This window comes from Lepus europaeus, chromosome 8 (assembly GCF_033115175.1).
Source record: "Lepus europaeus isolate LE1 chromosome 8, mLepTim1.pri, whole genome shotgun sequence".
Classification (NCBI taxonomy): domain Eukaryota; kingdom Metazoa; phylum Chordata; class Mammalia; order Lagomorpha; family Leporidae; genus Lepus; species Lepus europaeus.
Window position 1 is genome coordinate 51887287 of NC_084834.1, and position 144179 is coordinate 52031465.

Here is a 144179-nt window from a genome sequence, read left to right on the forward strand (position 1 = left end):
GCTGGTTCACTCTCCAATTGGCCACAACAGCTGGAGCTATGTACTGTAATTACTAGGTAAATTTAAAATTTATATGTAATCTCTCACTTTAGAGGTAACTTATGGTTTCATATCAATGCATTTATTGCTCTCCTTTACTCTTTTCATATGTTGGCATCCAACACCTTAAGCTGATGTGTCTATAGTCACTTACAGGCTTTTTAATAATTGTCACAATTCTCTTATTGATAGTGTCATAATGAAATAAGAATATGAATGACTCAGAGATTAATGAAGAGCTAGATTTGAAGGAAAGCCAGGAATGTGTTAAGAGGTGAAATTGCTGGCATAGGATTAATGGCTTAGTGAGTTTGGAATTCAGAAATGATGTTTGAAAGCCAGGCTATCAATGTGACCAACTCATTGAATGCACAATTAAGGAGGCCTTTTTAAAACTTGGGAATGCAACAAGAAAAATGTGAATGAACTCTGCCTTCCAGTCATGCACTCCCTGATTTCAACTTTCAAAACTGGTATATAGAGTGGAGCAGGTGGACAGACAGGTGATAAAAAAATGCAAACTTCTGCCCAAACTCTCCTTTCTAACTTCCTCCACTCTTCAGCATTAGCATCTAGGTTAAAATTATCTTAGTTCAAAAACAGTAAAGTATCTTTGAAGTGTGAAATGAAAAAAACGATGGCATATGTCATCACAAACCAAAAAAAAAAAAAAAAGTATGTCAGTGAGAAGATTTATGCTAAAAATTTTTAAAAAATGATTCTACATAATTATAAACAATGTATCAAGTTATTTTAATGGAACTTAAAAATAAATAGAACTTGAAATAAGAACTAATCACTCTCACCTAAATGGAATAAGTGAATGAGCAGAACTTGGGGAAAATTTGTCATAAAAATATATCATTCCAAAAGTTAATACCGTATCAGATGAAAAAAAAAAACAGTAGATTCTGCTGCATTGTGTTGGGTATGAATCAAGGAAATCATGTTAAATGAAATAGAAAAAGAATAAAAGCTTGAAGATGATAGATACAAAAGTAGTATCCAGTTGGTACAATTGGTTTTTCAGTATCAAAGGGTACAACTGAAGAAAAATCTTGCAAGAATTTTTTTTTTTTAAATAAAGAAGGTATTGTATGGTCACAATGTGTTTTTGAGAAAATCACTAATAAATAATTATCACATCTTTACATCTTGATAAATACTGTGAGTTTCGAGACAGCACCAACAAAAATGATCCCTGTCAAAAATGATCTCTGAGAGAGACAGAAAGAAAAAGAAGAAGGAAGGGCCGGCACCGTGGCTCACTAGACTAATCCTCCGCCTGCAGCGCTGGCACACCAGGTTCTAGTCCTGGTCGGGGCACAGATTCTGTCCCGATTGCTCCTCTTCCAGTCCAGCTCTCTGCTGTGGCCCAGGAGTACAGTGGATGGCCCCAGTCCTTGGGCCCTGCACCCGCATGGGATACCAGGAGAAGCACCTAGCTCCTGGCTTCAGATCAGCACGGTGCACTGGCCACAGCACACCGGCCACAGCAGCCATTGTGAGGTGAACCAATGGAAAAAGGAAGCCCTTTCCCTCTGTTTCTCTCTCACTGTCCACTCTGCCTGTAAAAAAAAAAAAAAAAAAAAAAAAAAAAAAAAAAAAAAAAAAAAAAAAAAGAGGGAGGAAAACAAATTAATTTGAGATTATCCAGTGTTGTTTTCTGATGGGAGAAAGAATAGTTTGCCTGCAAAGTTCTGGAAAAAAGAAAACTGATCCAAGTTGTATATGTACTCATGTGAGAACTCACAGATTAAAGCCCAACACCCCAGTCCCAGTCTTGGAGAAATTATTAAAATAAATAGGCAAAGTATTAAGCAGAAATATTAATCTTAAGGAGGGATGAAACAAAATTAAGAATTCATAAGTGAACAAATAAAGTATAAAAAAAAGTAGTCAGTAGTAAATTCCATTAATTAAACCTAAAATTAAACAATAAAGAGAATTATTATAAGAATTTGGAATCCTTACAAACACAAGAAAAGGTAAATTTACAGTAAAGATGAGAAATATATGTAGGTTGAAATACAGATATTCAAGTTTCCTCATTTTTCATGGTGAAAATTGTTTATTCATTGACATGGATAAATTAGGAATATATTTTAAGTACATAATTAATAAACTTGAAAAATAGGATCTGCAGTCTGCACATATTCTAAAGCCAGATACTATTAATAATAAAAATAATAAAGCACATAGATATTCTAGCAAAAAATAGAAAACAAATAGCAGGCCGACGCCGCAGCTCACTTGGCTAATCCTCCACCTGCGGCACCAGCACCCCAGGTTCTAGTCCTGGTCGGAGCGCCAGATTCTGTCCTCGTTGCTCCTCTTCCAGTCTGGCTCTCTGCTGTGGCCCGGGAGAGCAGTGGAGGATGGCCCAAGTCCTTGGGTCCTGCACCCGCGTGGGAGACCAGGAGGAAGCACTTGGCTCCTGGCTTTGGATCTGCGCAGCATGCTGGCATTAACAGCCATTTGCGGGATGAACCAACAGAAGAAAGACCTTTCTCTCTGTCTCTTTCTTTCACTGTCTAACTCTGCCTGTCAAAAAAAAAAAAAAAAAAGCAGTGACAAAACATAACTTTTAGCATGGCATAATTGGAAACTATCGCTAATGTTAAATTTTATGACAGAATTAAATATCTGTCTGAAAATTGAAAGAACTCTGCACCAAAATAAATTTATATTTTAATTCCATTTTCCACAATTTTTGAAGTACAGCTATGGTTTGAATAGGGTATGTCTCCAAACTTATGTGGCCATTAAATCCCAAAAGTCATGGATTGATAGTACTGAAAAGATGGAGACTTGATTCATTTAGGTGTCCAGAAGGCAAGCCTACTGGGAGATCCTCGGTCCCTGAATTTGTACCCTTGGATTGTAGGTCCAACAAGAGTATTGCTTATAAAAGTCTGAGTCAGCCCCAGTTGCTCTCTGCCTCCAGATTGGTCATTTGTTTGTTCCTCGGTGCACATTCCACCATTGTCATTCTATTACCTGAACAGACATGTTAACCAATGATGCCACCCAATAGTGGATTGTGAAACTACAAAATCAAGAGACAAAATAAACCTCCTTCCATCACAACAACATTTCTTGGGTATTTTATTAAGATAATGAAAAACTGATTTGTAAAAGTACCATGGTAAGTAATATTATCTTAGAAATCAGTAAGGAGAAAGACTGGAAACTCATGAGTCAAATTATAAATGATATGAACAGGCAACCCATGAAATTGTATGTAAAAATCCCTGTAAGTAGAGACACAATCTCCCTCAAAAGTGAAGAAAAGCCCAGTCGGAGACTATTTTTCCTTATCAGTTCAGTGAAGTTGAACAAATGTGATGACGCCTATTTGGGGGCCAAAGCAAGGAGCAACAGCCACTGTCATGTATTGTTGGCAGAGTATGAACTGTTGGATTGACTTCAGCAGGAAATTTGGCAGGATTTGTTACATATAAGCTTGTATAAGCTCTTAGGCTCAGAAATTCCACTTCTAGGAGTTTACACTAGAAAATATTATACAATTGTATAAAGATAGGCAGATTTTTATTGCAGGGCTGTTTATAATAACCCAGCCTTAGATAACTTAATTTTCCATCAATAGATATATTAAATAGCATATCTCAACAACATGCAGTTTTAAAAACAATGATTCAGATCTAATATGACAATATCCATAAGAAGGAGAGAATACCAAAAAAAAAGTACTGAACAGAACAAGAGTGAATGAAGAAAATATGAGCCTAATTTTAAGAAAATGTGTGCACATATATTCTAGAATAGTCATAGAATATTCCTGGAAGGATATACAAAAATAACAGTAGGCATGATTTGGAAATGTGATGGAAATGGAATTTTACTTTTCTTTATACTGTGTGCCCTTGAGATGAATACATGTCTGTGTATTTTTAAAACCTTCTCAGATAATTTTGTTACACTGTTGATTAAAAAATAATCAATTGTATTTATGAATAGTATTGATGGTTTGTATACAGAGGCCTTTACAATCATTCATAATGATGTTGATTTGGGGTAAAAGGGAAAATTGTGAATTAGTAATAACAGTTTATCAGGAATAACCACAACTTCTGGGAATAGAATGTAGAAATATAATCAGATTTCAAAGAACAATGACAGAAAAGACAAAGATGAGTACATCAGCATCAAGATGGGTCAGATACAGAGCAGAACATAGCTGCTAAGGAATGAGTCTAGTTTCTGCTGGTTACAAAAAGGAGTCAGTTTGCTTCCTGCTATTATGATACCCTTCTGGGATAACCACTAGGTAGTTAAATTTAAGGGACTCTGTAAATGGTGCATTCTCACATTGGCAATTCTAATAGTATCTGAGGCAAGTGTAGAATGCTATAGTTATGAGTATATGGTTATAGCCTACAGACTTCCAACTTGGCAAGCTAGTTAACATGAAATCCTTTATAGCATATTTTGCTATCCAATGTTCCAACTAGTCAGATGTCTGCCTAACTCCATTATTTTAAAGAATCACAATATTCTCTACAAAGGACTTCTCATTGCCTCAGCCACTTATCCATACACATTCCTATAAATGTAACAATCTGGTAGGTCCAATCATTTTTGAAATAGAAAAAAAAATATTGTTAACTATGACATTTCCTTTTTTAACATTCTATTTTTGGTTTATTTATTTATTTATTTAAAAAGGTGAGAGAGAGAGAGAAATCTTCCATCCTCTGGTAACCTTCTCAAATGCCTGCCAATAGCCAGGGATGGGCCATGCCAGAAGTAGGAGCTGGAACTCCATCTGGATTTCCAACATGGGTGTTAGGGAACCAAGTACTAGATCCATCTCCTGCTGCCTCCCAGTGTGCACATTAGCAGGAAGCTGAATTCAAAGCTGAGAGAGAACTCAATCCCAGGCAGTCTGATATGAGATGTGGGTATCCCTAAAGATCCCTTAAATATTATACAAAAATACCCATACCCCCATAATATATCTTTATTAAAACATAATGATATGTTAGTCACATAAAAAGAGATCATCATCTTAACTTATGATAGAAATGTATACTTGTTTTAATAAACACACTTTACTAATAATTTGTCATCAAAATTGATAGTTATACCTGTATTCCACTTGTATTTGATTAAATCGTGAATATTTTTATTGAGCCAGATCTATGTACTTTTGGTTGTAACTCTGTGTGAACCTAGCATGTAAATACAACATCTACCTTTTATAGAACACTGGGGTTGCTGGAAGACAACAAAAACAAGACAGAAAGAAAAACAGCAATCAAATTCAAGAAGAAAAAATGTGAACTGAAAAAGTTTGACATCAAGAAAAAGGCTTGAAATCAAGGTTGAAGACCAGGAATATTGATAGAAATTATGTCAAATTCAATATTAGATGGAAACTTCATCCATTCTGATCCTGAAATATGCCTTGATCTGAATCATATAAAAACCACAGTGAGATTTTTTTTTCATAGATATTAAGATCACTAGTATAAAAAAATCAAAAGATAGTAAATGCTAGTGAGGATGTGGAGAAAAAGGCATCCTTATGTATTGCTGTTGGGAATGTAAATGGATAGAGCTATTTGGAAAATAATATTAAAAACAGGGACAGGAGTTGTGACACAGAAGTTTAAGCCACCATAGTTGCAAGGCTGGCATCCCTCATCAGAGTGATAATTTGAGTCTCATCTGCACTGATTCTGATCCAGCTTCCTGCTAATGTGTCTGGGGAAGCAGCAGAATATGGACAAGTACCTGGTCTGCTATTACCCATGTGGATGACCTAGATGGATTTCTTGGCTGCTGACTTGACTTGGCTCATTTCTAGCTGTTATGGCGTCTCTCTCTCTCTCTCTCTCTCTCTCTCTCTCTCTCTCTTCCCCTCTCGACTGCCAATTCAAACAAATAGATCATTTATAAAAATAAGTTCCTAAAAATATATGAGTAGTATATCACCTAGAAGTTCTACCTCTGGGTATATGAAGGCACTTCAAAATTTTTATGGAAGAAAAGAATATATATGATGTTTATTTTGAGGCAAAAATTTTGAAATCATTGCATTTGAAGGACCTTCAAAAAAGTTCATCAAGATGTGTATTATGAAAAAAAAAGTATGAATTTCAAAGTTTTTGCACCAGAGTAAACTTTTAAATCTTTTAAATCTTTTAAATCTGCTTTTTTCAGGAAATTTTTGAAGTACCCTGTTACATCCAAAGGAATTGAGACAAGAATGTCAAAGATCTAGCTTTACTTCATGTTCATTGCAGCATTATTCACAATTGCCAAAGACGCAAACAACCTATATGTCCATCAGTGAATAAATGGATAAAGAAAAGGGTCTATCTATCTATCTATCTACACATAAATACACACACAGAGGAATATTATTCACCATAAACAAAAGGAAATATAGTGATTTGCAACAACATGATTGAAACCGGATGACATTTTGCTTAGTAAAATAAACAAGACTGAGAAAGATAAGTCCTGTATGAGATTACTTAATATTAGGGGTAAAAAGCACTGGGGACCTAATGTACTGCATGCTGTCTACAGTTAATAATAATATGTAACAATATGCTACATACCTAAAACTGGCTTACGGTAGACAGTAAGTAATTGTACCTCATAAACAGAAAAGTTTAGCTACATGTGATGATGCTATTTAGTTTGAGTGTGACTATCATATCAGAGTATTTGTATGTTAAATTACGTTATATACTATGAATATATACAACATGTATTTGGGGAGTGTACCTCAATAAAGCTGGAAAAGGAGAAAGAAAACACAGTTGATAGGTAAAGATATTAATTATCAGATCAAAGGTGATTGGCTTGGTAGACATTGAAGTTTTACTCTATCTATCTATGTATCTATCATCTATCTATGTATCTATCTATCTCATCTATCATCTAGCTGTATGTATATATTATTTGAAAGTCAAAGACACATAGAGAGGGAAATTAAATGATGATTCATTCCTGAAATGCCTTCAAGGTCCTGGGCTGGATGGAAGCAGGAGCTGGGAATTCAATCCAGGTGTCTCACACAGGCAGAAGAGACTCAGTTTGTTTCACCAGGAAGCTGGAGTCAGGAGCTGGGGGCAGGTGTCAAACCCAGGCACTCCAAAAACGGATGGGAACATCTTACCCACTAGGTCACATTTCCCACCCCCCACCCCAGTTTACTCTTATGAGCACAATACCAAAGTCATGGCATACTATTATCTGTGGTTTCATGTAATAATTGTAGAATATCTTATGGAAAGTATCTTTTATTCTCAACAATGAATTTGTCAATTATATTTTGTATTATGTAAATAGGACTAGAGAAACCATTTGGTCCAGTATCATACATTTTTCAAATTATTTTATCATTTGCATGAAGAGTTGATCATGTTTAAATAATGATAGGTAATCTTTCCAAATTAGTGTAAAGAAAGTAGACAAATAATTGAGTTTATTCCATATGACTAAATTCCATTGAATTCAGTAAATAATTCTACTTTTATCACTTATAATCTTTGTCTCCTCTGGCATTCCACGGCTTGCTAGAATGCTTTCAGTAACAGACTTTACATCACAGTATTAGCAGCTATGTCCTTATTAGCTTTTATAATTTCAGGTAATCTGAGTTTCTATTTTCTCCAGTGTTATATCTCAGCGCACTTGAATTATCCTTAATAATTTGGTCTACAAAACTCTTTGGCTCTCTGGATCAGGTGATGCTCACATATTCCAGTTTACACTATATAGAATAGACATTGCCACTGTACTGAAACCTTGGTCGCTCACCCCGGACAACAGGCTGCCTGTTTCAGTAAGTTCTATGAAAAACATTCACAGGTCTCCATCCATCCAAGATCTCTGCGAGTTTTCTTCCAGTGGCTGACCAAGGAAATAAAGGCAGTTCACATTATTCCATAATGGCACTTTATTTGGGTTGGCTTTTAACAAACCATTACTCTAAATTACTTTTTGTGAACTCCCCAGTTACTGATTGTGGGAAGCAATGGACTGTGAAGTAAGACTTGCTAGTAAGGTCTTTTTCCTAATAGAACTTTATATAAAAAAAATTACTGTTTTTTTGTTTCAACAGCATTTTGGAAAAAGGGTACATTTCCACCTGCTGCAAATAATGCAAGATGGACAATGTTTCAGCATGGAGAATGTGACTCCACCAGAAGAAATCAGGTAATGCTGTGTACATTAATTTAAACTGGCTGGATTTTGTTGAGAATTAGTGACATAAAGCAAAGTACTCAAGACAGGGAGCAGAAGGCTGGTGGAGAAGAGGCACCCTTTTCCCTTTCATGGTAATGTTAAATAAGGAAAGTGGTGAAAAATACCTGTGGGGAATGTTTTTGAGCAACGACAGCAGAGAGTTAAACATTTGTGTTAACTTTTAGAACAAACTGTGGTGGTCAAAGAGACAGCTGGAGCAACTCCATAACCCTTTTAGGGATACATCATGGAAAAGAAAGACTGTTTAGAGAAGATCTCAGAGTATTTTTCACAGGACTTAGAGGTCAGCAGTTTTCTTATGCCATTTTATTAATGACTTCAAATAAACAACATAAAGGTCAACTGTAATATCACAGGGTATTCAAAGAGAGAGTGTACTGGGTTGAGCTTCATATTCAAGGTGCTGGGTTTAGTCATTAATAACAGGAAAAAACAATTTATAGTCATCTAGGCAGATCTATAGAAGAGGAGTTATTAAGTAACATGATCTGATTGTTAGCTTTAAAAAAAGTACCGTATTATCTTTTACCCATATTCAGAGAGACTAGCAATGACTAAATGAGAGACCTTGAAAGGTATGCACTTTAAACTCAACAAGAAACTCAAGTTTTAAACAGACGAGACTTGCCCTATTCATTTTGGTAGCCACTAGCCACATGGTGCCTACTGAGCACTTAAGAATGGCTGATACAAATTAAAGTGACCTTTTTGGGAAAATTACACACTTTATGTCAAAGACTTGGTACAAAAACCAAACCCAAAACCAAATGCAAGTATTTCATGAATATATATATATATATATATATTCATTTAGATTTATCAAGGTGAAATAAATAATCGCAATTAATTTTATCTATTTGCTCTTCCATTTTTCAATGTGGCATTTAGAAAATTAAAAAAAAGGAAAATTTAATATCACCCATGTGACTGAACATCATATTTCTATTGACAGTGCTGGACAAGCAATTATCTTTCAATGTGACTATTAAAGACTCTTCATATAAAGATTAAGTTGCTTAATGATTTCATATAGGATGAGGGTGTTAGTTAGATAATTAAAATATTGACTGGATTTAGACTAAGCTCATATAGTGCACTAATCTCTATAGGAATATACCTGTGCACTGGAGCGAGTGTATGCATTTGCTGGTAAGATGACACCCTTTCTTGGAGTGCTGTATAAACACAACCACATTTTCTTCCTATAACCATTCCCTCTGTGTGCTTCTGTGGTGACTGCTCTCTTCTGCTGACTTCTCCTATCTTTCAATATCAGTGTCAAAGTATCAGATACTAACGGGTGCTGCCAGTCACTTATAGGCAGGTGACTAAGATTAATGAATAGACCCACATGGAAACTACTGTGCACCTGAGAATTCACAACTCTAGAGAGTTTCTGCCCAGTGAAGAATGGATACAGTCATATAGCTGCTATATTTGTTGAGTAAATACCTAGTGATGAGTTTGAGAAAGTTCCACAAGTATGGAGAAATCCTATTTTTTAAAGAAAATGGGTTAGGCAATTCTCCCATACCTCTCATACTATATTCCTTCCCTCAACAAGTTTCATTCTTCTCCTATGTTCTCCAAAAGGCTGACTTGTACACACTCATACTGGAGTTGAAATTGAAGGCACTGGCAAAACTGAAAGAGAGAGAGAAGATATTGCTAACAGTCATAATCCTCCTCCCTCCGTGGAATGAGGTCTCAAAGTATGGACCTTAGCTCTCAATAAACGAAACTAAAAGATCTCCCATGGCTACAGTTTTCATTTTTCCATGGTGAAATAGAATGTACATGTATGCTATTTATCTAGGGAAATGCTGACTTCTGTTCCTAATAGATCAGTTAATGACAGTTAATCATTTTAAGCATCACATTTCAATCTCAAATGTGTCCCTATTTGATGACGAATTACACAGCCAGCTTAATTATCTAATAATTCTACACCTCCCTGCTTATTTATTTTTCCCTTGTCCTTAATTTCAAGGGCACAAATACACTGGCATGCTTTCATTTTTTTCTTAGAACAGTTAAGGGAATTCATTTCACAGAACACTCTATTCACCTCAAGGAAATTCTTCACTGTTATGGTAGCAGTGGTGTCTTTGGAATTCCAGCCCTGCAGGGTTTTATCATTTACCAGTGATTACCTGGTATTTCTCATTATTTTCTTTTCTGAATGGAATGTGTGATTATCCTTTCCTACTGTTGAGCTTGCTGTAATTGATATGCAGTAGGGAGAAATCAGATACCATGCATCTTGGTCTGAAAGTCACTAATCTATAAAGAACCCCATCTGGAATTCTCATGGAATACTGTAATTTACCAAAACCTCTCAAATTCTGAGGCAGAGATGGTATCAGGGTATAGTATTGGGTTGTCTTTCTTCTATATCTGGAAGGAAGAGTGAGTATAGATATTTGAATGACCCAGCAAGTGGATCACATAAGAGTATAAGTTGGAAATGCCAAGTTATTCTCTGCTTCCTCCACAATGATAGAGTTGCTGTTGGCAGCCATATATCCTGGCAGCTAGGTATAGTCATGTTGCTAGGTTCCTCCCTACAGAATATTAACAAAAGTTGTATCACCTAGTTCTTGGATCTAGTTTTACACATAACACACATGCTCAATGATGTCTTTTTTCTCCTTGCCCATTGGAATGTAGAACTTATCAGGGAAATATAGTGCTATAAAATAGGACTTGATTGCTATAAAATATAACACCTTGGAAGGCGTGTTGGAGTGAAATGTAGCAGCTGACTTCCCCAAATAATCTATTGGGGTAGAGTTATTGAACCATTTGTACAGGAAAGATTGGCTATGAGAGATAAATAATCTACTTTTTAAAAACTACACAATTAGGGATGTGTCTTGTACCAATAAATGTATGACCCAAATAATAAGATTTATTATCATGTTCAATAGGAATTGTGGACTAGGGATGTATGGAAAATACAGACTGATCCCTTGTGCACAGACTTTTAAATTTATGTAATTGTGAGTCATAATATAACTAATTTTTCTGCATGCATGTAAATACTAAGGAACATTTTCCATATAATAATTGCCTTGGTGGTTTATATTACAATAATAATTACTAAAAATAAGAGATATCATTCAGTATATACACAGTTAAATTGATTACTGCTTTATAAATAATCTTATAAGTCAAATATTTACTCTGTATAAGCAAAATCAAGCAGTTTGATTATTATTTTTACCTCTACCAAAACACTCAAATTACTTACTGAATTAGTACTAAATCATGTGGTTTGACATTAAGTAACACAAATTGTTTACCAAAAGTAAGTAATGCATGCATTTTGATAACAATTTTAAAATGAAAATAATAACACACGTTTACAGTTAACCTCTGCCAATTACATATTTTATTTAAACAAGTGAGAGACCAGCCAGCTTTGAAGAAAGGACATGAAACCCATTACTTCCTAATCATAATATTCCATCTTCATGTGCTATTGGTCAAGTTAACTAACCTCCTTGGATAATCTGAAAAATGAGAGGAATAATGAACTTTTTCATGACTTTTTCATGTCATGAGAATGCAAAGATAAATGATTGGGTGGTTTTGAATCCTTGCTGCTCCACTTCTGAACCAACTTCCTGCTAATACACTTGGGAAAGCAGTGGAGGGTGACCTAAATCCTTAGTTTACTGCACTCATGTATGAAACCCAGAAAAACTTCCTGGCTCCTGGCTTTTACCTTGCCAAGCCCTGGGTGTTGGGGACATTTAGGGAGTGAACTATGCATAGAAGATTCTCTCTCTCTCTCTCTCTCTCTCTGTAACTCTGTCTTTCAAATAAATCTTTTAAAGAATTATACAAATATAAGCTATGCTGGTAAAAGAAAATATGTAAATGTATAAGTATATATTTAGCAGGTACAGCTAACAATTGGCAAAAACCTCTAATTCGGGGATTTAATAATTTATTTTAGCATTATAGTTTTTCTAATTAATTTCACTTTTTACATGCCTATTTGGATGGAATATTGACTGTTGTAAAGAGTTATGACAGTTTTGTATTTAATCATTCTTCAATCAGAGGGAATACAGATAAATAATAAAAAGAAATTAAGCATTATTTATTTACACTCAGTGGAAACTAATAATATCATGATGTTTTGTAAAATTCTTCACTAAATATTCATGATACAGAATATTAAATTCTTGAAAAGTATAACATTTAAAGTTAGAACTATGTTTATATAGTTTTGTTAGTTTTGCTTTTTAAATTATAAATTTTGATTTTGTAAAGTTTCTTAATTTCTCCAGAACCCAGTTTCTCATACAGTTGGTCTGAATATTAAATTAATTCAATATGCATCTATGAACCAAATTTAGTATACCTAATGGAATGCATGACTCTTTCCAAATTCTCAATTAATAATATCTGATACTATCTTAAAAGGCCATAATAGTTATAAGAAAGCAATCAAAACTCAATACATTCAATTTACCAACATAACCAAAAAGCTTATTTAAAATCTTGGCATTATTGGTTGTGTTTCTTTCTAGCATTATGATTTTATTTTTTCCAATTTAATTGCTCTAAAATGTTCTCTTAAATAAATGAGTAACATCTTTGTTGAAAGCTCAGTTTTTTTACTATTAGAATAAATATGCCAAGTTGCAAAGATTAAGTTTTCCCATTGAACTTTAATTACATTAAATGATCTTAGCTCATGATAATAAATAATTTTAGTTATTTTCACCAGCTTTCAATTTAAACCATGTAATATTATTAGGCATCTGTACATACTGTGCTTTTACTTTAAACATAGAAAATACCAATGTTTTTACCTTTGATACTTTTATAACTCTTTACTAATGAAAAATTTGCATAATCTATTTATGAAAAGAAAAATCACATCGAAAGTTAATATTTCAACTTGTTTAAGCGCATTACTTCATAAATGTTTTTTACTAAGTTTTCATGAATATACCAAAATGGATTAATTAATTTGAAAATGAAACACAGAGTTGACATTTTTGCCTTGAGCTTGGAAATTGTAAAGAGTTGCTAAATATTTTAGGTTGGGTATCTGAACTATTTAATCAGAATATGAAACACGTGAATGAACATATAAGTACAGAAAGCTAAATTTTAAATTTCTTTTATAGCTCTATTGCGACTCTTTACTGGAATTCACCTAACATACCTTACCCAGTTGATCTTTGTGTTGCCTTACAATCCCAGAGCTGCGTCAATCAGTCTCACAGTCTATTCCAAGCGTGTTTCCACTCAGCTACTCAGGGACTATGGTTGGGGACCATGTGGCTCCTGCAGGAGAATCTCCCTCTCCCATGCACTTCAATGATAGAAACGATTGTTTGCATATTGAATCTCAGAGTAAGACTTCACTTAAAGGAAAGGTTTATGGACAAAGTATAAGTAAATAAATATCTTTTTTTTTTTTTGACAGGCAGAGTGGACAGTGAGAGAGAGACAGAGAGAAAGGACTTCCTTTGCCGTTGGTTCACCCTCCAATGGCTGCTGCAGCCAGCGCGCTGCGCTGATCTTAAGGCAGGAGCCAGGTGCTTCTCCTGGTCTCTCATGGGGTGCAGGGCCCAAGCACTTGGGCCATCCTCCACTGCACTCCCTGGCCACAGCAGAGAGCTAGCCTGGAAGAGGGGCAACCGGGACAGGATCGGTGCCCCGACTGGGACTAGAACCCGGTGTGCTGGCGCCGCAAGGCGGAGGATTAGCCTGTTGAGCCACGGCACCGGCTGTAAATAAATATCTTTAAATTGACTGCTGTAGCACAGCTGATCGTTTTTGTTTAGTAATTCCTCAATAGGTTTGATGTTGGCTCACATGTGAATTACACATTCTGATAGTGGTGTCACACACCTAAGCTTGATCTCTGAATACTTCTGCTGGGACACGGTTCTCTCTTAGGGCCTTTGGAGCAAGGCAGTCCAATAGTGCTGCTTGATCATGGACATTCCTAAACTTATCTCTTTATAAAGTTAGGCTGCAGGGTGTGTTTTGTTATGGTAAAAATAAGGATCATTACAGACAGTTCTTATATCCTCTCATTCTATATACATATGTGTGCTCACAAATACTCACCATATGTGATATGCATATGTGTGTGTGAAAGGGGGCTGTTTCAAATTTTATCTTACACTCAGAGATCCGGCTTACCATGGAATTCTCAATTAAATTGATTTTTTTATTTCATTTATTAAACTTTCATTTAATGAATATAAATTTCCAAAGTACAGCTTATGGGTTACAATGGCTTACCCCCTCCCATAACTTCCCTCCCACCCGCAACCCTCCCCTTTCCTGCTCCCTCTCCCCTTCCATTCACATCAAGATTCATTTTCAATTCTCTTTATATGCAGAAGATCAGTTTAGTATATATTAGGTAACGATTTCAACAGTTTGCCCCATATAGCAACACAAAGTGAAAAAAATACTGTTTGAGTACTAGTTATAGCATTAAATAACAGTGTACAGCACATTAAAAAAAAGATCCTACATAATATTTTTTTAAAAAATTAATTTTCTATGCCATTTCCAATTTAACACCATGTTTTCTTTTCATTTCCAATTATCTTTATATACAGAATATCGATTCAGTATATAATTAGTAAAGATTTCATCAGTTTGTACCCACATGGAAACACAAAGTGTAAAAATACTGTTTCAGTACTAGTTATAGCATCACTGCACATTAGACAACACATTAAGGACAGATCCCACATGGGATGTAAGTACACAGTGACTCCTGTTGCTGACTTAACAATTTGACACTCTTGTTTATGGCGTCAGTAATCTCCCTAGGCTCTAGTCATGAGTTGCTAAGGCTATGGAAGCCTTTAGAGTTCGCTGACTTTGATCTTATTCTGATAGGGTCATAGTCAAAGTGGAAGTTCTCTCCTCCCTTCAGAGAAAGGTACCTCCTTCTTTGATGGCCCCGTTCTTTCCACTGGGATCTCACTTGCAGAGCTCTTTCATTTAGGTCTTCTTCTTCTTCTTCTTTTTTTTTCTTTTCCATGGTATCTTGGCTTTTCATGCCTACAATACTCTCATGGGCTCTTGAGCCAGATCCGAATGCTTTAGGGGCTGATTCTGAGGCCAGAGTGCTGTTTAGGACATCTGCCATTCTATGAGTCTGCTGTGTATCCCACTTCCCATGTTGGATCCTTCTCTCCCTTTTTGATTCTATCAGTTAGTATTAGCAGACACTTGTCTTGTTTGTGTGATCCCTTTGACTATTAGACCTATCAGAGCCATCAATTGTGAACAGAAATTGATCACTTGGACTAGTGAGATGGCATTGGTACATGCCACCTTGATGGGATTGTATTTTTTTTAACTGCTTAGAAGACTAAACATGAGCTTGGATTTCTGAAGTAGATGGAAAAATCTGGAATGGTCTCTTAGAACCTACTTAAAGAGGCGATTGTGTTTTCATGGCTGACAAAACTATAGCAGAGTCAGGTATTCAAGAGTGTATTTGGATTTTTTTCAAGCTCAGATATCCTAGAATTTCCATAGTCGTTAATGAGTTAGCCAAATTGTTTGCGGAGACCTCTACTCTTTCCTTCATGGTGGTTCTCCTTACTGAGATGCTGTAACAACTGAAACATCCATTTTCATTTTCTGCTTTTGTGTAGTCAGAGACTTGGGGAATAAACCTTAGAGGTAGTTACTAAAATGATTCTAAGAAGTTCATATTGACCAAAGTGGCTAATGTTCTAAATCATGTGGACCTTCTAAGTGTGTCTTTTTTTAGTGTCTCTCTCCTCCCCTTATTTATTTGAAAGGCAGAAGTACAGACAGGAGATAAATAGAGATCTTTCATCTGCTGGTTCACTCACCAAATGGAGGCAACATCTGGAGCTGGGCTGATCAGAAGCCAGGAGCCTGGAGCTTCTTCTGGGTCTCCCAAGTGCATAAGGGACCTAAGCACTTGGGCCTTCATCCGATGCTTTTCCAGGCCATCCGCAGGGAGCTGGATTGGAAGAGGAGTAGCTGAGACTTGAACTAGTGTGCATATGTGATGCCAGCTTAACCTTCTAGGCCACAGCACCAGACCCTAGATGTATCTTTTTTTTTCTTTACTTTTTTTTTTAATTAAACTTTTATTTAATGAATATAAATTTCCAAAGTACAGCTTATGGGTAACAATGGCCTCCCCCTCCCAAAATTTCCCTCCCACCCACAACCCTCCCCTTTCCCGCTCCCTCTCCCCTTCCAATCACATCATGATTCATTTTCAATTCTCTTTATATACAGAAGATCAGTTTAGCATATATTAAGTAAAGATTTCAACAGTTTGCCCCCATATAGTAACACAAAGTGAAAAAAAATACTGTTGGAGTACTAATTATAGCATTAAATAAGAGTGTACAGTACATTAAAGACAGAGATCTTACATAATATATTTTTTTAAAAAAATTAATTTTCTATGCCATTTCCAATTTAACACCAGGTTTTTCCTTTTTTCATTTCCAATTATCTTTATATTCAGAAGATCAATTCAGTATATAATTAGTAAAGATTTCATCAGTTTGTAGCCACACAGAAACACAAAGTGTAAAAATACTGTTTCAGTACTAGTTATAGCATCACTGCACATTAGACAACACATTAGGGACAGATCCCACATGGGATGTAAGTACACAGTGACTCCTGTTGCTGACTTAACAATTTGACACTCCTGTTCATGGCATCAGTAATCTCCCTAGGCTCTAGTCATGAGTTGCTAAGGCTATGGAAGCCTTTAGAGTTCGCTGACTTTGATCTTATTCCGATAGGGTCATAGTCAAAGTGGAAGTTCTCTCCTCCCTTCAGAGAAAGGTACCTCCTTCTTTGATGGCCCCATTCTTTCCACTGGGATCTCACTCACAGAGATCTTTCATTTAGGTCTTCTTCTTTTTTTCTTTTCCATGGTATCTTGGCTTTCCATGCCTACAATACTCTCATGGGCTCTTCAGCCAGATCCAAATGCCTTAAGGGCTGATTCTGAGGCCAGAGTGTTGTTTAGGACGTCTGCCATTCTATGAGTCTGCTGTGTATCCCACTTCCCATGTTGGATCTTTCTCTCCCTTTTTGATTCTATCAGTTAGTATTACCAGACACTTGTCTTGTTTGTGTGATCCCTTTGACTATTAGACCTATCAGAGCCATCGATTGTGAACTGAAATTGATCACTTGGACTAGTGAGATGGCATTGGTACATGCCACCTTGATGGGATTGTATTGGAATCCCCTGGCACATTTCTAACTCCACCATTTGTGGCAAGTCTGATTGTGCATGTCCCAAATTGTACATCTCCTCCCTCTCTTTTTCCACTCTTAAATTTAACAGAGATCACCTTTCAGTTAAAATTTAAACACCTAAGAGTAATTGTGTGTTAATTACAGAGTTCAACCACTAGTGCTAGAACAACAACAACAAAAACAACAACAAATACTAAAAAGGATAAAGTATTACATTGTACATCTAGAGTCAGGACAAGAGCTGATCAGTTCATTGTTTCTTATAGTGTCCATTTCACTTCAACAGGTTTCCCCTTTGGTGCTCACTTATTGCCGATCAGGGAAAACAAATGATATTTGTCTCTTTGGGACTGGCTTAATTCACTCAGCATGATGTTTTCCAGATTCCTCCATCTTGTTGCAAATGACTGGGTTTCATTGATCCTTACTGCTGTATAGTATTCTATGGAGTACATGTCCCATAATTTCTTTATAAAGTCTACTGTTGATGGGCATTTGGGTTGGTTCCAGGTCTTAGCTATTGTGAATTGAGCTGCAATAAACATTAATGTGCAGATGGCTTTTTTATTTGCCAAATTAATTTCCTTTGGGTAAATTCCAAGGAGTGGGATAGCTGGGTTGTATGGTAGGGTTATGTTCAGGTTTCTGAGGAATCTCCAGACTGACTTCCATAGTGGCTTAACCAGTTTGCATTCCCACCAACAGTGGGTTAGTGTCCCTTTTTCCCCACATCCTATCCAGCATCTATTGTTGGTAGATTTCTGAATGTGAGCCATTCTCACTGGGGTGAGATGGAACCTCATTGTGGTTTTGATTTGCATTTCTCTGATTGTTAGTGATCTTGAACATTTTTTCATGTGTCTGTTGGCCATTTGGATTTCCTCTTTCGAAAAGAGTCTATTGAGGTCCCTGGCCCATCACTTAAGTGGGTTGTTTGTTCTGTTGTTGTGGATTTTCTTGATTTCTTTGAAGATTCTGGTTATCAACCCTTTATCTGTAGTATAGTTTGCAAATATTTTTTCCCATTCTGTCGGTTGCCTCTTCACTTTCCTGACTGTTTCTTTTGAAGTACAGAAACTTCTCAATTTGATGCAATCCCAAATGTTAATTTTGGTTTTGACTGCGTGTTCTCCTGGGGTCTTTTCCAATAAGTCTTTGCCTGTGCCTATATCTTCTAGGGTTTCTCCAATGCTCTCTAATAATTTGATGTTTTCGGGTCATAGATTGAAGTCTTTAATCCATGTTGAGTGAATTTTTGTGTAAGGTGAAAGGTATGGGTCTAGCTTCAGGCTTCTGCACGTGGAAATCCAATTTTCCCAGCACCATTTATTGAATAGGCTGTCCTTATTCCAGGGATTAGTTTTGGATCTTTGATCAAATATAAGTTGGCTGTAGATGTTTGGATTGATGTCTGGTGTTTCTATTCTGTTCCATTGGTCTATCTATCTGTTTCTGTACCAGTACCATGCTGTTTTGATAACAACTGCCCTGTAGAATGACCTGAAATCTGGTATTGTGATGCCTCTGGCTTTGTTTTTGTTGTACCAGATTGCTTTAGCTATTCGAGGTCTTCTGTGTCTCCATATGAATTTCAGCATCATTTTTTCCAGATCTGAGAAGAAGGTCTTTGGTATCTTGATTGGTATTGCATTGAATGTATAAATTGCTTTTGGGAGAATAGACATTTTGATGATATTGATTCTTCCAGTCCATGAGCGTGGAAGATTTCTCCATTTTTTTTAACTTTTATTTAATGAATATAAATTTCCAAAGTACAGCTTATGGATTACAATGTCTTCGCCCCCACATAACTTCCCTCCCACCCACAACCCTCCCCTTTCCTGCTCCCTCTCCCCTTCCATTCACATCAAGATTCATTTTCAATTCTCTTTATATATAGAAAATCAGTTTAGCATATATTAAGTAAAGATTTCAACAGTTTGCACCCACATAGAAACACACAGTGAAAAATACTGTTTGAGTACTAGTTATAGCATTAAATCACAATGTACAGCACATTAAGGACAGAGACCCTACATGAGTGGTAAGTGCACAGTGACTCCAGTTGTTGACTTAACAAATTGACACTCTTGTTTATGGCGTCAGAAATCTCCCTAGGCTCTAGTCATGAGTTGCCAAGGCTATGGAAGCCTTTTGAGTTCACTGACTCTGATCATATTTAGACAAGGTTGTAGTCAAAGTGGAAGTTATCCCCTCCCTTCAGAGAAAGTTACCTCCTTCTTTGATGACCTGTTCTTTCCACTGGAATCTCACTCGCAGAGATCTTTCATTTTGGTTTTGGGTTTTTTTTTTTTTTTTTTTTTTTTTTGCCAGAGTGTCTTGGCTTTCCATGCCTGAAATACTCTCATGGGCTTTTCAACCAGATCTGAATGCCTTAAGGGCTGATTCTGAGGCCAGAGTACTGTTTAGGGCATCTGCCATTCTGAGTCTGCTGTGTATCCCGCTTCCCATGTTGGATCGTTCTCTCTTTCATAATTCTATCAGTTAGTATTAGCAGACACTAGTCTTGTTTATGTGATCCCTTTGACTCTTAGTCCTATCATTGTGATCAATTCTGAACAGAAATTGATCACTTGGACTAGTGAGATGACATTGGTATATGCCACCTTGATGGGATTGAATTGGAATCCCCTGGTATGTTTCTAACTCTACCGTTTGGGGCAAGTCAGCTTGAGCATGTCCCAGATTGTGCATCTCTTCCCTCTCTTATTCCCACTCTTATATTTAACAAAGATCACTTTTCAGTTAAATTTAAACACTTAAGAATAACTGTGTGATAATTACAGAATTAAACCAATAGTATTAAGTAGAACAAACAAAAAAATACTAAGAGGGATAACGTATTAAGTTGTTCATCAACAGTCAGAGCAAGGGCTGATCAAGTCACCGTTTCTCATAGTGTTCATTTCACTTTAACAGGTTTCCTTTTTGGTGCTCGGTTAGTTGTCACTGATGAGGGAGAACATATGATATTTGTCCCTTTGGGACTGGCTTATTTCACTCAGCATAATGTTTTCCAGATTCCTCCATTTTGTTGTAAATGACCGGATTTCATTGCTTTTTACTGCTGTATAAGTATTCTATAGAGTACATATCACATAATTTCTTTATCCAGTCTTCTGTTGATGGACATTTAGATTGATTAAAGGTCTTAGCTATTGTGAATTGAGCTGCAATAATCATTAAGGTGCAGACTGTTTTTTTGTTTCCCAATTTAATTTCCTTTGGGTAAATTCCAAGGAGTGGGATAGCTGGGTTGTATGGTAGGGTTATATTCAGGTTTCTGAGGAATCTCCAGACTGACTTGCATGACTTGCATAGTGGCTTAACCAGTTTGCATTCCCACCAATAGTGGGTTAGTGTCCCTTTTTCTCCACATCCTTGCCAGCATCTGTTGTTGGTAGATTTCTGTATGTGAGCCATTCTCACCAGGGTGAGGTGGAACCTCATTGTGGTTTTGATTTGCATTTCCCTGATTGCTAGTGATCTTGAACATTTTTTCATGTGCCTGTTGGCCATTTGGATTTCCTCTTTCGAAAAATGTCTATTGAGGTCCTTGGCCCATCTCTTAAGTGGGTTGTTTGTTTTGTTGCTTTGGAGTTTCTTGATCTCTTTGTAGATTCTGGTTATTAATCCTTTATCTTTAGCATAATTTGCGAATATTTTTTCCCATTCTGTCAGTTGCCTCTTCACTTTCCTGACTGTTTCTTTTGTAGTACAGAAACTTCTCAATTTGATGCAATCCCAATAGTTAATTTTGGCTTTGACTGCCTGCACCTCCAGGGTCTTTTCTAGGAAGTCTTTGCTGGTGCCAATATCTTCCAGGGTTTCTCCAATGTTCTCTAATAATTTGATGGTGTGGGGTTGTAGATTTAAGTCTTTAATCCACGTTGAGTGAATTTTTGTGTAAGGTGTAAGGCAGGGGTCTTGCTTCATGCTACTGCATGTGGAAATCCAATTTTCCCAGCACCATTTATTGAATAGACTGTCCTAACTCCAGGAATTGGTTTTGGATCCTTGATCAATTATAAGTTGGCTATAGATGTTTGGATTGATTTCTGGTGTTTCTATTCTGTTCCATTGGTCTATCCATCTGTTTCTGTACAAGTACCATGATGTTTTGATAACAACTGCCCTGTAGAATGACCTGAAATCTGGTATTGTGATGCCTCTGGCTTTGTTTTTGTTGTACCAGATTGCTTTAGCTATTCGAGGTCTCCTGTGTCTCCATATGAATTTCAGCATCATTTTTTCCAGATCTGAGAAGAATGTCTTCGGTATCTAGATTGGTATTGCATTGGATCTGTAAATTGCTTTTGGGAGAATGGACATTTTGATGATATTGATTCTTTCAATCCATGAGTATGGAAGATTTTTCCATTTTTTGGTATCCTCTTCTATTTCCTCCTTAAGATTTCATTTTCTCGAAGGAGATTTTCTATCCTTTCCAGTAAGGAATTCCGTAGCTCAAGCATTTGTTTTTGAAAACTTCTAATTGTTCTTATCATAAACTTTTTGAAATCCATATCTTGCATTTCTTCCATTTCATCATCTTCATAATCTTGGCTTTGGGTGTCTTGTTTATTTGGGGGTGTCATAATGTCTTCCTTGTTCTTATTTCCTCGGTTTCTGCATTTGTTGCTTGGAATTGTGGAGATATTCTTTGGATTCTTCTTCCCTCGCTGTGGTGTTTTTTCTTGTTATACTATGACTGTATTAAGTGGACTGTCTGTTTTTGATGGAGCCTTAGAGGCTGTGATGGGTGTGGCCAGAGAGCTCTGTTTGGTTCTTCAGGGTTAAGGTTGTGCCAAAGGTGACTCACCCAGATTGTTCTCTTGCTCTCTCTCTCTCTCTCTCTCGCTCTCTCTCTCTCTCTCTTTTGACTCAGTTGGGAAGTAATTCCGCACAGATGAGTGTAATTGAGGGTAGTTGATGTATGAAATCTGGCCCCTGTGGGTATTCGTCTGCTCTACCCCTGGGACCACACAAAGAGATTATGCAGCCCTCAGTGTGGTCTCATATTTCTCTGCAGTCTCTCACCAGGTTGCCAAGGTTACCGAGCTTGTGTACTCAGTGAGTTCTTGTAGGCAGCCCATAAACAAGTCATAGACAAGTCAAGGTCAGTCTTGGCTTGTGGAATTCCTGGGATGAAAAAAAGTCACCTATTCCCATGCTCTAGGAGAATGATCAAACAAGAACACTCCACTAAAATTAACTATGTTATGATTGTGTTGCAGAAAGCCTGATAAGTTGCTTGCCTGTGTTGTTAACTTCTGTGTTGCCTTGAGCTGCAGCTGGTTATGTATAAAATATCACTGACACACTGGAATAAACGAGCCTTAATCAGACTTTTGTCTTGGCTCCATTCTCTGCACCCTTGTCCCTCTTTCCATTCCCACTCCCTCCTTCAGGTTCCGTTCGACAAGTGCGGCTGGCCCGCATCAAGTTCTCTCACCACCCCCCCCGGGTTTTCAGTCTCAGTTCGTTAGCTCCACACTTTCACTAGGTCCTAACCTCCTGTTATTTCTACCCACTAGAGTCAGGATTCTCTGCTTGGCTGATGACAGGCACCACTTTATGTATGTCCAAAATGGTGCCTGTTCTTTGTCTTGCTTGGCTTTGTAAGGTTAGTGAAGAGAGAGGCTAGTGTTCATGCTGGTTCCCCTTATTTATTCATTTTTTTCTCTCCTCCAGTCAGCCTGGTTAACTTTCCCCATTAGGGCTTCAATCCTCGTTCCTTCTAGGCTCTTTCTGCCTTTCCCCACCAATGTCTTGGGTGACCAAGGTTTTTGTCTCACCTCCCCTTCCAGCACTGGTGTGCAGACTCTGCGGCTGGGCTTCCATGTGGTGGGTGACCTTGCTCTCCCCGTAGGTCCTCCGTGTCACATCCACTAGATCCAGAAGAGTTTCCTCTGCAATTTTTTCCTGAGCCTTTTCCTCAGACTACAGTAACTCCGTTTTATTAAACTATCTTTTCCAGGACTATCAGTGAATGCCCTCACTATTCTGCCATCTTGGCTCCACCCCTATATGTGTCTTTTTTAAAACAGGTGGTTAAAATCAAGTGAAGGACAGTTCATTAGCTCTACTTCTTTTTAGTTCTATAAATTTCAGCATAGCAAATAGTAAACTGCTCTAAAAAATAATAAAACCGACTCCGATATTATTTAGACAAGGTCATAGTCAAAGTGGAAGTTCTCTCCTCCCTTCAGAGAAAGGTACCTCCTTCTTTGATGCTCTGTTCTTTCCACTGGGCTCTCACTCGCAGAGATCTTTCATTAGGTTTTTTTTGTTTGTTTGTTTGTTTGTTTTGTTTTGATTTGGCCAGAGTGTCTTGGCTTTCCATGCCTAAAATACTCTCATGGGCTCTTCAGCCAGATCCAAATGCCTTAAGGGCTGATTCTGGGGCCAGAGTGCCGTTTAGGGCATCTGCCATTTTATGAGTCTGCTGTGTATCCTGCTTCCAATGTTGGATCGTTCTCTCTTTCATAATTCTATCAGTTAGTATTAGCAGACACTAGTCTTGTTTATGTGATCCCTTTGACTCTTAGTCCTATCATTGTGATCAATTCTGAACAGAAATTGATCACTTGGACTAGTGATATGCCACTGGTACATGCCACCTTGATGGGACTGAATTGGAGTCCCTTGGCACGTTTCTAACTCTACTGTTTGGGGCAAGTCAGATTGAGCATGTCCAAAATTATACATCTCCTCCCTCTCTTATTTCTACTCTTATATTTAACAGAGATCACTTTTCAGTTAAATTTAAACACTTAAGAATAACTGTGTGATAATTACAGAATTAAACCAATAGTATTAAGTAGGACAAAAAAATACTAAAAGGGATAAAGTATTAAGTTGTCCATCAACAGTCAGGACAAGGGCTGATCAAGTCGCTGTTTCTCATAGTGTCTAAAAAGATCAGAGTCGGCAAACTCAAAATGTTTCCCTAGCCTTGGCAACTCATGACAAGAGTCTAGGGGGATTACTGATGCCATAAACAAGAGTGTCAATTTGTTAAGTCAACAACAGGAGTCACTGTGCACTTACTTCTCATGTAGGATCTCTATCCTTAATGTGTTGTACAATATGAATTAATGCTATAACAAGTACTGAAACAGTATTTTACACTTTGTGTTTCAGTGTGGGTGCAAACTGTTGACATCTTTACTTAATTTATACTAAATTGATATTTTGTACATAAAGATAATTGAAAATGAATCTTGATGCAAATGGAATGGGAGAAGGTTGGGAGATGGGAGTGTTGCAGGTGGAAAGGGAGTTATGGGGAGGAAAAGCCATTGTAATCTATAAACTGTACTTTGGAAATTTATATTTATTAAGTAAAAGTTAAAAAGAGAAAAATATAAATAAAAAAGTGAAAATAAAAAAATAATTATAAGACTGCCTTCAAAGTTGTTATAAAAATCAAAGTAATTTATATTTGTGAAGCACAGAATAGTACTTGGAACTTAATAAATGCTATATATGTTTTAACTAGATAATTAGCCTGGAGTGAACATTTAATACAGTGGTCAACACACCACATCCCATTTCAGAGTGCCTGGGTTCAAGTCCTGCTCTGTTCCTGATACTAGTTTCCTGGTAATGTGCACCTTGGGATGCAGCAGAAGATGGCTCAAGTATTTGGGTTCCTGCCATCTATGTGGAAATTCTGAATGGAATTCTCAACTCCTGACTATTGTGGGTATTTGGGGAGTAAACCAGTGCATGATGGAAGATCTCTGTCTGCATCTCACTCACACTTTCCTTTTCTCCCTTTCAAATAAATTCATTAAAAAAAAAAAGTCAGAAAGTTCCCTACCAAATTTTTTTGTTGATTTACAGCTTATACTTGATAAGCTGCCCTATACACCACCATCCTAGAGAGCTGATTATCAAAACTGCCTCTCCCCACAGCTCATCAAACCTTGGCCCCCAAAACATCATATTAACAATAGATACATATTTACTCCTTTCAAGAGACAATTTAGTCTGCACTATCTCAATACAGATACATGTGTATATAATTAAAATTTTGTTTAGTTTTCAGGAAAAACTAATATTTGGTCACTTACTCAAATAAATAGATAATTTATAACAGAGGCAAGGAAATTTCTTATAGTAAAGTAATAAAAGCATATGTAGAATAGGCTTACGTGGCAAACCCCAAATAAAAATTTTGACAAGTTAAGTAACTTTGGTGATGCTGACTACATTTAATTAATAACAAAAGAAACATCAATCCTTACATCGTCTTTCTTTTTCTGGAGCGTGAAAAGCTAAGATAAAATTCCATGTGCTTGAGAGTAAAATCTTTCTACCAGTTCCACATTATGAAACAGTTTTCAGTTATATCCTACTTACATGCATGACTCATTAATAATAAACCCAGATATAATTGATATAATTCCTAAGGCAGCTACTCCAGTGAACATTAATTATATATTAATTTCACCACTCCTATAAGATACTTGTAAATTCAGCTAACACTCATAAACATTTCATGCACAGTATACAAGAGTTTGGAATGCTGAGCTTATCTATATTAATAGTTAAAAACTGAACACCCTAACATTATTGAAGGCAAAACCAAGTTTAACATTTGTCCCATGTGATCGTAGATTAACTGGCTAGTGTTCTGTAGACTGATTCTCAATTATGCTGAGCCAGAATGGTTTAAGTTCATGCCATTTATTTAGGCCTGTCAAGAATCTTGGATAAAAATCAACTGTGACCTTGATTTCAGAACAACAAGTCAAGCAATGACTCATCAGACAGTATATAATCCAGATATTTAAACTTTTTTTATGCCTCCCTTTTCAAGGAATACCCCCAAATAACAATTCCCATTTTTCTTTATCCAAAATGTTTACATTTTATGTATTCCATTTATTAAAATTTAACAAGAAGTGTTCTTTTTAAACATATCTGCACATCTAGACCCCGTCATTCTGGAATAACCTCTGGATATTATTGAAACCAGATGTGTTCAAATGTCATTATGTGTATACTGAAATGATTATAAAAATGAGAGTTTTTTTCAGATTGTTTCTCTTCAGACAGAAATGCCAGTTTCCATTGGTTTGGAGGTCATTTTTATTTCTAACAACACAAAGCTGGTTTATGATTCAAGGTATAGATTTTGTGTGTGTGTCAAGCATAATATAGTATTGTCTAATAACTATTTTTAAATAGCATGTATTTCATTATGTTGTGTGTGCTGGTGCATATCATTATTTGGTATTTGATTTTATTTATAGGATTATAATGTTGTCTTGATTTATACATCCAAGGATTTGACTAAGAAAAATGATGGTTTGTAACTTCTAGGAATGAAGGCTTGTTCTTTCCCTTACCTGTTATGTTACAGAGGGTTATAGAGCAGGACCACTGCAATATGTTTAAAAAGAATTTGGTGAAACTACTCTATTTATGTACTCGACCTTACCATATTTTGTAGACTACTGTGTACTCTTTAAATGGTTATAGATTCCCACTGATGGCTTAACTAGGGAAGCAGTTAGTTTTGAATTCTTTCCTCCGTGTAATGGATGTACTCATAGTAGATGGCTAGTTTTCATACTTCTCACATATAGCTATAAGTATAGCTCATTTAAATAGAATGGTATATAAAACAGAAGTACAATTTTATAAAACACTTTTAAATGATTAATGGACATAATCACTAGTCTTCCTTTTTATAGCATATCTAAGGAAAGGTAGTCTAAAACCTATGGGGAAGAGAAATGCAGGTTTTCTTCTCAGAAATATGAATCTATCAAATAATAATGAAAGCAGTTACTGTTTTTGAGTAATTGGCCTGCATTCATTATTGTTTTAAAAATTATTTTATTTTAATTTTTAAGAAATTTATTAATAAATTAGATTCTTGGGGTCACAGCAAAAGCCCGATGCTTACTATAACATGATTCTCATCAAACTTCATGTTAATGTGATATTAATACAAAGAAGATAGATTCATTGTATTTCATAGACACAATTCTAAGAATATAATGACATATTCCATTATTAGTTTAAATGATATATTGAATAACTAGTTATATTATATCATTTTTATTTTTCTTTGAATTTACAAAAAGATCCATTAAGAAAAAAAACTATTATTCTTGACTGTCTAAAAGTTAATATCAATAAAGAAGAAAAGAAATGCTCAGCTGACAAATTGACACTAAAATATGTATTTGAGATACTTGGGAAATATTCTTCTCTATAAAAATTCCTTTCACTGTAGAATCAAAGAAATGAAGATAAAACTATATATTATATAAAGCAAAGTTTAAAAATCACAATTCATTTCACTACCCAGAAATTGTTAGAGTTTCTAATTAGTTAGTTATAGACATAGTCATTATTTCTAAAAGATTTATATGAAAGCCACATAAAAATTGATTTCATAGCTCATTATTTGCTTCCTTTTGGTTGAAGAGAAATGCAAATAAAACCTGTTTGTGCATCTACTCCATGAATTTGTAAATTGTCCAGGTAAGATTGGAGAGTTATAGACATAAGTCATTTTGAAAATTACCTCCAAGATGATCTAACTGCCCATGACACATATTAAATTCCTTCCTATTGTTTCATATTCTGGAAAGAATATAGCTCATGTGAGTGATTGGTGTGTATGTGGAAAATGATATGAACAAAACTGTCCTTGTTGACACTTTTACCAAACTTTTGTATAACTTTTCTGCACTTAATAAGGATTTAATTCCCACTATTACTTTCTTTGCAAGTTTTGTTTATATGAACTTCATTTAAAATACTCAGTATATGTAAATATTATAAGCAGCTTTTGTTCAAGGAATTCTACTTTGAAAAATGATAATCTACCCAGATTCTTCAATAAGTGGAACATATGTAGAAAAAATGGGATGATTCAAAAAGCTGAAGACACCAATAACTACTCAACAAATTTACATTTAAAAATTACTAGAAATGCTTATAATTAAAGTTATACTTCATAGTAATTATGCATTCTTATGCTTAGTTTCAAACAGAATTTCAAACAGCATGTAATAGTTTCAAACAGAATGCGATAGTATTAGAGTACAAACAAATTTATTTTTGGAAGGGTAGTTGTAGTTGACTACAATGTCAAAGAAAAATATCAGTAGTATAATGTGCATTAGAGAAAAAGGTTATGCAGCCAACAGGGTGTTAGGGTACCTTTTTCTCTACCACCTCACCAGCAGTTGTTAATTTTTTTGATTTTTAAATAAAAGCCATCCTAACTAGAGAGAGGTGATACGTCATTAGGATTTTTATTTGCATTTCCCTCATGGCTAATGATCATGAACCTTTTTTCCTCTGTCTGTTGTATAGTTGTAATTCTTCTTTTGAAAAATGTTTGTTCACATCCTTTGCCCATTACTTAACTGGAATCGGCACAGCCATAATGGAAAACAGTATTGAGATTCCTCAGAAAATTAAAAATACATCATGCATACAACTCAGCTATTCCATTCCTGATAATATAGCCAAAGGAAATGAAGTCAGCATATGACAGAGATATATGCAGTCTCATGTTTAAAGCCATTCAATTCACAATAAGAAAGACTGGAATCAATCTGAATGCCCATCAACTGATAATTGGATAAAGAAAATGTGGTACACATACACAATGGAATATTACTAAGCCAGAAAGAAGAATTAAACCCCAACATTTGCAACAAGGTGCATAGAACAGGAAGGAGATCATTATGCTGATTGCAATAAGTCAGACCCAGAAAGACAAATATCACACATCTTCTTTTATTTGTGGAATTTAATACATAGAGAGCATAAAAATAGTGTGGATGTCATATCAGTTGTTAAATAGCTATAAATATTGTTTCATTGAACTATACCATGTACATGACAATATACTGTTCTGTCTTCATGCTATGGTCATTGGCATGAATCCTTCACTTTGTGATATTAGTATCTATCTACAGGAAAATACAGTATATGTCTATCTATATAATGTCTACATATGAAATAAACATGGCAAAACACTAAAATATTTTTAATTTTTTTTTAAAATATTAAGCATAGTAAAAGAGGTTATGGACAAATTTAGTGGAGGTATGCTAAGGACAGTTTTTCTTGAATTATTTCCCACAAATACATACATAGAAAGCATCATGTCTATGTTATTTACATAAATAGAAGGATTCTTTCAAATAAATCATGCCCATTTATGCTGTTAGAATACCACAAACGAGGTAATTTCTAAACAATAGAAATTCATTGCTCATAGTCCTGGAAGGTGGGAGCCCACGCTCAAGGTGCTATCAGGTTTGGCATCTGGTGAAGATCCTGATCCCTCCTTTCAAGATGGCACCTTGTCATTCCATCCTCCACAGGGGAGAAACCCACTAGGTCCATATATAATAGAAGGGATGCAAGTGAATCAAGGGGAGCACTCCCTCCATGAAGCCCTTTGTTAAGGTCATTAGCATGGAGCTCCCATGATTTCATCACTTCCCAACTGGTCTCAGCTCTCAGTACCCAACACGTTGATCATTAGAACTCAGCACGCGATTTTTGGAAGAGACACGTTCGAATGACAGAAATCATACTGTTACCTTGTCAAACTCTTTACAGAATGTATTTTTAACATTACACTGACAACTAAATTTAGAAAGTAAGCAGTTAAAGGTGCTGTAAACCTTTTACATGAAGGTCACTAGTAAAACTGCTTTTTTTTTTTTTTTTCTATTTGGAATGAAACAGGAGAATGATGACAATTTCAATCCTTTTGAGGGCCATCACATTGAAGAACACTAATCAGACTTTCTAAGGTTCATAATCATGTTAGGATTTAACATAGATATTTTAGAAAAACAGATTTCCTAACTATAGCAAGCCTTTTGTTGAACCTTTGGGAAGATTGACATCCCTGACCTATGAAGAGGCAGACGCTGTAGATGATGAGGGGCATGAGATACCTTGATAACAAGTCCTCCAAAATTTTGAGAGGGAATTATCGGCTTGTCTGAGAGAAAAGAATGAAAACAATTTATCTGTCTTAAGTAATGTTTGAGAGAAAAACTGCTCTTCATAATCATTTAAGGAGAAAGACACATATACTTGTTTCTCTTGCTATTCTCTATAATTTTAAGATTTTGTGTGAAATCATTAGAATTATTAAAATGGCATCTCTAGTGCTGGAAAAGTGGAAAAATATAGCACATTTGGAGAAGAAAATTGAAGAGACTTTTCATGGCAAAGTAAAACATTTTCTCACAAGGAAAATCATCTGCTTTTTCCTTTCTATTTCTCAGCATCGACTGATAGTTTAAGCCAGAAGCTGCTTTGGCAATTGCTCTTTTGGGGGAATATTGAATGGACTTAGCTTGATATTGACTACAATGTTGCTTCATTTTACATGGTTGAGTTATATAATTCTTGGCAGTGAAAATTGCACGTTTGCCTTTGCATTCATTTTGCAAAAGACAATATCAGAACTGAGCTAGTACCTCCTGGTGAACTAAAAACAAAATGTTTTTGTGTGTGTAATTAAAACCTGTCAAACGTGGGTCAGAGAAACATGTAATTTTCTATGGATTTTGCAAAATTAATTTGCTGATTTAGGTTTTAAAGTCTAGAGATTGCATTATTTGCAGGGCTTTTCATATTTATGCAAAAATTATTTAAAAAGTGTTTCAGAAAATGTGTAAGAAATAATTTGTTACAGTTTTATTGAAACTGAGACAGTTGTATATATATATATGTATATATATATATATATATATAAAATATTCATCATTACATGTTTTTGTGTGTTTTTGGAAGGCTGCCTAATGCAAAAAGTACCATTGAGTTCTTTGCTTACATTATGGTTTGTAAGACACTTCACATACTACAGAGGGTTTTAGTAATAAACAAAATGTGAAAGGCTGAAATGTTTTCCACATACTGCAAATCCAAAGTGATATCTGTATTTTATCTTGACATCTTTTAAAAATAGATAATAACAGTAATTGTTTTTCAGTTGGTAAGTTACTAACCTCAATAAATGATTATTAATATAGCTTTAATATTTTTATTGAATCAATCAAAAAGAATTTAAAAATCAAATGTTAAAAGACATTCTATGAGGGTATTTATTGAAATTTGATCATGCCCTGAAGGAGATTTTATTAGACTCTTAAGGCATCATGTAGAAGGAAGGTATTTAAATAACTATGTTTCTTGGTATTTGTGGTTAAAGCTACAGCGTCTCACTTAAGTAAGCATTGAAGTTTACTCGGCCTTCATCAAATTTTGGCAGTATGTGACAGCGGATAATGCCACTTCAGTATAGTTTCTTAAGTTACCTTTTGTGGTTATAGAACATTGAATCCCCGCCACCTTTTTTGGACCCATCAGTGTGATGCTTATGAATTAATACAGACCACACAGACTTTTTATGAGTGTGTGGAAATGTTTGATATGCAGACAGGGTGCTTCGTTCTAGATCTTTTCAGATGATTGCTTCTCATCACCCATTTTACTAACTGATGCTCTAATGCTGAGCAGTGTAGCTAATCCACTGCCTGGATGAAATTTCTAAAAATACAGAAAGGTTCTCATCAACATCATTTTTCTATATTTTTGATAAATCTGCCAAGGAAGAAACTACCAATATTTCACTTCTAACGAAAGGGAAAATATTCAAATTCTTTAGGGATTCTGTGATAAGATAAAAGCCATATTAGATGGTAGTGTTCTTGACACAACAGCATTTGTTCTGGCTATCAGAGTCGATATTAAGAACAGATACTCAAGCGGTTCTACAGGCTTTTCTTTAACATCTGGAGTCTCAAAGTGTTGCCAAAGTGATTCCAATTGATATAGTATTACTATAACCTTGTGATGGACAAAGGAAATGAATATAGAAAATTCCGAGGCTTCTCACTGCCCAACAGTCCACATTACATGAATTTCCTGAGTCTCATTGACTTGATTCTATCAAATCATCCTCTATGTCTGACTTTCAAATGCAGTTATAGTTTCTAATCTAAAGAGACAAGTAATATTAAAAAACAAAATATTAAAAGATGAAACAGTTTATGATTATAATCTCTACATTAAAAAACAGAGCCAACTTTAGAGGAATTTTGATTTGGGAAAGACATTTTTCTGAAGGTTTTGTCAACCCTCTAGTCCAACTCATTTATAATACTGGCTTGGATTGAAACTAGAAATAATTGAAAATAGAAATTAATTGACTAGAGACTCAAGACTTAAGTGTTCTTTCCGAAAAAAAAAAAAAGAAGAAGCAAGCTGATGGCAAAAATAAGCTTAGTGCCCAGCAATATCATACATATTCGAAACGCAGGAAATTTTTATTTAATTATTTTTGGCATTGAGATAAAAGACAGCATGAGGATGTGAGTGTTAGCAGTGGCACAAAAAAATCATCTCTTTTTGATAGTAATTAATACCTCTTTTAAAATTTTTCACTTATTTAATTGAGAAGGGGAGAGGGAGAGAGAAAGAAAGAGAGAGAGAGAGATAACAAGTGCTCTCAATCACTGGTTCACAGCCCACACACCACATTGGCTGGGGCTGTGCCAGGCTAAAGCTGAGAGCCAAGAACTAAATTCAGGCCTCCCATGTGGTAGCAGGAATCAAATCACTAGAGCCATTACTGTTGCTTTCCAGTGTTTGCATCATCAGGAAGCTGGAGCCAAGAGCAGGAGCCAGGATCCAACCAAGGTACTTTAATATGGGACATAAGCATCTTAGCCCTATGCTAAATGCCCACCCTTTTATGAAATCTTAACCATTGAGTTAAGTTTTTAAAAATTGATGCCTTGTAGGTTTAAAAAGTGTCTGGAAATGCATATATCTGATGTCTATACTAATTATAAAACTACGTTATGAATTAAATCCATTCATTAAAAATATTGTTCAAAATGTCAAGACTACCTTTCTTGGCAGATTGAACAGTAGTGTATATTCAACCCATTCCCAAACAAATGATTTTATATGCATATGAGTATACAAGGTAGCTTGTAAACAGATGTTAGTTATAATTAATTTGGCCTCCTGAGAACCTTCTAACTATAATAAACATAAAAACAGTTATATAGCTGCTGATTAATTATTTTTGAAAATTTATAAATAAGAATCCATGTAAAAGGACCACAAGAAGTGCAAATGATGAAAGTGATGGAGTAATGCAAAGCACACTGACCAATGTTCAGCTCTGCACTGGAAAACTAACAGAAAGAAACATACAGCATCATTCTTATGTTAGTACCCAGGAGTCACATGTAATCTAAATTATCATATAAATAATACACATTGGCCAACGTGCTACATAAGTGTACTTCAAAACATTCATGGGTAAAAAAGAATTAAAAATTGGTTTATTTTAGTGCAAAAACATCTTTGAGATGCATGTACGGTATGTTCATAATACACATTTTCCATAAACATTTAAAGTCCCTTGTATATTGATCCTGTGCTACGCTTATTGTCATTTTTTAAAATTTGTTTCTTATTTTATTTGAAAGACAGAGTTAATGAGAAATAATGAGAGACACAGAGAAAAAGAGATCTTCCATCTGCTGATTCACTCCCAAAGCTAGGAGCTTGGGACTATATACAGCTCTCTCACATGAGTAGCAGGTGCTCAAGTACTTGGGCCATTTTCTAATGCATTGCAGGAACCGCCTCCAAGGGTGCTGGTAGGAAGCTGGATCAGAAGCAGAGCAAGGACTCTAGCTCAGGACTGTTTCTTATTGTCATATTTTTCTCTAGTGATATAGAGAAAGGGGTGCTATAGAGACATACTGAAGAAATTCTGTGAGTGTGAAAATGAAAAAGCTCAGCAAATACTTTTAAAATGGTACCATAATATGAGTTTATCATTCTGACAATTACACTTCCCTGAGACTACTCCAACGCATCCAAAGATCCTAGATTAAGCCTTACCAAACTTCTAAAATGAGGATTATTTTATTCCAAGGTAACAGCCAGACTAGAAACTATTCATGCAATGGGGCTACAACCTTCTGAATCCCAGCTTCTAAATTGTGGAGGCAATCTAATGGCACTGATTCTTATTTCCAGCACACCTGTATTGAATGCAAATAACGTGTCACACATTGCTTCAAACACTATAGTACTGTGGCAAATTAAACCAACTTGTTGCCCTCATGTGGTTAATATTCCAGTTGTCAGAAGATGAAACAAATGAAAAAAGAACAATAATAAAATCTACACAAGTATTGTTATCCATGAAGAACATTTATAAATCTATATGTTTTGTAAAACTATTTTACCTAAAGAAAGCAGAGAATTCAAAGAGTTGCCACTTAAGTAAAGATTTAAATTAAATAAGATTAATTAGAAACTGTAAAAAATAAGTTGACAAGAGTTAAAACAAACCCTTGGTCATTCTGTAGAGAACCTAATACTAGGGTAATTGTCTTGTTGACAACTTCTGAGAATGTAATTGGTTAAAGGAGCACATTCTCAAATAATAATAATAGTAATAATTTTTTAAAAACCTAGAAGGCACTTGGAGCATTAAAAAAGCTCTCAAGGAAGCTGGCGCTGCGGCTCAATAGGCTAATCCTCCACCTTGCGGCGCCGGCACACAGGGTTCTAGTCCCAGTCGGGGCACCGATCCTGTCCCGGTTGCCCCTCTTCCAGGCCAGCTCTCTGCTATGGCCCGGGAGTGCAGTGGAGGATGGCCCAAGTGCTTGGGCCCTGCACCCCATGGGAGACCAGGAGAAGCACCTGGCTCCTGCCTTAAGATCAGCGCGGTACGCAGCGCGCTGGCCACGGCGGCCATTGGAGGGTGAACCAACGGCAAAGGAAGACCTTTCTCTATGTCTCTCTCTCTGTCTCTCTCTCTCTCACTGTCCACTCTGCCTTTAAAAAAAAAAAAGCTATGAAGGAGATGGTCATTTCACACTTATCCCCTTTGCTTAAAAGCTTTAGAATTGGTCAACATTGATTGGCTTGAGGAAGAACTCTTTCAACAGAAAGTGAACAGATATTTGTAAGATGAGAAGCTGCTGAGCACAGGTAGTATGCCCTGGATTCTTGCCTTGCATGAAAGGATTCTCCTGTGTATCCACTGAATCCATGCCCAGAACGTATCTGCTTCTGTCGGATTATTGGCATGTTGCTCATTATTCTGTTGTCAGATTAGGCCAATGCTTCTCAAACACTTATTCTATAAACATCATCTGGAGATTCTATCTAAATGCGGACTGTGATTCAGGGTGGGCTTGAGATTCTGCATTTCTGACGAAGGACCAGATGATACCTGTGCTGCAGATCCATAAAGCAATCTTTGTGTTGTAAAGACTTAGGCAATGTGGAGAGGAAGTGACTGGGCTTCAGCAAGGAAGAGTGAGAAGTAAAGACGTGTGTTTTAACAGCATAGACAGTACTCGACAGATTGTATAGGAAAATGGTGAACAGAATTACAAAAGAGCAAACAGACACTGGCTTTATGGTATTAATTCAGGGAGAAGAGATAATATAAGGGATGGATGTACTTAACAGAGCTCTTTATATAGGTATGGAAAAGTAGAATTGCTTAAGTTACAGAGCTCACTAAAACCTAAGGAAAATTGAAAATGTAATATCCTTTGCTTTCAATTAGTAAATGGCATGTGTGTATATTGTCATAGCTAAGGAAGAATACCAAAATAGCATTTGTCCTTAATAAACTTATAAAGACAAATAGACTTTCTTCTCTGAAGAGTAAGAAAAGGAAGGTTCTGAACACAGAGATGATTAACTTTTTAAAATGTGTTTGGGGGCCAGCATTGTGTGCAGTGGATTAAGCTGCAGCCTGTAATGCTGGCATCCCATGCTGCTCCACTTTGATCAAGCTCCTTGTTAATGTACCTAGGAAAACAGCAGAGGATGGCCGAAGAGCTTGGGCCCTTGTACCCACATGGAAGGCCTGGCTGGAGTTGCCCTGATCCTTGCCGATGTGGTCATTTGGAAACTGAACCAATAGATGAAAGATGTCTCTCTCTCCCTCTCTCCCTCTCTCTCTGTCTCTCTCTTTCTCTCTCTCTCCCCTTAACCTTTAAAATTTAACTTTGAATTATCAAAATACAATAGATATACCAAAATAGTGAACAAAATGCATCTTCACTCCTGTGTTATAAAGGAACCAGCAAGGTACCCTGAACCTATTACATGAGCAAGCAGAGACATCAACATAGCTCTGAGGCTACACAATAAATGTGCAAAACTGCACAACCCAAGTCAGTGTGAATGACTTTGGTGTCTTCATTGATTGGGAATAATGTATCTACCAGATCAAGGGCAATATGAGAAGGGCCAGAGTCTCTCTGGATCTGGTTTTTAAGAAGTTCCACCACAGCAACCTGGAAAGTGGTTACAGAAGTACTGCAGTGGTATACTTCACCCACTATAACTCTTAAACATTTTATAGGGATTTTAATAGGAATAGGATAGAGAACCATCTCTATATCACTTAAGTCTTTGATCTCTCCCATTTCTTTCTTTTTTTTAATTTATTTGACAGGAAGAGTTATAGACAGAGGGAAAGGTCTTCCTTTTGTTGGTTGATGCCCCAAATGACTGCTATGGCCGGCGCTGTGCCGATCCAAAGCCAGGAGCCAGGTGCTTCCTCCTGGTCTCCCATGCAGGTGCAGGGGCCCAAACACTTGGGCCATCTTCCACTGCCCTCCCGGGCCACAGCAGAGAGCTGGACCGGAAGAGGAGCAGCCAGAACTAGAACCAGTGCCCATATGGGATGCTGGCGCCACAGGTGGAGCATTAACCAAGTGAGCCACAGCAACAGCCCCTGATCTCTCCCATTTCACCTGAGCTTCAGTGCTTCTGATTCACAGGCAGGACACATGCATAAAGAGAGAGAGAGAGAGAGAGAGAGGGAAAAGAAAGAAAGAGAGAGAGAGAGAGAGAGAGAGAGAGTTTTTGCTTTGTTTTGTTTTGGTTTGGTTTTAATATCTGCTAATTCACTACCCCAAATGCCTGCAATGGTCATGGATCAAAGCTGGGAGCCAGGAATGCAAACCAGGTCTCCCACTTAGCTGGCAGCAACACAACCACTTGAGCTGCCTCCCAGGGTCTTCATGAGCAGGAATCTGGACTCTGGAATCTGGAGCCAGAGGTGAGAATGGAAGGCAGGTTATGGGGGAATTCAGGCATCTCTCCCAGTCTCTCAACCACTAGGTCAAGTGCCTGCCACACAAATCTGTGTTTTGATGGGGCACTTTCTGTTACCCTTACATAACTTTTTTAAATCGTTGTGGCTATTATGCAAACATCATGGAAATAGTCTGGGAGTTTTATCTACAACCACAGATATACATCCTTATCATATACTCAGGAACTGTGGAAATTAACTCCAGTGTGTTTTGTGGACTGGTGAACCCAGTGAATTCACTGCAAGATAAACACAGCTCAGGATTGGATTCATCATGTGACTGCTGTATAGTCTGCTCTTACAAAGGGCACCTGATGGGTTTGTCACTCCCCCAACATCAGTGTCAGTTGAGATCATGTGTCCAAGAGGCCTTGAGTGTGTGTGTATGTATCTTTTTTACTTTAGGGTACATTTACTCAGGTAAACATCAAAAATCCCTTGGAGAAAGGATTAGGAAATACATATTTCTTTTTTTTTTTTTTTTGACAGGCATAGTGGACAGTAGAGGGAGACAGAGAGAAAGGTCTTCCTTTTGCCGTTGGTTCACCCTCCAATGGCCGCCGCGGTAGGCGCGCTGCGGCCGGCGCACCGCGCTGTTCCGATGGCAGGAGCCAGGTGCTTATCCTGGTCTCCCATGGAGTGCAGGGCCCAAGAACTTGGGACATCCTCCACTGCACTCCCTGGCCACAGCAGAGAGCTGGCCTGGAAGAGGGGCAACCGGGACAGGATCGGTGCCCCGACTGGGACTAGAACCCTGTGTGCCGGCGCCGCAAGGTGGAGGATTAGCCTACTGAGCCGCTGCGCCGGCTTAGGAAATACATATTTCATATCCCTCCTGCATTATACAAAAATTCTTAATCAGCCTTGATTTCTTTTTTCAATCAAAACTCTCTGGTTTCAATCCAATCTCTCTCAGGTCTGTAAAGTGGCTGAGGGGTGATGATTTCTCATTACTGTGGCTAGCATCACTCTGCTGCTTTCCAGAAGCAATAACATCATTAGCTCATTTATCTGTTTTTGAATAGCATGACCATTACCTGAGATCTTAAAAGATCGCAGTTCCGTAATCCTCATTCTTGCCATTCTGTTCATTATTGTAATAATGCAACCCTGTGTCTGTGATTAAATGCCACTATGTGATTTCTTAACATTCAAAATTATGGTATTCATATTGACAGAAATAATTTCAGATTACTAACATCATTGTCTACTATTAATGTTGACTTCATTGGATAGCTATCCCTGGGCTTCTCAGCAGTGTTGGTGCCCCATTTCTAAGCATTTTAGAGATGAGAGTCTTCTGTGTTCTCTTGGAAAACACAAATAGCTGGTAGTTATCCAGCCACATACAATTAATTCTTTCTAGGATGCCCATCTTTCTGAATGTTCAGTATTCTTCCTCAATATTTTGCCAAGGCATTTCAGCATCACAGTCTCATTAACTCCAGGTTATAAATTATCTACAAAGTGAAAGAAGTGCCTCCTGAGTGTGTTAGGATTAAGTCCAGTCACGCATGCCATGATGTTAAATATTCCTTTTTAGGAAAATACCACCACATCAGTAATCTCTTCCCCCTCTGACCTTAACTTTTGTGTCTTACCTAATCCGAAACTCTAACATTTCACTTCCATGAATGTTCTTCCAGCTCCTACTAGTATAAATCAGCAGGATGCTGCAACCATTTGGTAAATAGTCACTTCTTTCCTCAGACAGGATAACACTTCACTTCTCAGTTTATGCTGAGATCTGAAACTGGAAGAACTGGGGGGGAGTCAGAGACAGATATTAATGAGGAAAAACATTATCTTTTGATGGATCTACCACAGATGGTCATTTGCATAATCTTCAGGAAATGATAAGCTGTTCTCTACAAGCAAGAGACAAGGCAAATCAGAAAAGAAGAAACTTGTTCAAACACTTCCACAAATATCACCATCCCAGCTCTCAGGTTCTCTGGCTCTGCATAGTCACTGAAATGAGGGGGCTAATAAGTGCTCTTTTTGGTTGAGAGAATTGGATGAAATGGGAACATAATAAGTATGTGGCATAGAATGAATAACTAATTTTGGTTGGTTATCATCATCACCATTATCATTACTACCTGCGTTTATTTGTCTCTGAACTATTTCACTGTGAAAAATAAACACATGATGCTTCATTTTGTTGATGAATACTTAATATGCAATGCTGTTATGTGTGCAAATACATAAGTCCTTGATTACATAGTTCAAAGTTTATATTAGTATTTTCATATAACTCACTATAAAGGGAGTGCTAAACAAATACCAATTAACTGCCCATGATTTGAACTTCAGAATTGGACTGGGAAACATTAACAAGTGATTGTTGAGTTTAACTAAGGATGTTAATACTTCTATAATGAAAATTACAAACCATTAAGCAAAGAAACACAATATACAAAAAAATGGAAAAGTCATCCATGTTCACTGATTGGAAGAATTAATACCATCAAAATATTCAGACTCCCCAAATCAATTTACATATTCAATGCTATCCCAATCAAAATACCAAAGAAGTTATTCTCAGATCTGGAAAAAAAACCCTAAAATTCATATGGAATCACAAGAGACTCCAGATAGCTAAAGCAATCCTTAAGCAACAAAGATAAAGCTGGAGATATCAATAGCAGATTTCAAGACAAGATATTCAAAACAGCCTGATACTGACACAAAGACAGACATGTCATCCAGTGGAACAGACTAGATACATCAGAAATCTATCCACACATCTTCAACCAACTAATCTTTGACAAACAAGCTAAAATCACTCCCTGGAGAAAGAACAGTGTCTTCAGCAGATGACTTTGGGAAAATTGTATCTCTGCATGCAGAATTATGAAACAAGACCCCTACCTTACTCTCTATAGAAAAATTAACGCAAAATGGGTCAGAGATCTAAATTTAAGACCTGAAACCATCAAGTTACTAGAGGAAAATTTAGGGGAAGCACTGCAAGACATTGGCATAGCCAAAGTCATCTTGTATAAGACCCCAGAAGCACAGACTATAAAGGCAAAAATACATGAATGAGATTACATCAAGCTAAGAGACTTCTGCACGACCAAAGAACCATACAACAAAGTAAAGGAACCAACAGAATGGAAAAACGTATTCGTAAATTATAATCTGATAAAGAATTAATATTCCGTTTGTATAGGGAGTTCAAGAAATTCAACAGTAACAATATAAGCAATCCAGTGAAGAAATGGGCTAGGAATTTGAACAGGCATTTTTCAAAGGATGAAATACAAATGGCCAACAAGCACACAAAAAGATGCTCAAGGTCACTAACCATTAGGAAAGTACAAATAAAAACCGCCATGAGGTGTTTTGTTTTTATTTTTTTGCAGCTCATTCTACAACCAAGATGCGACATAACTGTCCAGGCTCAGACTCTGGAACCACACTGCCTGCATTTGAACTTCAGATCTTGTGTTTATTATCTCCATGACCTTGAATGACATATTTAATTTCTCCCTGCCTCAGTTTCCTCACTTGTACAGGACAATAATAATATACTGAATAACCAGATTGGGTGGGAATGGAATTATTTAATATTTTTTTAGAATTTTAAAGCAATTTCTGAAACAGAATAAGAATTCTGGAAGCATAAGCTATTGTTAAGTGTACAATGCAAACCATAATGCCTCTTTTCATTTAATTCACAGGATGGTGGAAGAGAAATAAGTGAGTTACTGGTTGCAATGTGCCTCACATAATAGAAAGTGTTCTTTAAATTCAAGATATGATTTTATAGGTTGCCAACTTCAAGTGATAAAAATTGATCAGATATGCATTTAAGAACAGATGTGTATATTAATACTAAGCTGAGAATTCTCAAGATTGCAGTTTAAAAATCATTTAGCAAACTTTAAAAATGGACTGCCTTCAAGTCAAGCTGGATAGTATTAAAATTCTTTACTGGCTATGGAAAATCAATTTTAAAATAAATTTTATTTTTTCTGATATAAAACCAAGACTGAAGATAATATAGAGACACCCATATATGTTTTTATTACTAATCCATTTTGTTCCTTCTTATAGTTTTTCAGGATTTATTGCTTATACACATTTAAGATTTTATGTGTACGTGTGTGTGTTGTTGTATATATACAAAATCCTCTACTCTCACATCATTTCAAAAATCTCATGGATTGGGGGAATGAGCCACAGGCACACAGTTGAAAATAATTTCTTTAACAAGAACCATAGGCTATTTAATGGCTTCCAGTATAGGCATTGACTCCAGCTGTATGCTGTGCTTATATTGACCAGGATGCAAGTAGATAAAATATGTTTAGATTTCCCCAAAGCAAATTATTTGAATTCATAGCCATCTGTCTGAAAGGTAAGAACACTCCAGCTTAGGCATACACACTTAATCTGTGTTTATTTTTAAATTTATGAGTGGATAGGTGCAGTCTAATCAACTAAAAATCTCAAATGTTACACATGGACTCAGGGAGAGAGAGGTGGGGGAGAGAGGTTAGGAGAGAATTAAATGGGAGACTGCCTAATTCAGAATTTCCTATACCTGGATCTTTGGTGTCTGTGACCACCAACAGTGTTTCCTCCGCTGAAGCAGTCTGGCTTAAGTGTGTCTGGTGTGCATTTTAGCTGACCTGAGGGTTCTGGTAAAGAGATTTATCTGCTAAACGACACGCAGACTGCCAGATTCAACATACGACAGCTTAAGTATATAGCATCATGTGCTGCCAGCAGTAGGTTATTTGATTTCTTTTCCTGTTAGCCTTTTCTTTTGAGGATGTTCCAAGAATATTGATTACCTGCATTGAAAATTTGTTCTCTCCACGGAGAATTTTATTGCTTCCCTCCTGCTAGTGCTTATATATGTTTGATAGATATTTTTATAATAAATAGTATGATAGAGCTGGAGGTTTGAATAAAATTAATTTTCTCAATTAATCAACCCTCTATTGTTGTCTTGCAATGAATTGTTGGCATTTTTACTTAAAATAATACTGATAATAAACCCAATACCATTTTTGGAGGAGGTATAAGTGGAGTGAGGAAATATACATTATGGAACACATACTATGTGCCAGGCAATTTGTTTCTAACTTTACATTTTTGAAAATTTCTTTTCTCTAAAATCTTCTAAAATGAAAAAAATACATAGAAGTTTAAGCATTTTTGTTTAAAGGCATGTGTGATTTGAACAATTATATGTTTATTATTTCCTTTTTTGTACTAAATATTTTATTTTCAAAGGATTTCAGATTGAGATAAACTGTGTGAAAAACAGTTCAAGAATATGTACCCCATACCTTGTTTCTCCTGTTAACATGTTACAATTGTATGGTAATTTTACCACAACAAATCAGTCAATATTTTTGTATTAGCATTATTTAAACTCCATTCTTTCTTCAGATAACTTGGTTTTCACCTGTGTCAATCAGTTTTTTGTTACTATATATAAAATACTTGGGAATCCTATCTAGATCTCCCACCTGAGTGGCAGGAATCCAAGCAGTCAGACCATCTTCTGCTGCTTTACCAGGCACATTAGCAGGGAGCTGGATCAGAAGTGGAGCAGCCTGAACTCAAATTCGTGTATCATAGGCACGGTGCTGAACAACATGACCGGCCCCTAAATAAAATACCCAAAAGGAACTTCTAGGGAAGGGCAAGGCTTATTTCAGCCTACAGTTTGAGATCCACAGTTCAGGAACAGGGTTTTCTGTTAGTCTGGTGTTTGGTAGAGCCTAGCCATGGCAAGGCTGGTATGAAGGAAGCATCACATGGTCAACCAGGACGCCCAGAGAGAAGCTGGCCTAACTACGCTTAAATAACCAACCGCTGCGTGAGAGCCACCTTCTGAGGGAAAGCCCCTAACGACGTAGAGAGCTCCCTCCAGATCTGCCTGTCAGAAGCCGTAATTATATCCCAGCTCCACTCTTCGTCCATCAGCCAGTAGTCTCAGGAGACAACTCCTGCCCAACCCCTAACATAAGCCTTCTTTTGGCACAGAATCTTATTAAATATATCACACTGCGTGAGTTAGGGCGACTCCTTAGCCTCCTTGCATTTGATAGTTTCCAAGGCCTTCATGTTTTTGATGACCTTTGCAGTTTTGAGGATCTGAGGTCAACCATTCATCCAATTACAGTTTGTTTCCTGTTTCCCTTATGATTAGAATAGGCTTGGGGGAGGAATATTGCAGAGATAAACTGTGATTTGGTGGGCCAGCCTAACGTCTTATCACTGCTTAGGTCGGCCATTTTCAATGAACTGAGAAAATGTTTGGTCATTTATTCCACTGTAAAGTTACCCTTTTTCCTTCTTCCTATATTTACTGACAAGCAGTTAGTATATGCATTCTGCACTCAAGAAAATTGCAGTTGTACTTGATCTCCTTAAGAGTGATGGCTCATTTTCTATGTCAAGTTGGCTGGGTCATAGTGCCCAAATACTTGGTCAAACATTATTCTAGATATTTCTGTGAAGATTTTTTGGATGACATTATCATTTGATCAGTGGACTCTGAGTAAAGCAGATTACCCTGTACAATGCAAATTTAAGATCTGGGTAGGGAGAAAATGACATCCCTTGAACAAAAAATTATCCTTAGCCAACTGGGGAGTGAACCAGAAGAGAGAAGATCTCTCTCTCTCTCTCTGTCTCTCTCTCTCTGTCTCTCTCTCTCTCTCTCAATCTCTCTGTAACTCTGACTTTCAAGTAAATTAATAAATCTTAAAAAAAAAATCCTGACCCTGACCCCAGGCCACTTCTGAAGTCAGACTGCATGCATCTATCTCCTGGAGCTCTGACCTGGAGCCTACACTGCATGTTTTGGATTTGCCATTATTCCAGAATATTACGAACTAATTCCTCAAAATAAAGTGCTCTCTTTCTCACTTTCTCTCTCTCTCTCTCTCTCTCTCTGTCTCTGCATGTATGCCTACAGACACCCACACATATACACATACTTTATTGGTTCTGCTTCTCTAGGAAATACATACATAAATTGTTTGAAATTCTATTCCATAAGCATGTGCTTATTTTCTCCAATTTACTTACTCATTAACTTATTTGGATAGAATTGGACTCATGAGTATTTATCTCATAATCTGGGTTATAATAGTCATTTATTTTATTCTTCAAATTGTTCCAGCTCTGTCATGGCAAGCTTCTGTGTCCTCTTGACATACTTCTACCTGTGTATGTGTGTGTGTGTGCATGAGTGCAGCATGTGTACATATTTTCACTTTTTATTTAAGCACTTTCTCACTTTCTGTTAAGATGTTCCAGATTCAACTGATAGTCCTGCCAAAGTCCTCTAGTAACTTCTAAACACAATATATACTGACTGGATTGTTAATGATGAAAATAGACATTTGTAGGCCGGCTTGGGCCTACACCCCATGGGAGACCAGGAGAAGCACCTGGCTCCTAGCTTCGGATTGGTGTGGCATGCCGGCCACAGTGTGCTGGCCACGGCAACCATTGGAAGGTGAACCAACGGCAAAGGAAGACCTTTCTCTCTGTCTCTCTCTCTCTCACTGTCCACTCTGCCTGTAAAAAAAAAAAAAAAAAAAAAAAAAAAAAAAAGAAAGAAAAGAAAATAGACATTTGTGTTTGTTAGCTAACCAAAAATAAGTAAATTTAAACTATTGTTAATAATAGTTGTTGTAGCAAACTATAGAAATGATCCCTGAAAGTATAGTCTCATAAACAAGAGTGTCTATTGTTAAATCAACAACAGGAGTCACTGTGCACTTACTCTCCATGTAGGATCTCTGTCCTTTATGTGTTGTACAATGTGAATTAATAGTATAGTATATAGTAATAGTATAGTATAGTAATTAATATAGTAAAGTAATAGTATAGTATAGTACTCAAACAGTACTTTATACTTTGTGTTTCTGTGTGGGTGCAAACTGTTGAAATCTTTACTTAATATATACTAAATTGATCTTCTGTATATAAAGATAATTGAAAATGAATCTTGATGTGAATGGGATGGGAGAGGGAGCATGAGATGAGAGGGTTGTGGGTGGGAGGGAGGTTATGAGAGAAAAAGCCACTGTAATCCAAAAGCTGTGCTTTGGAAATTTATATTTATTAAATAAAAGTTTAAAAAAAAGAAAAAAAAATAATAGTTGTTGTAAGTGGATTTGAGAACTAGACACTATAGAATCATGCAAATAATCAGTGTAGATTAAACTTCTATCCATTTAAAATCACATTTGAAAGATGAAAAAACTGAAAAAAAAAGTTTGCTAGTCGTTTATGGCAAGTTACGCCACATGAATTTCATACATAAATGAGGATGCTGGAGATGGAGCCATTATCAAGCAAACAAATCTTTTATGAGCCCGTACTGAAAGCATGTTAGGTGCTATTGGTAAGGAGTTGAGACAGCATCAAGTACTCAACTGGCAACAGCTGAATTACTAGACACATATCTGCATCATTTAGGGGAAAACATGTCTTATACTGAGGGAATGAGAAACGCAGGAGGCACTGTAGGGAGAAAAAGAAAAAGAGCATGGGGGTGGTAAGCAACTGAATTTAGTTTAGAAACAGATGCCACACATATATAAAATTGAACAACTAGTTTGCAGAGTGTAGCAGAGGTATGAAACAACCTGGAAAGGAGGACTGTCCAGAGCTGGAGGAGAAGCCGGGGTTGACTGAGTTGTGGCTGTGATATGTTTCAAAGTGGGGCACACTGTCTGAGCTTGAGTGTAATGTATAGGCAACTGGAGAACTGCTGAGGGCGTGCCAAAACCTTTTCCCTTAGAATGCTGAACATTCCTTATCTTTTTAAATCAATTTTTTATTTATTTGAAAGAGAGTTACAGAGAAAGGTAGAACCAGAGAGAAAGACAGAGAGAGAGAGAGAGAGAGAGAGAGAGAGAGAGAGAGAGAGAAAGGACTTTCATTCCACTGGTTCACTTCCCAAATGACCACAAAAGCCAGAGCTGAGCTGATCCGAAGCCAGGAGCCAGGAGCTTCTTCCGGGTCTCTCATGCGGGTGCAGGGGCCCAAGGACTTGGGCCATCCTCCACTGCCTTTCCAGACCATAGCAGAGAGCTGGATGGGAAGAGGAGCAGATGAGACTCCAACCGGCACCCACATGGAATGCTGGCACTGCAGGCTGGGGCTTTAACCTGCTATGCAAAAGGACAAACCCTGTGGGAAATAATATATGAAAGACCCAGGAAGAAAGATGTAGCTGTCTCCCAAGGAAAGGCAAATGTTCTGACGACTAACATGAGAATTTGTTTCCCAGCCCTCAGATCTTTGGCTTGTTTGAGAGCTACTTTTTATTTTGGGGAGAGAGGGGCAAAGAGGAGGCAGACGTGAGACAGAAAGGCCATATGATTTCTTGACCCAGCTCTGCTACTTTTGAGAGTTGAAGGGAGTAGCTTATTCTTCTTTTCTTTTCTTTTTTTTTTTTTAAACAGGCAGAGTGGACAGAGAGGGAGACAGAGAGAAAGGTTTTCCTTTACCGTTGGTTCACCCTCCAATGGCCGCCGCGGCCGGCACACTGTGGCTGGCATACCGCGCCAATCTGAAGCCAGGAGCCAGGTGCTTCTCCTGGTCTCCCATGCGGGTGTAGGGCCCAAGGACTTGGGCCATCCTCCACTGCACTCCCAGGCCACAGCAGAGAGCTGGCCTGGAAGAGGGGCAACCGGGACAGAATCCGGCGCCCCGACCCAGGACTAGAACCCAGGGTGCTGGCGCCCCAGGCGGAGGATTAGCCTAGTGAGCCTCGGCGCCGGCCAGGAGTAGCTCTTAATAATTATGCAGACAGCTGGAGGGAAAAGGGTTGTCACCCTGCCTTTAAATGGCTTTGGGAAAATCATTGAAATATAAAATCACTGGATTCTTCTAAAAAGAGCAAAGGAATAAGATCTCCACTTGGATTAAACCACCACTTCCAGCCCTTGTTTGGTCAGCACGGAGAAACCTTGCCAGAGAGAAATGAGTTGCATGCACCAGAGACTGTGGGACAGGCATCATAACCACAGAGGAAACACCGCAGAGTATTCCTATAGGTCAGAGTACCAAGGATAGGGCTAATGGGTCTTTAATAGTGGATGAAGCGGCCAGTGCCGCGGCTCACTAGGCTAATCCTCCACCTGCGGCGCCGGCACAGTGGGTTCTAGTCCCGGTCAGGGTGCCGGATTCTGTCCCGGTTGCCCCTCTTCCAGGCCAGCTATCTGCTGTGGCCAGGGAGTGCAGTGGAGGATGGCCCAAGTCCTTGGGCCCTGCAACCCATGGGAGACCAGGATAGGCACCTGGCTCCTGGCTTCGGATCATATCTTCATTTTTAAAACCTCAAAATCCAGTGAAAATAATTTGAGTGTTTAATTTGCCAGATTGCTTTATGTGTTGTCAATCCATTTTATATTTTCAGCCTGCAGAGTGTGATTGCAATTGTTACCAACAGCTCTCCCAAAAATCGGATGAATAAGAGTCTAAGTACAATGCTTTTCACTTCGACTTTTCCATATACCAGAGCTTTCTAAAATGCGGTGATAAAATTATCTTCCTCATATGTCTCGTTCATCTCAACATTTGTAACCTCAGAAACTCAGAACTGCCGTGACTTCCTCTCTAATAATAATAGCAACAAATGCAATATCTATATGGGCATAATCTTGTACAAGTATGTAGTATACATGTACATGTGTATATGCATATCTGAACCTGTTGTTATATTTATATTTAGGGACTCCACTGAAGTATTCAAACAGGTGGCAGCATTAAAAACATCATGTGTCTGAAAGCAAAAACCCATGTACTCCTAGTTAAGCAATAGCAAGTTGTCTTTACTATAGATCATAAAATAAATGAGGCTATACTAAAGTTTTATAATGAAATCAATGCCAAAGTTTTTTCTATATTTCTATGACAAAAACTCAAGGTAAGTAAAAATTTAATGCACAAAATTAAAATTTCGAAAACTTATTATTACAATTAAAGAAACAAAAATTATTGTACTGGTATCATTTTCCCAAAACCTAGAAATGTATAACTGGCTCATATCCAAGCCTAAAGATTGCCATAAAATAAAGTCATAATTTTCAACAGAAATCCATCTTGGCAGGAGAGTGACAATGAAATAACACAGCTAAGCACAGCTAAGGAATTTGGTAAAGAATTGATTTCTAACAACCAATGTAGACAGGCTTCAGAATATAAGGCTACTTTATTTTACATTCCTGTCTAAAATTATGGTACATTATTAGATAAAATCAGTCAAAAGAAGTACAAAGTTAGAAATTACACTTACTTGTCCTACTTAGCTAGAAAATGCTTCTCAAGCCTTTAGGCACATTGTAAACATCCCTGAAAGTTGAAGGAACTGTCACTATCTAGAACCTCCCAAGTCAGGATAATCAAGGTTTTTTGGACTTGAAGGTCACGGATTGATTGTTTCTGGATTTTTTGTTTGTTTTTAAAGATTTTTGTATTTATCTGAAAAATCACAGCCACAGAAAGAGAGGAGAGACAGAGATTTTCTGACTACTGGTTCACTGGCCAGTTGGCCAAAATGGCCAGGGCTGGGCCAGACCAAAGCTCGGAGCCAGGAGCTTCATCCAGGTCTCCCTCGTAGGTACAGAAACCCAAACATCCCAAACATCTGGCCCATCTCCCAGCTGCTTTTCCCAGGCCATTACCAGGGAGCTGAATCAGAAGTACAGCAGCTGGGAGTTGAACCAGTACACATTGTGTCACAATGCCAGCACCCTGTTACTGGTTTTGTTTTGATTTTTCAAACCCCCTAAGAAATTCTTTAGGTTTGAGATACCTGAATTGGTGTCAAAACCTTGAGATTCGTGCTCCCACACAGTCTCTTGGAAACTTGCTGCTTATTCTTACCTCCTTAGCTCAACTATGACCCCTAAACAGCTTCTCCAATTCCCTGTCTGTGAAAGGCTCCTCTGTGTTAGCCTGTATAGATCAGTTTCATATCCTTGGTGTGCTTAATCAAATCAAGTGCTGGATCACCTATCCCTAGCTTAAGTGACAATGTGCTTCACAGAGGCAAGGAGAATTTTTTTTCTTTTTCTCTGAATCTACTGCTAGTACAAAACATAACGCAAATGAATACTCTTTTAAAGAAACAAATGTTTTTGAAAATGCTTCTTTGAAAGAATGGCATTCAAATGTACAAGTCTAGAGCTTGTCCGTCAATCCTTCCAGCTGTCAGTTATCATAATCATGGTGTGGCCTCCCAGTTGCTTCCTTACAAATTGAATTCAACAAGAAAACGAAATGGGATGGGAAATAAATCACGAAAGATGGAAATGAAATTCATTTAAGAGAAACAGACTTAGCAAATCAAGTAAGTACTCATTTTTACTTTAACTTGTTCTTAGCAGCTCTATAAATTGCTTTTGTTGGTTTTAAAAGCAACATTACTGCCTACTTGCATGAGAAAACTATCCAGGATAGATCCTATTTTGTAACTTGAATATTATATTTATTTATGTGCACAGAAGGTAAGGTGGGCAAGATGTCCTTGTAGGAAATATGCAGTTGTGTGTAGGTCGTGAGAAGTGGAGTATGATCATGGGAAGTGCCCAGATGCTATCAGCAGTAGATGTATGTGTGTTTTTCCTGATGACAGAACATGAGCACATTGGTGCCTTGTAATTTCTAAAAAGGCTACAAGAAAGTCATGGAATATAATTTCCATCGTGCTTCCACCTTTTGCTTTGTCGCATTACCTAAGACAAAGGCTGGCCCACGGAAGTGCCTGTCTTCTATCCCCAGTGAACACTGAGACAAAAAAGACCTGGTGCAATATTTGTTTAACAAATGTCTTGTACTTGAGCCAACAGGGAGGGGAGATATTCTATATGGCCACATGCCATAAAAAAAAAAATGCCATAGGATTTTTCAACCTAAGCTTTGAAATTACTGCTGGAATCAGCCAAATAAAAAAAAAAAGCATCCCATGAATACCTTGGAACTTTCAAAATGTTGATCTGCTTCTGTCTGGCCTGTTAACAACTGTGAGGTTGACACATTCAAAGGCTCTGTTTATTGTTTTGTTTATTACCTCCTTTCTTAAAAGAACATAAAACATAAGTAAGGAAAACCAGCAGCATAGCAGCACACGTTTTGTTTCAGAACAAAGGCATCACTTAGGCAAAAGGCATTACATTTCATTTAACAATCTGCATTAGTTACTCTGGCTTTGTTAAAATTAAGTAGTTACTATCGACTATGTCATATGTCTTTAACTCTGAGAACAAATTTACTGTTTGATTAAAAGATATATTAGCAAGTACGGGGATGTTATTCAGTAAGCGTCTGGTCTAGTCATAAAATAAGCATCTGTCTTATGTTTACAGCTTAGAATATTTGATTCACTTAAACCAGGTTCTCCAGGTCAGATGTTTTTCTGCAATCACGCTGGCCCTACCTGACTTCCAGGGTTGCAATATAAATCAGGTGGGACCAGACATCATCACCTCCCCTACACTCTTCCTTCACTGAGTTCTGGAATGTGCAAACATGAATAGAGCAGCAATAATGAAAATAGAGATGACAGATGATAGTAACATCATGTGAATTGTTCGTGACATATAAAATCTAAGTTCCTTAAATTTGCTTATCTACCTTGTACAAAATTTCTGTTAAAAACTTCATTTCTTCCATATCTTCCATTAATTAAAGGAAACAATCATCATAAAATCTTTCATCTGTGTTATGCTTTATGTTTAATGGGCCCTGATGTCATGTATTATTCTCAATTTCACTGTAATCTAGGCAGAAGATAATTATAGCGCATATACAGGTAGTTGATACTGTACTCTCAGATTTTCCTAAATTCATATTTTTTACTGAGAGTTTAATGCAATGACTGAATTGTTATTTCTTTGATTAGATATTATTTTAAAAAGAGAGCCCAGTTCTCTCACATTTCCATTTACACACTTCTCATATAATTTTCAATTTTAGTTCTAAACTAAATTTCTGATCTAACACTCATTTTTGTGCATTGTACCATCCACTTCTCTCAAATTTATGTATTTACAACTTCTCTACTTACTCCCTTATAAATTTATTTTCCTCTGCTCATGATTCTTAAACCTGTGTATAAATCTTTTGTCACACATGGCCGTACTCGTATGTTTTGTTAGCACCAATTGTCAGTCTTTCCAGTGGGAAGTGAATCCTCAGTGGAAATGTGTTCATTTTCTTTCACGCCGCATACTGAACTCTGCATCCCGAGAACTCCATCCGTGCCAAACACCAACACAACAATTGCTCATCTGCACAATACCAGAATACAGTATGAATTAGGATTGTTTTGCTGATGAGAAAACTGGTGTTTGAAGCTTTAGATCAGGGTCAGATTAACACAGCAAATGAATGGAAGGGTTAGGGGGTAAGCACTAGGGAGTAGTGGGTAAAGCCATCACCTGCAGTGCCAGCATCCCATATAGGCGCCAGCTCAAGTCCCAGATGCTCCACTTCCACTCCAGCTCTCTGCCATGGCCTGGGAAAGCAGTAGAAAAAGGCCCAGGTCCTTGGGCCCTTACACCTGCATGTGAGACCAGGAAGAAACTCCTGGTTCCTGGCTTGGGATCAGCGCAGCTCCCACCTGTTGCAGCCAATTAGGGAGTGAACCAGCGGATGGAAGACCTCTCTCTGTGTAACTCTGACCTTCAAATAAATAAATAAGTGTAAAAGAAAAAATGGAAGGGTTAGGATTTGAATTCAAGACTTTCTCTTAAAGCACATGGTGTTGCTCATACAACTTACTGGTTCTCAAATTACAGAGTGTGAACACAAATAAACCAATAAAAATGTAAAACATACAAATAAACAATACACATCTGCTTAAATGGTCCAGATGTCCTCCAGTCTGGTAACACTGAAGGTCACATTTTCATTTTAGAATGGAGGAGACCTCCACTCCCATCTTACACAACCCTCTTCCCTCTTTTCCTAGGAGGAGGGATCCCTGTTTATTCATGGGTGGAGTCAGTGTGTGCTAACATGTTCAGGAGAAGGGTGTGGTTCTGAATCCCCAAGGACAGTGCCAGACATCTGGTCCTGCCTGTGCCTCCTTACACCCCAGCTGCAGCCTGTCACTTGCTTCTCTATGTGTGGGTGGCTGGCAGTAAACTTTTAGTTAGGGCTTATTGCAGAGGGAAAGTCTCATTAGGACCTAGAGATGAGGCCACACACTTCACTAGAGGCATGTCATCATTGGAACCTTGTCTCTACGGTGGTTGTAGCTGCCTCAGAAAACCCCAGAGGAATAGCCAGTGATGGTGAGCAGGAGTCTGGTTCTTGGACTTCCAAGACAAATCCTTTCAACATCAGCCCAAACGCCTTTGTTATCTGTAAGCCATTCACAATGCATTTGTTATCTATAAGCCAAATGACTAGGACATGCCCCTTGCTGTAATGATTGTAAGCTCTGATTCTCCCTTTCACTGGACTGCTACCTTTTCTGTGTCCCCAGTTCACCATCATTAAACATTGCAGATCTGGATCTCCTCAAAAGAAAAACAAACAAAAATCATATGAGCTACAAAAGCCAATCTTTGTGTTGCCAGGAGTGGTGTCAAAGTTTGGAGGAAATCCCTTCCTAACCCCATCCCTCCATCAAATTCTTACTAGGAATCTTTTTTTTTTCCTTCCTTAGTTTAATATACAGAGTTCTACACCTCGAATCTCCAGTCACCTTTTTCAACCATTTGCGTCCCCAGCCATGATCAAGTTGGTTCGGTGTAGAAATCACTGGGTTTCCACTAGTCACTGTGTAAAGGAGGTTACTCCTTCTTTTCAGGGCCCATTTAGTCATGGTTTTCCAAATCAGTTTTAGCCTCAGATCTCTGTTGAAGCACTCTTTAGTCTATATTTATTTCGATTCTCTCAAAAATTCATCTGTGACTTTCTGAACCAGCTTAGGGCATCTGGTGTGTGGGACAGGACGGCTATCAGCATATTCCTCTACTCTAGTGATTTCTCCCAGCTCTGCTCTCTGAAGATCCAGACCCAGGCAAGTACAGTTCTCCCCAGATGGTGCTTTATGGATGAATGCTATCTCAAGATGTACTTTTTTGGAATTCTTTGTATTTAATTCTTTATCAGTACTATCTTAGTCCATCCAATGCATGTCAATAAATTTTCATCTTATAAAAGAGATGAATTTCTTCTTCTGTTTTCATACAGGTCTGTAATAAATACATGTATTGAGGCAGACAGCCATGAGAGGGAAGTAACATAATTTCAGCCATGGACTGAATTGAGTGGGGTGGGGGGTATCAGGAAATGAAAGAAAGAGAGCAGGGAAGGGAAAGACAAGGAGAGGCAGGGAAGGGAAGCAGAGGGGAGGGGAAGAGAGGGAAGTGGGAGGGAAGTGGAGAAGGGATGAGGGAGACAGGAGAGGAGAGGGGAGGGGAAGGAGGAAGGAGAGAAGGGAGGGAGAGAGAGGGAGACTCTTACAATGTAGACATTATTTTTTAAAGTGATATACCTTTCTATGAACCTCAGAGTGACAGAAAGAGGGAGAGAGAGAAAACACTTTCCTATCTGATGGTTCAGTCCCCAGATTTCCAAATGCCCACAACAGCCAGTGCTGCACTAGCCTGAAGCCAGGAGCTCACAACCTCATCCAGTTCTCCCACATTGTAGTAGGAACTCAAGTCTCTGGACACCATCATCTGTTCCCTACAAGAATGGATTAGCCGGAAGCTGGATTGGAAGCAGAGTAGGTGAGACTTATACTGAGTCTCTGCGATAAGATGCAAGTACCACAAACGGTGACTTGAACCTCTGCACACAAAACCTTTTTAAGTGCAGGAGCAAAGGAGGAAGGGAGAAAAGAAAGAAAAATAGAACTATTTTTATTTATGTATGTATTTATTTTTATTTGAGCAGGAGAGAGACCGAGAGACAGACAACTCCCATCTACTTGGACATGCACACATTTGTTCTGGGATGACAAGGGTTTTATGAGGATTGTTTGAAATGTTCTCTTTTTCTGTTCTCTTTGCTAAGCTCTGCTTCCTTTGGTATTGCACCAGCTCCCCTAACACTGGTTAATTGTTATATTGTTTTTCACAATGTCCTAGAGCATACATTTCTCTCCAATTTAATCAGATCCTTTGCACAGATAGTACTTATGTTCTTTGAGGTTTGTTCTGAAACCAGAAGTGTTCTACTTGGCAGTCTCCTTCCTACTTATTCCTTGGTAAACTAGCCTGCTTGTAGTTAGCTTGTTTCTCTCATGGTGCTTTCTTCTTCCTCTTAGTTGCTTAAAAACAAACTCTACTGCTTTTGAGAGCTCCATTAGATTTAACTTTCCCACACTTTTCTAAATAATGTTAATCATTTGGGGGAGAATTTCAGAATTTATTTTCTTTATATCCTATCGTTTTCCCCTGAGAAAAATCTCTGATCAACCTCTCCTGAGCTTGAAGCTGAAACAACAGCCACTTGGTTTAACTTGTTGCTCTTCATTAAGAAAGGCTATTGTTTTGGGGAATACTGTTGGTCTGCAACATCCCACAATCCAATAAAATAATTTCCTTTGGGGAGTTACTTTGCTTTCTGGCTTTATGGAACTGTCTTTTCCTTCCCCTAGTCAAAATCTCAGGCCAAAATCTCTGATCCAATACTCCGGGCCCGGGTAGGAAAAGTCTCTAGTGTTCTCTGTGTGTCTCCCCTGCCATGAAATATCCAAACTAGGAGTGAGCTGGGACAGAGCAATAAAGCTTCCATTATTCTTGGACTAGTACATCAATGGGTAAGGTCTAGAGCAGCCTCTCCAATGGATAGAGTAGAGCTTCTACAACCTGTAGAGAAATAGAGACCATGGATAAGAGTTGACTGGTAAAGGGAGCCCCTCAACTGTTGGCCATAGTCACCAGGAAATAATCATTTTCAAATTGGAATTGGAAAGATTGAAAAATTCTGACTATAACCCTTGGTTGAGACCTGTGGGTAGAGAGCCTGTTGTCTGATCACAGCTATCCTGAATACATCTTACATCAGAGTTCAGTTGAAGAAGGTGGGGTTGTATGAACAATTATCTCATTTGCCACAGACTTTTGCTACTTATCAGTAAATTTTCTTCAATAGTTATCTCTTTAGTTGGTGAATAACATGGGTAAAACTTTAGGAGCCTTCAGTGAATATTCTTTGATATTTTTACTCAGCTTTTCTTATTTCACTTGGGAGTGAGTTCATAGACATTCTTATACTGCCATCTTGGAAGTCATCATTTTCTCCAATTTGAAGATGACAAAACTAAGCTTAAAACTAGACCTCACTGGGACTGGCGTTGTGGCAGAGCAGATAAAGCCACCTCCTGGGATGTCAGCATTCTATATGGGCACTGGTTTGAGTCCTGGCTGCTCTACTTCTGATCCAGCTCCCTGCTAATGGCCTGGGAAAAGCAGCAGAAGATGGCCCAAGTACCTGGGCTCCTCCCAGCCACATGTGAGAACTGGATGAAGCTCCCAGCTCCTGGCCTTAGCCTGGCCCAACCCTACCCATTGTGGCCACTTGAGTGTACCAGCAGATGAAAGATCTATCTCTCAGTGTCTCTCCTTTTATCTCTGACTTTCAAATAAGTAAATGAATTTTTCATATTTATATATATGCATATACATAATGGATATGGATATGAATCTCTAAAATATATATATGCCCTGTTATATTAATCATTATGAATTTTACTTCATGTGTTCTATGACAAAGGGCAGTGGCCCACCATGCTGGGAGTGCAGTATGTAGAGGGGATTCCAGAAAACTGACATTATTCAGTCACACGTAGACATATAACATGGTTTGGGCCAGTAACACATAGAGAAAATTATCTATGCAATTTCAGAGATTTATGTATCTTACAATGAGACACAAAGAATAATCCACTCCTTTCTTTAGATGTTGTAGAAGAACAGAGTACCCTGCACTGTTTCATACATTATAAATCCTGAGAGATGATAATCCAAGAGGAGGCATAGTAGGTGAGAGTGATAGAAAAGAGACAGTGGAAAAGCCTAGGGATTTAATAACGTTTGCTCTTATGGAATATCCCTTGACATATTACAGTATATAATAAATTGAATAAGCCAATAGATACAGATTTATTCATTACTTGCACCCAAAGAAATCTGATAAAAGAGAAAGAATATCAGTTTCAATGCATCCATGGTGAATGGAAATATTGCAACTAAGAGAACTAAAATTGGGTGAAAATTTGAAGAGGAAATAATTAGAGAAAATGTAATCAGGGAGAATCCAAAATGACAGGCACAAAATTAAGCAGGTAAGGGCTCATTGGAAAGGTCAAGGACAATGTGCTTATCAAAATGCTAGAAATTGCTGGAGGATCTTAAGCAAAAGAGGCTAATCCGATCTGCAATATATAGGGAGTGTGTGTGCAAAGGCAAAAGGACAAAGAGAGATGTGATTGTTAATTCAGACTTTGAAATATTCGATACAGATACATAAGGTGTTCAAATACCAATCACCATAGCACTTTTATGGGCTGTGATGGAGATGTCAGGAATGATGTCTATGTATTATTCTTGCAGTAGAATAAGTAGTAATACCATTCATTAACAGAGTAAACACTGGAAGAACACCACATAAGAGAATGAGAGGCAGACCGTGAATTTAGTTAAAAACTCAGTGAAGGATTACCTAGAAATGTTAAAATAGAGATACATAATCTCCAGATGACAATTAAAGCATTTGTGAGAATGAGATGAATAAGACAGAACCTTAAAGAATGCCAATATTTGAGTTTATAGAGAAAGTTAAGACGAAGGAAGGAAGGCAGGAAGGGAGGGAGGGAGGAAGGAAGGAAGGAAGGAAAAAGAAAAAGAAGCAGTGAGAAAGGGAGAAGAAAATCTAAAAGATAACTGTCTTAGCTAATCCAAGGGGGGGAAAAATATGCTTTAAAATAGAGTTAGGGCAATTGTGATCACATTAGTTCATGTTATTGAGGATTAAATTATAAAACTTAGAAGCCCTATTGTATTTATTTTTATGGATTTCATTGATTATATTAATAGATTTTCCCCCCATGGGATAATAGGGAAAATTAGAACATGTAGCAGAATGGGTGGAGATTTGGAAACAGAAAAATGTTAAATTTGGCTAAAGCCTAGAATTTTTAAATTTAAAATTCATTTAGAACACAATAGATGATTTTCTATTATTGCTTGTGACACAAAAAGTAAATGTGAGGCACAACCAACTCGTATACACACACACACACACACACATATATATATATACACACACACATATATATATTACATCATGAAACATGGACACAATCTCTAACGTTTGTCCCAAACATTTTAATAAGAAACATTATATCCATTCCTTAAAAATGATCAAAACACATGCTTTTCCAAGTTAAGAGTACCCAGAGGATTATATAACTCTAATTCTGGCCATTTGTGAAGGATTTTATGTTATTATTTACTACATGATCAAATGAAAATGTGAATATGTCACAGAAACCCATGTCTGGAACTGAGTTTGCACCACTTCTCAAGAGTTATAGCACCTCCTTAAATAGCCCAACAGAACTGATCCGCGTGCAATCTGAATCCTTGTAAGAGCGTAATTGGAAAATATGGTTTTAATAAACAACACTGTTTTTCTTGTTTGAATACAACTGAAAACCACTTTAAAATCAGAGGACTAGGATGATTTTTTTTATTGTTTTTAAGTGTCCTGTCAAATGAAAAGGATTGGTTTTGTAGGCTATAAATTAAGATTGAGGCTTTGTGATGAATATAAGAGTCATGGATGCCAGGAAGAGTTTTAAGGCAGCTGTCGGAATGAGCAAACTTGTGGGTGGTCAGTCATGGCTTTTCTGTTTTGCAGATCAGAGAGAGAAATAATGGCTGTGCTGGATCACAAAAATGGTTGTATAATTCCAGATATTCTCTTATCAGTTGTTATGTGTACAGAACTTTAAGGTACCTTCCTCATGATATCATCTCACATATTTGAATTATAAACCAAAACATAACATTATGAAAATTTTGCTTTTGTGGCTATTTTAAGTGAATATAATCTCTACTGAATTAATCTATATATATATATATATATATACCACTTTAAAAATGCCATACAATCACAATCTCTCCCATTTAGATATCAATAACATTAAGAATCATAAAATTTTTCTTTAAAATTCTTTATTGTGACTAATTCATCCCTTAAAAATATATCCCAAGACAAAGGCCCAAGAGTATAAAATCTAGAAAATCAATCACTGAGAGGCAGCAGAAAAAAACATGATTGAGAACCTGACTTTCTGAGTCAAAACCCCATTTTGATTTACAAAGCACGTAAGTAATCTCCCGTTTCCCCACTTTCCCTACTTACAAAATCTGGATAATAAGTATGTCATACGAATGTTGAGGACAGTAAATGTGTTGATATTTATAAAATCATAAAATAATTCATGATGTATATTCAACACATTATATATAATAGATATTGATATAGAAGTAAATTGGGTGAAGTGTGAAGTATGTATATTTTTATAGATAGTCAAGTATTTTTGGCTCCTTAATTTGAATTTCAAGTAATAAGCATTGTGATAATGTGTGCATATGTGTGAATCCATAATACATAGGTAAAGGGGAAACACAATTATTACTGGTGTACTGTTGCGTCCATGTTCCTAAGGGCTCAACATTGAAAGCAACGCATGATAAGTAGAGAGACTTTTAAGTAGAGTTCTTCAAAGGACTTAGGCTGCCTGTCCCCAGCGGTTGCAGAGCTCATCACCTATATCTTTTATGAGGCCCATCTTTGTATAAAAATATTTAAAATATATGAAAAATACATGGGCCCATGGAAAATATATACATTTATCAGTGATGGTTTAGGTTATGTGTAAAGAAGAGGTACTTGTATATCTTTTTGTTCAATGAAGTCATGGGAAGAATCTGAGTGACTGCCCGCCATCACTTCCTGTTGTAGCTCAGCACCTTCTCTCTATGTCTTCTATTGTCAACTGCATTTGTGATTTTCACAAGGCTTACCACTAGGGCTGGCACTACATTTAATTCCTTCGGAAGTACAAAGCTGTCAGTAACGGACATTTAGTAAGCTACCAGATTGCCAAGTTTGATAAGACTTAAAATATTAATTTAAACTTGTACCCTATATCATGATGGAGAAGTACAGACTGAGGATATAAATCCAGTAATGGAAGCGCTTAGGATTTCCATAAATTGATCTAGGATTGCTTCATACATGTATTTGTGTTCATACATATATCTGCCTTTTAGTAATGGGAAGGTCCTAGTAATGCTCTTTGCTCCAGATCTCTCCAGATTTGAATCACTTCCCAAGGAGGCCAATGGTAATTTTTCTGGTTTCTTTTTTTTCAGTTTTGCCCTCTGTGCACAGGATGAGAGAAAGCAGAATCACTGGCTGATAGAATTTAATAATCATTTATCTAAGGTTGATTTGGACCAGATTTAGCTGTTCTTACTCTGCTCATCAAGTTATAAAAAGCTTTGGGACTTTGGGCTAGAGATAACCATTCTTTTTCTTTAGTAAATGGTTATAATCACATTTCAATGACCTTTTCTTAAACCTGTCTATCTACTTATATGTGAAATTTCAAGAACTGAAGATGGAGATTTTTTATTGGTCATTTATTCAGAGGAGAATTATTCCCACTGTGACACAAATCAGAGTGTGTTTATAATCACTTAAAGATACCAAACTGTACATGTTTTCTTAATAGTCTCACAATTCTGGATTCCTTCCACTCTTGTCTTCTTAACATCAGTTGGGGAAAAAAGAAAATGAGCAAACAACATAATTTGTTCCCCATTTCGTTTAAGAAATGCTAAGTATATACAAATATAATTCAATGAATGTAATACATACCTACTTTTTACATATCTTTAGAAAATATATTCATTAATTACTTCATTCATTTATCCAAATAATACAGAGTGCCTAATATTCTCTTGGGAATATTATAGGCACTAGGGGTATTCTATAAATAAGAGAAATATCTACCATTATAAATTTTGCATAATAGAGAGCAGAGATAGAATAAAAGTTGTAGGTGAACAGTATTTCAGATAAGGATAATCAACACAGAGAAAGTAAAACAGAAGAGTGAAGAAACATGCATACTTTTGTGGGCACAGGGAGAAGCCATGAGGGACATCTTTAACCAGGAGCAGTCAGTAACAGCCAAGCTAAGGGGATGACGTTTGAACTTACATAGATCCAATCACAAAATCAACAACATAAAATATGACATTGAAAAATTTTATTCAAAATCCAAACAATGTTTCAGTGGAAGCTTTTCATGAAGTAGGGTAAAAAGCAAGCATCATTTGTAATAAAGGGTAATCTTTAAAATTCCCTTTATATTTGGATAATATTAATATTATTAGATCTAGTAAGTAGATAAATGATAAAATTTGATAAAAATTGTATGCATTATTTTAGTTTTTCCCTCATTATTTGAACCATTTTTCTACCACATGATGGCAAGTTCCAATTTGGGTTTGTATATTAATGATGGTTTAGGTATGAAAAACACTTGGAAAATATGACTGTAGGGTGAGATCTGAAATATGTAGTAGTAAGAATCTCTGAATACAACAAACTGCCAAATGCTCTCTTATATCAAAGATAATTTGCTCTTTATACGAACGCACTGAAAATTGATTTATTAAATTCTCAGTAGGTTTTTGAGTACAGCTTTCAGCCTTAGATCAGGCTGCAGATTGCCATAGGTTGCAAAAGCATTCATTTTGTTTACTTTAAAAAAAAAGATTTTTTTTTTTTTACTTATTTGAAAAGCAGTGTTACAGAGAGAAAGAGAGAAAAAGAAATCTTTCATCTGCTGGTTCACTCCCCGGATGGCTGTGATGACCACAAGAGAACCATGCCAAAGCCAGGATCTAGGAACCCAAGCACTTGTGCCATCTCCACTGCTTTTCCCAGGCCATTAGGTTGGGAGCTGCATTGGGAGTGGAACAGCCAGGAACAGACTGGCACCCATTCAAGATGGCGGTGTTGCAACGCCAAAACGCCAGCCTCCGCTTTGTAAAATAAGAGGCGTTTTCTGAATTTTAGCTGGTCTTCTTCAATTTTGCTCATTTCTAATTCATCCTCTACAAATTCTTTTTTGTTCTACCAAAAAATACACATCTATAATTTTAAAATTGTGTGCAATAAATTCTAGGCTTAGAAGACGTTCTAGACTCCTGTCAATTGTGAGTAATTTTCACAATGTTTTCTTTCTTTCTTTCTTTCTTTCTTTCTTTCTTTCTTTCTTTCTTTCTTTCTTTCTTTCTTTCTTTCTTTCTTTCTTTCTTTCTTTCACAGGCAGAGTGGACAGTGAGAGAGAGAGACAGAGAGAAAGGTCTTCCTTTGTCGTTGGTTCACCCTCCAATGACCGCTGTGGCCGGCGCACTGCGGCCAGCACACTGCGCTGATCCGAAGGCAGGAGCCAGGTGCTTCTCCTGGTCTCCCATGGGGTGCAGGACCCAAGCACTTGGGCCATCCTCCACTGCACTCCCGGGCCACAGCAGAGAGCTGGCCTGGAAGAGGGGCAACTGGGACAGAATCCGGCGCCCTGACCGAGACTAGAATCCGGTGTACCGGCGCTGCAGGCGGAGGATTAGCCTATTGAGCCGCGGGGCCGGCCACAATGTTTTCTTGCAGTGTCTCATGCTACAGATTGGTTGTATACAAAGGCAATTCAAAAAGTTTGTGGGAAAATCTAATTGAAAGACAAGGTATTTTGTTGCAAAAATTGTTTTATGTTCATGCATAGTTTTTCCATAATAGGATTTTCATGAATTTTTTGAAAACCCATTGTATGCATGATAGAGTGTGATATTTGAAAACATCTATAGCATGTGTATAGAACAAGTCAGGATAAGTAGAATGTTAGTCTCCTTATCATTTTTTTCACTTTTGGAGTCTTCAAGCTCCCCTCTACTGTTTTATAAAATACATACTAGGTTATTTGAAAGTATAGCCCTCCCTCCCCCAGTGTGCTGTGGAACATTAGCACAGGTTCCTTGTTCCCTCAATCGCCACCCCCACAGAGATCCTTTTATATTGCGATGCATTTTACATCCAGTGAAATGGACATCGTGTAAATGTATATCTCAACTTATATTGGTAAATTCTTTCACCTGGGTAACTAAAGACTCCTATCAAATGATAGACTCATTCTGTTAATTGAGAATGAGCCCTTATAGCCCCCAACTCCATACTTACCCCTACTCTGCCTGGTGAGAACCAACCAACGTGATTATACAATATTTTATGTAGTTATTTTGAATGCTCTGTAAAAATAAGTAAGTAGATAAATAAGAATCCCTGAAGCAGATATTTCCTTTTTTTTAAAAAAAATTTGTTTATTTATTTGAAAATTAGAGTTATGCAGAGAGAAAAGGAGAGGCACAGAGAGAGAGAGAGGTCTTCCATCTGCTGGTTCACCCCCAATAGGCTGCGACGACCGGAGCTATGCCAATCTGAAGCCAGGAGCTTTTCCCAGGTCTCCCACATGGGCGCAGGGGCCCAAAGACTTGGGCCATCTTCCACTGCTTTCCAAGGCCACAGCAGAAAGCTGGATCAGAAGTGGAGCAGCCAGAACTCGAACTGGTGCCCATATAGGATGCTGGCACTGCAGGCAATGGTGTTACCCACTACGCCACAGCGCCGGCCCCAAGATCTTTTTACTTGTAGAAGCTTTTATTTTTAGAGTATGTGCCACTTCCAACACTTTATACATATCATGTGAAGCACAAGAAAAGATGTAGGTCTTTTGTATTCTTGTTTTCCCCATGAGAGTAACTTGCCAGCATCCTATGTGGAAAAGACTCACTTTCCTGTCACACCACTTGGGAGACATAGGTGAACATTAATTAACCATAAAAATATGAGCTACCTTATGGGCTCTCTGCCATTCTACTAATCTATTTTTCCTTCTTTGACAGTCCTGTGTCAACTACCTTGGTTTTTGAAGAGGTGTACAAAGTTTTGATTTCAGATGATGCAATCCTTCTAGCATTATTTCTGTTTGATGCTGTTTTGTCCATTCTAGATCTTTTGAGATTATTCATATATGATATAAGTAGCTTGCTAGTTTATAGAAAAGTTATGCAGGCATTTTGGTTGAGATTCCTAGAAGGTTGTTAGCTTAAAAAATTGATCCCTGATTCTATCACTGATATAGATCCCTATTTTTGAATCTTCTCAATTATATCTGTTTTGCTTATTCCATAAATTACAAGGTAGATTATCTTTAATATCATTCAGTTGAAAATATTTTTAATTTTTTAAGTTCTGTCTTTTAACCCATGGGTTATTTACGAATACATGTGTGATTTTAAAATATATGGGCTTTTTCTCCAGGTACAGGTGTTTTTGTTTTTTTAATATTACGTGGAGAGGAAGGGCTAAATCCTGAAGATGTAGGCTGTGAGGTAGGGGTAAGAAGAATTAAATTCAGCGCCCTTCACAGTAGAGAGACCCTGGGTGTACTAAAAGTTGATACGTCATTTTAAAAAGCCATATTTATACATAAATGTTTAAAATGTATCCTCAGGAGAACTGGGAACTTTAGCAAGCATATTTTCTGGGAAGAGAACTGCAGTAGAGGAAAAGACTCTTTTTGAGTTTTGCTTACTACCTGAAGTATGTTTTTGTAATGTGTATGTATTATTTACATATATTTTAAAGAAATATAAAAACTCATCTTACATCATTCATATAATTGTAAATTTATATTTTACATTCAACACCAGGCAGAATGTAACTATAGTAAAGACTGAAGAGTGGGGTTCTGTTTCTAATTCCTTGTAGACTGGGCTGATTTGTTTGCTGTTGTCATTCCTTCTGTTTGGTGTATCTGTGTGATTGCTTTAAATCACATGCATAATAGAACAAACTGCTGTCTGATGAATGATGACACTTCATTATGTAACTATCTCTCTTTCATTAAAGACAGATGTCTCTGCTCTAATTTCTCCTGTATCCAATTAAAATGCAGATGAGAATAAGGAGCACATGAATAAGATGCTAATTTATATAAATAATAGGGAGGAGAAAGCAAAGAAAATGTCAACAACAAAAGCAACCATCACAAATCTTATGTAAATAAATCTACCTTGTCTCATGTGGAAATTTGGATATCAGGTACTCTCTAAAATATTTTACTACTATGAAGTATCTTGGAAAATTTTAAAAGTTTCAGAATGAATAGTATTATATTTTAAAAATTCATTTGAAAACTACGACTAGTCTAATCTGACTCATACAATAACTGAACCAGATTAATGTGACTATCTTTTTTGTATTTACCCTATACATAGTTTAGCTTATTCCTATTTTATTTGACAACATCCATTGAAAATAGTCATCAGTTAGTCCCAAAGAGCACAACAGATAGGCAATACATTATAAGTATTTTGCTAAATGCATTTAGGCAGAATCACAAATATAATTTTACAAGTAGTACACATGGTAACAATTAAAAATTATTTCAGTAATTATTTACTTTAATAAAATAAACTAAGTGGAAGTCAAAGCAGTCAGAATATATTTTATCAAATCCTGAAGGCCATTTTGGAGAATTGTTTTGTTTCATAATTTCCTTGAGGGAGGAGAAGGATTTTTAAAATGTATGGACATTCATTGTTGAAGAATAAATGTGGAGACATGGAGAAATAAAATTGTGTGTGTATGAAATAGCATTATTCTGATGATAACCCACAAAAGAAAATACAGATAAACATCATGTCATACAACTATTTTCCAGGAGGATTCTAAGTCTCTTAAGAATAGTCTCCTCCGTGACTACCAATTATTTTGATGAATCAGGCTATTTAAAATTACAAAGTTTAAGGGCCGGCGCCCTGGCTCACTTGGCTAATCCTCCACCTGCAGCGTCAGCATCCCATATGGGCACAGGTTACTAGTCCCGGTTGCTTCTCTTCCAGTCCAGCTCTCTGCTGTGGCTTGGGAAGGCAGTGGAGGATGGCTCAAGTGCTTGGGTCCCTGCACCTGCATGGGAGACCAGGAGGAAGCACCTGGCTCCTGGCTTCGGATCAGCACAGTGCTGGCCATAGCGGCCACTAGGGGAGTGAACCAAGGGAAGGAAGACCTTTCTCTCTGTCTCTCTTTCCCACTGTCTAACTCTAGCTGTCAAATGAATAAAAAAAAAAAAAAAATTACAAAGTTTTAAAAAAAACCCTGAATAGTCCACAACAGAAGTACATGAAATAGTGTTTTCCTTTTTCTTATCTAATTGTATCCGTATATTCTGCTCTGTATTTACTATTTGCTTTTCACAAACACCTAGTAGAATATGTATAGTAAATCTGTATTCCTACTTTCCTAGAAGTCTAGTCACAATGACTTCAACTTTATGAGTACTGCTTGATTTCTACTCATGTTCAACAACTCATTCAATAAGTATTTCTCTAGTGATTGACAAAATTTGGGGATCTGAGAAATATATTACTGAAGAAACAAACAAGGAATGGCAGCTCTGCCTAGCAGTTAAGATGCAGGTTAAAAGGCCTGCATCCCACATGTACCGGCCCTGGGTGTGATACCCAGCACCAATTCCCAACTCCAACATCCTACTAATTCAGACCCTAGGAGGCAGTAGTAAGGCTTAAGTGACTGAGTTGCTACCACCCATTTGGAAGACCTGAATTAGGTTTCCAGATCCTGGCTTTGATCACACATTTGCAGGCATTTAGATAGTGAACCAACAGGTGGGAACTCTGTTCTTTGTATTTCTGCCTCCCGAATAAATAAAAATTTAATTAATAATTTCCGACTTATAGGACAGATCATTTCCTTCCTCAACTTATGTTAGTGATATGAGAATACCCTCCACTACTCTTTATCTCCCTTACAAATCATCCTATACATATCACTTAAAATGACAGAATCTTTTTTTTTTTTTTTTTTTTTTTTTTGGACAGGCAGAATGGACAGTGAGAGAGGGAGACAGAGAGAAAGGTCTTCCTTTATCTGTTGGTTCACCCCACAATGGCTGCTGAGGCCAGCGCACCGTGTTGATCCGAAGCCAGGAGCCAGGTGCTTCTCCTGGTCTCCCATGCGGGTGCAGGGCCCAAGGACTTGGGACATCCTCCACTGCCCTCCCGGGCCACAGCAAAGAGCTGGCCTGGAAGAGGAGCAACTGGGACAGAATCTGTCACCCTGACCGGGACTAGAACCTGGGGTGCCGGAGCCATAGGCGGACGATTAGCCTAGTGAGCCACAGTGCCGGCCAAAATGACAGAATCTTAACTACCAGGAAAAATTTAATTTTCAATTCTCCACTACAAGTATTAGGGTAATTTGTATTGACTTTCTGCATGTAAAAGGGAAGGTATTTAATATTTGAAAAAAAGGCAATATTCAAATTCTATTCCCTTCCAGTAGCATAGACAAACCCAAATAAATTAAAAAAAAATATTCTTTGGGGCTGGTATTGTGACATAGCATGTTAAACAGTCACCTGTGATGCTGGAATCTCATATGGGCACTTGTTCATGTCCCAGCTTCTATACTTCCTATTCAGCTCCTTGAAAATGCCCTGGGAAAAACAGCAGAAGATGCCCAAGAGTTTGAGTCCCTGTACCCACAAGGGATGCCAAGGTAAAGCTCCTGGCCCCTGGCATTGGCTTGGCCCAGAGCTGGCCACTGCAGCCATCTGGGGAATGAACCAGCAAATGAAAGATTTTTCTCTGTCTCTCTCTTTCTCTCTCTCTCTTCCTCTCCATCTCTCTCTGTAACTGTTTCAAAATAAATTTAAAAATCTTAATTTACACACACACACACACATTCCTGAAGATTGTCACAAATTTTCAGTCATTTTCCTTTTCTTTTTGTACTCGTCAATTTTGTTTGGTATATAAAATATAGATGGATAGCTTTCATGACTATACATTTGTTTTAAAGAATACTATAGTTGTCTATATTTTGAAAATATTTCAATTACCTAATGCTTAACAATCTTTTTTAGTGATTTTAATGTTTAGTGGTTGTGTTCATCCTTATATAATTTCCAAGCAAAACAGTGTAACATATGTTGAATGATTAAAAATTGTTTAACTCAATATTTTAACTCTTCTAAGTCATATAGAGGAAAACTACCCTAGATATACAAAAATAACAGTTGAATTCATTTGCATTGGTAAGAATAGTGGACCAAATGTTGATTGGTCAACACATATGCTCTCACCTAGGCACCTCACAGACAATAACTCTGAAAAGCAGATGTTATTATCTCTAATTAGGAAACTGCAACTTTATGAAATTTAGTAATTGGTCATTTGCAACACAGGTGGTTGGTGATAGAAGCAAAATTTGGATCTTAAGATTCCTCACCCCGAAGCACATGTTTTTTCCTACTACCCCACGTAGTCATGTAGAACATTGATTCCCCATTTCAAGACATATAATTATTATTTCAATTGTTCTGATTAGTGATCTATACAATTCAAGTAAGTTCAACAAATATCTTTTGAAAGTATGATTCCAGGGGTCAGTGCTATGGTGCAGCAGGTTAATGCCCTGGCCTGAAGCGCTGGCATCCCATATGGGCGCCAGTTCAGGTCCTGGCTGCTCCACTTCTGATCTAGCTTTCTGCTATGGCCTGGGAAAGCAGTAGAAGATGGCCCAAGTCCTTGGGCCCCTGCACCCACGTGGGAGACCCAGAGGAAGCTTCTGGCTCCTGGCTTCAAATTGGCACAGCTCCGGCCTTTGTGGTCACCTGGGGAGTGAACCAGCAGATGGAAGACCTCTCTGTCTGTCTCTACCTCTCTCTGTAACTTTCAAACAAATAAAATAAATCTTTAAAAAATGATTCCAGTCTTTATATGATGCTCAGGTGGAGCCCAAACACCTAGGCTTAGGTAGCCTGGAATCAGCAACAAGGCTATGGTAAACACAAAACTGCAATAACGTAAGAGACAATGTGGTGTCCATGAAGCATGATGACTTAAGAGAGACTTTCCTTTGGGTTAAAGAACAAGGAGAAGCATGGTAGAAAAAGGGAGTTGAGGTGTTTTTGAAGTAAGGGCAAGATATCAACTAGCACACAGAGAGGGAAGGTAATGGAGGTAACAGGTGGTGGAAATGCTTTGAGTAAAAGCATAAAGGAAGGGAACAATGATATATATTTGTGGAATAGTAATACTCTGTTCATCAAAATTTGAGTGTATGAACTGGTTGGATATTAGAAGAGAAAGTTCAAACTTGCTTTAGAACTTCTGCTTAAACATCAACCTCAAGAGACTATGTATGCTTATACGTAACTCTTCTGTATTACACTAAAAAAGACACTAGCTTAGCTTCTCCATGTATCTTGAGTAAAAAATAACATAATTCCTATTCTTTCTCATCAGGATACCAGGGCACGTGACAACTCTGTAGGATTTGAAGGCAAAGCATAACTGTTATATGATAATTTCTTAGGAAAAGCGATAACTGTGGTCTAACCTACCTAGTCATGAAGTAATCATTGAGTGGAATGAAGTGATCACAGACAGCAAAAAAGGGCTCTGCTTTTCACATGAGTGAAAGACAGACAAGACCGTTTTTGAAGATGATCTGCCATCTGGAGGGGATACATAGGCCTAGGAGGTATTTGGCTGCCAGACCTCTTACCTGCCCTATTTGAGACATTCAGGGATATAAATTTATACAATATGCTATAGAAAATAGCTCATAAGACTAGAGTTATAGCGAAATATCCCAAAGTGGGATGGCCCAGAAAATGTCCCTTGCAGCCTACTTGACAATTTCTGCTCTGTCTTTAATTAATCTGGAAAAAAAAAAAGGTTCCTTTGAATGTGTTGTACTCAAATTTAGCAAAAATCACCTATATTCCTGAGAAAGTATTTTAAGGTTGGAATGTAAAGTGGACAAAGAAATAGAAGAAATTATAGGGAAAGTTGCTATCAGAAACTTTAAAATAACTTGATGGGGAATGCATTAAATTGAGGATATTCAAAAGGATGTAAGAATGACAGCAGAATTTTACTTAAAGATGAAACTATAGAAGTCAATGGGAAGGGAGAAGAATCCACAGAATTTTTGGGATTCATTAATGTATATTACTATCATACTTTATTTTCAGATGATTTCTCTACTTATGTATTAATACAGAAAAAGAAAATTGATTACAGCATTGAGAAATAATTAAATTCAAGGGATTTCTTATTGATTTGCAAACACTGTGAATGATAATATTCACTTTGTCCAAAATAAGGAAATCTGTCTCAGGAGAATGAGGGCAATTGTAGTTGGGTGCCTTACAGCTCCCAGTAGGTAACCCAAGGAAAGAGGAAATTGCTAACCAAGAAAATAGCCCTGTCTTCCTTGAAGAGTCTTTTGAAATATAAATCAGAATTTTACATGGCATCAGTTTAGTCTAGAGGATTACACTTAGGTTACGATCTGCTAGCTATTCCCAAGCTTCTTTCAATAAGGTCTTGCAAGACTATGCCCCTGGCAAAAAGCCATCAAACCCTGTGGTTTGTAAAAGTGTGGTCTGAGTGTATGTGCAATGGAATCTTCTGCGTGCTCTAAACATCTCTGCCTTTTAACAAACTAAGGATTGGTATATTAACCAAACTATGGCAGTCAACTTAATGGTCAGATAATTAAAGTTTATGCCTGTGCAAGAGTGGGGATTAAGCAAATCCAGCCCAATTCCCTCCGAAAGTTATTGTTGGAACAACTTCATAGATTCAGGAGACATTAGTAGGAAGCATGGTCGGACCACCAGCTCTGCCATATAAAGTTAGAGTTTTTACTTTAATGGAGATGATGCAGCTCAAACCAGGTCTAGTAATTTGATTCAATTTTCTGTTGTTGTTGGTAACTTCGGGTATGGTTTCAGAGAATTAGATCAAATTGAAGAATGACAGAAATCATCAGACAGGTTTTTGAAATAATCATGACCACTGTAGTTAATGATTGATATCCATTTTGGTAGTAGAGCATCAAGACTTTCTTCATGACTACTTTGTTTGAAAGTAGAATTTGCCTCTTGTTGCCAGTTACTCTTTCTTCCAACCTCCTTTGCAGCCAGAGAGTAAGCATCTTACCTATCACATGCACTCTCTTCATAGTTGGGAACTACAGACAGTTTTCCTTTTGAGTAATGGCAATGAAGGTGCCGAGTGAGTAGGAGCATGGCCTTACCACAGAAATGGCAGTTGTGTAAGCAGCATTAGCGGTTACAGATCAATTAAACTCCTTGGGCAGGAGAAGGGGTAGAAGTGACAGTGATTAAACTAGAATCTGGTGGCAATTTTAGGAGTTCTGTCACTAGAGCAGTTCCAGAGCTTAGTTTTGGCAAATTGTTCCTGAGCGTTTAACTACAAAATTCCTTTTTAAAATTATTCCAATGATTCTGTAAGCTACTCTATTTAATAAATCCCTTATCTAATACAGTCAACCAGAGGTTTAATCATTTTAGTAACTAATGTCCATGGCTAACAAAAGATCTAGTTTTTTAAAAAATTATGATTTATTATGTTTTCTTACACTGTGTTTTCCAACAGCAGACTGAAACACACAAATTTGAATACAAAGGGTATATTTATGGAGTAGTCCCAGAAGCACCCTTTTGGAAGTAAAGACGGAAAGGGAAGGGAAAGAAGTAAAAAAAAAAATATATTATATTATGGTGCAGGTTACTGCTCTGGAAAACTCTGGGGAAAGCTTAGTACATCCCAACATCTAAAGGAGATGATACAGCCAATTAGCTTCTTAGCAGTGGGATCCTGAGGTAGGAAGCTTAGGCGTGCTACAGGGTTAGCTGAATCCTAGAAAGCCACTGCATCTACACAGCAGTCTCCTTCCAGGAAAACATGTCCTTGCATAATGAATTTTCATACTCAAATATTGACAGGTAATTGACACCTATTCAGAGGCTTTCTACCCTTTCCTGCTCCGAACTTCTTTCTCCAAAACCTATTTGGACTGTGTGCTCAGACTGTGTGTTAGCTGGCAAGTTTTAGTAATTTTTTAATGGAGAGTAAATGTAGTATCTTAGAAAGAACACGCAGGTGTTCTCTTGTAGTTCTGCAGATCAAATGTTCAAAATCCTTTTCCCTGCCCCTGTTTGGGCTGACGTCTATGGAACTTTTGCTTCCGCTTCCTTTCTTGTTCCTAGTGGCCTCCTTTATGCCTTGGTTTGTGACCTGTTCCTCCACCTACAAGGCATGGCACTCTTGTCTCTATTTCTATCATCACATTACTTTTTCCTCTGGTTCTGATTCCTCCAGTGCTCGTGCAGAAAACATTGGGATTTCACCGGGCCCACCTAGATGATCTAGGATAATCTCCTCATCTCAAAATCTTTACCACAACCATATCTGCAAAGTCCCTTTTGCCATATAAGATAACATTCACAGCTTCCAAGGATTAGGGTGTGGAATCTTGCAGTCTATTATTCAACCAGCCACAAATGGAATTCCCCGCTTAGCAGTAATTCTTCACTCAGCATTCATTCCTTTGGTTTCAAATGCCTTTATTTGCTTTTTAACAATAAGAAAGCTGGAGAATTTATCTTCCAACTCAGAATCTCATTGGTTGGATAACGCTTGAGGAATATTAACTTCTCAGCCTGCTCTTACAGCTTCCCATCCTCCCTCACACATTTGCTTACGGAAAGTCCAGAGGTGGAGGGTTCCAGGTTGTTTTAGTATTAAATACCACTGGCATACACTGAAATGTGAGTGCCGAGGGGACATGCGCCTGCACCAAGGATGTCTTCTGCATATTGAAAGCAACCAAAATACAATGGAAATAGTCAACTGTACTCTGGATAATAAACTAAAGACAACATAAACAAATTCACGTGAAATTAAACAAATTCACTTGTAGCTATTGGATCCGAGATATTGCAGGGAATGACTCTCAGTTTACCCTTGAAGGTGTGTTTAACAGCTAACGCACCTATATTTACAATATCCATCATTGCTAAAGCAGATGAAAGAAGGAATTTAAAGTATTCTTCAGAGAAGACATTAGAGAATTACTTGACTGGGGAGGAAAAGGCAATTAAACGTGAATTTCATGCAGCTCTCTTAATGTTCAGAGAAGATTCATTAGAAACATATCTCCTGGCATGAAGGAAGTGGCTGGGAGAGAAAAATCACAGCAGTGATTTCAAGAGAGTATTTAATAGGCTGTCTGTTAAGTCTGATGGATGGTCATTTATCTTTGCTAGTCCCTTCTAGAAAATGAGCATCAAAAACAAGCATGACAATTATGTGATCATATTTTGAACATCAAAGTTTCAATAGTAATCCCTCAAAGCCTGATTGCATGTACTCTGTTTAGGAACAGCAGCATATACATCTGGAAATGAAAATAACATTTTATAGTACAGGAAATCTCATTAAATCCCAAAGTCAGCATATAATACAAAATTTGTGTATGGTCAATATTCCACTTTGAGAGCCTTTGTTTTGGCTGTCAGTGCAGAAGTCAGTAATTACAACACTCAAGAGTTTGCCATGTTTGAAAATCGAAACTAGCTGCTGGATAGCTTCATCTTATAAGGATGATTTTGCCAGTGTCTTCAATTTTCCATAGCCCCCAATTAACTATTAAGTAACATATAAGGAGGCAGACTAAATCCTTTTTACTTGACACTATGAATAATGTGTTTTGCTACTTTGTCAGTGGTGATGAAAGTATCCACCAATTATTTCCAAGATGTAACCAGCATAAAGAATCACAGATTGAACTGTTCCATACCAAAAGGATATAGAGGAATAGGGCTGAGGAAAGGGCAGAATTATTTCTGTTCTCTCGTGCTTACTCTGGGGATGCACAAAGATCTTTCACACTCTTTAAGCTGTTGGTTTTCTCTCACACATTCTAACCAAGTTACTACAGTTGAATTTTAGGTAATTGAATCAGTTTATGATGTGGCTTAAAATGTTAGCCATGAAGCCCAATCTGGGGTAGATCATGTTTCTTCTTCTTTCTTTTTCTTTTTATTTTCTTTAAGTTCCTGAAACAAATCCAATTTGGAAACCCTGCTTGAATTAAAATATAACACACAATTAAACATATAAAAGAGAACATTGGAAGGTTACCTTCCAGTAAAGGCTTTGAGCCACAATTTTCAGTAAATTCACAGTAAAATTGTCTATGGTCCCCAAAATTTGATAATTTTTATTTTGGGGAGACAAGAAGTGTTAATTAGGGGATTAACTGGATTATTAATATTAATTGGGAAAAATTGTGTCAGACAATTAGAGCAAGGATAAGGTTAATGAAGAAAGACATACTAAAACTCTACTTTAACAATATACATAATAAATGTTTTAGTTCTACCTAGAGTGGTTACATAGATATTGAAACTGAAAATGATTTTCAGGGTTTTGGAATAGACTAGTAGTAATAAATGGATTTAACGTAAACAATTTGGAGATATTCTGAAGGCCTGATTTGTACAAGGAGAGTAGCTGGGAAAATCATGGGGCCATATGGGAGACAGAAAAGTCAAGATGAAGGTAAGGTTTATAATTTTGACTTTCAGTATTTTAATATTTAGTTGTGAGCAAAAGAAATCTAGGTGAAAGTATGAACTGTGAAGGAAGTTGACAATATAAATTTAATATTTGGTAGACAGTTTAGAGCCGGAAACATAGATTTCCCTCACAAATTTGGCTCTTCCATGGTGCTTGAGAATAAGCAGATACACAAAGAATATAGATTTGTATTTTCTCTTGTTTTCCTCGTATGGCTACACATTTTTTACCATTACTGAGTTATTTTCCTTTAAGTTTATGGAAATTTGGAAGTACCTGCTAGATTTACAAGGCAAATATTAAATAAATATTAATCTTACCATAGTATAACATACGTACATTTCTATTATCAAAGTTATTTCAAAACAAGTCAATGTTGTGTATCTCTTTATGTATCATTTTTTAAAAATATTTTATTTATTTTATTTGAGAGTTAGAGTTACAGACAGTGCGAGGGAGAATCAGAGAGAAAGGTCTTCCCTCAGTTGGTTCACTCCCCAAATGGCTGCAACAGCCAGAGCTGTGCCAATCCGAAGCCAGGAGCCAGGCACCTCCTCTGGGTCTCCCACCTGGATGCAGCGGCCCAAGCACTTGGGCCATCTTCCATTGCCCTCCAGGGCCACAGCAGAGAGCTGGATTGGAAGTGCAGCAGCCAGGACTAGAACCGGCACCCATATGGGATGCCAGTGCCACAGGCAGAGGATTAACTTACTGCGCCACAGCGCCAGCCGCAATGTATCATTCTTAATGCCTGAATATAACCTTTTTAAAAATATTGTTTTCAATAAAAATGACACCATTTTACTATTGATATCAAACAAATTAAGTTAACTTTTAACATTGTATATTTACCTTGATTATATATGAAAAAAATAAAAAATTTACACTAAAAGACTCCTATGTTTTAAATTCATTCCCTTATAAGATGATAATCCACTTTGAAACAAAGTGATTTCTTATTTAATAAAAAAGCTAATAATGATTATAAGAAGTTAAATAGAAATTGGAGTCAACTTACTGTATACTTCGCAGATGGCGAAGTGAATCTAGCTATGAGATTATTATTTAAGTTCTTATTTTGGCTATGCTATTACAGAAAAATGTTAGCCATCTCTTTTATAAGGTCTAAAGATTAAATTGTGCATCCTACAGATTCCTTCATAATAGAATTAGTTTCCTACCTTGAAGAGAATAGAGAAATGAAAGAATAAGTTGGGCTTAGAATAGAGAAATGAGGGAGCAAGTCCTAGAGTGCTTGCTGACAATAGCAATATTACATGAATACTTAGCAAACCATTTCAACCATTAGATAACAACTTAAGAAAACATTTACCAGAAAGTCCAATGCCTTCTATCAATTTTAAGAATCATGTATTTGAAAACACCTCTTAAATATCTAACATGGTGTAGTTTGTTTAACCAGTAAACTTAAGCACAACCATATAAAATGTTTTTAGTTTCTTTCTACCAACAAGTTTAAAACATATGATACACAGATTCAGGTCACACAAATTAAAAAGTATCTTTGATTGATTTTAGCAGCTTAAATTTATGGACAATCTTATCTATAAGCCATTTAAAATAAAACTCTTAATAAAATTTCCTATGTGGACATACAATATGTACACACATATAACATAGCATAATAGACCAATATAGCAATTTTAATAATAGCTTTTAAAATCTTTAACTCTTTTTATAGATTGCCAATTGATTTTAATTGCTTTTTTTTTTTAGATTACTTTAACACATTGCTTTAACAGAGCATCAGAGTTTAATTCTATGTCAAAGAGAAATTGAGCTTCCTGTGATCTTTTGCTGTGAGGTTTCCTTCCTTTACCTTCTTTCATATTGGTGACCATGTTTCTGTGTTTCTGTGTGTAACACATCTTTAAGCATCTTTTGCAGGGCAGGATGAGTGGCAACAAATTCTTTCAGTTTTTGTTTGCAATGAAAAGTCTTAATTTCACCTTCATTCACAAATGAGAGCTTTGCAGGATATAATATTCTGGGCTGGCAGTTTTTCTCTCTTAGTACCTGGGCTATATCTCGCCATTCCCTTCTAGCTTGTAGGGTTTCTGATGAGAAGTCTGCTGTGAGTCTAATTGGAGACCCTCTGAGAGTAATCTGACGTTTCTCTTTTGCACCTTTTAGAATCTTTTCTTTATGTTTCACTGTGGTGAGTTTGATTACAACATGTCGTGGTGAGGATCTCTTTTGGTCATGTTTATTAGGGGTTCTATAAGCTTCCTGTACTAAGATGCCTCTGTCCTTCTCCAAACCTGTATACATCTGCGAAGTATACAGTAAGTAGAAAAAACCTCCCTTTCAGACCAAAGGGAAAGAAAGTTTTAAAGTGAGAATATAATTTTCCTCATGGGCATTGTCTACCTTAGAAAAACTACTACAGAACATGCCTGTGACTATAGACTTGTAGTTCAGGCCACCGAAGATTAGAGATGGGATACGGGCACTCCCTTGACTTGCATCCTCTGGTCTGCTTTAACACAAACCAGGAGGAAAAGAAAGCTAGGCATCAGAAGCAATGGGTGGCAGGCCTATTAATGTCTGATCTATACAGTGCTCTGCCCTCAAGGAGACCCAACAGGCCAGTCCACTGCAGTGGCTTTCAATGTGGTAAGCCTGGGCTTCAGCAGAAGTCAGCTTGTGAAGAGCCCTGGCAGCTCTGCCAAGAGTTGGATCGCTGGAAATGGACCTGCCCTGGAGTCGAAGGATGCCCAGGTCAGAGCCACAGATCTTATTGGCTCTAAGCTGAAAAGCCCTTCACTCAGCCCAACTTCCAAAGTGACCACTGCAGCTGAGGGGATGGTCAAGTAGGGTCAGCAACATTGCAGGCAGAACTGTAAATTTCTTGTTAGAGATGCCACCTGCCTTTACCTGGCCAGTTCTCCTCCCAGCCCAGCCAAGTAATGAAAGTCAACAGAGTGCCTTCCCCTAGGAGGTTCACACCTCCCTTAGGATATACCCCATGTGAAGAGATAGATAGGTCTGGGCCTCTTAACATACAAGGCCTAAAGCCCACCAGATTATTATCAAGCCCCTTCTATCAGGTTCTATTTGCCTCTAAATCAGAAAACTTAATTGTAGCTTAGACAGCACCTTTCTTAGCTCCTCTAATAATGACTCTGTCCTTTGTTCTAGACCCTGTCTAGCACACTTGGGCCTCATTCCTTAGTAATCATAACCTCTACTCTACCACCAATGGCTCTACCCCCAACCTGTGTGTACTGATGGTCCTCTTCCCCACTTAATGCTGTATAATTGTTCAAACCTGGTAAATGCCACTCTTAGGATCATTGGTTACTATCCTCACTCTGTCTTTTATGACCTTATATAAATATGATCAGAGTCGGCAAACTTGGAAGGCTTCCATAGCCTTGGCAACTCATGACGAGAGCCTAGGGTGGTTACTGGCACCATAAACTAGAGTGTCAATTTGTTGGGTTAACAACAGGAGTCACTGTGCACTTGCTCCTCATGTGGGATCTCTGTCCTTAATGTGCTGTACATTTTGATTTAATGCTATAACTAGTATTCAAACAGTATGTTTCACTTTGTGTTTCTATGCAGGTGCAAACTGTTGAAATCTTTATACTAAATTGATCTTCTGTATATAAAGAGAATTGAAAATGAATCTTGATGTGAATGGAAGGGGAGAGGGAGCGGGAGAGGGGAGGGTTGTGGGTGGGAGGGAAGTTATGGGAGGGGGAAGCCATTGTAATCCATAAGCTGTACACTGGAAATTTATATTCATTAAATAAAAGTTAAAAAAAAGAAATTGGAGTCAAAATCTTTATTTATAACTCATTATTCCAATACCACTATGTAACAATCTGTAAGTCAAAATGTTTTTAACTTAGCAGTTTACAATTATGGCTTGTCAAAAAGATTAAATACAGGGAAGCAGCATTATGGCCTCCTGGGTTAAGCCTGCTGCTTGGGATATCTGCATTCCAAAGTGCCAGGGATCAAGTTCAAAGTCCACTTCACACCCAGCTATCTGCTGATGCACATCCTGGGATGCCTCAGATGATGGCTCAGGTACTTGGATCCCTGCCGCCCATGTGGGAAACTGAGTTGGAGTTTGAGACTCGGAGCACATCTGGGGAATGAGCAAGCAGATAAAAGAAATATTTCTCTCTTTCTCCCCTGCTCTCTGGCACTCTGCTTTTAAACAATAAAATACATCAATAAACTTAAAGATACATTAAATATAAAATTCTGAAAGTAAACTAATTTTTAAAATCTGTGACATCAGTGACTTCTTCACGTACTTATTAAAGATTTATTTATGTGTTTGAAAGGCAGAGTTACAGAGAGAGAGGAACAGTTGGAGAGAAATCTTCCATCCACTTGTTCACTCCCCAAATGCCAATATGACCGGGGGCGGGTCAGGCCAAAAATAAATACCTGGAACTCTATCTGGGTCTCCCACACTGGTGGCAGAGGCCCAAGAAGTTGGTCATCTTCTGCTTCTTTCCTAGGCACATTAGCAGGCAGCTAGTTCAGAAATGGAGTAGCTGGGACTTGAAGTGGCGTTCATATGGGATACCAGCATTGCAGGCAGCAGCTTAACTTGCTGAGCCACAATGGCAACCTCCAGCAGCTGGTTATTGAAATGTTGAGTCCCTCAATAATAAACATGATTGCACACAATAGTGAAATTTTGTGTCAACAGGGGAGAACATGCAACCCTAAGAAGCTTGCACATAGATAGGAGAGCTGTACATGGAAACACAGGAATTTCTGAGATATATGCACATCTATTTGTAATAGAAGTGGATAGTAGGCGATAAAAAAGTTTTTATTATTTTTTAAATTTCAGTCTAGAAAGACAAACGCAAATCTGAATATTTCCAAAGTAATTATGGTGCTAAAATATACACAATTTAAAGAAGAGGTGAGAAAAAATATTTCAACTGAGTAAAACACAAGTAATTCCGAGAAAATTATTTATGTTCATAAAATCAGCACTTGAAGTAGAGAAGAGAGATGGAAAGTAGGATTATCAGCCCTCACACATTATATTCTAACATAGCAAATTTGTAAGTTCATTCCTTCTGGCACAAAAACATTCTGTTTGTGATAGTGAGGTGTGAAGCAGGGTCATAACTGGTGGGTTAGGGTGTGTTGCCCAGGGTAAGTATGTTTGGGTTGAAATTATCTGAGTAGTTTATGGCAAGATCCTTAATCTTTAATAGTGACTCAGTTTCCTTATCTTTAAAATGTGATACAAATATTTTACCTCCTAGGATTGCTGTTCAAATTAACTTAAGTAATGCATTTATTAATTGCTTATAATAGTCCCTAGCATATAGTAAGTCTTTGATCAACATTAGGTTTTAATATAGAAAATTAGTGTTAGAAGTCATTTTAGTTTTAATAGTAATTTTCACTGCATCATTCTGTTTCCCTTTGGTGATTTCAGAAAATGCAGTGAATCTGGTATTTCTCATGCCATTCCTCTCTGATACCTCTTTACCATAATTTGCCATCTTTGAATTATTGTCCTTGTGATTTCAAAAACATTGTTCCTGTCACAGATTCAGAAATTCACAGACTCTCTCCAGAGTCAAGTACATTGGAGTCTTTCCAGGTAATGTATGTTAGAGAAGTTGTTATTTTGTATTTTAACATGCCATCTTTTAGAAAAGTGACAATATTAGAAAACTCTTGAAGACAGTTCCTAATCTTAAGATTTTTTTTCCTTAATGATGCAAAATCTTTTATCTTTTCTTTCTTTCATAATAAATAGCCGCATTCTTTCTTATGGCTTAAGTAACAGAGTACATTAACATTAACAGAAGCATTCTTGATATGATGCATTGTTGATGTTCTTTATCTCTTAAATTTTACCTTTCTCAATAATTCAGCTTGTCTCTTTTGGTAAGTACTATGATATAAACACTTAAGCAGACATGAATATCAAGTATTTCTATTACATATATTATGATATTTTTCATTATACTATGGATATATTACTGAAGTAAAATTCATAGAATTTATACAGGAAGTGTTATGAAATGGAAGTAGCCATCAGAATTAATCACTTTAAGAAAAAGTTTGTGAAGTTTCTTAATTATTGGTGCCATTCTGACTACAGGAAAAAATAGTAGGGGATTTGGTATGTAACTTCCCAAAAAAAGTCATCTAGTAAAGAATGCTAGCCTTTAAAATCAAACAAAAATGGAGAAAAACAAATGTTACTGAGACCAAATCAGATTAGAAAAAATTTTTAGCACATTAAAGTCAGCATGAAAACAGTAGGTCTCAGGAAAATTACAGGTTTTCATTTGAAAAGATCATGGTAGTAACTGTAGGTAGCTGTCACTTTCAAGAAAGAATATATCAAAATTAAAGACACTACTGATTTTGATAAATGAGTACTGTTTCCATGTAATGTCATCTAAATTGCTATATTTACCATGGGGATAGTTATAGTAATATGAGGCAAACAGTAGCCTCAGTCTTCTATAAAGAGCTGCACTACATGTTTGTCTTATTAGCACATATGTGAATATATTTAACTTAGGGGTAGCTGTCTGTATTGTAATGAAATCTTTGTTTAGTCTTGTGACCAGTAATAAATCATTGAACGTTTGTTCTCATATTGACAAATTGAATACATAGGTAAATATGTCCTTCATTATTTATTTTAAAGACTTATTTATTCATTTGGAAGGCAGAGTTACAGATAGGCAGAGGCAGATAGAAAGAGAGAGAGGTCTTCTAACTGCTGGCCATAGATGGCCACAATGGCCGGAACTGTGTTGATCCAAAGCCAGGAGTGTGGAGTTTCTTCCCGGTCTCCCATGCAGGTGCAGGGGTCCAAGGACTTATGCCATCTTCTGCTGCTTTCCCAGAGCATAGCAGAGAGCTGGATTGGAAGTGGAGCTGCCGGGACTAGAACCTTCATCCATATGGGATGCCGGCACTGCAGGGGGGGCTTCAGCTACTACGCCACAGTGCCAGCCAGTCCTTCATTATTTATTTAGAACCATATGATAATTACTCAATGAAGGTTTGAAAGGAGAATCTTATGGGTAACTAATAGTGTCTTTCAAAGAGAGAACTTTGGAGACAGGCTACCACAAGGTCTGAAAATTGCTCTCAGCCTTCATTTTCTCTCTGCATTTTAAGTAAAAGTGACAAAGAAAAACAGCTTGCTATATTATTAGCAAAAATGTCAATTCATGGATTATTAATGTAAATGACTACAGGCAGTTAATACTGTAACATCTGGATCTAATGAGGAAATTCAGAGCCAAAAGTCTTTGGTGAGAGTTTAAATGAGGTCATTCGTCTGTTTCTGAAGAGAGATTTCCCTTTCCCAGTCCCAAATGCAAAATGAGCCATGCTTGATTAAGACAATACTTTATTAAAACTGTGTCAACCACTTAAACTACCATAATTTTCTTTGACCAATAAGAAAAGTGAATGGAAACCAAGAGTGAATATTTAACAGTTAATATAATAATGCCTACATGTAGAGTGGGTTGAGTAAAGATGACACTTCCTTGCATGTCATTACTAGATAATAGCAATTAAATTCAAAACTAGCTTAATTAAACAAAAGTTAAGAACAATGACTTCTGTTCAATAAATATTTTCAATAATTATAAATTCAATTAAAATATGGTGAAAATATGATCAATTTTTAAAAAATATTTATTTATTTGCAAGTGTTAGAGAGGAGACTAAGTGTTTTTTTTTTTTTAAAGATTTATTTATTTATTTACTTGGAAAGCAGAGCTACAGAGAGAGAAAGAGAGAGAGAGAGAAAGATTTTCAATCTGTTAATTCACTCACCAGACAGCCTAGCCAAGGATGAGCCAAACCAAAGCCAGGAACCTGGAGTTTCACCCAGGTCTTCCATGTGGGTGTCAGAAGCCAAAGTACTTGGGCCATCGTCCGCTGCTTTTCTTAGGCCATTAGCAGGGAGCTGGATCAGAAATAGAACAACCTGGACTTGAACCAGTGCCCATATAAGATGCCAGTGTCACAGATGGAGTCTTAACCCACTAAGCCACAACTTTGCCCCCCCCCCCCCCAGTTTGGGCTTTAAGAGTAAAATTAGGTAGTAATTATACAGCAGCAAAGTTTAAAAAATAGTAACATATTCTACAATGAACTATTCAAGCATCAAACTTGTGCTTCATAATTTCTTGGGGGCACATTCCCTTATGAATTTGAATATTTAGGATGCTTCATTGAAATATTGTTTGATTTGCAAAACAATGTAAGATAGTCTAGCAGTTCCAGTCCAAATGCCTTTCTTGGAATAACTGAAAGTGCTAAATTCAGGTATCACAAGGAATTTTAACTGGCACAAATTGTGCCAAAAGAACATAATTGCCAAGTTCAAACTCAGTATGTCTCATAAAAGGGCAAAGAAAGCTATCTAAAGCTATCCTAGCATTGTGTTAATGTTGACTCCCAAAATACTAAAATGTCTATATTTTCCAATAATTTCTTCAAAATCATGATAACAAATTGTGCTATTATCCAGACATCAAGAACAAAAATTTCAGCCATAAAGGGAGAAAACTAGATTTATTGAAAAGGAATAAAAAAGTTTAGGAAGAACTGATTCTTTGTTGGTGCATTGTGTTCCCAGTCATATCACTGACATGATTTTTTCTGCCATGTGAATGTAAAGGGAGCATAGATGTGAATTAATGTCCTCAAGAATGATCAAATTCAAATTGTTACAAAGATATTATCATATTCAAATTCACTAAAGAAAGTTAAAAAACAACACCAAACTCCTGGTAGTGCTAACATTGCCACTGCTTTTCATTAAAATGTGTTTAACTCTTAACATTCTATAGCAGTCAAATTTTACTTTATTTATTTTGGAAACCAGCCATGAGCCATTTAAAATTGCTATTAAATGGGCATTAGTGGAACTGCTAAATGGTTTACAATGTAAAACGAGGGACTTAGGTAGAATTTTTTTTCTTTCTATGAATTTAGGTCTGTCTGCTAATTGCATCTATGTGAAGTGCCATAATGAAACTTATGAATCGTTCAGAATGCCTTAAGATTTTAAAAATGCCTTTAACAGTAACATCACTTTTAATGATTCACAAAACAGCAGTTCTTATGCATAAGCTTGTTCTGCAAAGTGATGTTAGTGTGTCTGCAATGGCAGAAAACGACCTCATGACAGTAATCTCTGCTCAGTTTATGGCTAGCATAGACTGAAGGCCCCAGTAACCGAGGCAGAGACTGTCTAAAATTATCTAGCTCAGTTTTGGGTTTGAAAACACTAATTTCCCTCATTTTAAATTGTTGACCCTTAATTCCTTAGCCTAGTGTAACTGAAGTAATGGTCAATGAACTTTCCAAGAGTTAATTAGAAAAGGGTAGCAAATTTCAATGAAAATTTGAGTCACGTTAATAAGAAATGTTCAATATAGCTATGTACAGGAATTGAGCTATAGGAAATGGAATATAAAATCCTGGGTTGAGGATTTAGGAGTATATGAATGCATTGTGCAAGCATTGTGATGCAAAGTGCAACACATCTTTCTGAGTATTTTAGGAGTATTTTATGCTCTTTATTACTCCAAATCTTTGAATACTTCAAGTCATTCACCACTTTATGAGTGAATTGTCAATATATGTTATTGCTCTTGTATATCTTTTTCCTTCCCCATGCTTAATTTCAAACTAAAAACTTTAGTTTAAATCACTCATTTACTTAAAGTTAATGAGAAAGTGGATTTAAAATTTCTCAAATAAAAGCACACATTTCCTCTATTTTTGAAACCATGACACTTCTGTTTCATAGCTATAATCTCCACCCAAGAAGTTAATAATAATTCTCAAATGACACACAATAATAAATTCATTAGCAAATGGTTGGGACTATGACATGAGGTGCTATATGGAACATGCAGGGAAAAAAATAAAAACTAGAATGAGAAGAAAATTATGTTTTCTTTTTTAAAATTTCTTCAGCTATTTCTTATCAACAGTGAAGTTCTTATGTCTTATAGGTTATTTTTGTGACTAAGCACAGATTTATAAAAATAGTTTGCTTATAAATATCAACACTATAAGAGTTTCATTAATGCCTACAGTTATACAAACTGTGCAAGGCCCTTGGAGGCTATAAAAAAAGCAAAAAAATTCAGTATCTGTTCTCATGAAATTCAGAGTACTTCCTGAGGAGACTAAGCAAGCAGGTGTAAAGTATAAGCCTCTGCAAATGTGGCCTCTCCTTAACCTCTGAAGTGTGATGCCTTCAAAACTTTAGACAATTCATCCCCATACTGTATGCATGAAGACAGAGGAAGATCAGTGCAACATATGAAATGTGTGACTTTTTATAATTAATGAACAGCACACAGTAAATTTTTCTTAACAATAGTGCCCCCCCCCCCCGCAATGGAGACTGAAGACAGAAATGCCCAAATGTAGCAGTCCCAGAATAGTGGTTTTCCAGTGATGAACAAATCTCTAAAAAATGACAAAACGAAAGCCCAACATCTAAGAAGCTAGCAGGGAGTCTCTGTAAGCTTCCACTAATCAAAACTCACAGGTGTGGCCCTCCTCCACCAGGGGCTAAGCTCTGGGTATTTAGCAGGTAAACTGTCTTCTCTTCTAAAGTAATTCCTTATATGTGGATGAATGTTAACAATTTCAAGGCCATTCACTAGTCATCTTGAGTAGCCACACATACAACATTGACATGAACTTTAAAGTTTTCCCTTTTTTATTTCAGATAACATATTTTTGATTTATGTTATAGTCCAAAGCTTAAAGCTCTCCTAAGAGACAGAAGATAGGAAAAAAATATTTTAAGTTACTTATCTGCCAAAGTATTCATATCCAAAATATATTTTCAACTAAAAAACTCAACAACAACAAAAACCAATGGGGGTAAGAACTGGGCAATAGACCTCAATAGGCAGTTTTCAAAAGAAGAAATACAAATGGTGAACAAATGTATGACAAAAATGCTCAACATCAGCAGCCTTCAGGAAAGGCAAATCAAAACCTCAATGAGATATCACCCCACCCATGTCAGATGGCCAAAATGCAAAACACAAAAGGTAACAAATGCTGTTGAGGATATATACACTGATGATGAGAATGAGAATTAGTGCAGCCACTGTGGAAACAGTATGGAGATATCATTTAAAACTAGAAATAGACTTGCCATGTGATCCAGCAATCTCACTATTGGGTATATACCCAAAAGATTTGAACACATTGAATCAAAGAGATACCTGCACCACCATGATTATAGCTACAGAGTTTGAGATTTATCTTTACGGATGTGACCTACAGCTTTTCATTCATTCCTGCTGTCTTGATTTCATATATATATATGCATATATATATATATGATTTCCTACATAATGATTTCTTATATATATATATATAACGTATATATATGATTTCCTATATAATGATTTCCTATATATATATAGATATAGATATAGATATAGATAGATAGATAATGTAGAATTATTTTTAAATCATTTTGTGAAGTGAACTAACATATAGGAAGTACTAAGTTCACTTCTTGGGACAAGACTGACACTTTAATTCAAATCTATGTTTAATGATGACATCATTAATTATAGATTCTCTGACCAAGTTGAAATTTTTTTGAGGAAAGGCTCTTATACTGGAATATTTAGACATTAATGAAGCCAAATCATTACAAAAAGAAAAGTTTAAGTACTTTATATCTTCACTTACAGTTACATTACCTATTCCAGAGAATAATTGTAGATTACCTGTGTGAAGATCAAATTATGGCTGCTCATATTAAAATGTTCATGTAATAATAGCAGTCTGCTATGTAGAATATGTTATAGGTAAAAGACTTTTGATACTAAGGTTAATTTTGCCTTGGAGAAATACATGCTATGTAGCTGCAAAGCCTCCTAGATATTTTCTCCTGTATCAGTTAGTGAGAGTTGAACTTAGTAATGAGCTGTAACCCAGGACAAACATTCAAAATTACGTATCAGGAGATGCCATATAAGGCCTTTTTATGAAAAAAAATTCTTGAAATTCTCCTTTCTGAGTTTCCCTGTGTAGTGTCTTCTACACATCATTTTTTAAGACTTGATTGATGATTGATTGATTTGCTGTTTACTTGAAAGAGAGAGGGAGAAAGAAGCTTCCATCCACTGATTCCCTCTCCAAATACCAACAGCCAGACTGAAGCCAGAAGTCCAAAATCCGAGTGAGTGAAAGGGACCCAAGTAGTTAAGTCATCACCTGCTTCTTCCGAAGGTGCACATTGACAGGAAGCTGGATCAGAAAGCACAGAAGTGGGAACTAAAACTCAGCTGTAGGATGTGGGCATCAGGAGTGGCACAATGCCTCTTTTATCCTTTGATATTTTGTGATCTCTTCTCAATATATCTATCCCTGCCATTTATTCATATTTCCTTCTGTGCCAATTTAGTTATTTCTATGCAATTATATAGTTAATTGAATCATGTAACTCTAGTGTCTTATCTTCCTGTTCTGACTTTTAGCTCATTTCTACCCACTTTTCCAGCTAGGCACATTTCAAGCTACTCAATTAATAATAATATTTTGGCTTTTGAGGACAGTCTCAGGTTCTCTCAAACTCAGGCTAAGTCCAAAGACCTCATAGTACAAAATAAAATTAGCTATTTCTCTGTGTCTCATAATAATACTGGGAAAATTTGTGGAATGTGCATTATAGAATTCCGTATAATCCTCATAACCTCTCCATTCAACTGTGATTACCACAAGATGAAAAATCTTATCAGGTATCTTTTCTGATCACAGTGCAATAAAGCTAGAAATCAACAATGAGGAAAAATGTGGTAAATTGCTCAAATACATGGAAATTTAAAAAACTTACTAGTGAACAATCAATGGATCAAAAATTAAGAAGGAAATTAAAACTTTGTTGAAACAATGAAAATGGAAACACAACATACTGAAATCTGTGGGATACACAAAAGTAGAAAAAGGGGGAATTTCTAGCAATAGCAATAGCAATTGAAAAAGAGAAAAGACAGGAAGGAAGGAAGGAAGGAAGGAAGGAAGGAAGGAAGGAAGGACGGAAGGAAGGAAGGAAGGAAATATATTTTTGTTTCATCAGTACTCACAAGGGATATGTGTCTATAGCTTCCTTTTCTTGTAGTGCCTTTTCTTGACTTTGGTGTCAGGGTAATGCTGATCTCATAGAATTCTTTAGAATAAGTTCCAACCCCACAATTTTTTGAAAAAATTTAAAAGGACTTGGTTAGTTCTTCCTCATATGTTTGGTAGGGTTAACCAAAAGCCATCAGGTTCAGGGCTGCTCTTTTTTTAGGAGAGTTTTGATTACTGATCAATATCCTTATGAGTTATGAGTATATTCAGATTTTATATTTATTATAATTGGTTATTGGTAAGTTATGCATTTTTAGGAATCTTTCTATTCTAAGTATCAAATGTGTTGACATATACTTACTGATATTCCTACATAGAATCCTTTCCATTTCAGTAGAATTGGTAACAATGGACCTACTTTAATTTCTGCTTTTAGTAATTTTATTTTTTTCTTTTTCTTAGTGAATTTACTTAAAGGTTTGTCTATTTTGCTTATATTATTGAAGGACAGAATTTTTATTTCATTGATGCCTTTATTATTTTTCTAGTCCCCATTTTATTATCCCTGTTATAATCTTTATTATTTCCTTCATTCTTAGGGCTTAATATTTAGTTTATTATTCTTTAATTTCCTTAATTTTTTAAATTTGTTTTGACAGGAAGAGTTAGACAATGAGAGAGACAGAGAAAAAGGTCTTCCTTCCGTTGGTTCACCCCCTCAAATGGCCGCTTAGGCAGGCACGCTGTGCAGATCCGAAGCCAGGAGCCAGGTGCTTCCTCCTGGTCTCCCATACAGGTGCAGGGCCCAAGCATTTGGGCCATCCTCCACTGCACTCCCGGGCCACAGCAGAGAGCTGGACTGGAAGAGGAGCAACCAGGACAAAATTCAATGCCCCAACTGGGATAAGAACCCGGGGTGCTGGCACCGTAGCCGGAGGATTAGCCAAGTGAGCTGTGGCACCAGCTAATTTCCTTAAATTTTAAATATAAACTATTTATTTGAGATAATTCTTATTTGCCATATAGGCATATATAGCTAATGTGCTCCTTCAACTTTTATTTACCTGGGAATGTCTTTATTTATCCCTCAGTTTTGTAGGAGATTTTTGCCAAATATAGTAATCTTGGTTGATAGTTGTGATTGTTTTTCTTTTTTCTAGTGTGCTGAATACATTATCTTACTGCTTTTTGGCTTCCAATATTTTTGACAAGATATCAGCTGGTAATCTCACTATGAATTCCATGTATGTGATTACTTTCTTCTTTCTTGCTCCTTTGTCTTGGGTCTTTGAATGTCTAATTATAATCCAATTTAAATAAGTTTCCTTTATTTAATCTTGGAGTTTGTTGAGCTTCCTAGATATTTAAATTTATGTCTTTCATCAAATTTGGGAGATTTTAAAATAATTTTTCTAAATGTTCTCTCTACCCCTTTCTTCTTTCTTTTAGACACCATTTCAGTGTATATGTTGATATGCTTGATGGTGCCAGAAAGGATTTTTTTTTTATTTAATGAATATAAATTTCCAAAGTACAGCTTATGGATTACAATGGCTTCCCCCCCATAACTTCCCTCCCACCCACAACCCTCCCCTTTCCCACTCGCTCTCCCCTTCCATTCACATCAAGACTCATTTTCAATTCTCTTTATATACAGAAAATCGGTTTAGTATATATAAATATTTCAACAGTTTGCCCTCACATAGAAACACAAAGTGAAAAAATACTGTTGGAGTACCAGTTATAGCATTAAATAACAGTGTACAGCACATTAATGACAGAGATCCTACATGATATTTTTTTTAAAAGATTGATTAATTTTCTATGTAATTTCCAGTTTAACACCAAGGTTCTATTTTTCATCAGAAAGGATTTTAAGACCTTTAGGTTCTGTTCATTTTTCTTGAATCTCTTATTTTTTTTCCTTTCAGCTCTTTAAAAAAATTTCTGTAATCTACTTTTTCCTAACTTCAAATTTTCAGATTCTTTCTTTTGGTTGGGTAGAAACTCTGGAAATTAATCCACACATCTACAACCAACTTATCTTTGGCAAAGGAGCTTAAATTAACCCCTGGAGCAAGTACAGTCTCTAACAAATGGTGCTGGGGCAACTGTATCTCCACATGCAGAAGTAGGAAACTAGACCCATACCTTACACCTTACACAAAAGTCCACTCAAAATGGATCAAAGACCTAAGCCTACCACCCAATACCATCAAATTACTTGAGAACATTAGGGAAACTCTGCCAGGTATTGGCATAGGCAAAGACTTCTTGGAAAAGACTCCAGAAGCACAGGCAATCAAAGCCAAGATTGAAAAAAATGAAATTATATCAAGCTGAGAAGCTTCTATCCTGAAAAAGCAATGTTCAACAAATGAAGAGGCAGCCAACAGAATAGGAGAAAATATTTGCAAACTACAAAACTGTTAAAAGGTTAACAACCAAATTCTATAAAGAGCTCAAGAAATTAAACAACAAAAAAACAAATAACTCAGTTAAGAAATGGGTAAAGGACTTGAACAGGCACTTTTCAAATGGTGGACACTTGAGAAAATGCTCAGGATCACGAGCCAGCAGGGAAATGCAAATCAAAACCACAATGAGGTTTCACCTCATTCCAGTTAGAATGGCTTTCATACAGAAATCAACATACAACAAATGCTCATGAGTATGTGAGCAATGAGGTACTCTGGTTAGTGGGAATGTAAACTGATGCAGCCTCTGTGGAAGTCAGTATGGAGATACCTCAGAAATCACAATATTGGCCTAGCGTATGACCCAACCATGCCACTCCTGGGAATTCACCCAAACCAAAAGAAATCAGAGATATCTGTATCCCCCACCATGTTCATTGCAGCAAAATTCACAATAGCTCAAATAAGGAATCAACCAAGATGTCCATCAACTGCTGACTGGATAAAGAAATTATATATATATATATATATATATATATATATATATATATATACACTACAGAGTACTGCTGTCTTTTGCAACAAGATGGATGCAACTGGAAACCTTTACACCTACTGAAATAAACCAGTCCCAAGAAACAGATATCATATGTTTTCCCTAATCCAAAGTAACCAGTAGAGTACCTGAAATGTAATGTTTTGGAGTGAAATAGACATTTTGAGATTTAATGATTGTTTATAGCCCTTGTTTCTTCCATTGACAAACAATATTTTTCCTTTTTCTTTTTTCCTTTATATTGCTTATTGAACTCTTTTACTTAACTATACAATCATTAAGTAAATTGAAAATAAATCTTTGTAAAAATTAAGAGTGAGAATGTGACAGGGAGGAGGAGAAAGAGTTGGAATGTGGGCGGGAGAGAGGGTAAAGGGGAGGGTGTCACCATGTTCATAAATCAACATATATGAAATACATAAAACCTGTATACCTTAAATAAAATAAAGACTAAATGCTAAAAAATTCAGCAGATCTTATTTTGCATATGCTTTACCACTTTCCTCCATTATCTTCACATATTTAGATTACAAACAAGAGTTGAAGCAGATAAATAGGACAAAGTCCAAAATTTTGAATAGTGATATATTCATTTCAACATTTTTGTATACTTGAAGTAAGTTACAAAAATCAAAAAATATAAACAAAAATAGTTTCATTTTTAGGAAACATGAATGCATAGAAATACACACATATGTGCACATATTTCATCTGATCAATGAATTTTTTTTTTTTACTTACTATTGGAACCCAACACAGTGTAAGTTCATACTTGGCTATTCCCCAAAGACAGTGGGTAGTTCATACCAGATGGAGTAAGGATTTGGGGCCCTTGCAAGTTTTTCTTGTGAAATGGATAAAAATAACACATTTTATACTGCTGATCTAAAAATGAAATATAATCTCACAGAGTTGTATAAGCTGTCTCAAATGTCAGAACTTTGAATGAATGACACTGCATAGGATTTTAATGCTGTATAAACAGAGACAGGCTTTCAGCTATTCAAAAACACACACTTTCTTACATGAGAAACTAACCCTTGGTGACAGAACTCTTCTAAACTAACCATTCTCTGGCTTCTTCTTTCTAGTGAAAGGTGATTAACAGGGTGATGGTAAACTTATTCTGTGAACATCTGGAATTCAACAATAGATGGAGCCAGGTCTGATCATGTTTCAGTTCTATAGGTAGAAGAGAAATATTTTAGATCATACTAACACATATATTACTTCTGACTCCTAGTTATATCAACAGTACTTCAATATCTGACCACATATTCACACTGAGGTGATAAAAGGTCAACATAACATTGAAGTATAAAGTATGTTTTCCTGTGTAGCAAAACATAAATATATATATTATGAGTTATAAGAGTTTCTGGCACAAATATATGTGTATATATAGTTACAGAAATGAACACAAGCCATATTATATCTGTATATTCATATTTGCCATGCCATATTTGCCATTTCTAAATTTCCAAAGGTCCTTTGCCCAATTAAATTTTATAAAGGTGAATATTCAAAAAGTATTTCAAAATGTGAAAAGGCTTACCATAAAATGATATTATTAACATTAATTCTAGGAGGGATATTTCTCTTATTTTGAAAGAGCTCTAGAAAAGAAAAAAATTATTAGTTTACATTTCATCATATTTTGCAAAGTGAAAAACTGTCATAACTGGATTTTCACACAATGTATACATATATCAAATAATACAGTGTCTGATAAAGATGTATAATTTTATAGATATAAATTTTACAAATTAGAAAAAAAATCATCATTCAAATATAATTACCTTCCTTCATCTGAGAATTCCAATGATAATAAAAAAAAACTGAGAAAATAATATATACCTTCTAAAAATAATATATACCTTCTAAAAATTTAAGTGAGAAATGTATCTACAAAGCACATTGAACTTGTTAAAAACTAATTAAAAATTTAAAAAAGAGATTCAATGAGAAAAAGTAGGTTAAACAATAAAAAGAAAATAAACACAAAAGAAAAAACTCAGTAGAGTTATGGTTTGTTTTCTCATCTGGTCAGTGATGCTCTCCTATCACCATGTTTTTAGTGGTGATGGGTAATTCAGAAATATGCTGTAGGAAGGAATTTACTGTTATATTACTTTTGGAATTTTTCTTGTTTTAATATTTTTATTGCATTTGTGTCTGTTTTTATGATAGGCTTACATAGGTTAAAAAAAGCCATCTTTTCTAAATTTTAAACTTGATTGCAAGAATGTTGTTGTTATCATTCTCTTGTTAAGAGATTAGTGTCTCCTTGAAATTTTGTAATAGCTTATTTTTCATTTATGAATATTACATATATGTGTGTGTGTGGTGTTGAATGGGGTGCACATATACACACACATCAAGGGAGTTCAAGTCTGTGAGAAATTAATTCAAAGACAAGTATATTTTGATACAAAAAATTCACTTTTTTTAAAAAATATTTATTTATTTATTTGAAAGTCAGAGAAAAAGAGAGCAAGAGACAGAAAGAGAGAGAGAGAGAGAGAGATCTTCCATCCACTGATTCATTCCACTGATGGCAACAATGGCCAGGGCTGGCCCAAGCCAAAGCCAGGAGCCAGGAGCTTCACTCAGGCCTCCCACAGGTGTGGAGGGACCCAAGCACTTGGACCACCTTCCGCTGCTTTTCTGAGGTCATTACAGGGAGCTGGATAGAAAGCGGAGCAGCCCAGACTCCAATAGACACTCGTGGGATGCCAGCATCACAAGCAGAGGCTTTACCCACTGTGCCACAACACTGGCTCCAGATTTTCATGATATACATTTTCCATTAACTTTTTGAGGTCCACACATATATAAATATACATTACATTTGTATATAATATATATTTCATACTTATATTTTTCAAAGAACTAGCTTTTTAATTTTTCTTACCCATTACACTTTTGTTTTCTCTCATTTTCTTAACATATATATATATATATATATATATATTATATGACAGGTATTTAAATCTATGCTGTTAAGTAAGCAGGTATACTTAGAAAAAGAGAAGAGAAAATAACGGAGCAGCTGGGCACTATAACAGACCATTTCTAAAAAGCCAAGGAGATGAGAAGGATTCAGACAAGAATAGCAATGAATCTTAATAAAGAATGGGATGGGAGAGGGAGTAGGAGGCGGGACAGGAGTGGGGGTGGGAGGGTGGGTATGGGGGGAAGAACCACTATATTCCTAAAGCTGTACCTATGAAATTTGTATTTATTAAATAAAAGCCTTCTTGAAAAAAGAATAGTGAATAAAATAAGGATAAAGCTAAAATCTAGTGTATCTTCAGAGGTGGGGAATTGGAAGATTGTGTATCCTATGTTTCACAGAATAATCAACTGTGTCCAAACTACTGATGGTAGCTCACCCAGAGTAAGGATGGAGAAGTCTCCGTGGACAGGCTGAGTGCAAGGCTGATTAGGAAGGGGATTGGTGACATAAAACTGTGGTTCATAAGCCTAATGAGTAGGCTATTATGGAGGGTTGCTGCAAAAGACATACAAGAAACATGCGGTAGATAGAGAAGACTGCGAAAAGTAGGATTTTTTTAACTTGCAGACAAAGCACATATTTTCATTTTGAAACAACCTAGTGGAAAAGACATTCAATATGCAGAAGAGAGAGGGATGTGACAAAGCATCCAGAGTGAGTGGAGTGGATGCAGAAGCTCACAGGTGTGCGGTTGTGAAATTTCTCCTGGTTCATTTCTATTAATCAGGGAACTGTAAGCAGTGCTCAGCTGAGCCTGAGGTTGAGGGAAGACATTTTAGCAGTTTTATGGAAGAGGAGAAGGTACGTAATACTCACAGAGAGAGCAAGAGAATTGATCAGGGAAATCAGAATGAAAACTAGGAATCACTGGCATCACTAACAGAATCTAGTATATCTGACTTCAAAGTGATACAAGTGAGAATTATTTTTAGTTGTCTTCAGAAATGTGAAGCTACACGGACAGAGTAGAAAGTATTTTTTAAAGATTTTTAATTTATATTTATTTATTTGAGAGATAGAGTTACAGTGAAAGGGAGAGAGAGAGAGAGAGAGAGAGAGAGAGAGAGAGAGAGAGAGAGAGAGAGAGGTCTTCCATCTGCTGGCTCACTCCCCAGATGGCTGCAAAGGCCAGAGCTGAGCCGATCCAAAGCGAGGAGCCAGAGTTGCCTCTGGGTCTCCCACTCAGGTGCAGGGGCCCAAGGACTTGGGCCATCTTCCACTGTTTTCCCAGGCCACAGCAGAGAGCTGGATCAGAACTGGAGCAGCGGGGGCACGAACCGGTGCCCATATGGGATGCCAGCACTGCAGGCAGAGGATTAACCTACAGCACCACAACGCCCCAGCCCCTAGAAAGTATTTTAAATTTAACCAAGCTTTGTGTTTTGCCTTAAGAATATTTTGAAATGAGAAAGGGCTGGTTAAGTGTGAGGTAATCTATAACTAAATTAACCAAGGAATTTTACATGGTTAAAGAGGAACATAAACATATGAAATAGGGAAGAATCACAGTGGTCTCCATCAAATGGGTGTGGGGGGCGGTGCAGAGGCTTGGTACTCAAAGCGCACAGTTGAAGTGACAGCAGTTGGTGACCTGAGAGCAGGAGCATTGAAATGATGGTTATGACACACTTGTTGATAAAGACAAAATCTCAGGTATGATTTTGTAAGTGGCTAAGAAAATTTGGAAGTTTTTGTCATTGGAGGAGGGGAAATTGACAACTAAAAGAAAAGGTGTTGAGAAGAACACGGCTCAGGATGCTAAAACCAGTCATCATAAAAGAACATATTTGGGAAGGGTTATTGACTCAAGTGCTAGATTATTTAAGAAATTAAGACGGCCAGCTCCGCGGCTCACTAGGCTAATCCTCTGCCTGCAGCACCAGCACCCCGGGTTCTAGTCCCAGTTGGAGCACCGGTTCTGTCCCGGTTGCCCTTCTTCCAGTCCAGCTCTCTGCTGTGGTTCGGGAAGGCAGTGGAGGATGACCCAAGTGCTTGGGCTCTGCACCTGCATGGGAGACCAGGAGGAGGCACCTGGCTCCTGGTTTCAGATCGGTGCAACGCACTGGCCATAGAGGCCACTTGGGGGGTTAACCAACAGAAGGAAGACCTTTCTCCTCTCTGTCTCTCTCACAGTCTAACTCTGCCTATCCAAAAAAAAAAAAAAAAAAAATCTAAAAAAAAAAAAAAGAAATTAAGACATGCACAGTTGACAACAGCAGCATGGAGTATTGATTGTCTCAGCTGAAGGGATCCAATGTTAAGAAATTTTAGGAAGAAGCAAACAAGAGTAGTCTGTAGTCTGAAGACAACGGTGAAAAGGAGGAGTATGGCACAGAAAACAGAAAGCACTCGAGGAAGTTACAGGGAAACAGTGTGATTAGAAAAGCTATAGGTTTTACCCAGACCGGGTAGAAGAATGTGTGCAGATAGAAGATGAAGCATCTGGGAGGTATTGCTGATGAGGGGCAGCTAAAGGGCCTGGCACAAGGTTTATGCAGCAGGAGAAATCCATGAACTGGGACACAAGCAAGGCGAGAGTTGCAGAGTGTTATGAGGGATGGCCAGTTTCAGACGTATGAAGTTTCATGGACATGGTCTTCTGGTGGCTGCTCCGTGGAAACAGCCCTAGATTTATTCCATCAGGTTCCAATGTTCTCCTTTCTTATAAAGTAGGCTTTTAAGGATAGCTTTCCAGGTAATGGCTGAGAATCTAAAGTTACTTATTAAGGGAAGAAATTACTATTGTACTTTACATTTAGTGTTAGTTGGCTTGGATATATAGCATCCATACAATATACACATAATACCTTATTATTTGGAATATAATCCCTCAAGTGCCTTCATATGAGCAAGTAATCTCATGAAATGTTTTAACATCAACTATATAAATAATAAGTCATGTATTCTCTTTTCTTTAATTAGGTGTGTCTGAGAATTTGATATGTGTGGTGGAAAGAAGGATTGACAGTTTATAAATCAGCATGGATATATTACTTATAGGATTATTTTTACTTTACCAAGACTGCTTCCCACATTGTCATAATCTAATATTTTTTCTACAATATTAAAACTTAACAAAAAATGCCTTGATGGTTTGAGCTGCTATTTAGACTTTGTAACCAATGACAGATGAATTGAATTTTTGTCCCTAATACATCAACCTTGTAGTTTATAGAACTAAAGTCTTTGAAATTGTAGAATAGGAAATACAAGAGGACATTTACTGGTGAACAGTTCACCACAGGTATTTTTCTCATTAACGTTATTTCTTGTGATTTCCTGGTATTAATAAAGTTTTTCTATATATCTGCTTTCTCTCTCTCTCTCTCTCTCTCTCTCTCTCTCTCTCTCTCTTTTTTCTTTTTTTGACAGGCAGAGTTAGACAGTGAGAAAGATCTTCCTTCTGTTGGTTCACCCCCCCAAATGGCCGCTACGGCCAGAGCTACATTGATCCGAAGCCAGGAGCCAGGCGCCTCCTCCTGGTCTCCCATGCGGTGCAGGGCCCAAAGTCCACTGCACTCCAGGGCCATAGCAGAGAGCTGGACTGGAAGAGGAGCAACCAGGACAGAATCCGGTGCCCCAACCAGGACTAGAACCCGGGGTGCCAGCGCCGCAGGCGGAGGATTAGCCTAGTGAGCCATGGTGCCGGCCTCTATATATCTGCTTCTTCTTAACAGAAGTGTTTTTTTTTTTTTTTTAAACTACTACAACATATGCCTTAAAGGATATAAAAATACACTATTTTGTTTATTTTATAACAAAAAAATTATTAAGTCTTTACTTTTGGAATAACCTTGTGATAGAAACTGGCTTTAAAAAAAAGATTTATTTATTTATTTGAAAGACAGAGAGAGAGAGAGGTGGAGGCAGAGAGAGAAAGATCTTGCAATCCACTGGTTCATTTCCCAAATGACTGCAACAGCCGAAGCTAGGCCAATCCAAAGCCAGGAGCCAGAAGCTTCCTTCGGGTCTCCCACGTGGGTGCAGGGGCCCAAGGACTTGGACCATCTTCTACTGCTTTCCCAGGCCACAGCAGAGAGCTGGATCAGAAGTGGAGCAGCTGGGTCTCGAACTGACACCCATAAGGGATGCCAGCACTGCAGGCGGCGGCTTTACCAGCTAAGCCACAGCACCGGTCCTAAAACTGGATTTCAAGGCATCCACATAAGGCCTGTATTGTGGCACAGCAGGTCAAGCCATCACTTGTGATGATGGAATACCATTAGAGAGTGCTAGTTTCAGTCCTGGCTGATCCACTTCCAAACCAGATCCCTTCTAATGCACCTGGGAAGGTAGTGACAGGTGTTCCAATTGCTTGTGCCCCTGCCATCCCTGTGGGAGACCTGGATGGAGTTCCTGGCTCCTGACTCCATCCTGGCTAGCCCTGATTGTTGAGATTATTTGGGGAGTGAACCAGCAGATGGAAGATCTCTCTCTCTGTGTGTGTGTATGTGTATAACTCTGACTTTCAAATAGAAAAATAAGTCCTTAAAAAAAAAAAAGAAAAATTTTGGTTCACCCATGCAAAGGATTACTATTCATGGAGGAATAAATGAGTTATCAAGTCATGCAAAGACATAAATATATCTTCCTGAACATTATTAAGTAAAAAAAAAAAAAAGATTTGAAAGTCTGTACAGTCCATGTTTCCATTCATGTAGCATTCAGAAAAAGACATGCCATACAGATTATAAATAAATAATTATTTGCTATGGATAGGGATAGTGAAATTTGAATAGGTGAAACACATAAGGTATTTTTTAGAGTGGCAAAGCTTCTCCATATGAAATTATAGTGGTCTATATATGTCACGGTGCCTTTGCCAAAACCCATGGGGTTTTGCAGAACAAAAATTATCCATAAAATATACTAAATATAAAAGACTGGATATTCCTTAGATAGAATACAAAATGTGCAAAAGTTATGTAGCTATGAAAACTGCTGAAACTACCTCATTAAATGAGATCAGTGACTTCATTGTTAATCTAAGATATGGATTGAATGCCATTTGTGAGGACAAACTCGTCCACATGAACATTGTGCTCCCATTGATAGTCATTTCCCACTGGGATACAGGCTAACAATGATGAAACTGCTATAGGTTTGTGGAAAATGGCATTAAAACATAAGTTTTTGTGGGTCTAAAATATTTTGAAATTCAGTCATAGATTTTTCATAATATGCATTTTGAAGACCCCTTGTAGTCAAATACAAATGGCAGGATTAAAAGTAAATAGGTAGTCGGGGCTGGTGTTGTGGCATAGCACAGAAGTTACCCTCCAAGACTCTAGCATCCCATATGGCGCTGGTTCAAGTCTCAGCTTTTCCCCTTCTGATACAGCTTCCTGTTTATGGACTGGGAGAGGCAGGGAGAAGCTGGCCAAAGTGTTTGGGCCTTTTCCATCTACATGGGAGACCCAGATGAATCTTCTGGCTCCTAGCTTTGGCTTTATCCAGCCAAAGCTCTTGTGGCCATTTGGAGAATGAACCAGTGGATGGAAGACCTCTCTCTGTCTCTCCCTTTCTCTTTGTAATTCTGGCTTTCAAATAAATAAATAAATAAATAATAAGTAAATGAATAGAGTACTATGGAATGGGAGCTAGGTTTGAGAGGCAGAGAGGTGGGAGTGGGGGGCGGAGACAGACGGAGAAACTGCCATCCGTTGGCTCCATCTCTAAATACCTGTATAATGTCTAGGACTAGACCCGTACTAAAGCTGGGAGACAAGCATTCAATCTTGTTTGTCCACGTGAGAGTCACAGAGATCCAGATTTTTCAGCCATAAGCATTATCTTCTAGGGTGTGCATTAGCAAGAAGCTGAAGTCATGTGTCACAGCTGGAAATCTAACACAGGAAACTTAATGTGGAACACAGGTATCCACTGCTGAGCTAAATACCCTGGAGCTAGTTTTCTCACTGTTGAAATGCAAGGCCACAGGTAAGAATGGGGAAAACACTATAATAATCCTTCAGTTAGAATTGGAATTATTGGTTTGGACATACATTTTGAATAATATAACTGGATAATTTCATACAGAAATATTGCACAGTGGCCCATTTTACATGCACATGTATTTCCTTGCTCTGCTAAGCCCAAAAACAATGACAATCAAGTGGTAAAGAGCACATCTAGCACCCAAATTACCACTGAGAGTACCATTCATTCACTAATAAAAGGACCAGAGCACCTGGAAATATGACCGTTTCTATGATGGGGCAGGAAACATAAAAGTTAATCTTAAAGCATCTTGTGTCAGAAAATTAAACAAGTGATCACACACACACACACACACACAAGTAAAAGGGACACAGGAGCCAATTGAATGGGCTCCCAATGACCAAAACGGAAAAACCTGAGTAACAAAATTAATAAGCCGGCGCTGCAGCTCATTACACTAATCCTCCGCCTGCGGCGCCAGCACCCCAAGTTCTAGTCCCGGTTGGGGAGCCGATTCTGTCCCAGTTGCTCCTCTTCCAGTCCAGCTCTCTGCTGTGGCCCGGGAGGGCAGTGGAGGATGGCCCAAATGCTTGGGCCCTGCACCCGCATGGGAGACCAGGAGAAGCACCTGGCTCCTGGCTTCGGATCAGCGCAGTGCGCCAGCCTTAGCGGCCATTTGAGGGGTGAGCTAACAGAAGGAAGACCTTTCTCTCTGTCTCTCTCTCTCTCTCACTAACTCTGCCTGTCAAAGAAAAATGAATAAAGTAGTATTATATTGTAACTCAGAATATAAAGTGAGTATCCATGAATCTAAAATGATACAAATGATTAAAAAATATGCATGCAAAGCAATTCTAAATAATACATGTGGATGCTCCACTCTTGGGAGGTAGAGCATCACTTTTCATTGCTCAAAAGTGAACTGTGCATAGACTTCCTTCCAGTGAGTTTGGAATGATAGCTGTGAGGTAAGGGGCCATGCTGGCCCATTTTCCACTGGAGACATCCGACAGACACTCCCTCTGCCTGATGATCAGTGTTAACATCATGAGTGATAAGCCATGTGGATAGAATGTACCACTGGTATGATAGCATTTCATCTCGGATCTTCCTCACAGAAACCCTGACCAGAAATGAGAGAAACACCACATAGTAGTTGAAGGACAGCCTAGAAATTACCTGATTGGTGCTCCTCAAGCTGAGAAGGTCAGTAAGAAGAACAGCCTGAGAAACTACCAAAGACAATGTGGCTGCAAGGAACCAAGAGAACTACGTCTGTGTCCTGCATAGATTGTACAACCATAAAAAGACATTTGGTTACAAATAAGAAAATGGTAATGAGGCTTGGGAGTTATTTAATGATAGCTTATCAACATTGTTTGATTAATGTTCAGAATGGTCATATTATTACAAGATGTGTACAACATAGAAATTGAGTGTAAGGTATTTTGAGGATTCTGCACCATCTTCATGATTTTTTTGTATACCTCAAACGTCATAGAAGACATAGTTTCTTACAGATAAACAAGGCTATAACTTTGTATATGCTATTTTTGGCCTATTATTACTTTCATCTGTTGGTATGCCATAATATTTTTCCATGATGATAAATATTCTCCTCCAACCATGTCTATATGCTGTTTTTACACATATATATTAAATCACTCATGAATCTATACTGCCTAGGCCTCCATAGAGATTCAATATATCCCGTTAAAATCCAAATGGTACTTTTTACATAAGTAGAAAAATCATCCTAACATTCATGGAATCTCATGGTACTTTGGATAGCCATAACTTTGAGAAACAAAAATAAATTAGAGGATTCATTCTTCCCATACTAATTAATTAATACCTGGACAGAGGTAACTGATAAAGAATAGTGCTATGATTAACACCACCAAGTTTGAGCAACAAGATTGAAAAACAGACAAGTAAGATGAGATCAAACTTCAAAATTTTGTGAACCCAAAAATGTGATAAAGACAAATTATTGCACTAATATGGAATTTGAATAATGCGGAAGCTGGGTTTGGGGTATACAGGCACTCTGTACTCCCTAAGAATTTTTGTTTTATAAATTTAAAACAATCATGAAATAAAGTTAAAAGGTCAAATACTGAATAAAAGAAAACATTTACAAATCATCTATAATAAATCTAGAATATATAAGAACTCCTACAAGTCAGGAACAAAAAAATCAAATTACCTAAATAAAAAATGGGCAAAGGATTTGAAAAGGCATTTCTCCAAAAATGATATCCAAGTGGCAAACAGCTATTGCCACAGAATTGTAAGTCCAAATCTCAAGAAAAGCAACTCATTGTCATTAGGATGACTACTATTTAAGAAATAAATAAGTAAGCAGATGATGGCAGGAAGCTAGAGAAACCAGAATTTTTTACATTGTGGTATGAAGGTAAAACAGGATAAACACTGTGAAAAAGTGAATTTAGTACCCCTGCTCCCTCCAAAAAAAAAAAAAAAATAGAATTGCTGTATGATCCAGCAATCTCACATCTGACTATATAGCCTAAAGGATTAACAGCAAGATCTTGCATAGATATTTGCATGTCCATGTTCATAGTAGCATTATTCATAATAGACAAGATATAGAAGTGATCCAAGCATCTATAAGGGAATTAATTAATAAAAAATGACATGTACAAATAACATCTGTTAAATACAATAGTGATGAAACTTGAGGATAACATGTTAAGAGAAGTAAGCCACTCCAAAACAGACAAATATTGTCTGCTTCTACTTGCAGGGGTGTGAAAAGCAGGTAGAGAATTAGAACTGTGGTCACCAGAGGTTAGGAAGAGGGGAGGTAGATTGGGGAGTTATTTAACATGCATGGAGTTTCATATTTTCAGATAAAATGACCCATACATGTGTTTTACAGCACCATGAATATACTTAATAGGATCATACTGTACAATTAAGAGTGGGTAAGTAGGTAAATTTTGCATTATGTGTTTTTTAACACAATAAAAAATTATACATGGAAACATTTTAGAATCCTTATTTCTACTTCTTTTCTCTTTGGCATTGCAAGCGAATGTGAAAGAAGAAAGCATTTGGAAGCTACTGGTCCAAAATAGAATTTAAATCTAAAGAACTAATTAATGATCTATTATATGTATTACTTAATGTACTGATGTGTTACTCTATGATAAAACACTGATGTTTTACTTTTTAAAATTGTTATTGCTTCATGGTGTAATTTATGTTTCAGTGAACATAGTGAAATGTTTCTTTAGACACTTCTCTAAACATTTATATGTACAAATATATACATTTATATATACATACATATATTCAGTGTATATATACTGAAACTGCCTTAGCAGACCATTCAGTCTTCTTAATGTTCATATTTGTAGAAAAGTGACATTAATTTATTTAGCGAAAACATATTTTCCACATTCTTAACATATTACATGTTATGATAAAGAAAATTAATCCTTGAAAATAGATCAATCACTCCCTGGAAAGGAATTTAGCTATAGAAGTAATTTTGGGCAGTAGTCCTCATAAAATTTTTTTAGATGCATTTAACAAGTTTCTTCAAATCTTTAGCTATATTTTAGTAACCAGATGTGGCCATTTCATGTCTTACTCATTGACTGTGACAAGGTTAACTAAGAGTTATCATTATGACATACCATACTAAATTTGTAAGGGAGTTCAACATTTTTCACCGAAATCTTTACTTGCAGTCATAAAAGTTGACTTTGTATTTACACTTTGATGTAAAATGTTTTACATAAGTAGGATATTTTGGTACTATTAAGATAATATGAAAAGTCATTTACTGTCTCATTTTAATTATGCTGAAAATAGATTTCATTTTCTTTGAAAATACTGTAGGATCTATGTACAATGTTTTGAAATTTTAAGGAGTATCATTAAAGTTGCATTCCAAATCAGAAGCTGTTTTATGTGAAAAACACCAAGAAAAGCAGATTTGTGAGGGATCCCAAGATATAATAAATATCAGGAATAATTTCAGGATTAGAATTGTCTCTCTTTCATAGTAATTAGCTCTTTGGTTTTGCAGGTGTAATCCTCAATTGCCAATTTATTTTCAGCCAATTTATTTGTTCCTTAAAGTCATTTTTATTGTATCCTCATGTTATGTGGATTCGCTATATATTTTCTTGTGTGTATATGAGTGCATAACTAAAAATATTTTAGATAGAGTAAGAACTTAAAGTATTCACTCGTTTGAATCAGTACCAGGATATAAAAATGGAGGGAAAGCTGAGATTATTAGATACACAAGATTGTGGACTTATTTGTGAACTTTGGTACTTCTGCATTGTGAGGTGGCTAATACTTGTGAGGCATTGCCCCTTGCATTAACTCTACATATTAGCAAGTGCTAGCACCTTTCTCCCAGCTTTGACAGGCAACAGTGTTTCCAGACATTGCCACAGGCCTCCTGGTAGACAAAAATCACAAGCCCAATTTATAAGCAGAAAGATTGCTGGTCTTGCATGAATTTTGCACTCATGTTTATTCCAGAATTCATTTCTCCTTAGAAAACTCTTCTATCCTAAAAGCTGAAAATGTGACTAGCAGAAACGATTTTGGAGGATGCCTAAGCACATTCATGCTTCTGGGCAATGTGGGTGAAAATGTTGAAAGTCTACATTAATTCAGAGAGCACTGTTGAGGTTTTAGAACTTAAAAACTTTGGGTATCAAAGCAGCTTTTCACAAGTGGCTCCAGTGAGAAAAACTGAAAGGCAGGAACCAGTGCTGTGGCATAGCAGGTAAAGCCTTGTCTTCGACGCTGGCATCCCATATGGGCATCAATTCATGCCCCAACTGCTCCACTTCTGATCCAACTCCTTGGTAATGACCTGAAAAATGGAGGATCCCTCTCCCTCTCTGTTCTCCCTCTCTCGTTAACTCTTTCAAACAAATTTAATAAAAAAAAAATAGAGATTGAAATCAAGGGAAAAATAGAAATGGCTATGGTTTAGATACTGTTTCATGTGTTTGAGGCTTGGCCCTTTACATGATGCTGTTGGGAGGTTGTGTGGATTTAGCGGGCCATATTCACACTAAAAAAGTTTTATCAAAACTTTGCATTAAACATTGCAAAGTTCTTAATAATGTTACTTAAAAAGAATTAAAACCAGTGCTGTTGCATAGAAGATAAAGCCTCCGCCTGCAATGCTGGTATCCCATACAGATGCTGGTTTTAGTCCTGACTGCTCCTCTTCCTATCCAGCTCTCTGCTGTGGCTTGGGAAAGCAGTGGAAGATGGCCCAAGTCTTTGGGCCCCTGAGCCCACATGGAAGACTGGGAAGAGGCACCTGGCTCCTGTCTTTGGATCGGCCCAGCTCTGGCCTTTGTGACCATTTGGGGAGTGAACTAGTGGATGGAAGAATGGAAGACTTCTTACACTGTCTGTCTCTCTCTCTCTGCCTCTCTGTAACTCTCTGCCTTTCAAATAAATAAATCTAAAACAAAACAAAACAAACAAAAACAACAAAAAACCCACCAATGATACACAGTTTATTTCCTTGTTTACATAACTTTCATATACTATACTTATTCTGCACCTGCACAAAATAGATGGGAAAATTAATTTTATGTCCAAATTCTGAATGGTGATTATCAGTGTTTTTTAACAAAGAAAAATTTCAAATGAAATATGACACTGCATTAAAACATTTTATGGTAAAAGAAACATTCCAAACAGCCCGTCTAAAACATTTAGTTTTCTCTATGACCTCAGACTTTAAAACAGGCTAGTGAAATTTGAGAAACTGTTAAGCAGCAGCTTGAGAATTCACAAGAGGAAGCTAAAATTAAATGATGAAAGTGCATTTAAATTGATCTCAAGTCTGCATTGAATTGTCACTACCAGTAAAATAGCTTATCTAGCCTGTGTCAGAGGCTTCTTTCAATCTAAAGGTGAAGTCAGCAGGGTGAGGGGTGATAACAGTAATAAAAACAAAGGAACCTTTTTCAACAAGTTTCTTTTATAATCTTTACTATGCTGACCCAAAGGTATTAATACTCATTCTAACTTCTAACTACATTGACTGTGTAAGTTCATTATTCTGTATTCAAGCCAGATGAGAAAAATAATTGACCCATACATTGTTTTTCCCAGGTTCAAAGAATCTTACATTTTCTTCTTGTAAGACATGCTTGATGTTGGAAATTTTAGTTTTGCCAGGCAAGAAAGTCTTTCAATCTCACTTCTTAGCCAAAGCAGAAATCATTTCTAGTAGGTGATGGCCAACTGATTACTGAATCTGAAACTGAATAGTCTTAGCAAAAATGTCTGATATACTTTTAAATTTTCTTATGCATTTAAGGCACACGACATGATATCTTTATTTTACATTGCAAAATGATTTACTGTAGTGAGAAAAAATAAAATATCCACCTTCTCACATAGCCATTTTTTTTAAATAAAAAAGAACCTAATATCTATTCTCTCAGTGAAGCCTGTAATATACAACACAATATTATTGACTATAGTCTTCATGCTGTACATTAGGAGGGAAAGGCACTAGGGTTAATCCGACCTTGTTCTAAAACTTGAATTTTGAGTACCCTCTCTAAAATGTGTGGCTGGGGCTCCTTAAAACAGATTTCAGAATGAGGGTGGATTATAGTTCTCATAAAAGACAGGGGACTTTGTTCATGAAGGTACTGTGAATGGCACCAGCAAAATAGCACACTCATGGCAGAAACAAAATCCTGATGGAAACATGGAAAGTACTAGCCAGGGTTTTTCTGGGAGATCAGATGACTGGACACAGCTCTCATAATCAAGTCCAAGTTAACCAGGCAATGGATTGAAGGGAATCAGTGACCTGAATTGGACTTATGAAGAAAAACATAATGTAATGTGTATGTTATATCCTGAGAAATATAAGCTCAGAAATGTGATTTTTAAGGTGCATGTAATACCAAGTATGGTTGCAGTTGAAAATGGGCCATTTGTGAAGAAACTTGTAGCCTTGTATCTTTATTATAGATAAAGGTTTATTTGTATCTTTATTAAAGGTAAAGGTTTATTTTATACTATTAGGTTATTGATCTCTACATGTTTCTTGATCATTCACTTCTATGTCTATATGTAAAATTTTTCATGCAAAGACAAAATGCATTTATTATCAAAACCACACATTTATTATCTGCAAAGAAAACATGCTATTATTTTATTTGTGTAGTATACCAAGAGTCTTCCAAAAATATGGAAATATATGTTACGAAAGAACTGCCTACATTTTAAAGTTTTTTCTCACCAATAAACTTTTGAAACTCTATTTTCATGACTTTTTTGAAATATTCTTGTGCAGGTAATGGTGCACAGAGAGAGGTACACGTATATTCACAAATAAAATATATTTATTATTATTAAACTACATTTCCAGGAGTTTTAATGTCTTCTTAAAAATCATTTCAGACCGCGGAGTAAGCACTTTTGAATTAGAGCAAAATGACTTGATGCTTAATACAGTTTCCTAAAGACACATGAAGTTTAAATACAGTTCTGATAAGTTTTGTGTTTTAAGAAAAGAAGGTACTTTAAAAAGGAGGCAGAAGTGGCTGAAAAAGAAACAGAGTATATAGAAGGTAATGACTGAAAATGAAGAGAGTTCTAAAAAGATGGCTGAATCTAATTGAGTCCAAAGTTGAATACTCATACATAGATATGGATACACGGATATATTTGTTCAAGAGTATTTGCGCATCTATGCATATGTGTGGATGTATTCTACTTTTGATGTTTGCACATTTGTGTGAACGTAGGTGTGGGTGTGTGGTGTGTGTCTGCTCAGAGAAGCTTACCAACATAGCACTGGAGGGGGATAATTGATGGGGTAAGATGGTGTGTATCAGGGCTGGGGATTTAAGGGAAATAAAGAAGGGCTGGAGTTAATTGCAGAAGGGAATGGGAAATAGGCCAGATAAGAAAAATGTAATAGGATTGCCAAGCACTTGCGGTTACCTCTGAGTTTGGATACCATAAATTTGCTATGGTACTAATCTTCAAGATCATCTGGTTTTCTCTTGTGGTGCACAATAACAGGGGTGCAAGTTCCCAAGCAGAGGAGTCAAATAGTTGAATTAATCTGGTGCTTCTCAGAAGGTGAAGCGGAGGAGACTGCGAGAATCCGCTGGGGAAATTTATTAACTACGCATGCCCATAACATCAGGACTAGAAAAATAGTTTTTGAAATAATGGATCCATGAATTTTGACTGGATAGTGAAAGGAGAAAAGCTAGAAAAAGTCTTGTAATAATGAACACATGTCACAAAGTTGGTAAAATAGAAGAAGTAGAATGAGTGGAATTACAGTACAATTTATTACAGAGCTTGTAGTAATAAAATTATTAAATTGGATTCAAATGTGTCTTCAACAAAACCAGATGTTTTAAGATGACAAGAATGAACGTGGAGAATAGATTCATTAGCTTGAACAATCAGATTAATCACATAGTAACTTAGAGGCCGCATCCTACAATGTTTCATCATACTCTGGGACCATTTTAGATGTGTAATTCTTTCTCTACCTTACTCAGGCAAGTTACCTTGCTTTGCTCTCTCTGGTTTCCTCATCCTGAAATGTCTATATGCTTGTTGTGAGAATTAACATATTTAAATGAATTAACATATTTAAAACACTTAGAAGTGTATATAGTATCAAATAAGCACTTTATAGATGTAAGCAAATACTGGTTAAGTCTCAGTTTTACCAGTGATATATAATTATGACTTCATGTGACAGTGACTTCTCGTGGAATAGAAAATATTTTTGAGTACCTAATATCTACACTTAATTATCTATGGAGATCAATGTTTCTAGAATCTTTATCAATCAACTTGCAAAATAGATTATTGATATATTTTTCTCTCATCCCTGACTTCCCCAGAAGTACATAAACTGTACTTCTGATTTAGTATTAAATAAATCAGATCCTTTAAAGTTAATTCTGCCTACATTCCCATCTTGCTCTATTATGACAGTATATAAAACACGGTTCTTCTAGACCGCCTTCACTTCATCCTTAGCATAAATCCCATGACATGCAAGCTATAAAAATTGTTTTTGGAAAGAAATGAGTTTTCTGTTTAGAGAAGATTAGAAAGCAGGGAAATTAATACTAACCACACACAGAAAACGGAACACATGAGACACAAATTTCCCTGTTTATTTGGGTCTGGATCATTTCCCTATACCTTTATTTCCATAAAAGCACAAATCTCATTTTCTTAATCTATTGTCTATTCACTTTTTGAACACAAATAGTCGTTATACCTGTGTTTGTTCTCGAATACTGTTGATACCTTTCTGACTATGGTGACCCTTGTGGAAGGTCATCATATTGAAACAGAACAGCTATGTTGAAGCAAAACTTTTTTGAATGTCTTCATTTTATTTTCTTTGTTTTTGACATTGTACAATTTGAAAAATATGTTCCCTGAATACTAGACAGAAACAGAATCCCTGTGCAACCATTTAGGTAAATGCAGGTGAGGATATATCCTCTTTTTTAAATCATGATAGTAGAGAGGCCTAACATTATGTAGAAATTCCACATGGTCCATCACATAAAAGGCCAGGGCTTATAAAATGGTTTTCATGAACCACACAATAAGCAAAAAAAAAAAAAAAATGATCATCAGTATACCTAAAAATAAAAAGTGTTTCATCTTCCAAACCTCTTATTCTAATCATTACATTGATCACTTTGTCTTCTGCTCTGGAGAATTGGAACCCCATAACATTTTTAATTTATTATTGGAGAAGCAGAGAGAAAGGGACACACAGAGACATAGCTAGATAGATGACAGATAGATAGACATATAGACATATAGACAGACAGGCAGATGTACAGATTTCATACATATATGTATATATGTGTGTGTGTATATATATATACATATATATATATGTATATATATATATATATATATATATATATATCTTAAGCAGTAATTCTCCAAATACCCACGATTGCAGTAACTGGACTGGACTGAAAGCAGGAATAGGAAACCCAGTCCAGGGCTGTTACACAGATAGCAGGTGCTCAATTAGAGCCATCACCACTGCCTCTCTTTGGGTGGAAGCTGGAGTCAGGAGCTGGACCCGAGGATTGAACCCAGGCACTCCAGTGTGAGAAGCAGATGTTTTAACTGCTGGATGAAATGCCTGCTCCCTCTGACATTTTAAAAATATATTTAAACTTCAGTCTATCAAAAAAAATTCTATTCTGCCCTATTTGCTTCAAGAATACAACTTTGATATAATGCTTTACTTTCCATTTTACAAGATATTTTCTTCTTGATCACTTTTTGTATTACATTCGGATTTTTCATGATTGATTACGAGTTTGAAAAAAGGAGCTCAGGGTCATTCTGCCCTACAAAATTTTCAATGCAAGTGGCATTGGTGCATAACAGTTGCTCATTCACCTGGGTAACTTCCACAGGACACATAAGTACACACATACTCAAAGCTGTGCTTTTCAATAGAATCTGACCTAAGGTCACATAGCAATTAACCAACATCTTGATTTTAATTAAATAATAGCACTTCTAAAGTGAAGAATATACCAAAATGGGGTAGCATTGATAGATTGCTTTATTTTTCCTGTTATACATCTTTAGTAGATGTTTATGGGTGACTGAACACAAGAACTCTACAGTGGCTAAACTAACAGAGACATTGTTTTTCCTGGATAGGATGACTCCTAGGATCATGGCACTAGTTTTGCACATGAGGCAAAGATTAAGAGATACCAATTAACATACATATAGCTGTATATGCATATTTTTCTAAATGTGGGTTCTTATCTAAATGTGGTTTAGTTAATTGTCACAAAACCAAGTCAACGTTCATTTAATTATGATGTTTATATATTAGAAAATTGGCATGTTCATGTTTTTAAAAGATTTATTTATTTGAGAGATAGAGTTACAGAGAGAGAGAGAAGGACTTGGACCATCTTCCACTGCTTTCCTAGGCCATTAGCAGGGAGCTGTATCAGAAGTGGAGCAGCTGGGACTTGAACTGGCACCCATATGGGATATCTGCATCACAGGTGGAGGCTTAACCTACTATGCCACCGCACTGGCCGCTCAACTATGTTTCTGTACATTTCCTTATGTTATAATGATTTGTTTATACAAGTCCATGCCTGAACTTAATGCTTTTATCATTGCAAAGGTATGTGTTTTGTTTTCTTTTATTTTTAACATTTGGTGAGGCAGTACCGTGTGTACTTTTCTGTTAAAATAGCCATCTGTATAGGCGGATACTTCTTCATTTATCGGATAATTCTATTTGCCTTCCCATTCATCTTCTTGGCCATGAGCCTTTTCTGAGAAATAAAGTAGATAGAAATTATGATTTTGGACTTTTGAACCGTGTTTTAGGAAATTATGCAGATTCTAATTCTATTCTTAGAAGGAAATAGCCAGAATAAGAACTCCAACTACACTGTAGACAAAAAAGGCTACATGGGAGAATCACAGAGGCAGAGGGGAACGGAGGTCTGAGATGTCCCACACTCCCAATGTGATATCAGTACACGAAGAATGCCTTGTCTCGAAACCCTGTGATTTAACCTGAAGACTCTTCTATTTAAATTTCAATTACAAATTGAAATTCTCCATTGTAATTTACAAATCCAATTTAAACTGGAAAAGTTCTACAAGATTCTATAAATCAGGCAATTACTAAACAGCCATATTTTCTGTTTCTATTTTGTTTCAAGACCTCAGAAACTCCAATTTATTTTATCACTATAAACTATAAAATATTACTGAAATTTGTTTTTAAGGTTTATTTTATTTATTTGAAAGAGTTACAAAGAGAGGTAGGGGTGGAGAGAGAGAGAGAGGTCTTCCCTCCTCTCACTCCCCAAATGGCTGCATTGGCTGGAGCTGAGCTGATCCCCAGGAGCCTCCAGCGGTTGGAGCTGAGCCAGTCTGAAGCCAGAAGCCAAGAGCTTTTTTCCAGGTCTCCTTCATGGTTTCAGAGGCTCAAAACTTCAGCCATCTTTCACTGCTTTCCCAGGCCATAGCAGAGAGCTGGATAAGAAGAGGAGCTTCTGGGACTCAAACTGGAACCTATATGGGATGCAGGTGCTGCAGGCTGGAACTTTAACCCTAGCGCCATAGCACCAGCTCCTGAATCTACTAAGTGGTCATGTGTTGTTAAGAAACAGTCTCGGCCGGTGCCGCGGCTCAACAGGCTAATCCTCCGCCTTGTGGCGCCGGCACACCGGGTTCTAGTCCCGATCGGGGCACCGATCCTGTCCCGGTTGCCCCTCTTCCAGGCCAGCTCTCTGCTGTGGCCAGGGAGTGCAGTGGAGGATGGCCCAAGTCCTTGGGCCCTGCACCCCATGGGAGATCAGGAGAAGCACATGGGAGATCAGGAGAACCACCTGGCTCCTGCCATCGGATCAGCGCGGTGCGCTGGCTGCAGCGCGCCTACTGCGGCGGCCATTGGAGGGTGAACCAATGGCAAAAGGAAGACCTTTCTCTCTGTCTCTCTCTCACTGTCCACTCTGCCTGTCAAAAATAAAAAAAAATAAAAAAATAAAATTAAAAAAAAAAAGTCTCATCTTTGAGGAGTGAACCAACAGAAGGAAGACCTTTCTCTCTGTCTGTCTCTCTCTGTCTGTAACTCTGTCAAATAAAAAAAAAAAAAATCTCATCTAAATTGATGTGATTCTTACATACAATATGAAGAATAGTAGACAACATTTTTAAAGACTTGTAAAAAAATCCTTGTCTTATTTCTTTGTTGTCATTGTTTTCTCACTAAACAATTAAACTGAAGAAAAATGTTAATTAATAAATAACATTTATCAATTTATCTCCATTTCTTATATCCATTCAGGTGGGGTAGGGATAAATTGAGGAATTTTTCCCTTTTCAAAAGTAAAGTCCCTTATAATTGTGGTGCTTTCTGTTTAGATTTCATAATGATTATATCTTTATTGATTTAGACATTTATACAACTTAGAATCAGTTTTCCTTTAGATTAAGCTATAAAAGTTATACAATGTGTAACACCAATTTAATGCACTAACTATAAGCTTTAAACTATGAGAAATTTGTGGAACACATTTAGAGTTTATATAAGGCATTTCAAAAATTTCATGGGAAATTGATTAAAAGATAAGTTCATTTTTAGTGGGAGAAAATTTGATATACATGCATCTGGGTAAATCACTGGCAACTGAAGTTCTTCCTGTAGGCAATTTTGCAAATTAGTTAAATTAGTTTCCCTTAAGCAAGACCATTCAATAGTCCTGAAAACAATTAGTAACATACTTTGTTTTCTGAAAATATTCATTTTTATTACTATGTTTTTAATCACATAAATGCAGACTTCAACACATTTTTTTCCATAAACCAGATTAGTTCCTCCACTACACCCCCAGATTATGTCATTTACTTCTTTTCTGTTTATATAATCTCCTCTTTGTATAATCTGCACAATGTTGATGAGGGAAGATCCTGGCTCACAGGAACGGCCCCTCAGGCCACACTGGCAGGGAGCACTGAGAGTCCCAGCAACACCAGATAACCAAAATCATACGGCAAAAGTTCTAAATCTTTAACTGTAATTAGAACAACCCACTAAAGTAGGCCAGGATCTGCATGCTAAATCTAAGCAGGATGACTGCCTGACAAAATAGATTTACAAAGCAATCTAAGTCTCCAGTCAGCAGAGGCTTAATGTTCAGGAAACAAGAAAAAAAATCACCCATTTTACCAAGAACCGAAAGATCTCGGAATAGGCTCGTGAAAAGAATGTCCAATGATGCCAGAGATAATTCAGACATTGGAGTTCTCCGGCCTTGATTTTAAAGCATTCGTCATCAGTTCTGGCCAATTACAAATACTCTTAAAATTTTTGCAAAATTGAAAAACTCATCAATAAATTGAACCCAAAAAGGGAAATGGTAGAACTGAAAAATACAAAGATATGAATGAAAATAACTCAGTGAATGGACAGAATATTATACAGGAAATGATAGGATCAGAGAATGAAGGAGAGACAAATAGAAATGATCAAATCTGAATGTCACAAGGAGATTACTGAGACTAAAAAACGAATATAGAATAGAATTAACACCAATTTTACATAATCCCTCCAAGAGATGCCAGAATTAATTCTTATACAAAAACCAATACAATAATGAAAACAATAATGAAAGTCATAGTCCAATAGTTCTCATGAATTTAAATGCAAAAGTCTTTAAGGAGATACTAGCAAATTGAATCCAACATTGTATAAGAATTATACATCATGAACAACTGGGAAGTTTCAACATTTGAAAAATTAATTCAGCTAAAGAAGAAAAAAACATTTGATCATGTGATTTAATTAAAAGAACCATTTTACAAAAGTCACTCACTGAAGATTTTTTTTAACATTGCAAGATAGGAATAGAGTAAAATTATTTCAATTTGATAAGTAGCATCTATTAAAAACAATGACAAGGGGCCATCACTGTGGCGTAGAAGGTTAGGCTTCTGCACCTTCAGTGCTGGCATCCCATATGGGTGCCAATTGGAGTCCCGGCTGTTCCCCTTCTGATCTAGCTCCCTGATAATGGCCTGGGAAAAGCAGTGGAAGATGGTCCAAGTACTTGGGCCCCTGCCCTCATGTCGGAGACTTGAAAGAAGCTCTTCCTGGCTTTGATCTGGTCCATCCCTGACCATTGCAGACATTTGGGGAGTTAACCAGTGGATGGAAGACCTCTGTTTCTCTCCTTCTCTCTCTGTATTTCTGCCTTTCAAGTAAATAAAAATAACAAACAACAGTAAGTACAACAAAACTCACCTAATCTAATCACTTCTTTGAGGTAAGAGACAGAAAATAAAAGCATGCTGCTTGCAAAGGAAGAAATGAAGCTAGCTTTATTTATACGTACAAGATTGCTTTGTGCTTAAACTAGCCGTTATAAATGAGTCTTCATAGCAGCCTAAAAATATCTTCAAGACATCTACAGAGACTCTTCATCCACTTCCACATTTTCTACCACACCTCCACTGCAGAAATGACCATATTAACAAGTCCCATTAGTGAAAGGCTGTGGATGTAATAAAGTGCATGATATTTTTAGTACATGTCCTGTTCTAAAAAAATGTCTTCAGATGCTCCTGTAATTAGTGGTTGTCTTTGAATGGACTGTATCATCAATTTGTATTTACTCTGAACATTTAGCTCTTTGTCATACAAGAGAGACTTGGTTTGGATATTCTCAAATACTGTAAAATAGTGGAGCACTAGGTCTTTGACTATAATGTAAATTTAAAATATTTTATCAAAAATAATAAATAAAATATTAAGTCTAAAGAAAGATTGCTTTGTGAAAAAATCCCAGGGAAATATCAATTTATAACATTTATTTTTATCGTTCCTATTTTATAATTGAATTCACGTATTCGTCAGAAAGCTACTTAATATGTAGCTCAGTCTTATGTTCACCCTTTGCCTTTTATTTAAACCTTTAGGTTTCCAGCAATATGCTATGTTTAGCTATTGAAATGCATTTCGTTGAATGACTCATCCAATAACAAAAATGTTGACATTCTCCAGATGTCTAGAAGTATTCCCTATTCTTGGTTAGAGGGTAGGGTAGGTAGATCTATCAAGCAAGATATGGGTGTGTGTGTGTGTGTGTGCGCGCGCCCACGCAAATGCTAGTTTTAGAAACAGTACATCTTTTTTTAAGAAATAAAAGGAATTTTCTGTAAAGATTCCTGAATAAAATGGCTCCAGATTAAACAAAATGTATATAAATATTTTCTTTAAGTAGCAGAAGCAAAACAAAACAGCTGTACTTTGCAATTGAATTTAAATATTTATAATCACATAAGAATTTTGTCATCAATAATTTCAGAGCCTCTGGCATGTTTGTAGCAGCTTTACTTATAAAAATATTTGAATTAATATTTCCAAATGCCATAATTGATGAAGAAAAATGGCCCATGAATATTTTAAAATCGTGTGTATACATTTATTTATCTGAGAGAGAGACAAACAGACACAGACAGAGAGCTCCCATCTGCGGGTTCACTTTCTCCAGTGGCCACATCAGCCAGCACTGGGCCAGGGTCAAAGCCTGGAGTGGCAAGCCTGGTCCAGTTCTCCCATATGAGTGGCAGGGAGTCAGTGTCTTGAGCCATCACCACTGGCTCCCACAGCCTGCATTAGGAGAAACATGGAATCATTGAGAGCTGGAGTCCAATGCAAGCACTCTGATACTGGACCTGGGGTATCCTAGTCAACGTTCTAACAACTGGGCCAGATTCCCACCTCTCAAAGAATATTTGAATGTAAAAATGGGCTCCGATGATTTGTAAGAAAACCATATTTCTTTAGAAAAAGTTAGTAAAAAAAAATCTACTTGTACCCTAGCAATTAATTCCTCCTGTTAGAAATAATACACTAACAGTTAAAATGGTTGGCATGTGAAATTTGCATAAAAGTCACAAATTTTTCCAAATGTAAATGATCTCTATGCTGTTATGTGCATATTGTGAAAATATACCTGTCTCTTTGTTGGAACAGTGTGCTTTAATATCAACTTTGTTTAAATAATGGCATGAATTATATTTTGTCATAATATTTACATTATCCACATATATTTCATTTATCTATACTTTATAGTTCATTAAACATTTTCTGTTTCCATTTCTTTTTATTTCTGTGATCATTTGTAGGACAAATGTAGCTTAGCAAACAGAAAATACAGAATATCCAGTTAAATTATATGTAAGACAAATAGCAAACTTTTTTAGTATTATTTATAATATTTTATATGTTAAAAAGAATCAATAGTATATTATTTTTAAATTTTTAAAATTCATTTTTATTTTTATTTGAAAGAGAGAGAGAGAGAAAAAAAGAGAGAGACAGGGATCTGTCCACTGCTCTGCTCACCAAATGCCCATAACAGCCAGGACTGTGTCAGGCTGAAGCAGAAGCCAGGAACCCAGTACAAGGCTCTCAAGTGAGTGGCAGGGACCCGAGTTCTTGAGCAATCATCTGTTCCCTCCAAGGAGCACATTGGCAGGAACCTGGGATCAAAACTGGAGCTGGGACTTGAATGCAAGTGCTCTGAAATGAGATATGATTTTTCGGCACTAAAGACTCAAACATAATGATATAGTCTTATAAAAAATTATTGTGGAGCTGATGCTTGATTTAGCAGTTGAGTTACCCATATCATGCATTGGAGTGTCTAGTTTGATTCTTGGCCCAGGCTCCCATCTCCTTCTTCTTTAAGTATAGATCCTGGGAGACAATGGTGATTGCACAAGTAATCAGATTCCTGCTACTCTCATGGGACACCTGGATTGTGATACCATCTCCCAGGTTTGGCCCCATCCCAGTCCTGGCTATTGCGATCATCTAGGGAGTGAGCCAGTGGATAGGAGTTCCCTCTGTATCTGCTTGCCTCTCTCTCTGTCTCTCTCAAATATATAAATTCAAAAATATTTAGATTGTTTATAGAAAATCCAAGTTCAACAGAACATCCTGTATTTTATGTAACAACCCTTATTTTGAATTCTTATAGAATATGTTCACTCATGTCTCTTCTCATTGTGATATTTCCATTATTTCCTTTGTGAAATTTGCATTCTCTCTCCAAAGCATTTTTCTTGTAATTTCTTTATGATTATAATAACCATTCACTACCCACCATGTCTTAAGTACAAGTATACTTAAAATATAGAAAACAAGCACAATTAAAATGCATTTGACAAAGTAAACAATCATATAAATTTCATTTCTAACTGATGTGGATGTATTTTGTCATTGATTAGGAAACCAAAGTAATCTTTGAAGAAGATCATAGCATACAGTGAGAAAAAAATATTGACTATGAATTGAGATAGGTTTTGGCCAACCTAGCAAATCTGATTTTTGCATAATCTTATAAGATAAGAGCTATGATTTGCATATTAATGTCTTTGTGGATGCTTGTATATATCAGGACATAAGTGAATGATAGGTTGGAAAGAATTCTTATATTTTATTTTTAAATGTAAACATTGTTTTGAATTGTATAAATTAATCAGCACAATGTTGCCTAAATAGCAAAATCGAGGCTCAGAAAAATATGGTACCTTGAAATGTAACACTTTGATGTATTGAGAATTTGAATCTGAAAGAATTTGAGAAGTCCATAGAAGCTGGAGAGATATTCTCTGACTTTCTCCCGTCTTGCTCCTCTGAATCAGATCATGAAACAATTCTCCAACCTCTCTCTCCTGAAAATAGATCATTAAATATTCATTGCAGAGGGGTCCAATCCTATACCCGGAGGAGAGAAGAATCTGAACAAACAGGCCTTGCTAAAGTCTACCTTGCTCACCACTGTTAAATAATACTCCTTGTTCTCCAATCATACTTCTATAAGAGTGTCCATAAAATATACAGTTTTGGGCCGGCACCGCTGCTCACTAAGCTAATCCTCCGCCTGCAGTGCTGGTACCCCGGGTTCTAGTCCCGGTTGGGGTGCCGGATTCTGTCCCGGGTGCTCTCTTCCAGTCCAGCTCTCTGCTGTGGCCCGGGAAGGCAGTGGAGGATGGCCCAGGTCCTTGGGCCCTGCACCTGCATGGGAGACCAGGAGGAAGCACCTGGCTCCTGGCTTCGGATCGGCACAGCGCGCAGGCCATAGCGGCCATTTGGGGAGTGAACCAACGGAAGGAAGACCTTTCTCTCTGTCTCTCTCTCTCACTGTCTAACTTTGCCTGTCAAATATATATATATATATATATATATATATATACACACACACATATATATATAAACTGTATACATACATATATATATATATATATATATATATATGTATACAGTTTTGCCTGGGTCTTTGGGCCTATATTTTTTAAGACTCCTTTGTCACACAAAGTTTATATTAAATACATTTGACAGGCTGGTGCAGTGGCGCAGTAACTTAATCCTCTACCTGCATCACCAGCATCCCATGTGGGCACCAGTTCTAGTCCTGGCTGCTCCTCTTCTGATCCAGCTCTCTGCTATGGCCTGGTAAAGCAGTAAAAGATGGCCCAAGTGCTTGTGCCACTGCTCCCACGTGGGAGACCTGGAGAAAGCTCCTGACTCCTGGCTTCGGATAGGTGCAGCTCCAGCTTTTGTGGCCATTTGGGGAGTGAACCAGTGGAAGGAAGACCTTTCTCTCTGTGTCTCCCTCTCACTGTCTGTAACTCTACCTCTCAAATAAATAAATAAATAAATAAATCTAAAAAATTGATTTGTCACGCTTTTTGTTTTTAATCTGTCTTTTGTTATAAAGATATCAGTCATGAACCTTTGGCAGATAAGACAAAGATACTACAGTTTCTCCCCTGTTGCAAGAGGACATATTATTCATCAAATCTTTAGTTGTATTCAGATTTTTTACAGATCCATAACACAAGGAATACAGTGAAATTCAGTTTTCAGTTAGAAGGATATGAGCTAATGTTTTAAAACCTATTAATGAAATAATTTTCTAAAGATGAATCGTGTTCAATGACAATGGTTTAACAGTAGCTTTTACTTCACAGATATTTGAGAGCAACAACTATGATTATAGCATCACTGCTCAAGCTGTTTTTTAACTCACAAAATTTTTATTGGTTACTCAGCCTGTGAGTGGGTTGGTGATTTTAAGCAAATTACTGTAAAAATTACAATGCTATGAAACATAGTAATTTCTTTTTCCTTACCAATGCCAAGGATGATGTTGGCTATTTTCTATCAAGATATTTTAATCATTTCAATGAAGACAGTTTTAAAAATAGGTGAATTTAAACATTTAGTCATTTTCTTTGTTATATATAATTTATCATAAATAATATTAACTAAAATTAAATGTGTTAAAAATGATCAAAACTGTACCAGGACCACTATAACATAAAACAAAAGGCTGGAAGCCCTTAGAAATAAGTTAGCATATTAATACTTATAAATACAATCATCTTACACAAATGAATTTTGTGTTTTATAATGATGATATTAATTAAAGCTAATGATTTTTAAGCTTTGTCGCATGCTTTGTATGCATTGTCTCATGTAATCCTTTTGAAAAACCCTCCAAATTGTGTGGTATGGTTCATGTCTCATTCAGGAGAAAGCTGTATCTCATAGATGGTACACAACAGATTCAGGCTTGAATCTGCTCTTGTCCATAACACTTATGAGATGTCATCATAGCTACTTTTCTGAAAGCTTTACCGTGAGAAAGAGAAGTTGGCACTCATGGATACTCGATCATTGACTAAATGTTGTGTCATTTTAGGTATACGGCTCCATTCATTTTATAACTGAAGAACCAGTGTATTTTTTCCACAAAATGTTCCTCAGAAAGAAAAATTCACCTAGTATGAATTCATTTTAGTTTGTTTCAAGTCAGATTAGAATTCAAAGCTTAAAATATTGCAGTTGAGGATGAGTGAAATCCCAGTGCTCCTTTGAAGACAAAAACATGTTTCTACCAAGCGCTCCGATGTCTTCATGTTTTCTTTGATTTTTCAGATCTCAAAAAGCCCATGTCTGTTACAAACTGTAAGTTTATTAATAGGACAAATGTTTAATATGATTTAGTGTTTACAATGATGAAAAGCACTGTTGATTCATGACATTTTTCTGTTTATTGTTTTATTATCTTATATAGTCTGAAAAATTCACCAGCAGCCATAATTGATAGGATACCGTGTCATATCAGCCTTTTGGCATTCTCAGAGTGACTAAAATGACAAAACCTTTACACATGAGTCATGTAATAATTTTGTCCCTATGTGTCACTACCAATTCAACAGTTTAATTTACTCAGGACACCAAATTGTAATATGTGGATAAACTAGAAATAGAATTTCTGGACCTTTAAATTACAACATATTTTATCATCTTTTTTATCACATTGAATCTGTGTTCTTACAATACATAACATTCAGTATAAACTGATAAGACAATATGCCCTATATTTGGAAATTTTAACATTTTAGTCACAGCATATGCTGCTATTTTTTTCAGAATTGAAAATGAGTTAAAAATCTTAGCAGTGCTGTAGTCTTTTCGCAAGATTTATTTTCAAATTTACATTCAAGGAAAAGCTAATTGCTAAAAATTTAAGGGTAATTTTACAGGACTTTGTACATCTGATATAAGAGATTCTGTATGTGAATATTTTAAGATTTGAAACACCATGGATGAAACAAGGTCATTATGTCAAGTGAACTAAGCCAAGCACAGAAACACGAGCCCTGCATGATCTGACTCACATGTGAAGTCTAAGGAATGGTTATCTTATAGAAGTTAAAATTATTATTGTGGTTACCAGTGGCTGGGAGGGAAAATGGAGAGCAGGGATGAGAAAGGGTAATTAGCTGGTACTATGTTATAGTTAAGAGTAAGAGGTTCTGTTATTTTATTGCACTGTAGCTGATGCTAATAGGCCAAATATTTCTCTATTAAAAATTCTAAAACTCATGATTTTGAATGTTTTTAATATAAAAAATGTTTACAGAGATAAATATATTTACCCTGGTTAAATAGTATATAATGTGTATGTTTACCAAAACATCACAGGGTACTCCATGAACATGAACAATTATGATGTATCTGTTCAAAATGTTTTTAATAAATAAAAGTAAAAAAGGTTGTCCTCTTGAATTCAGTTCCAAATATCAGGATTTTTGAGAGAAGGCTATATATCTGCAGTTGTCTCATTATCTTACCCTTTGTGCCAACCCAGTAAGCTCAAATTAAGTAGTAATGTTTCTGCACATTTGCTAACATGCCAATTAAATGTACACTACATCAAATAAAATTTGGATGAGAGTTAAAAGTATTCCTGAAAAGCACTATGATGAATAACAGACAAGACATTATTTTAAACAGATCAAGAATTATGAGTTTAAGGGCAAACCACTGACCTTTACATTAGAAAATAGTTCTGAAAGTCTGAAAGTGCTTTCTAAATTGAGTGGGATTTTTGTTTTGGTTTTAGTTTTAGTCACTCTCTGCAGGAGGTTCAAATCACCCTGACACACACCACCACTCACCCAATACAAAATCACTGGCTAGATGGGTGGTCCAGACAAGGACTAACCAACAACAAGTAGAACCTGGCAGTCTCTTACCTCCTTACCATGCTATCTCCCTCACTATGCTATACTGATGTTGTACCAAAAAAAAAAAAAAAAAATATGAACAAACGTGTCTATATGTTTGGACAGTGTTGATAAATTATTTGCTTTGATACAAACTACTTGAACAATATTTATTTCTGAATTTGTTTTATTTACCACTGGATCCTTCTTCACAGTGCAGCGCACAATGTCTGGCACCAGGAAAGGATTAAATATTTGTGGAATGGATACTGAATAAACTATTCTGTTGGCTTGTACTTGAAAATATTTAACAGGCAAAGATTTTTTTCCTGTAAAATGGGTAATTATTCAGTTAATTACACTTGACATATAATGTACAACATTAGGCTCTCACACGATATTTTGAGCTAAACAACTAAATGATGCATATTTTGAAAATTGACTGTATATTCCATTTGCTAATGCTTACTTTATGAATTCACAGTTTTAGAGTAAATTTTACTTTTAATTGCCCATGTTAATATAAGATACAACAGAAATATATTTACAATATATCTACTGAAAACAAGAGACAAAAATGATTTATATCACTCTCCAGAAAGCAGAAATATACACAAAAGAGTATAAACAAGTAAATGTTGAGACAAATAATTACTGTACTTCGTGAATTGCTGGTTTGATTCCACAGACTTACCCTAAAACTCTCTGAAGGGAGACTACTTAAAGCACTTGAACTAATCCACCATGAGGAGTCTGATTAGATCACATTTCAGTAATCCAACAGTCTTAATAACCAGGGCTGTCCCAGAGTGGACACTGCTAATTATTGACCAAAGATTTACTTCTAGGTTTCCCCATTTTCCCTGAAGATAGACAAAACGAAAGGATATGGTTAGTGTAGTTCCTAGGGGTGGAAGGAGACTTTTCAGGATTAACAGAGCTGGTGTGAGTTCTTACCTTTCATCCTGCCTGAAATTCAATTGTGAAAACTGAGGCTCTCAAAGCCACTTTCAATGTACAAGGGTGAGAACCAACTTTAAGAACATCAGGGCCCTGTGCTGGTTAGGTCAGGACCAAAACTAACATCTGATACCCAGAAGCAGCCTGGTACTGGCAGCCTCTGTCTTGTTCATAACCTTTTACCAGATCTGTGCAACTACTTTCTGAATTCAATATCTAGTTGATACGTCCAACTTGAATACAATATATTAAAATATAATTCTTTATTTTATCCTTTGTATCTCATTCAGGAAACAACTCTGCTTCCAGAGGCTATTGCGTTATCCACTCATCTTTTCTCATGCAGATTTGGAGCCCAGCATTTGCTTTGTACTTTCTGTTTCCTAGATTAATGTGAGCAGGAGGAGTTTCTCCTGTATAAGGTTTTTCTCACTTTCATTGTAGGTCATTTCCATTGCTGAGCTCATCATCATTGTACTTATTATGGTATTACTGTTGTTTGGAAGAAAACAACCTTCATCTCCTCTTTCAGTTTAGCCTTAGTTTCCTCCTATTCTTCTCCCTTACTCCTTTCATTTCCTTCAAAATACATTTAGCTTTAAAAAAAAAAATTTCAAAGTCTATTTCAGGGTCAAAGACAGAGGAAGAGAGAGACAGACAGACAAAAAGTGCTCCCCAAACGCCTGCAATTATGGCATAAGCCAGGCGAAAACCAGGAGCTGGGAAGTCAATCCAGGTCTCCGACATGGGTGACAGGAACTCAATTACTCGAACAACCTCCTGTTGCCTCCCAGGGTCTGCATTACCAGGAAGTTGACCTCAGATGATAAAGCCAGGAATTGAACAGAAGTGCTCTGCCGCGGGACGCCGATGTCTTAACCAGCATCTTAACAACCAGACAAGATTTCTGCTACCAGGCAGTCTTATTTAATTAATCCATTTTTAAGATCATAATCATTTGCAGAACCCGAAGTTCCCCAATTCCCTGTTCAAAATCCCTTGGTGGCTTCCTGCTAACTCTCCTATATAAAGAATTCACAGTTTTATTACCGCTTTCTTACATTTGTGTTGGGGTTGAATACATCTTGAAGGAAATAAAAGGAAAATAGATGGCAGTCTATATTTGGTGACTTTTCTTTTCTAACCATGCATCATTGGTTTTCGAGCACTGTTATAAAAACTCACTGTAGACAACAGAAATTTACCGTCTCGTCATTCTGGGGGCAAGAAATCTGAAATCAAGATTTCAACAGGGACATGCTCTCTCTGAAACCTGTAAAGGAGAAACTCTTGTAGCTTCTGGCCATTGCTGAATACTTCTTAGCATTCCATGATTTATAGCTTCCTAATCCTAATCTCTGCGTCGTCACCACATGGCTGCCTTTCCCTTGTGCCTTTGTCTTCACATGGGATTCTTCTGTGTGTGTGCGCGTCTTTGTAGATATAAAGATGCCACCCATATGCACATGTGTCTTCAAAAAGTTAGTAAAAAACATGTATTATCAAAATACACATTTTATGCATAGATTTCAAATTCTTTCTCTCCTAAAAACATTTATTTTTCAGTTCTACTTTTTTTCCACAAATTTTTGAAAGTAGCCTCATATTATGCTCAAATTAGTAACCTCAAACTAACTTGATTATCTCTGAAAAATTCTATTTACCTGTATCTGGGGTTAACATTTCAACATATTTCAGATGGAATACAATTAAACCCATAACAAAGAATGGAACACATTTATTCTATTGGAAAACAAACACAAAATCATAACATATTTAAGGTTTAAAGTATGAATTCACATTAGAATATATTAAAGAATCAAGAATACCTTTGCATTGACCAAAGAAATCAAGATACAAGAGTATTCTGAGTTTTTGTATAATTTACCTAAACAAGGAAAAGCATTTGAGTCAATGATTTTTTATAATTCCCACTCTTTTTATATTTTAATTGTTGATAGTTTTTGACATATTCTATGTGTTTTGTAAATACAGTTCTAATAAAATACTGATATCCCTTTCCTTCCTCTCTCTTTCCCCCTCTTTTTTTTCCTTTCCTTTGTCTTTTTTTAGTTTTAGATAACATATTTTAAAATTACATTATTTAAAAAGGCTTAATATTTCACCAAATAATAAGCTTAATAAGTAAAAAGCAAAAAGACCCTAGTTTAGTGAGACTATAGACAATGACAATAAGCATTAATTGAATTGAAAAATTACCATTTCACCTATATACAGTAAGTTTTAAATGATCACAGATCATTAAAACTATAGTAATATAACATTCTTAAACATTGGTTTGACAAATATATAAGATAACAATTTACGAAACTATATTTGCAGCAATACTTGTACACGGACATTTCTTTCTTTTTTTTTTGTTTTTAAATTTTAGCTCCCACATATAAGGGAGAACCTGTGGTATTTGTCATTCTGGATCTGGCTTACTTCTCTCATTATGTCCTTCAGTTGCATCCATTTTGAACATAATGATAAAATTTCATTCTTTTATTGCTGAGTAATATTCCATTATGTATATATGCCACATTTTCTTTATCCATTCATCTGATGATGGACACATTTGTTGGTTCAAAAGTTTGGCTATTGTGAACAGTGCTGCTATGAACACTGTGGTGCAGGTACCTCTATGATATATTTTATTCAAGTCTTTTGGTATGTACTAGGTATATACCTAGTAGTATATAGTATGTATGTATATATATATATATATATATATATATATATATATATACATATATAGTATTCCTGGTAGTATATAATATATAGTACATACCTAGTAGTGGAATTTCTGGATCATATGGCAAGTCTATTTAGTTTTTAGGAAGTCTCCACACAGTTTTCCACAGTGACTGCACTAATTTACATTCCCACCATCAGGGTACAAGTGTTCCCTGTTGTCCACATCCCAGCCAGCATTTGTTATTTTCTGGATTTTAGCCTTTCTGAAAGGTATGAAGTGATATCTCATTGTGGTTTTGATTTGCATTTCCCTGATGTCTAGTGATGTTGAGCATTTTTTCCATATATTTGTTGGCCATTTGTATTTCTTCTTTTGAGAACCATCTATCAAGTTTCTTTGCTCATCTCCCATTCTTTTGACCAGATCTTAGTGCTTTATGAGTGGGTGAAAAGTAAGCTTTTATCTTTCATAGCCCTGTCAGTGTTGCAGCAGTCAGAAATAGCTTGTTTCCAATGGACTGGAGAGACTTTGCCCATTTTCTGGGGCACTAAAGCAGTCTTTACCAGTTTTTACCATCCAGAGCACAGATGCTGTAGCATACAAGGCTTTAAAATCCAAGGTAGCTACAACCCTGTCTCTGTATACAGGTCAAGTAACAAAATCTTGATATGCCAGTAAAACCATGGCACAAGAAATGGATATACATGACCTCTGTTACCAACTACTTTTTCTATGCTAGGAATACTCAGAAAGTGAGTGACTTCTTCATGATTCCTTTACTAAGATGATGTGATTTGTAAGTAAACAGGCTTACATTACATTTCTAAATGACTTATGGAAAATATAGTCAATCTCATTGGAAATTATGGGTAGGCAAGGGGCCATTGATGCACACTTATTGATAATATTCCTAATTAGTCTACCAGATATATGAAAAATCAAGGTATTTCCTGATTAGTTACAATAAGAATATTGAGGAACCTAGAAACTTGGATCAGGATAAATATTTTTAAATTCCTAACAGCAGTTTTAGAAAGAGCATTAAGCTTATTGTGTCGAGTTCACGTTCAATGGGCTGATATTGGTAGCTAAAACAATGTAACATCATGTCCCAAGAGAAGATTAGAAGATAGAAATAGGGAATAAGAGCAATAATTGAAATTTAGGCTTGCAAGTCATTTTTGGCATCAGTTTGATCAGCAATGTACTAGTGATTTGGGTTCATGCTTAAAATCAAGACTAAACTACTTAGAGAAAATATTGGTAAAGCAATCTTTCTGGTATTAAACAAGACCTGTATTTCCAAACCTATTAATAGAGTCCAGAATTTAAAATAATGCTTCATTTTAAGGACATAAGATATCAAGATAACAACTCTAGTTAATAGAGTCATAGGTAGAAAACCAATAATTAAAATTAATTGTCAAGTTAGGCAGAGGCTTGCAAATTTGGTTATAACAAAAGTTACTGGCCCTAGTTTTATGGAGAAAAGAATTAATCTTGACATTGACTACAGGTTAAAATCTGAACTCATTAATTTTACATTCAAGGTTTTTAATAATTAACTCTGATACATTTATCTAACATTGTTTGCAACCAGTCCAGAGCACATCACAATTATTTGAGCAACATAAATGCCTTCATTGGTGTCAAAATAAAGTATGTTCCCTATTAATTCCATATATAAACTTTTGTCTTTATATCCCTCTCACTGAAGTGTCCCCATCTTTACTACCTGTTTCAAATCCAGGCCCAAAGTAATGTTTCTCAACCAGTTTTACTGGCTGTCAAATGATCCTGTGCATGTTCAGTTAACCACCTTGAATGGATGCTTTATCTTGTATTTTTTTTAAGATTTATTTTACTTTATTTGAAAGAGTTACAGGGAGAAGTATAGACAGAGAGAGAGAGGTCTTCTATTCACTGGTTTACTCCCCTGTTGGCCACAATGACTGGAGCTGAGCCAATCTGAAGCCAGGAGCCAGGAGCTTCTTCTGGGTCTTGGGCCATCTTCCACTGCTTTCCCAGACACATTAGCAGAGAGCTGGATCAGAAGTGAAGCAGCCAGGACTTGAATCAGCACGCATATGGGATGCCTGCACTGCAGGCATGGCTTTAATCTGCTGTGCCACAGATGTTTTTTTCACAACTCAATTACAAATCCATAGATGCTAACATGGGTGTGTTGATTTTTGTTTTTGGGATTTTTTTTCTTTTTTTAAGTTACTTTAGATTCTAGAATTCAAAATATCAATGAAGAATTTTAGAGAAATTTTAGGACAAAAATATATTCTCATCTTTGGGGAATAAAAGCACATCTACTCTAACAGTAAACAGATATTAAAGAAAAGTGTTTAAAAATTTGTGGCAGAGTTGCTCATTTTCCAATTTTACTTCATATCATGGGTATAGATGCTATTTTGCATTGATTTGTGTGTCGCCAGAACACATAGTCAAGTTTTAACTCCCCATTCTCTGGGTATATTACCTTATGGAAACAGGTTGGTTGTACAGGTAATCAAATAGGCTGCATTGGGGTCAGCTGTTGTCCCATTGCTAGTGACCAGATCAGAAAAACATTTAAATACAGAAACTTACAGGGTACAATGAAAGTGATGTGAAAACAGAGGCAGAGATTATAATAATGCAGCTACAAATTAAGGAACACCAAGGACCTCAGGTCACCACCAGAAGCTAGAAGGAATTCCAGACTTTATTGTGACTCATTTCTACTTCAAGATCTTAAAGTATCCAGAGCATCTGATGTTTTCCACAGTTGTTTTTTGCAGGTTTTTCATTTATTATCCTGAACTAGTCCAAATTCCTATCACAAGAGCAACACTTGCATAGATGGCTCCAGAAGTCTCCACAGGTCACACTTCGGTTTACTGTTAAGATCTCCACCCCAGGAAGAGCCTCATTCTTATTATTTGCCTATGATGTATGTAAGGGAATGTTTCAGAACTGCACCTCTGTGAGATCATGTGCACTTCAACATGTGATGACAAGAACTTCCCCCCATGCCTATTCATTCTCCAGTGAAATAAAAGATAACCTTTTTTCTTTGCTCTGGGAATCATGGTTTCGGAAATAATTCCTCATTGTCTCTTTAAATTACTTTGTGAGACAACTACTTCTAGTCTGTGTTTTGATTTCTACTCACCAAAACGCAAGCTCCCTCTGGTTTGAGAACCAAAGTTTCCTCTTACATAGCCTTCAGAGAGAGCATGGCCCTGCCCAACCTTGATTTTGGAATTCTATTCTTCACGCTGTAGGATAATTGAATTCTATATTTTGTTTTATTTTATTTTAAATTTATTTATTTATTTATTTATTTATTTATTTCACAGGCAGAGTGGATAGTGAGAGAGAGACAGAGAGAAAGGTCTTCCTTTTTGCCGTTGGTTCACCCTCCAGTGGCCGCTGCGGCCGGCGCATCTCGCTGATCCGAAGCCAGGAGCCAGGTGCTTCTCCTGGTCTCCCATGTGGGTGCAGGGCCCAAGGACTTGGGCCATCCTCCACTGCACTCCCGGGCCATAGCAGAGAGCTGGCCTGGAAGAGGGGCAACTGGGATAGAATCCGGTGCCCCGACCGGGACTAGAACCCAGTGTGCCGGCGCCGCAAGGCAGAGGATTAGCCTGTTAAGCCACGGCGCCGGCCTTGAATTCTATATTTTAAGCCATTAAAATTGAATTTATGTATTATAGTACTTATATAATAGCCCTGGGAAACAAACAGACACCCACTAGCCATTAATGAACAGTGTTGAACATCAGTGATTGGTTGGAGTTCAAAATATTCTGAAATCTCTGAGCCAAGGTACAGCTGAGAATAGCCACCCTTACTGAAACTGGATGCAATATGTAATTGAAGTGCAAAGTAGATCCTCAACTATAAGTCATACATGAAGGTATATCAAAAAGTCCTTGGAAATGGAATTTAAAAAATAAGTTTATTTTGGTGCAAACATTTTGAACTCCGCGCTAAGTTTTTCATACTATGCCTTTTCCGTGAGCATTCTGAAAACTTCTTGCACACGTGGATTTCAACAATTACTGCACCAAAGTAACCTTGCCATTTATTTCAATTTTCTGTGAAGTTTTTGAAGTGCCCTTCTCATGCTGGTATGCACGTGTGCACATACACACACACATACACACAATCTATGTGTGTTTCTTATATTTTGGGAGAAAAAAGACACTTTCATCATCACAAATGCAAATTTCTCTTATAAGTCTCACAATTTAATTGAGCTTGATTAGGACAGGATAGAAATTTGCCTATATCTAACTAACCTAGGAAATTCTACTCTGCATAGCTATCCACAAGCACTAAAGAAGTTACAGAGTCACAAATAAGATCAGTTAATTTTACAAATAAAAAGAAAATTAATTGCACTTACCAAAAGTACAAAAGTGACCCAATCGATAATTGCATTTATTTTCCAGGAATTAATACACAATGGAAAGTTGGTAAAATAAGAAAATCAAGTTCAAGATTACAGATAAGTAAAAGTTCCCACTCCTTTTGTTGGCTGGGAAAATTTCCCTTATAGGATAACTACTGTCATTGACTAATTACTGTCAGTGGGAATGCTAGCCATGAAACAGCAGGAAAAATCAGGCCCCTCCTATTCCCAACAACTCATTAGGACAAAAAATTTAAAGATCAGCCAAAAACAAACAAATCAGAAAATCAAATATCTTATTTTTCTGGCAAATAAATCAATGAGAAATAATTCATTTGTTCTTACACTGTCTAGAGAAGTATAAATTATGTTACAGTAATAATCCAATTCACAGACACAAATACCATGGAATAAAAAGCCCTTTACCTATGGTTTAATTCTAGTCCATTACAAAAAAAAAAAAAAAGGCAAGAATTTCCACCACCTTGTTTTATGTCTGAGAAAGTCTTGTCACATTTTTCAGCTGCAGTCTTGTGAGTCAGCCGACATGTGCTGCATATTTTGGAATTTAAAGTATGAAGTCAGCAATAGTTGCTGTGGAGTTAGAGATTGTAAGTTATTTCAGATTAAGGCTCTAATTAGATAAAAATCACAAAGAAAATAAAATAAGTAATTTGGTAATGTCAGCTAAATGTATGGACGCTCATATTCATCTTTAAGTCAAAGGTTTATGTGTATAATGAAGCTAAAATGAAAAATTGAGTCAATTATTTAGGTAATTAAAGTCTAAAATTGATGCTTTTTAGAAAGAGAATATTTAGTTAATGGGGCAATGATTTATGTAAATAAACTATCATCATTGACCAATTAACAACCTTTGCCATTTCATAGGAAACACAAATGCTGTCTTAATGATTTCTGTGGGAATATAAGAGGTCCTTCATGTAAAATGAGAACCACAAAATGCTTCATAAATCAAGCAAAATAAAACAAATAACTCAGTGCATACCTTCTCTTTGTCCCTAATGAAATAAAATAATCATGATCCAACCTAAGTGGGATTGTGTTGAACTCTCAGAATCTCACTTTTTATTTTATTTTATTTTATTTTATTTTATTTTATTTTATTTTATTTTATTTTTAACTTTTATTTAATGAATATAAATTTCCAGTGTACAGCTTATGGATTACAATGGCTTCCCCCTCCCATAACTTCCCTCCCACCCACAACCCTCCCCTCTCCCGCTCCCTCTCCCCTTCCATTCACATCAAGATTCATTTTCAATTCTCTTTATATACAAAAGATCAATTTAGTATAAAGATTTCAACAGTTTGCACCCACATAAAAACACAAAGTGAAACATACTGTTTGAGTACTAGTTATAGCATTAAATCAAAATGTACAGCACATTAAGGACAGAGATCCCACATGAGGAGCAAGTGCACAGTGGCTCTTGTTGTTGTCCCAACAAATTGACACTCTAGTTTATGGCGCCAGTAACCACCCTAGGCTGTCGTCATGAGTTGCCAAGGCTATGGAAGCCTTCCAAGTTTTAGTCTCATCTCTCTACACTTTTCTAAGATAAATTGTAAAGCCTCTAACAAATGCTGTTTTCTCATACAACTACTTGAAAAATGATCTTAAAATAATAAAGTTGAGCTAACGTAAATATTACTATATTTTTCCTCATTTTTTTCTTAATATTTGCTTCTTTTACCACTAATTACCTCCTTTTCAAAATTGGGGCAGGGCAAATAAACATTTACCAATGATGTGTTTACCAGAATGTATTAATATTGATATCATCATATCTAGATATTTACATTTAATTTACTTTGACATATAGCTCACAGAGTGATTAGTATGTCCCTAACACTGTGACACAAATTGCACTTGGACTATCTTTGTAAGTTCATAACTAGAGTTATCAATCTAATTATTCTCTGACAAAAATACTTTAATCTTTCAGGTTAGATTATCCAAGTTTAGAGTGGTCAGAAAACCTCTCATGGTTAGGGAGCTAGATATGTTGGAGTTAGCATTTAAAATCTAATATGCTTAATCATTATTCTTAACGCTATTGTTTCTAATTGTTGAATAAAAATATTTTAAACATCAAGCTAAATAAGGAGCTACAAAAACAAACTTGTGTATGTGTATGTGTGTGTGTACATGTAAACAGAAGTGCTGCTAGCTAAATCCAGAAGTCATACTGGGCCATTGTCACCTTCAGGCTGAAACTTAATTCTTTAGAGCTATAGTCACAATCCAGTTTAGATCAGGTTTACCTGGGCAGCTAAAATATACACCAGAGTCTGCAAAAAAAGAAACAAACTTAAAAACTGTTGTTTGAACACTTAATAATTATCTATTTTCTACTCCTTAAGCACTAAAGACTTGCTTGATATGATCCTGCCCTGACGCATATACTGCATCTACTCCACCCCCTTGTTCCTAGGATGGGGTGGTGGTGGAAATGTCATTTTTCACCAAATAACTGATTGGGTTTGGGAGATAAGTATCAAATGTCATCTGGCAGGACAACCAAGTGGCTGGTTGTATACTGGTACCTGAATAGCCTTAAGAGTTTAAACTTTGAATGCCCCACAAGGGATAGATGATGATTTGTAAAGTGGAGTAGAGTGTTTTGTCAGAAACCTTGTTTTTCTCATGGTTCTCAAGTAGTTTCTTCCTGCCTGCCTCCCTCCCTGCATATGGTCTTTCTTTTTCTTTACCAGGTTTTCTTTCTTTTGTTCTTTCCTTCAATGTCCTTCCCCTCCTCCGTTTCTAGTCCAGTTTCTAGACAGACTTTTTCCAGAACAGTTTCAGAATGTTCAGTGTTCTCTCTGGGTGTGTGCTAGTGCGTGACCAAGAGCAGTTAGGAGTAAGCCTTCATTTTTCAATTTCAGTTCTTTTCATCCTTATTCTTAATTGTTTGAGCAGAAAGCCACTTGCATCCATGTAATGCTTGTTTGTTCCATTGCATTATTGGACATGGAGACAATACAGAAAAGGAAAAATTATCTTTTAGCAAATATCACAACATACTTTGAGAACTTCGTCATCTTGTTGCTGCCTGAAAATTTGATGTGATCTTAATTACTATTAGAAGAGTTTTGATCCTAAATAAAGAAAACAAAGCCATATGCATTAAATAAGCATAAAAGAAATTTTTAAAAATCAAGTGCTTAATGAAAAGCATTATGCTGCTCTGTTAACTGCCTTCATAAGTACACGCACACACACATGTTCATGCACATATCCAGAGCATTGGCTTAGCAATTTTAACAGTTTCCCAATAGAGAACAGATGGGAACAAATGTCATTTTTGTACATGTATATATTTTCACAGTTTTTGCATAGTTTTTAAGTCTCTCACTTATTTCTTACTTAATCTTTGCCATTGCGCTGCTAAGATAAATGAATTAAGCAAGTGCTATTTTGTAACTAACATGAAATCTAAAATGTAACTTTCATCAACATTCATTACTGACCTACTTTTCAAGAAAACAAGTTAAATCAGAATTCCTCATTAACTTCCAATCTAGCTCTTCTTTCTGATTTTCTTAGCTCTGTTAACATTTTCTTTCTTTTTACCATCATCCAAGTTAAACTTTGTAGAGTCAATATCTTCTGAATTATCAAGTGTTGCCATTCTTTAATGTTTTTAATATGCTGCACCTCTCACATCTTTTGTTTCCATATGCTTTTCTGAAATCCTGTTCAATGTGCAGTGAGCGCAGATATAACTCCAGCTAAATGGATTTGTAGGGTTCATTCCAAAACAGTCAAACATGTATCAAACATCTAGAGTACCGGAGGCATTGTACTTCACAGAAGGAAATTAGTTGGTTTAGCCTGGGAACAATGTCTCTAGAGTTCATTCAGTCAAGAAGTAGAATTGTAAGCAAATGGTAGTCTCTAGAGTTATGTAAAGGAGGGGGAGAGAGAAATGTTACAAGGCAAAAGACATCTGACCTAGATTTTAAAGGTTACAGGGAAGTTTCTCAAACAGGAAGTTAGAAGTGTACCCAGAGATATAAAACCAGGATACATGTGTGTCATAGCAAGGATTCTGGCGAAGATGACATTCCAGTTATTTAAACAATGGAGTTCAATGGGCAGCATGGTTACTACATTTACTAATATTTTATTGTGTACTTGATATTTGCTGAAAGAATGGACCTTAAATATTTTTATCACAGAAAAAATGTTGGTAACTATGTGAGGTGATAGATATGTTAAGTAACTTGTTTGTGGTAATCATTGCACAATCTATATGCATATCAAATTATCACTTTAAATATATTGTTTTATGCATCAATTCTCTTATGTAACTAAAAAGAGAAAAATACAAATAATTTAAATTAAAATTAAGTCAATTTCTTCATCTCTATTTAATAGATTCAGATACAGATATATATGGACTAGTGGTTGGTTCAGTAACCTAATGATGTCATCTTGTGTCTGGTATTTTTTAATGTTTTATAATAGTAACAAGGGAGCTGCTGCAACTTTAGCCACCTTGTACTTATGTTAGATAAGAAATAAGTGGTACTAATAGGTTATTATTATTTATATTTAATTAACTATGATTAGATTTCATGATCATGTGAAACTTCAAGCTAAAATAAATGTTAAAAATAAGTATATAAAGATAATTAAAATGAATCATGATGAAGAATGGGATGGGAGAGGGAGTAGGAGATGGATGGTTGCAGGTGGGAGGGAGGATATGGGGGAATAGCTGCTATAATTTAAAAGTTGTACTTTGGAAATGTATATTTAATAACTAAAAGTTGAAAAGAAAAAAAGTAGTTATCATAAAATCTACAATAGAAGTATATAATACGGAAAGAATTAACAGATGGAGGGTAGATTAACCAACAATATTTGCATGTTCTATGGTGTATTGAGAAAACCATAACTTGTTTGGACAGCCAAAATTTGTTAAAAAGGAGAATTGAAGAAGATGGTTCTAACGAAGAGGGAAAATGGAAGATAATTTAAAAACTTACATTTTAAATTTTCTCAGTTATATGTAGAGTCTAACCATTCTTCCCAGTAATTGAACTTGGTCTGGTGGAAGCACATCCACAACTGTGATTTACATACTGAATATCCTGATAAAATTTTCTGAGCTATGTGGGAAAGAGACTCAGAAAAAATATGGGCATCTCTATAGGGGGAATAAATTCTAAGTACTTGAAGTGATGAACATGTTATTGGTTTAATTAAATCATTATTGCATTTTTATAATGCTATCACTGTGTATTCTATAATTATATACAATTATAATTTGTTAAAAAAGATGGGATTCTAAGTATAATATTCAGGGGCCAGCGCAGTGGCACAGTAGGTTAGTCCTTCTCCTGCGGTGCTGGCATCCCATATGGACGCTAGTTTGAGTCACAGCTGCTCCTCTTCCCATCCAGCTCTCTGCTATGGTCTGGGAAGGCAGTAGACTATGGCTCAAGTCCTTGGGCCCCTGAACCCATGTGGGAGACCCAGTAGAAGCTCCTGGCTCCTGGCTTTGGATTGGCACAGCTCCTGCCATTGCAGGCATTTAGGGATGGAAGACCTCTCTTTCCCTCTCACTGTCTTTAACTCTACCTCTCAAATAAATAAATACAATATTTAAAAATAAATAAGTATAATATAATATCCAGCCAAATGGGTCAAAATAGCTCTCAAAATATAAATGTCAAGTTCAGAGTGTAAGATTCAGAGTATTCTTGCAGGAGCAACTTGTTTGAATAGAATAAAATCAGAGAATTGCCTACAGTCTGCACTGAACTTCAGAAATCATTGCAGTGGTCCATGTAAGAATTTTGATTCCTCTAGCAAATTCCATTGTAGTTCTTCACATGAATATTGCTTTGCTCTTTGATGGTTATAGCCAACTTTGTCCCATAGAGCTATAAATTATGTGCCTTTATCTTTTAGTTACATTAATTTATTTGCTCATTTATTCAATATTTAAAGTATCTACTATATATTAGTTCATGTTGGGGAACTAGAAAAATAAAAAAATAAGCATTCTGTTTCTGTTAATACATTTGGATTCATTCTGGTGAGAGTTAATAAATGCTTATGTACATATATACAAATGCTATATCAGCTTGTGATGGTACATAAAGAAAATTTGCTGATATGTAAGCATACAATTTTGAGTTTGTCACTCTATTTAAAGAAAATCCAAATTGGATTGTGAAAATAATGACTAATGATGAAGCTCTTATTCTGCATTAGGATTGTAAAGGAAACTCTCACTGATAATCTGAGCCCTAAAGAAAGCAGAGCAATGAGCAATTGATAAATAAGGAGAAAAATGAATCGATGCAGAGAAAGCAAGCACAACAGCTCATGAGATTAAACATGTGCAACATTTTCAGAATTAACAACCAGGTATAACATCAGAAATGCAGTGATGGGCCAATTGTGGGCCATGTATAAAGATGCTGCTACTAAGTTCGGAAACCGTATGATAATATTTAGCAGAGAGGTGACATGATTTAATTTAGGTTTTGTTAGAATCACTCTGTGTGGGAAAATAGTCTGTAAGGGGACAAAATGGAAGGGATGATACCAGTGAGAAGGACCCTGCAGCAAACTGAGAGAAAATAGAAGTTTGCATGTATTTTGAAAAGATAAGTAAGAGATTGGCCAATCCATTACATAAGTTATAGGAAAAAAACAAAGTAGTCAAAGTTGATTCCAAAATTTTATGACCAAGAAGATGAAAGAATAGAATTTCCTATAACTTGATGACAAAAAAGGTCAAAATAGTAGTGAAATTAGAAAATCTGTTTTTGCCATCTCTACATTGAATTAACTATTGAATACCCATAATGTTTAACCCCTAACCAGAATGTTCTCTTGTTTTAATCTCAGACATTCTAGTTTTCATTTATAAATGTCTACATAGTATTTTCTTTTCTCTCTTTTTTTAAAGATTTATTTATTTATTTGAAAGTCAGATTTACACAGAGAGAAAGAGACAGAGAGAAAGAGAGGTCTTCCATCCACTGGCTCACTCCCCAATTGGCTGCAAGGGCTGGAGCTGTACCGATCCAAAGCCAGGAGCCAGGAACTTCTTCCAGATGTCCCAAGCACGTGCAGGGGCCCAAGAACATGGGCCATCTTCTACTGCTTTCCCAGGCCATAGCAGAGAGCTGGATCAGAAGTGGAGCAGCCAGGACCTGCACTGGGATGCCAGCACTTGCAGATGGTGGCTTTACCCTCTAAGCCACAAAGTCAGCCTCTAAGTAGTATTTTCAGTCATTCCTCTAGTCTCTTGAACATATGAAATACTGTAATAATTATTTTAGCGTACCTGTCTACTAATTCAATCAACTGTGTGATTTCTGGATCTGTTTCAGTTATGATTGAGGGTTTTTCCTCTCCAAAACTCATGTTGAAATGTCATTAAAAATGATTAGGAGGTGAGGGTTCTGCACCCATGGGTGGAATTAATGCCATTATAAAGGGATGAATTTGGTTCCCACTTAGTCTCTCACTTGAAGCTACATTATGGTGCAGGAAAAAGGCCCTTGAAAAATGCCAGCACCTCGATCTAAGAATTCACAAGCTCCAAGATCACGAGCCAACCTACTTTTGTCCATTTAGAGTTTCCCACTCCATTGTATCCTGTTTTAAGCAGCATAAAATGGACTAAGGCTGTTTCAACTATTTGATTTTTATCCTCATATAAATTTCTCTTTTCCTGCTTCTCTGTATGACTGATATTTTTAAATGGGTATTAGATAACGTGAATTTTACCTTGTCAAATGTTGTATACTTTTGTATTTCCATAAATGGTATCGAGCTCTTTACTAGGATGCAATTTAGGTATTACAAAAACAATGTTATCCTTTTAGGTCTGGTGCCTAAGAGCAATGTGAATGTCAAGACAATTTCCTTCCATGATTAAAAGAAGACTCCTCATTATACATGACCTAAACCTTGTAATTTATAATACTTTCACTTGGGTCTTGGAAAAAGTCACTCAGAAACAATTTTTTTTTTGACAGGCAAAGTTAGACAGTGAGAGAGAGAGAGACAGAGAGAAAGGTCTTCCTTTTCCATTGGTTCACCCCGCAAATGGCTGCCACAGCCGGCGCGCTGTGCTGATCCGAAGCCAGGAGCCAGGTGCTTCCTCCTGGTCTCCCATGTGGATGCAGGGCCCAAGCACTCGGGCCATCCTTCACTGCCTTCCCAGATCACAGCAGAGAGCTAAACTGGAAGAGGAGCAACCAGGACAGAACCAGCGCCCCAACCAGGACTAGAACCTGGGATGTCCACGCCGCAGGCGGAGGATTAGCCTAGTGAACTGTGATGCCGGCCGACTCAGAAACTTTTTTCACACCATGAACTGATCAGGTTCCCATGAATAGTTACGAGGGCCTTCAATAGATCCTCCTGTTCTCTCTTTACTCAGCTATCTCCACGCAGGTTTGTTCTGTGAATTCAAGCCACCTTGGTGTTCCCGTACTCACTGTTCTGTCTCCACAAAGAGAGAATCAGTTTTCCCTCACTTCATTGAAACTATTTCTAGACAGCAAATGAGGCAATGTTGGGGCTCACTTAGCTGGTTCTTCAGGGAGCATTAGCAATTGTCTGATGGGCAATACTTTGTGTGTTTTATTTTATGTATATATTGTCAATTTTCTTGTTTCTTTTAGGCACATGATATAGCTCTCTTAAGACGTTTATTGAAACTGGAAGTTTATTTGCCTCCAATTCTGCATTTTTTTGCCTTTTAAAAATTGGCATTATCAAAAAATGGATAAATACAAAACACATTACATTTGCAGTACAATGCATGTGACAAATGTACACACACATAAGCACTATCTAAAGCAGCCTACACTAGAGCTGGTGTTGTGGCACAGTGAGTTAAGCCACTGCTTGAAACATTGGCATCTCATATCTGAATACCAGTTACAGCCCCAGCTACTTACTTCCACTCCATCTTCCCATTAATGTTACAGGGATGACAACAGAAAGTGGTCCAAGTATTTGGGATCCTGCCACTCATGTGGGAGACCATGATGGAGATACTGGTTTCCACATGATCTACATCTGACTGTTCCAGCCATTTGGGGAGTGAACCAGTGGGTGGAAGATTCTCTCTCTGTCTCTGTCTCTGTCTTCCGTGTGCACACACACACACAGAGAGAGAAAGAGAGAGAGAGAGAAAGAGAGAGAGAGAGAGAGAGAGAGAGAGAGAGAGAGAACTGTCTTTAAATAAATAAATAAATCTTTAAAAAATACAAAACCTTTCCATCACTCACAAGTGGTCTTATAATTGTCCACCATAGTTAGCCACCTGTTTTAGTCAGTTAAAACTGCTATTTAAAAAAACAAAAACAAACAAACAAACAAACAAAAAACAGCTTAGGTTGGTAGCCTACTAACAGCAGAAATTTGTTCTGGAGGCTAGAATATTGAGAGCAGCTGTCATCATGGTTGGGTTTTGTAGAGAATCACATGGTAGAAAGACTGAGAGTCCTCATTCAGGGGGTTGCGACCTTCACGAGCCACATCTCCTGTGACCATCACATTGGGGATTAGGACTCTAATATATAAATGTTGAGGGGAAGCAAATATCAGCTTATTCACCATCCCTCCGTCACAAATACATGCAACTCCTCCTCTGCTATCTATACTATATATTATTCTTCATAGTCCAGAATTTTATATAAATAAATCATATGTATTCTTTAATGATTTGTTTCTTTCAGCATGATAGTGTTAGCATTTATCTCTTTTGGATGTACCATTAATCAATTCATTTTTATTACTGAATATCATTACACTGGGAATATAGAATGATTGCTCACAGACATTTGGTTTTTTTCCAGTTTAGGAAATAATGCTACTATGAACATTTGTCTACAAATCTTTATATGATCACTGTGTGTTACTTTTATCCCTTCCACCAAAGTTTCATTGGGAACAAATACTCCTGTTGGCAGTGTGACTTGAAACACTTTCAAATACCAATACATTTACTTCACTTTTTTGCCTTTGGTATGGCTTCTGTATTTGTTATCATCAGTAGGGGTTATGTAATCATTTGATTCCATCATTATCAATAGAAATTCTGCCGTTATAATTTCTTCAGCGTAATTCAGAGCACAGTTCACTGTGACAATTTAAAATATTTTTCCTCCTTTTAGGCTTCAGGGAGAACTTTATTTTCTTTTTCTTTTTCTAAATTATTTATTATTATTTTATAGAAAAATTTGATTTAATAAATATAAATTTTCAAAGTACAACTTTTAGATTATAGCAGTTCTTCCCCCCTTAACCACCCGCCCACCCATAAACCATCCCATCTCCTACTCCCTCTCCCATCCCATTCTTCATTAAGATTCATTTTTAGATATCTTTATATACAGAAGATCTAAGTAAAGATTTCAACAGTTTGCATCCACATAGAAACACAAAGTATAAAGTACTGTTTGAAGACTAGTTTTACTGTTAATTCTCATAGTACAACACATTAAGGACAGAGGTCATACATGGGGAGCAAGTGCACAGTGAATCCTGTTGTTGATTTAACAATTGACACTCTTGTTTATGGCATCAGTAATCACCCAAGGCTCTTGTCATGAGTTGCCAAGGCTATGGAAGCCTGTTGAGTTCACCAACTCTGAACTTATTTAGACTAGGCCATAGTCAAAGTGGAAGTTCTCTCCTCCTTTCAGAAAAAGGTACCTCCTTCTTTGATGGCCCATACTTTCTGCTGAGATCTCACAGAGATCATTCATTTGGGTCATTTTTTTTAACTTTATATTTTCTTTTTTTTTTAACTTCTATTTAATGAATATAAATTTCCAAAGTACAGCTTATGGATTACAATGGCTTCCCCCCCCCCATAACTTCCCTCCCACCCGCAACCCTCCCCTTTCCTACTCCCTCTCCCCTTCCATTCACATCAAGATTCATTTTCAATTCTCTTTATATACAGAAGATCAGTTTAGCATATATTAAGTAAAACTTCAACAGTTTGCCCCCACACAGCAACACAAAGTGAAAAAATACTGTTTGAGTACTAGTTATAGCATTAAATAACAGTGTACAGCACATTAAAGACAGATATCCTACATAATATTTTTTAAAAATTGATTAATTCTGTGTGCAATTTCCAATTTAACACCAGGGTTGTTTTTTTTTTTTCATTTTCAATTATCTTTATATACAGAAGATCGATTCAGTATATGCTAAGTAAAGATTTCATCAGTTTGCACCCACACAGACACACAAAGTGTAAAAATACCGTTTTAATACTTCACATTGGACAACACATTAAGGACAGATCCCACATGAGACATAAGTACACAGTGACTCTTGTTGTTGATTTAATACACTCTGGCAAAAAAAAAAAACCTAAATGAAAGATCTCTGCAAGTGAGATCCCAGTGGAAAGAACAGGGCCATCAAAGAAGGAGGTACTTTTCTCTGAAGGGAGGAGAGAACCTCTACTTTGGCTATGACCCTATCGGAATAAGATCAAAGTTGGAAAACCCTAAAGGCTTCCATAGCCTTGGCAACTCATGACTAGAGCCTAGGGAGATTACTGACGCCATTAACAAGAGTGTCAAATTGTTAAATCATTTAGGTCATTTTTGCCAGTGTCTTGGCTTTCCATGCCTAAAATACTCTCATGGACTTTTTAGCCAGATCCAAATGCCTTAAGGGCTGATTCTGTGGCCAGAGTGCTGTTTAGGATATCTGCCATTCTATGAGTCTGCTGTGTATCCCACTTCCCATGTTGGACTTTCCTCTCCTTTTAATTCTATAAATTATTATTAATAAACATTTGGTCTTATTTATGTGATCCCTTTGACACTTAATCCTATCTTTATGATCAGTTATGAACTTAAACTGATCACTTTAACTAGTAAGATGGCATTGGTCCATTTATTTTAAAGATTTACTTATTTCATTTGAAAGCCAGAGTTACAGAGAGGCAGAGAGAGAGAAAGAGAGAGAGAGAGAGAGAGATGTCTTCCATCCACTGATTTACTCCCCAGATGGCCACAATGGCTGGAGCTGCACAGATCCGAAGCCAGGAACCACAAGCTTATTATAGGTCTCCCATGCAGACGCAAGAGCCCAAGGACTTGGGCCATCTTGTACTGCTTTCCCAGGCCATAACAGAGAGCTGGATCGGAAGTGGAGCAGCTGGGACTCGAACCAGCGCCCACACAGGATGCCAGGATGGCAGCAGCTACACCCACTACACCACAGTGCCAGCCCCTTTTCTGAATTATTAATCTAAATGTAGAAAACAAGCTAGCAAGAGCTCCAAAGAATTTCTACTATGTTATCTTTTCTCTTGTTTCTCTTTTTTAGAAAAATTACAAAGAATGTGGGACAATTTGTAAACAATAGTCATTGTTTAGCCATGCCCTGTTGATTCTATATGCTTTCCCAATAGATACAATTACATGTTAATGTCAGGGTATCTTATGCTATTTCATGACATTTGGTCTCATAATCATTGGAACTTTTCCTTCCACATAATGTATCACAACTGTAAGGATATCTTTTCATGACTTTAAAAAATACATCTATTGCTCAAAAAAGACTTTACAGTCCAAAAACTAGCACATATAAAAGTTCAATGTATAATCAGTGAACAGCTAAATCAAAGAAAGAGAATCATCTGAATTTATTACTAAAATCTTTTAAAGTAACTTTATTTCACCTAGTATATTATATTTCCTTAGTAACAACTAAAGCTTCCAAAAATAACAAATGTTTTCTGTTCAACTTTACCTGAAATACTGTTTTATTAGTTACTGTAGTTTTACTGTTCTCTCACCTTTCAAGGCCTGATATACCTTAAACTTTCCCTCAGCGTTCTTTGACATATCCAATTTTCCTCAACATAGTAAGGATGATATATCAGTGTTGAGGGGAAACACTGCCTAAAAGAGAAAGCCGTGTCTCAGATGTGATTCTCTGCTGCTGGCCTCTGCTACTATTTTCTTTTTATTCATTCATTTATTTATTTATTTATTTATTTTTATTTTTGACAGGCAGAGTAGACAGTGAGAGAGAGAGACAGAGAGAAAGGTCTTCCTTTTGCCATTGGTTCACCCTCCAATGGCCACCGCGGCTGGTGCACTGTGGCCGGCGCACTGCGCTGATCCAAAGGCAGGAGCCAGGTGCTTCTCCTGGTCTCCCATGGGGTGCAGGGCCCAAGCACTTGGGCCATCCTCCACTGCACTCCCGGGCCACAGCAGAGAGCTAGACTGGAAGAGGGGCAACCGGGACAGAATCCGGTGCCCCGACCGGGACTAGAACCCGGTGTGCTGGCACCACTAGGCGGAGGATTAGCCTGTTGAGCCACGGCTCTGGCCCTCTGCTGCTATTTTCTACACATCACCACTGGCAATATAAGCCAACTGTGTCATAATACTCAAGGAATAAGAGTGAAAACATTGAGTTTTTCTCTACAAACTGCAGAACTGAAAATGCCCATTAGCTATCCTTCTACAAATTTATTGGCGAGAGGAGAGAATGGTTTGAAAGAAGTATTACTGATAATCTCCATGAGGCATATAACAAATAATTGATCATATAAATTGAGAAAGCACTTAATAAATTTCTTCTCTTTTTTATAAAGACCATGAATTCAGTAGGATCTATATCTGTCCTAGCTATGAGGTTTTTAAAAATTATTATCATGTTAATATTAAATTGTGTTTTATGGGATAAAAAATTACCTACAAACAACCTAGTATATAATATAATCCTACTTATAATAAAACATTGTCTATCGCATTTCACGTATCATGAAAAATATTAGAAATCTTTGTCCTTTTTTACCCCAAATTAACATTGTAAATATATAAAAGATCAGTGTGTGCAGTTACATTTTTCAGGTGATTTATAACTACTTTACATTAGGCTGAGTGTTTCATGTTCTCTCTGTCACAGACACTGTTTGCAAAGCCTGAAGTCTTTGATGTTTCAGTACAATTTAAAGTGAAGTCAATTCCCACTGTGACTAATTTTGAAAACAAAGACCAAAAAATACACATTTATTTTGGTGAAAAGTTACTTTGATGATTCTCTTTAGCCAGTTATGACTGTTTTAGATAATAACAAAAACGCTGCCCATTGTAAGTAGTTTAAACAGTTACTTTCAACTGAAGATAGCTTTAAAAATTAGCACTGGCTTAATTCAAACTGTAAATATGTTCTTTTACAGTCTTCAAAAGAATTGTTTTGCAAGGAATACATCTATTTATATACAAAGTATTCATTGAAAATTGAAATGAAGCAAAAGAGGAAATCAGGCAAGGCTACAATAAAATTAAAAAGTTATTCTCATTTATAGGTAGTGTAATCATTCCTTTACTCACTGGTTTCTAGCACACTGAAGAAGAGGCAGCATCAAAAGCTGGGGTTAAAAGGAGGGGTTAGCTGTAGGCCCAGCTGAATGAATTTGTTTATGTTATAGAAAATTATTAGTAGTCACATATTATCACAAAATATTTAGGATTTTCTTTTGGTAGTATCTAGAGTTTACAATCTGTCCTCCAAAAATGGATTCCTTGGAGCATGTACTTTA